The sequence below is a fragment of the Chlorocebus sabaeus genome, chromosome 12 (genome assembly GCF_047675955.1).
Source record: "Chlorocebus sabaeus isolate Y175 chromosome 12, mChlSab1.0.hap1, whole genome shotgun sequence".
NCBI lineage: Eukaryota > Metazoa > Chordata > Mammalia > Primates > Cercopithecidae > Chlorocebus > Chlorocebus sabaeus.
Window position 1 is genome coordinate 100617538 of NC_132915.1, and position 144179 is coordinate 100761716.

The 144179-nt window shown below is 43.9% G+C and overlaps 1 protein-coding gene and 1 pseudogene across 8 annotated transcripts; one reads left to right on the forward strand and one right to left on the reverse strand.

The window, feature by feature from the left end:
- The first annotated feature begins 1903 nt into the window (after positions 1-1903).
- Positions 1904-110436, forward strand: GAPVD1 (GTPase activating protein and VPS9 domains 1). 8 transcript variants are annotated; one of them, XM_073021922.1, is made up of 28 exons: positions 1907-2058; positions 6658-6744; positions 31469-31585; positions 41919-42135; positions 45289-46132; positions 49685-49771; positions 52027-52161; positions 52306-52495; positions 57041-57201; positions 65896-66025; positions 68533-68658; positions 71165-71338; positions 73868-74008; positions 76048-76182; positions 76631-76750; positions 81134-81211; positions 81340-81710; positions 85578-85665; positions 86620-86700; positions 91672-91794; positions 94282-94411; positions 95190-95299; positions 95607-95766; positions 99560-99747; positions 100573-100786; positions 104307-104379; positions 105691-105888; positions 108054-110436. In XM_073021922.1, exons 4-28 carry the CDS (start codon positions 41951-41953, stop codon positions 108192-108194), a joined length of 4383 nt encoding a protein of 1460 aa, XP_072878023.1. In that variant the 5' UTR covers positions 1907-2058; positions 6658-6744; positions 31469-31585; positions 41919-41950; the 3' UTR covers positions 108195-110436. The 8 variants fall into 8 exon arrangements, with proteins under 8 accessions (XP_037850029.1, XP_072878023.1, XP_072878022.1 ...); XM_073021921.1 differs by lacking the exon at positions 6658-6744 and adding an exon at positions 16818-16913; XM_037994098.2 differs by lacking the exon at positions 6658-6744.
- On the reverse strand, positions 48533-48632 carry LOC119622365 (U6 spliceosomal RNA; annotated as a pseudogene).
- Positions 110437-144179: the final 33743 nt, after the last annotated feature.

Consider the following 144179-nt stretch of genomic DNA (forward strand, 5'->3'; position numbering starts at 1 on the left):
TGAAGAGGCCATTCTCTCTGGGAATCTCAGAATGCTTTGTACCTTGGCTTATTATGATGATCCTTAATCTGCGGAAGTTCCATGCCACCCTAGATCGTAAATTGTATCCTCTTGCCTATTTCATGCCAGTGGTGCATTGAGTAATGTCTTGTAACAGAGCTGACTGAATTCCTGAATGAGTTGAATGGCAACACAATAGCAATAACACCTGAGCAGTCTACCATGGGTGGTTCTATTACTACCTATGTAGTCATAAAACAAGGCAATAAATATGAAGCAATTATGTTAATGTTGTTGTTTTGTTTTGAGACAGGTTTCACTCTGTTGTCCAGGTTGGAGTTCAGTGGCATGATCACAGTTCACTGCAGCCTTGACCTCTTTGGGCTTGGTGATCTTCCCACTTCAGCCTCCCTAGTAGCTGGGACTACAGGTGCACGCCACCATGGCTGTCTAATTTTTGTATTGTTTTTGTAGAGATGGGGTTTCACTATGTTGCCCAGGCTGGTCTTGAACTTCTGGGCTCAAGCAATCCTCCTGCCTTGGCCTCGCAAAGTGCTGGGATTACAGGCATGTGCCACCATGCCCCTAAAGGGGACACATCAAGGGAGGTGAGTAGATGGAAAGCAGTTTGATTTGAAATAGCTGGGAAAATGATTATTACTTTTTTCCTTTTTTTTGCCTGGAGACTCCCAGTGTTGGTGGATATAATCATTGTTTTCAATTTTTTGAAGAGCTGTCAAGTGGAAGACATTCTGTATTACTCCAGGCAGCATAACTACCAGCAATGGAAGGAAATAAAGGGAAACAGATTTCAGCTCAGCAGGAGGCAGAACTTTCTAACATTTAGAGCTGTCCAACAGTGGAGCAGGCTGCATTACTTGAGGGAGTGAGCTCCCTGAAATTTGAACTGTTGAACCAGAAGATGACCATCTGGCTGAATGTATGAGAGGGAATTCCTGCCTGGGCGGCAGTTGCACTAGTGACCTTTAAGGAGGTATCTTGCAATTTTAAGGTTTCTAGACTGTTAACTCAGCTAACTTGACTTCTGAGTTACGCTGTTAAAAAAATTATTAGACAGCTCATCTATTGACTTACCTAAAATAACTGCATGGTCAAGTTTACCATAAGATTTTAGAAACTGAGAAGTGGGAAAGCAGATTTAATACTTAAAATCCAGATACCATCCAAACCAATTAATGGCACTTTGAACAAAAGGGCAGGGAGGGGCCGGGAGCGGTGGCTCATGCCTGTAATCCCAGCACTTTGGGAGGCTGAGGTGGGCGGATCACGAGGTCAGGAGATCGAGACCATCCTCGCTAACACGGTGAAACCCAGTCTCTACTAAAAATCAAAAAATTAGCTGGGCGTGGTGGGGGGTGCCTGTAGTCCCAGAGACTCGGGAAACTGAGGCAGGAGAATGGCGTGAACCTGGGAGGCGGAGCTTGCAGTGAGCCGAGATCGCACCACTGCACTCCAGCCTGGGCGACAGAGCGAGACTCTGTCTCTAAAAAAAAAAAAGGAAGGGAGGTTTGAGGTTTGTGAGTGGTGTGTGCGTGTGTGTTGAGAGAGAAAGAGAGAGAGACAAGAGAAAGAGAGTCATTCTTTCGAATAATGTGTCCTGGGCAACTGAGCGTTGTCACAGAAAGCATAAAACGCTCTACATTTTTGCTTTACACATACTTGCTCAGTCGGATTCTTCACTTCTAGCATTACTGCAGGCGGAAACCAGGGCTTAGGCCTGGTAAACAACCTTCCGGAAGACGATTCCGGACCCGGACACCCACGACCGCCTCAGCGGGCAGCTGACCTAGGGCTGCCTAAGGCGGAAGTGGGAGCCCCGGCCTCCCGGGCGGAACTACCGCTCCCAGGGGCGCCCGCGGCGCCGCGCACGCGCGCTGGCGTGGCGGCAGCGCCGCTGCAGGACGCAGGGAAGCCAACAGGCGAGTGGCGAAGGTGGCGGCAGCGGCGGCTGGGGCAGTCACCGGCGAGGGCGACGGCTCCGAGGCCGAGTGGCGGTCCGGCAGAATCCTCCGTGTCCTCATCCGCATGAGCTCCTTGGTGAGCGCGCGTCCCGATTTAGCCCGCGCGCGGTGCGCCGCTCCCTGCCTCGCGGCCGGCTTGCTCCGGCCTAGGGCCGCAGCCTGCCTCTGACGGCCGGGCCGTCCGGTCCAACTGACCCCGGGGTCCCGGGACCTTCCCGTCAGTGTCGGGCGAGGTGGGGTTTGGGGGACACTGGGTTAGGCCCACGGGAGAAATGTGGCGGCGCGCAGGAGCCAGGGCGGCCTGGGTCTAAGGAGAGGACGAGGCGCGTGGGGGATGGGATGGGAAGGGACTGGGGTACCGCTGAGCGGTCTCGGGTGGGGGCCAGAGACTAGAGGCCCGGCAGGTAGGGAACTGAGTACAGGAGGCGAGAACGAAATGGAATGTCTTTTGAGTGTCGCTGATAAAGATGTCCTGCTGCGGGGAAGCTTGACAAGCTGGACACACGGGTCTAGGGGCAGCCCACCTACCACAGACGCTCACCATACTTGGCATCTTTCCTCTTGCTGTCGGAGGTCTGAAAGTGAGGGAGCTGTTGGTTATTTCCATCCCTTTCGAGTTCACCTTTTATTGACTGGCAAAATTGTAATGGGTGCTGGCTAGGCAAACCACAGAAGTACACACAGGGTTCTGTGTATAAATGTGCATAAAAACAGGGAGACATAGTGATAGGTTCAGATGAGAACCAGGTCAAAGGAGGAATCAGTGTTTTTATTTTTAAATTTATGACGAAAATAAGTTCTGAGCAGGACTTTGAACTAGAGAGGGGTTTTAAACTGGAGTTCATTGACGGATAGAATTAGAAGGGTTCTTTCACTAGGATGATAAAATGACATCATTATTTTTATTGACTGCTATCTGAAACTTATTCTTTCCTTCAGTTGTGAATGTGGACAAGCCAGAGTAGAATTAGCAACGCGTATGACTTTGTCATCAATAAAAATTTCGAATATTTTTGTATCATATTTACAGTTGCAGACAGCTCAGAATATCATTTATGGTTATCACTTCTTTGAATTTCTGGTGTCACTAGACCCGCTGTTAAGACCTTATTATTTAATGTGATAGTAAGGCTGTACATATATTATTACCATATTAGTTTGTTAAGTTGTGTTGCTAATATTTCTGTGTAATTGGCTTCCCTTGCAATCCCATGTATTTAATTATGCATTTAAAAGAAATCTGAGAACGGGACCATAGGCTTCACCAGACTGCCAATGAGGTCCATGCACAAAAAGATTAAGAACTCCTGAAATACTTTGGGGGGCTGAGGCGGGCGGATCACTGAGGTCAAGAGATGGAGACCATCCTGGCCAACATGGTGAAACCCATCTCTACTAAAAATACAAAAATTAGTTGGGTGTGGTGGCCTGTGCCTGTAGTCCCAGCTACTCAGGAGGCTGAGGCAAGAGAATCGCTTGAGCCCGGTAGGTGGAGGTTGCAGTGAGCCGAGATCACGCCACTGCACTCTCAGCCTGTCGACAGAGTGAGACTCCGTCTCAAAAACAACAACAAAAACCCTCCTGAAATAGAAGTAAGTTTTTTTGAATCTATAAGTCTACTTAGAAGAACATCTGAGTCATTGAAGTCAGACAGGATGACAGCGTAGACGAAAGAGAATTTCATAATCAGGAGATAAAAGATTTGGATGGGATCAGAGTAGCCTTTTTTTTTTTTTTTTTTTTTTTTTGGTTTTGAGATGGAGTCTGGCTCTGTTGCCCAGGCTGGAGTGCAGTGGCGTGATCTCCGCTCACTGCAACCTCAGCCTCCCAGGTTCAAGTGATTCTCGTGCCTCAGCTTCCTGAGTAGCTGGGACTACAGGCACCCACCACCACGCCCAGATAATTTTTATATTTTTAGTAGAGGCAAGGTTTCACCATGTTGGTAAGGCTGGTCTCAAAGTCCTGACCTCAGGTGATCTGCCTGCCTCGGACTCCCAGAGTGCTGGGATTACTGATGTGAGCCGCCGCGTCCTGCCGAGAGTAGTTATTTTGAAAGAACAGACCATAGATGTTTCATTCAGGGTAATGGGGAGTGAACAAAATAATTGGAAGAAGACAGGGAAGTGAGTATGTTGGCCTTTAATTTTTGTATTAAGGCACCTCCCCAGTTCCAAGTGATTGCAGCTCTGTAAGCTCTGATGTTCTGATGTAACCCTGTGAAAAGAAATTTTACTGTTTGCTGGTTTTCTTTAAATCATGGAGGTGGAATTTTGTTTTTTTGGGACGGAGTTTCACTCTTGTTGGCCGGGCTGGAGTGCAATGATGTGATCTCGGCTCACTGCAACCTCCGCCTCCTGGGTTCAAGCAATTCTGCTTCAGCCTCCTGAGTAGCTGGGATTACAGGAGTGCACCACCACGCCCGGCTAATTTTTGTTTTTTTTAGTAGAGACGGGGTTTCGCCATGTTGACCAGGCTGGAATCAAACTCCTGACTTTGTGATCTGCTCACCTCGGCCTCCTAAAGTGCTGGGATTACGGGCGTGAGCCACCGTGCCTGGCCCTAATTTTTCTATCTTTAAATGAAAAACAGGAGAATCTCTCTTGAAATATGTTTTTTGGGCCAGGCATGGTGCGCATGCCTGTAATCCCAGCACTTTGGGAAGCCGAGGTGCGTGGATCACCTGAGGTCAGGAGTTTGAGACCAGTCTGGCCAACATGGTGAAACCCTGTCTCTACTAAAAATACAAAAATTATCTGGACGTAGTGGCGGGCACCTGTAATCCCAGCTACTTAGGAGGCTGAGGCAGGAGAATTGCTTGAACCCAGGTGGCGGATGTTGCAGTGAGCCGAGATTGTGCCATTGCACTCCAGCCTGGGCTACGGTAAGAGCAAAACTCCGTATCAAAAAAAAAAAAAAAAAAAAAAAAGGTGCGGGCGTGGTGGCTCATTCCTGTAATCATCCCAGCACTTTGGGAGGCCAGGGTGGGTGGATCATGAGGTCAGGAGTTCAAAACCAACCTGGCCAAGATGGTGAAACCCCATCTCTACTAAAACTACAAAAATTAGCCAGGTGCCTTGGTGGTTGCCTGTAATCCTAGCTACTTGGGAGGCTGAGGCGGGAGGATCGCTTGAACCTGGGTGGCAGAGGTTGCAGTGAGCCGACATCGTGCCACTGGGAGACAGAGTGAGACTCTGCCTCAAAAAGAAAAACAGAAACGAAAAACAAAAACAAAAAACCCAAAAGCCGTTTTACTCTTGCTATTAACTTTCTTTTCATATGTGAACTATAGAGTTGAAAATTTGGTAAGTCATTTTCTTGAAATTCGTTTTCAAATTCTTATTTGCTTCATTTTGGCATTAGCCTTCTCACTGACAAATCTCTCTTAACATTTTCTTCAGACTGTGTGTGGCTTGAAATTTTTACCTGTTTGTAAACAACCTGTCAACATCTTGAAGGAGATTTTTTTTCCCCTCTAAGATAATAGCAATAATAGAAAACCACTACAGTGCACTTTTTCTGGAAAAAATGAAGGGGGAGTATGAAAAGGTAGAGAAAACTTTTTATGAAGCAGATAATTGGTACTGGAACAGTTTATGTTGAGTTGAACACACCATATTGTAAGTCACTGCCTCGGAGAGATCTTCCCTGTCACTTTCTGCATCCTTACATCACTCTCTTTGTCATTCTTTGTCCTCTTCCCCTTTATTTTCTTTATAGCGTGCTTCTATCTCTTATTATGTCGCTTGTACGTGTATTTATAGAGTATTTTAATCTTTTTCTTTTTTTCCTTGAATGTTAGCTTCATGACGATAGAGACTTTGTCTTCACTGCTGTTCCAGAATAGTGGATGGCACACAATAGGTGCTAAGTAAATACTTGCTGATTAAATAAATGAATGGATGAGTTTATAGAAGCTAAGTATTTTATTTCTAAGAATAAAGCACATCCATTTAAAATCTTGCAAATCTTATTAGACATACTGGGTTGAATTTCATCTTATGTTTTTCATCTTACTTTTTTTTTTTTTTTTGAGATGGAGTCTTGCTCTGTCACCCAGGCTGGAGTGCAGTGGCACGATCTCAGCTTACTGCAACCTCTGCCTCCCAGGTTCAAGTGATTCTCCTGTCTCAGCCTCCCCAGTGGCTGGGACTACAGGTGCCTGCCACCATACCTGGCTAATTTTTGTATTTTTAATAGGAACCAGGTTTCACCATGTTGGTCAGGCTGACTTCGAACCTCCTGACCTCAAGTGATCTGCCTGCCTCAGCCCCCCAAAGTGCTGGGATTACAGGAGTGAGCCACCACGCCTGGCCATCGAACCTCCTGACCTCAAGTGATCTGCCTGCCTCAGCCCCCCAAAGTGCTGGGATTACAGGAGTGAGCCACCACGCCTGGCCATCTTACATTTTTTTAAATACAGAAAATTATTTCCCAGCACTATGTTGTGCTTTTGTGAGCATTTGGTTTCATTTGGGGACTAATCATTCTTGGTACATGCTGCCATGTAGGTTTGATTATTCTTCACTTTGTATGATGTAATAAAAGGGAGAATCTGTAGGTGAAGTTCTTGTTTTGCTTAGGTTCTTTTACCTTTTACTGTGTGATCCTAGATTGTTTTATTTCTCCTCATTCTTCTTCCTTCTTTCTTCGTTCTTTTTTTTTTTTTTGAAACAAGGTCTTGCTGCATTGCCTAGACTGGACTTGAACTCCTGGACTCAAGTGATCCTCCTGCCTCAGCCTTACCAAGCAGCTAGGACTATAGGTAGGCACCACCACGCCTGGCATTGTTTCTTTTTGTTTTCTTTTTTTTTTTTTTTTTTTTTGAGAGGGAGTCTCACTTTGTCTCCCAGGCTGGAGTGCAGTGGCATGATCTCGGCTCACTGAAACCTCTGCCTCCCCGGTTCCAGCGATTCTCCTGCCTCAGTCTCCCTCCTGGGCTGGAACTACAGGCAGGTGCCATGACGGCCAGCTAATTTTTGTATTTTTTAGTAGAGACGGGATTTCATCATGTTGGCCAGGCTGATCTTGAACTCCTGACCTCGTGATCTGCCTGCCTCGGCCCCCCAAAGTGCTGGGATTACAGGCTTGAGCCACTGTGTCCAGCTGCATTGTTTCTTAATTGCTCTCTTATTCAGTATGTTGAGGGCCACAAATTTGCTTCTATCAAAATGAAAGCAAAGGAGCTCTAGAAAGCAATATTGGTGCTAGAATTAGCACTGAATTACAATCAGTGTAACTGATTAGTAATCAAGGAAGTGAAAGCCAAAATAAGTGAAAATATGTTTTTCACATCAGATTTATTAAAAAAATTTCATGTCTGGGCTGGGTGCAGTGTCTCACACCTGTAATCCCAGCACTTTGGGAGGCCGAGGTGGGCGGATCACCTGAGGTCAAGAGTTTGAGACCAACCCGGCCAACATGGTGAAACCCCGTCTCTACTAAAAATATAAAAATTAGCTGGGTGTGGTGGCACATGTCTGTAATCCCAGCTACTTGGGAGGCTAAGGCAGGAGAATCCCTTGAACCTGGGAGGCTGAGGTTGCAGTGAGCTGAGATCACACCACTGTACTCCAGCCTGGGCAACAGAGTGAGACTCCACCTCAAAAAAAAAAAAAAAAAAAAATTCATGTCTGACAATATCAAATATTGGTGAAGATGTGGCAAAAATGGTAATTTTGGAAACTACTGGCCAGGCGTGGTAGCTTCTGCCTGTAATTTTAGCACTTTTGGAGGTTGAGGGCCACTTGAGACCATGAACTGGGGAGTTCAAGAACAGCCTGGGCAACAAAGTGAGACCCCCATCTTTATTAAAAAAGAAAAAATTTATAAAAAAATTTTAAAAAAAAGAAACTGCTACCAGTTACTGTTGGGAGGAGGAAAAACTGTTGGTTGAGCATAAACTGGTACAGCTGCTTTTGGAGACAGTATTTGCAGCAAATACTGTCAAATAAAGGTGAAAATAAGCATACTCTATAATTTCATGTCTATAAGGGAATACGAATGGGAGGTAGTGGCAAAGGGGATGATATCTACAATTTTTTTTTTTTTTTTTAGACGGAGTCTCACTCTGTCGCCCAGGCTGGAGTGCAGTGGCGCGATCTCAGCTCACTGCAAGCTCCACCTCCCAGGTTCATGCCATTCTCCTGCCTCAGCCTCCCGAGTAGCTGGGACTACAGGCGCCCGCCACCACGCCCAGCTAATTTCTTGTATTTTTTAGTAGAGACGGGGTTTCACCATGTTGGCCAGGATGGTCTTGATCTCCTGACCTCGTGATCCGCCCGCCTCGGCCTCTCAAAGTGCTGGGATTACAGACGTGAGCCACTGCGCCCAGCCCAATAGCTATAATTTTTTTTTTTTTTGAGGCTAGACACAACTGTGACAATTAACAGTTAATTCTGGGAGGCAGAATATACGTGCTAAATTATTATTTGTATCTTTCCCTATTTTCTGCTGTTTTGTTTTTTTCTTTTTGTTTGTTTTTTGAGATAGAGTCTTGCTCTGTGGTCCAGGCTGGAGTGCAGTGGCGCCATCTCAAGTCACTGCAACTTCCCCCTCCTGGGTTCAAGAGATTCTCCTGCCTCAGCCTCCTGAGTAGCTGGTACTACGGGCACGTATCACCACACCTGACTAGTTTTTTGTATTTTTAGTAGAGATGGAGTTTCACCATGTTGGCAAGCCTGGTTTTGAACTCCTCACCTAAAGTGATCCCCCTGCCTTGGCCTCCCAAAGGGCTGGGGTTACAGGCATGAGCCACTGAACCCAGCAGATTTTGTTTTTTTGTAATCCATAACTTTTAAATATTATTTTTGCAACTCTTTGAAAAATTGTAAGCCTACAGAAGAGTTGTTCAGCAAACATTCATATATCTTTCACCTAGATTTGCTGTTAACATTTTGCCATGTTTACTTTATACATAGAAGATGTACATTTTACTTTGGGAATCCGAGATGGACATTACTTGAGCCCAGGAATTTGAATTTTGAGACAAGTCTTGCTCTGTTGTCTAGGCTGGAGTTCAATTGCACTATCAGGGATCATTGCAGCCTTGACATCCTGGGCTCAAGCGATCCTCCCACCTCAGCCTCCTGAGTAGGTTGGGATGCGCCACCATACCCAGTTAATTAATTGTTGTAATTTTTATTTTTTGAGATGGAGTTTCGCTCTAGTTGCCCAGGCTGGAATACAATGGCACAATCTCAACTCATCGCAGTTTCCACCTGCTGTGTTCAAGCAATTCTCCTGCCTCAGCCTCCCGAGTTGCTGGGATTACAGGCATGTGCCACCATGCCCAGCAAATTTTGTATTTTTAGTAGAGATGGGGTTTCACCATGTTGATCATGCTGGTCTTGAACTCCTGACCTCAGGTGAACTGCCCACCTTGGCCTCCCAAAGTGCTGGAATTAGAGGGGTGAGCTACCACGCCCAGCCAATTAAAAAAATTTTTTTTTTTTTTTTTTTTTTTTAATTACTGGGGAGACAGGATCTCCCTGTGTTCCCCAGGCTGTTCTCGAACTCCTGGGCTCAAGCAATCCTCCCAGCTTGGCCTCCCAAAGCTTCGGGATTACAGGTGTGAGCCACTACTCCTAGCTGCTAGACTTTAAAATAAACTTTATTTGACCAAGCGCAGTGGCTCACACCTGTGATCCCTGCACTTTGGGAGACTGAGGCGGGTGAATCACCTGAGGTCAGGAGTTTGACACCAGCCTGGCCAACATGATGAAATCCCGTCTCTACTAAAAATACAAAAAATTGTCCAGGCACAGTGGCTTACGCCTGTAATCCCAGCACTTTGGGAGGCCGAGGTGGGTGGATCATGAGGTCAGGAGATCGAGACCATCCTGGCTAACACTGTGAAACCCCATCTCTACTAAAAATACAAAAGATTAGCTGGGTGTGGTGGCAGGCGCCTGTAGTCCCAGCTACTGGGGAGGCTGAGACAGAAGAATGGCGTGAACCCGGGAGGCGGAGCTTGCAGTGAGCTGACCTTGCACCACTGCACTCTAGCCTGGGCGACAGAGCAAGACTCCATCTCAAAAAAAAAAAAAAAATTAGCTGGGCGTGGCGGCTCGCGCGTGTAATCCCACCTACTCAGGAGGCTGAGGCAGGAGAATCACTTGAACCTGGGGTTGCAGTGAGCCGAGATCAACACCACTGCACTCTAGCCTGGGCAACAAGAGCAAAACTCAGTCTCCAAAAAAGAAAAAAAAAAACCAAAAACCCCCAAGAACTTTATTCTCCTGGTGCTTGCTTTCTTTTTTTTTTTTTTTTTGAGACGGAGTCTCGCTCTGTCACCCAGGCTGGAGTGCAGTGGCCGGATCGCAGCTCACTGCAAGCTCCGCCTCGCAGGTTCACGCCATTCTCCTGCCTCAGCCTCCCGAGTAGCTGGGACTATAGGCACCCGCCACCTTGCCCAGCTAGTGTTTTGTATTTTTTAGTAGAGACGGGGTTTCACCGTGTTAGCCAGGATGGTCTCGATCTCCTGACCTCGTGATCCGCCCGTCTCGGCCTCCCAAAGTGCTGGGATTACAGGCTTGAGCCACCGCGCCCGGCCTCTCCTGGTGCTTTCTTAGCCACTGTCACAGCGTTGTCACGTCTCACTTTACCCAGCTGGCTCCACTGAGGATTTGTGAGCTGCTCTCCAGTGATGGCACATAGTTCTTATTACCTTACAAGGTGACACTACCTAATCATGGCATTCTGGAAATTGTGACAATATGTACTGATCTTTTGTTGGTGCAACTAACAATAAAAAACTTGCTGCTCTGTAAATGTATGCTTCAGTTTAATTAGTTTATTTGGAATAATTACCCCTAATATTGATTTTTGTTTTTGTTTTAGAGACAAGGTCTTGGTCTGTCATGCAGGCTGGAGTGCAGTGGCGTGATCACAGCTCACTGCAGCCTCCACCTCCCTGACTCAAGAGATTCCCCTGCCTCAGCCTTCCCAGTAGCTGGGACCACAGGCATATGACACCATGCTTGGCTAATTTTTGTATTTTGTATTTTATTTTTGTTTGACAGGACGAGTTTTAAATACAAGTTTTGTATTTTTTGTAGAGGTAGGGTTTTGCCATGTTGCCCACACTGGTGTCGAACTCCTGAGTTCAAGTAATTCATCTGCCTCGGCCTCCCAAACTACTGGGATTACAGGCATGAGCCACTGCGCCCAGCCACTCATACTGTTTGTAGATAGTTTAATAGTGAAAGTAGGTACATTCCAGTGGTAACACATTCAGTTTATTATTTTTTCCTTTTTCTTTTTTTTTTTCTTTAGGGGTAAGTGTACTGGAGAGAGTTGGTTATACATTCTAGGAATCTCAAAGGTAAAGTAGGATTTAAAAATAATTTTTTAAATAATTTTTTTAAGTTTGCATACAGCTACAGATTTTTAATTTTTATGTAAGTGGAATCTTTTTTTTTTTTTTTTTTTTAAGACATATTCCTCACTCTGTTGTCAGAGTGCAGTGGTGCTATCATAGTTCACTGCAGCCTCAAACTCCTGGCCTGAACAGGGTGATCCTCCTGCCTCAGCCTCCTGAGTAGCTGGGAATATAGGAGCATGCTACTTTGCCCAGCTGAGTCCTTCTTATTTGCTTTGGACAGACTAGTACTTGAAAAAATAATTTTCAAATGTTTAGTTGAGTATTTTTTTTTCCTTCAAGTTTTTGGAGGCTGTTTTTTTGTCATACACATCTCCTTCTCTGGAGTTAATTTTCAGTTATGTATGTTTTACACTTGAACTGCCTAAATTGTGTTTGCATAGAATTATTTTCAACTTTAACTCCTTAAGTAATCCTTTTCAAGATATTTTAGTTTTTTTTTTTTTGAGTTGGAGTCTCGCTGTGTCACCCAGGCTGGAGTGCAGTGATGCCATCTCAGCTCACTGAGCCTCAGCCTCCCAAGTAGCTGGGATTACAGGTGCCACCATGCCCTGCTAATTTTTTGTATTTTTAATAGAGACAAGGTTTCACCATGTTGGCTAGGCTGGTCTTGAACTTCTGACCTCTAGTGATCCACCCACCTCAGCCTCCTGCAGTGCTGGAATTACAGGCATAAGCCACCGTGCCTGGCTTTTTTTTTTTTTTTTGAGACAGAGTCTTGCTCTGTTGCCTAGGCTGGAGTATAGTGGCGTGATCTCTGCTTACTGCAACCTCTGCCTTCCAGGTTCAAGTGATTCTCTTCCCTCAGCCTCCCTGGTAGCTGGGATTACAGGCGCCCGCCACCACATCTGGCTAATGTTTTGTATTTTTAGTAGAGACAGGGTTTCACCATGTTGGCCAGGCTGGTCTCAAACTCCTAATCTCAAGTGATCTGCCCGCCTCAGCCTCCGAAAGTGCTGGGCTAGGCTCAAGCCACCATGCCTGGCCAGATGTTTTAATTTGTAAAGGAACTAGGACCAAAAAGTTTGTACTGTATACACATTTTAGAATAAGTTTTAGGCACCTAGCTGTTTGATTTCTGGTAACTAAGATTATAGTCAGTTAAAATTTACTGCTGGCCAGACACAGTGGCTCATGCCTGTAATCCTAGCACTTTGGGAGGCCGAGGCGGGTGGATCATTTGAGGTCAGGAGTTTGAGTCCAGCCTGGCCAACATGGAGAAACCCTGTCTTTACTAAAATTACAAAAATTAGCTGGGCATGGTGGCACACACCTGTAGTCCCAGCTACTTGGGAGGCTGAGGCAGGAGAATTGCTTGAACCTGGGAGGCAGAGTTTGCAGTGAGCCGAGATTGTGCCCCTGCACTCCAGCCCGGGTGACAGAGCGAGAGTCCGTCTCAAAAAAACAAAAACAAAAAAATCTTTCTTTATGCTTACCTATATTTTCTAATTTTTCTGCATATGTTTCAATATGTATTATGATTTTGTAAAAGCATTTCAGAAAGGTGGTTATTTTTTGTTTCAAAGCTGAAACCCAGTTTAAAACTCGGTGATACAGTGGTCAGAGGAAGTGGTGAATATCTTGATACTTCAGTTTCTGATATTTAATATATATATAAATGAATGGTTGAGGCCGGGCACAGTGGCTCGCGCCTGTAATCCCAGCACTTTGGGAGGCCAAGGTGCGTGGATCACCTGAAGTCGGGAGTTTGAGACCAGCCTGACCAACATGGAGAAACCCTTTCTCTAGTAAAAGTACAAAATTAGCCAGGCGTAGTGGCACATGCCTGTAATCCTAGCTACTCAGGAGGCTGAGGCAGGAGAATCGCTTGAACCTGGGAGGCGGAGGTTGCCATGAGCTGAGATCGCGCCATTGCGCTCCATTGCACTCCAGCCTGGGCAACGAGTGTGAAACTCCATCTCAAAAAAAAAAAAAAAAAAAGAATGGTTGAGTGAAGGACTTCATAGACTTCACATGGGTTTCTATAATTTTTTTTGAGTTTGAAGATGAAGCAGATACCTGATAGGTGCTTGTGTCTGAAAGAAAAGTATAAAAGTATAAATTTAGTTCTAATACTCTGTGTGTGTGTGTGTGGCCAAAATTATGTTTTTATATACCTTTTTTTGTAAGCCATTTAAAAAATACAGGCTTTAAACATACTCTAGTAAGTGTATAAACAGATACTGTGTCTGCTTGTTAATCTAAGATGTCTGTCCGAAAAGGTGCTTGCTTGGTCTTGCTCCCTTATAATGCCAGTACACCCACGCTGGAGACTAGTAGAAGGCATGTTGTCAAACGTGTTTAGTTCTTTTTTTTTTCCTTACCAATTTATGTGTTATTTATTTTCTGTGAATCTTTGGAAAGATTAAACCCACATGGTTCTTCTATCGGAAAAAAGACAAAAAAATTAGTCAAGGCATATTAGCCTTTTTCCTTTCTCCTAGGATCAGAGTGTAGTATTATCCTGCCAGACAATCTTAATTTTGACGAAATACTTATATTTTTCGGACTTAGATTAACTTATTTTTTTATTTTTTATTTTTTGAGATGGACTCTTGCTCTGTTGCCCAGGCTGGAGTGCAGTAACGCGATCTCGACTCACTGCAACCTCTGCCTCCCAGGTTCAAGCGATTCTCCTGCCTCAGCCTCCTGAGTAGCTGAGACTACAGGCACCCACCACCACACCTGGCTAATTTTTGTATTTTTAGTAGAGACGTTATTTCACCATGTTAGCCAGGCTAGTCTTGAACTCCCGACCTCAAGTGATCCACCTGCCTCAGTGCTGGAATTACGGGCATGAGCCACCACACCTGGCCCTCCTTTCACTTTCTAATGCGGAATTCTAATCTATCCCTTTGTTTTACTTGTGTTATTTATATTTACTTACTTCCATTATCTTGACTACTTTACAAAAATGCATTAGGTCCAGAAGTTATTAACACTTAAGGCTGAATTGCCAAATGTTTAAAAATACAGATTTCTGTACCAGAAAAACTTTGCAAAAACTACATTAATTCTTTTTTGAGATGGTGTTTCACTCTATCTCTAGGCTGAAGTGCAGTGGCGTGATCTTGGTTCACTTCAATCTCTGCTGCCCGGGTTCAAGCGATTCTCCTGCCTCAACCACCCGAGTAGCTGGGATTACAGGTGCCTGCCACCATACCTGGCTAATTTCTGTATTTTTAGTAGAGAAGGGGTTTCACCATCTTGGCCAGGCTGCTCTTGAACACCTGACCTCGTGGCCCACCTGCCTCAGCCTCCCAAAGTGCTGGGATTACAAGCGTGAGCCACTGTGCCCGGTCAAAAATATATTAATTCTTTTTTTTTTTTTTTTTTTCTTTTTTTTGAGAGTCTCGCTCTGTCGCCCAGGCTGGAGTGCAGTGGCCAGATCTCAGCTCACTGCAAGCTCCGCCTCCCGGGTTTACGCCATTCTCCTGCCTCAGCCTCCCCAGTAGCCGGGACTACAGGTGCCCGCCACCGCGCCCGGCTAGTTTTTTGTATTTTTTAGTAGGGACGGCGTTTCACCATGTTAGCCAGGATGGTCTCGATCTCCTGACCTCGTGATCCGCCCGTCTCGGCCTCCCAAAGTGCAGGGATTACAGGCTTGAGTATTAATTCTTTATGCAGAAATTATTTCATCTTTACTAACTCCTTTGGAACCCAAGGAATCTAACTTTGACTCCTCTAAAACAAAGTCGTTTTAATATCTAACTATTCCAGGTTGTGATAGGCCAACTTGGATTCTGACAAAGTAACTTATTATTAAGGCCTCTCTATGAATAAGTTTCTGTTCCTTAATTTGAAAATATTACCATGATAATGGTAATGGTAATAGCTGACTTTTATTGGATTTGTTCTCTTTTTCTTAGGCATTATGCACATTATTTGAAATTATGAATTCCATAATTGTATAGAGACATCTTAATGATTGATTTCTTTTTGAAAAGCTATTTTAACAAACTGGATAATGGTGACTGGGAGGTTTCTTTTGGGTAGAACCACAGTAATGATAGTAATGCTGTTTGAAGTTTGATAATGAATATATGTAATTTTTATGAAACATCATTCTGGTAAATGTGATGAAATGTACATGACAGCCCTCTGTTTACATGCTTTCTTTAATTTTGAGGGTGGACTCTTGAATCTTGAAACAGGCTTTACCAGTATTACAGCTCAGCAAAAATGCAGCTGAGGCTCAAAGTTCTCTTTCTGCTCCTTCATTTGGTTGTTTTGTATACCCACTGTATTTATGGAAACAGCTAAGTTCATCCAGGGGACCAAAGCTTCCTCAAAGCCTGGGGGTTGTGAAAACTTCCTCTCATAAGTTTACAGTGTTCTAAGGATTTTAGATTGTTTTAGTTACTTGGTTTATCTTGATCTCCAGATTTATATTTATCTTACTGAGTTGTCATTAGAGATTGTTAAATTAGATTTGGTGGTATTTAATTTCACACTCATACAATTAATGGAGGTGTATCTAATTGTGAAAGTTCCAGATAGGCACTTATTTCTATTGGTTGGATACTTCTATGTTATTTATTTCCTCTGGGAAATAATGGGGTATACTTTTAATGCCATTGCAGCTCTGCTTGTTAGTGTGTAGCTTGTTATTGTTGAACTATGTCTTCTTTTGAAGTTAAGTACTATGCCCTTTTTGTGGCATTTGAAAATTTTCTCATTTTTTACAGAATTTGTCTTGAGTGTTTCAGTAATTGCACTAGTAGATCTTCAGCAGGGAAGAGCTTGGTGTCAAATTTTTATTGTTTTTCTTTTCTTTCTTTTTTTTTAAAATTCTTCAGCTAAGACTGCGGAAGACGTGATTTATTGTATGGGTGTTATACTTGGCTACAAGTAAACACAGAAATAGTCCAGAATGTCACAGGTCCAGGGCAGAGGACCAACATGGGCAGTTTTGGTTATGAGCAAGGTGGGTTTCAGGTGATCGGTGATCAGAGGGTGATGAAGTTCTAGATCCATTGAGATAAGCTCTAGACAGTAGCATGCAGTCCCACAACTTGTACCAGCATCCCCAGCGTCTGGTATTCCATGTTTCTGCTCCTGTGGCCTCCATGGTGCAACAAGCTAGCGGTTTACTTGGACCTCTGCCTCATCTTTCTTTTGTGCATTTGCTTCTTCCTCCACTTGACTGTCATGGCGCAGAGGTTTCCAAGAAAATGGCACTAAGGCTGAGAGCTCCTTTTTTTTTTTTAATTACTAAAGTAATAAATACTTATTTTTATTTATTATTATTATTATTGTTATTATTTTGAGACAGAGTAGCGCTCCATCACTTGAGCTCAGGAGCCTACACTTACCCAGGCTGGAGTGCAGTGGCGCAGTCTTGGCTCACTGCAACCTCTACCTCCCGAGTTCAAGCGATTCTCCTGCCTCAGCCTCCCAAGTAGCTGTGATTATAGGCGCACGCCACCATGTCCGGCTAATTTTTGTATTTTCAGTAGAGACGGGGTTTCACCGTGTTGGCGAGCCTGGTCTTGAACTCCTGACCTAAAGTGATATGCCTGCCTCAGCCTCCCAAAGTTTTGGAATTACAGGTATGAGCCACCATCCCTGACCTGTTCTTTGTTTTTTAAAAAAACCTAAAAACAATGGGAAAAAAATGAAGGGTTTTCTTTCTCACATATACATGCACTTACTATTTGATTTGAATTATTTTCCCCCAAATTATAGTTAACATTATGTATAATTGTTAAGTGCTTTATACATTTTTTTTTTTTTTTTTTTTTTTTGAGATGGAGTTTTGCTCTCGTTGCCCAGGCTGGAGCGCAATGGTGCAATCTTGGCTCACCGCAACCTCTGCCTCCTGGGTTCAAGTGATTCTCCTGCCTCAGCCTCCTGAGTAGCTGAGATTACAGGCAGGCACCACCATGCCTGGCTAATTTTGTGTTTTTAGTAGAGACAGGTTTCTCTATGTTGGTCAGGCTGGTCTTGAACTCCCAACCTAAGGTAATCCACCCACCTTGGCCTCCCAAAGTGCTGGGATTATAGGTGTGAGCCACTGCACCTGGCTGCTTTATTCATTTTAATTCATTTAACTTTCAAAACCCTGTGAACATACCCTATAAAGTAGGTTCTGGTATATGTATTTGCAGATGAAGAAACTGAGTCATAGAGAAGTAAAGTAACTAGACAAAGATTGCACAGCCAGGGAGTGGCAAACCTGAGACTTGAGCCCAGGTACTCTTGCTCCTGGGTTTAACTCCTAGACTGCCTCTGGGATCTTACCATGCATATTGTTCTGCAGTTTGCTCTTTTCACTTAATGATGTCTGATGGACATCTTTCTTTGTTGTTGTTGTTTTAATCTTTTTCAATTTTTAAATTAAGAAATTCTTTTTGAGACATCTTGTCACCAAGGCTAGAATGCAATGGTGTGATCTCAGCTCACTGCAGCCTTTGCCTCCTGGCTTCAAGTGATTCTTCTGCCTCAGCCTCCCAAGTACCTTGGATTACAGGCGCCTGCCACCATGCCAGGCTATTTTTTTTTTTTTTTTTTTTTTTTTGGAGCTGGAGTCTGGGTCTGTTGCCCAGGCTGGAGTCCAGTGGCAGAATCTCAGCTCACTGCAACCTCCGCCTCCTGGATTCAGGTGATTCTTCTACTTCAGCCTCCTGAGTAGCTGGGACTACAGGTGCATGCCACTATGCCCAACTCATTTTTGTATTTTTAGTAGAGACAGGGTTTCACCATATTGGCCAGGCTGGTCTCGAACCCCCGACCTCGTGATCCGCCCGTCTTGGCCTCCCAAAGTGCTGGGATTATAGGCGTGAGTCACCACTCGCAGCCTAATTTTTGTATTTTTAGTAGAGACAGGGTTTCACTATGTTGGCCAGGCTGGTCTTGAACTCCTGACCTCAGGTGATCTGCCTGCCTCGGCCTCCCAAAGTGCTGGAATTACAGGTGTGAGCCATCAAGGCCAGCCTAAATTGTTTATTTTTTTGACGGACATCTTTCTACATGGTTTGAGCGTGCCATTACTTATTTAACTTAATGCCTTTCAAACTTAATCTTGTTGCCAGTCATGGTGAGTCATGCTTGTAGTCCCAGCACTTTGGGAGACCTAGGTGGGTGGATTGCTTGAGCCCAGGAGTTTGAGGCCAGCTTGGCCAACATGGCAAAACCCTGTTTCTACAAAAAATACAAAAGTTAGTTGGGCACGGTGGCGCATGCCTGTAGTCCCAGCTGCTCGGAGGGATGCTGAGCAGGTAGGAGGATCACCTGAGCCCAAGGAGGTTGAGGTTGCAGTAAGCTGTGATCTAGCCACTGCACTTTAGCCTGGGGGACAGAGTGAGACCCTGTCTCGAAAGAAAAAATAAAAAGACAAACTTAATCTTGTTTAACGTTGCCAATTTCATTAGTAATGATTTCAAGTTACATAAAAAGTCAAGGTTTTTGAATTGGAATAGTGATGAAACATTAGTATTTCCTAAATAATGCATATTAGCTATTCACATGTATTGATATTGTCTCAGTTGAGTTATATAATAAAATCTGAGCTTAACCCACAAACCATTTATTATGAATGAATTTAATTATATTTGTAGTTATTCTGTCTTCTTTAGCTCTGGAAAGTTAGTATATTGAGGGTAAAATCAATAATCTGTTTGAATTTCATTTGTTTACTTTTGAATCTTCCGGAATTCTGGTGTCATCACAAGAAGTCTGTTGTAGTGTTGATTTGAACTGTGAGCACTATCTGGCATTATATTACCTGTATTTTCAAAGTAATTTGCCTTTCAATTCCTTGTACTTGTGCCAGGCAGGGTTAGTTGGTGTAAGTCTATTCTTTTTTCTACAGTGTTTCACTCTTGCTTCAAATATACCAACTATTTTGTAGGCCATGGTTCAAAACAAAACAAACAAAAAACCAAATATACCGACTAAAGATAGTAAAGTATCACTTGTTTCAAATTTTTTCTCATTAATATTTACTGCCCAATTTCAAAGAAATATCTTTCCAGTCATTAGTAAAAATGTCACAGTTGTAATCCCAGCACTTTGGGAGGCCAAGGCAGGCGATCATTTGAGCTCAGGAGTTTGAGACCAGCCTGAGCAACATAGCGAAACCCCATCTCTACAAAAAATACAAAAATTAGCTGGGCATGATGATGTATGCCTGTAGTCCCAGCTACTCAGGATGCTGAGGTAGGAGAATTGCTCGAGCCCAGGAGGCGGAGGTTGCAGTGAGCCGAGAACGCACCGTTGCACTCCAACCTGGAGAACAGAGTGAGACCCTGTCTCAAAACACACAAACTTCAGATATGCTCATTGAAATGTGAGAAGATATTTTCAACTAAATATAGTTGCAGGCTTTTTTGTTTTGTTTTGAGACAGGGCCTCGCTCTTGCCTGGGATGAAGAGTGGTGGAGCCATTACAGCTCACAGCAGCCTCAAACTCCCGGGCTCAAGCAGTGTTCTCATGTCAGCCTCCTGAGTACCTAGGACTACAGGCGCATGCCACCACATCTTGCTAATTTTCTGAATTTTTTTTCATAAATACGGAGTCTCCCTATGTTGCTCAGGCTCGTCTTTTGAATTCCTGGCCTCAGGCGATCCTCCCGCCTTGGCCTCCCAAAGTGCTGTGATTACAGGTGTGAGCTACCAGCCTTAATTACAGTTTTCTAATAATGTTTTCTAATAATTATGGAACTACGTAGCAGCTTGACTGATTCCTAATTGGAGCATTGCTCTTTATCAGCCGGTCATTTTTAAAAGTAATTATAAATTCAAACATTCATTCAGCACCTGCTAAATGCCAGTCACTATGTTAAGTAGTGGGAATACTGGGATGACAATGTCTCTACTTCAGGGAACTTGGAGTTTTGTTGCAAAAACAGCATTTTGTTGCAAAAAATATAAAATGCTGTGGGAGAGATGAACCCAAATGAGGAAATATCTGAGTCAAGGGACTGTACTTGGTTTGAGCTGTACCCTGATACCTAAGTGTGATTTAACTGGCCAATGAAAGGAGTAGACAGAGGGCTCTAAACAGAGAATGTATAGCAGTGTAGTTTGTGAAAACTAGAATAAATTGTCACTGGAAAGTCATGTATCCCTAATATATTGTGTATCCTTCATTATCCCTAAGGTAATGTGCCCCCTGTTAAGCTCAGACCTTGCCTGTCTTGTTCATCAGTGCTTAGCACATAGGTTGTATTTAATAATTAACATTTGTTGAATGAATGAGTGAAGGAAGTGTGTTAAATGAAGCATACTGTGCTTGTCTGTTCTTTTGTTTTGAGACAGGGTCTTGCTTTGTCTCCCAGGCTGGAGTGCAGCTCACTGCAGCTTTGACCTCCCAGGCTCAAGCAATCCTCCTACCTCAGCTTCCCAAGTATCTGGGACTCCATGTGCATGCCACACCCGGCTAATTTTTAAATTTCTTTATAGAGACAGAGTCTCGCTATGTTGCCCAGGCTGGTCTTGAACTATAGTGCTCAAGTGATCCTCCTGCCTCAGCCTCCCGAAGTGTTGGGATTATAAACGTGAGCCATAGTACCTGAACTTGTCAATTTTTTGGAACGAGAATGAACTCATTATTTTAGCATATTATTAATGCCTGACAATTTTTAGATCATGTATTTCACAAAACATAAAAAGAGCAAGAAACTGCTCTTGCACTGAAGGGGGTAAGTCCTATAAGGAGAAGTAAATGTAAACAAATCGTCGTGATTCAACATGATATTTGTAAAAAATATTTGCAAGAGACACTCATCTATTGTATGGATTGGTTAAGTCCCTGAAAAGTGGTGGATAATTAAAATGCTCACATTAGGCCAGGTGTGGTGGCTTATGGCTGTAATCCCAGCACCTTGGGAGGCCTAGTCGGTCAGATCACCTGAGGCCAGGAGTTTGAAACCAGCCTGGCCAACATGGTGAAACCCTGTCTCTACGAAAAATACAAAAATTAGCTGGACGTGGTGGCAGGTGCCAGTGATCCCAGGTAGTTGGGAGGCTGAGGCAGGAGAATCCCTTGAACCTGGGAGGCAGGGGTTGCAGTGAGCCAAGATCATGCCACTGCAGTCCAACCTGGGCAAAACAGCGAGACTCCATCTCAAAATCAATCAATCAATAAATAAAGTGTTCACATTAGGCCAGGCAAGGTGGCTCATGCCTGTAATCCCAGCACTTTGGGAGGCCGAGGCAGGCAGATTGCTTGAGCTCAGAAGTTCGAGACGAGTCTGGGCAACATGGTGAAACCTCATCTCTACACAAAATACAAAAATTAGCTGGGTGTGGTGGTGCATGTTTGTAGTCCCAGCTGCTTGGGAGGCTAAAGTGGCAAGATTGCTTGAACTTGGGACATCAAGGCTGCAGTGAGCCATTATCATGCCACTGTACTCCAGCCTGGGTGACAGAGCAAGATGCTGTCTGGGAAAAAAAACAACAAAAAAAAGCTTACATTGATAAAATGCAAGAGATAACATTATATCAGGTTATTTAAAAAGTGGCAGTCATGGCTGGGCGCAGTGGCTCATGCCTGTAATCCTAGCACTTTGGGAGGCCAAGGCAGGTGGATCACCTGAGGTCAGGAGTTCGAGACCAGCCTGGCCAATATGGTGAAAGCCCATCTCTACTAAAAATACAAAAACTAGCCAAGTGTGGTGGTGTGCACCTGTAATCCCAGCTAGCTGAGAAGCTACAGCAGGGGAATCACTGGAACCTGGGAGGCAGAGGCTGCAGTGAGCCAAGATCACACCACTGTACTCCAGTCTGGGCGACAGAGCAAGACTCATCTAAAAAAAAAAAAAAGACAGTCATGTCCTCTTTTGCCCTATTACATTAATGTGACTATTACATGAATACTATGAGGAAGGTCAGGTGCAGTGGCTCACGCCTGTAATCCCAGCACCTTGGGAGGCTGAGGTGGGTGGATCACTTGAGGTCAGGAGTTCGAGACCAGCCTGGCCAAATGGTGAAACCCTGTCTCTACAAAAATACAAACAACTTAGCTGGGTGTGGTGGCACTAGCCTGTAATCCCAGCTACTATGGAGGCTGAGACAGGAAAATCACTTGAACCCAGGAGGTGGAGGTTGCAGTAAGCTGAGATCATGCCATTGTACTCCAGCCTAGGTGATAGAGTGAGACTTCATCTCAAAAAAAAAAAAAAAAAAATTAATTAAAAAAAAATTGTGAGGAAAAGTATATGCACAATAAAAAAACAGTTCTGCCAAAGTGTAGGCGTCAGTATATGAAAATCTTTCACATACGTATTCCTCAGGTAACATCACGATTTTTCCCAAATGTGCTTACTATTTGAACTATTATTTATTCAATGACTTTTTTTTTGAGACAGTCTTGCTGCGACGTTCAGGCTGGAGTACAATGGCGAGATCTTGGCTCACTGCAACCTATGCTTCCCAGGTTCAAGCGATTCTTCTGCCTCAGCCTCAAGTAGTTGGGTTTACAGGCATGTGCCACCACGCCTGGCTCATTTTTGTATTTTTAGTAGAGACGGGGTTTTGCCATGGTGTCAGGCTGGTCTTGAACTCCCAACCTCAGGTGATCCACTCACCTTGGCCTCACAAAGTGCTGGGATTACAGGCATGAGCCACTGCACTGGCCAAAACATAGTTATTACAACTATTTCAGGAATGTTATATAGAATAAATGAGAAGAGCCGGGCACGGTGGCTCACACCTGTAATCCCAGCACTTTGGGAGGCCGAGGCGGGCGGATCACCTGAGGTCGGGAGTTCAAGAGCAGCCTGACCAACATGGAGAAACCCCATCTCTATTAAAAATACAAAATCAGTTGGGCGTGGTGGTGCATGCCCATAATCCCAGCTACTTGGGAGGCTAAGGCAGGAGAATCACTTGAACCCAGGAGGTGGAGATTGTGGTGAGCCGAGATCGCGCCATTGCACTCCAGCTTGGGCAACAAGAGCAAAAGTCCATCTCAAAAAAAAAAAAAGAAAAGAATAAGAAGAATAAACGAGACCAGCCATGAAAAGCCCGTAGTTGGTGCCTAGCACCTGGCAAGCCTGAAATGTGTGGTAGTTATTGTTTTTGTTACCTGAGCACCCTTATTCTTTACTGCTGATCAATTAAAACTCTTCAAGCTCAACTGTTACTACTTCTAATAGCCTAAAAAAAGATTTGCTATTAGGTGGAAGTCAATATAGAAAGTAGCTTTTCTTAAACCATTCTGGCTAGAAAATATATTTCCTGGCCGGGCGCGGTGGCTCAAGCCTGTAATCCCAGCACTTTGGGAGGCCGAGACGGGCGGATCACGAGGTCAGGAGATCGAGACCATCCTGGCTAACACGGTGAAACCCCGTCTCTACTAAAAAATACAAAAAACTAGCCGGGCGAGGTGGCGGGCGCCTGTAGTCCCAGCTACTCGGGAGGCTGAGGCAGGAGAATGGCGTGAACCCGGGAGGCGGAGCTTGCAGTGAGCTGAGATCCGGCCACTGCACTCCAGCCTGGGTGACAGAGCAAGACTCCGTCTCAAAAAAAAAAAAAAAAAAAAAAAGAAAGAAAGAAAATATATTTCCTTTGCTTTAGTTGATCAGAAGTTAGTGCAAAATGTAATATAGCTATGGAAATTTTGTTTCATGAAGTTTCTGTATTTCATTTGTGATCACAGTGAACTGAAAGAAAAAATACTTTTAGTGTGATAAACACCATAATGTGTTAACAGATGTTAATGGGTTCTGGAACATCATATGGGAGCTGTTCCCTTTTCTAAGCAGTGGTGGTTAGAGATTGTGATAATTACAGTGTTCAAATGCTGCTCTCAAGTTTGTATAATTTTTCTTACTGAAAAAAGTTGCTAAATCAGATACTTGAATTTAGAAGTATATTATTTGTTTAATTTAAAAGGTAGACTTAAATTTTTATTATTTTTGTGGAGACACAGTCTTGCTATATTGTTCAGGCTGGTTATGAACTGGCCTCAAGCAGTCCTCCTGCCTCAGCCTCCCAAAGTGCTGGGATCACAGGTGGGAGCCACTGTGCCCAGCCACTGTGCCCAACCTAGAGTTTATTTTTTAGAACAGTTTTAGCTTTATAGTAAAACAGAGATGGTGGTACAGAGACAGCATCATGATCACGTCTTCCTGTTATTAGCATCTTATGTTAACATGGTACATTTGTTTCAATTATGACAATTTGTTGCAATATCGTGAACTAATATTGATACATTATTATTAAATAAGGTTCATACTTTATTCCAATTTCCTCAGTTTTTACCTAGTGTGCTTTTCCTATTCAGGAACCATTCAGCATACTATGTTACATTTAGATGTTATTGTGTAATTTTTAATTAGATCGTCTTGAATTAGAGACATTCATGTATGTGTGTGGATGAAGCACACACTATTACTCATAATGCTCTTAGATTAAAGATAATTGGCTTTTTTTTTTGGATGGAGTCTCACTCTGTCACCCAGTCTGGAGTACAGTGGTGAGATCTCGGCTTACTGCAACCTCTGTCTCCTCCCTGGTTCAAGCGATTCTCCTGCCCCAGCCTCCCAAGTAGCTGGGATTACAGGCACCTGCCACCACACCTGGCTAACTTTTTTTAAATTTTAATTTTAGTGGCTCACGCCTATAATCCCAACAGTTTGGAAGGCCGAGGTGGGCGGATCACAAGGTCAAGAGATTGAGACCATCCTGGCCAACATGGTGAAACTCTGTCTCTACTAAAAATACAAAAATTAGCTGGGCATGGTGGCCCACGCCTGTAATCCTACTCAGGAGGCTGAGGCAGGAGAATCACTTGAACCTGGGGGGCGGAGCTTGCAGTGAGCCAAGATTGCGCCACTGCACTACAGCCTGTGGGACAGAGCGAGACTCCATCTCAAAAATAAAATAAAGTAAATAAAATAAAATAAAATAAAATAAAAAGTTTTGATTTTATTTTTAATTTTTAGTAAAAACGGGGTTTCACCGTGTTGGTCAGGCTGGTCTTGAACTGATCTCACGCAATCCGCCAGCTTTGATGTCCCAAAGTGCTGGGATTACATGCATGAGCCACTACTGCCGGCCTGATAGTTGGCTTTTAATTTCACTTTAGTAAGTCTTTTACACATGTAGGTTTCATAATGTTAGCAGGTAGTCTGTTTTACCTCTTTAGTTATGACTTTGATATTTCCCACTTACTTTGATGAAAAGGTCATTTTGGTCAGTTTTGTTATGTACTGGATATGGCGTCTGTCTCATTGCCCCTAGGAAATGATAAAAAGTTACCCTATGTTTTAATTGATAAGAATAATGATATCTTACACTGTGCAACAGTTTACACTTTACATTTATCGTACGGTAAACCATCTGAGATAGATAAGGGCATCATCCCAGTTTTGAAGATGAGGAAATAAACTTTGGTGAAATGCCTAGCCACAAGTCACGTTGCCAATAGGTGTCAGAATTCAGTCTTAAATTCATCAGATCTTCTGACTCCAGTTTTAGTATTTTTTCGCCTATGCTAATTAAAATAGTCTCTGTAGAAAATAAGAAAGTAGGAAAAGGTCTTTTTTTTACAGACTTTTTAACATCTCTGAAATTATGCGGTTAATAAAGAGGTGATTCATTTGTTTACTTGAATTCTACCTGTTACTTAGAGTTTATTATTTTTATTTTTTAATTATTTTTTATTATTTATTTATTTTTGAGACAGAGTTTTGCTCTGTTGCCCAGGCTGGAGTGCAATGGCATGATCTCGGCTCAGCGCAGTCTCCACCTCCTAAGTTTAAGTAATTCTCCTGCCTCAGCCTTCCGAGTAGCTAGGATTACAGCATGCATCACCACACCTAGCTAATTGTGTATTTTTAGTAGAGACTGGGTTTCATCATGTTAGTCAGGCTGGTCTCGAACTTCTGACCTCAGATGATCCACCAACCTCGGCCTCCCAAAGTACTGGGATTACAGGCGTGAACCACTGCGCCCAGCTTATTATTTTTATTTTTTAGACAGGGTTGTGCTGTGTTGCCCAGGCTGAAGTGCAGTGGCACAGTCTTGGCTCACTGCAGCCTTGACCTCTGTGGCTCAAGTGATCCTCCACCTTCAGCCTCTGGAATAGCTGACACCATAGGCGTACATCCCCACACCTGGCTATTTATTATTGTTACTTGTAGAGATGGGGTCTCCCTGTATTGCCCGGGCTGGTCCCAAACTCCTGGGCTAAAGTGGTTCTTTCACCTTGGCCTCCCAAAGTGTTGGGATTATAAGTGTGAGACACCACACCTGGCCTTACTTTGAGTTTTGAACTGCTAGATACATATCATTAATTTGGGATACCATTAATTAGAAATTCTCAATAGTGAAAACTTGAAAACTTGATGGTGATTCTTATCCCATAAAAAGTTGGAAATATTTTTTTCCTACCTTAGAGACCTTCTGTTTAGTCGAGGAGTTCATTTAGATATAGTTGTTAACATTTGTAATATATGTATTCTCCCTGAAACTTTTTTTTCTTTTTTTGATATGGAATCTCGCTCTGTCACCCAGGCTGGAGGGCAGTGGCATGATCTCGGCTCACTGCAGCCTCTGCCTCCTGAGTTCAAGTGATTCTCCTGCCTCAGGCTTCCCAAGTAGCCAGAGCTACAGGTGCGCTCCACCATGCCTGGCTAAGTTTTTGTATTTTTAGTAGAGATGGAGTTTCACCATGTTGGCCAGGGTGGTCTCGAACTCCTGACCTCATGATCTGTCCCTCTCAGCTTCCCAAAGTGCTGGGATTACAGGTGTGAGCCACCACGCCTGGCAACTTTTTTTTTTTTTTTTTTTTTTTTAAAGAGACAGGGTCTCATTATGTTGCTCAGGCTGTTCTTGAACTCCTGGCCTCAAGTGATCCTCCCTCCTCGGCCTCCCAAAGCACTGACTGACAGGCTTGAGACACCACACCTCTGGCCTCCTTGGAACTTTTAATGTGTAGTCATGGGTCCTTAATGAGAGGGATACATTCTGAGAAATGTGTCATTAGGCAGTGCCATTGTGCAAATGTTATAGAGTGTGTTTACACAAACTTAGGTGGCATAGCTCTCTGCTCTCCTAAGCTATATGGCATAGCCTGTTTGCTTCTGGGCTAAAAACCTGTATAGCGTGTTACTGTACTGAATACTCTAGGCAGGTGTAACATAATGGTAAGTGTTTGTATATCTAAACATAGAAAAATGGTACAGTAAGAATATGGTATAAAAGCACCATTCACCATTATAATCTCATGGGCCCATTGGAGTTTCACCATGGTTGACTGAAATGTCTTTATGTGGCGCATGACTGTATTTTGTAATTCATAAATTTCACCTTGTCAGGCAGTGCTTGCTCTCTGTGCTTTGTGTTAAAGTGGGTATGCTTGCTTATCAGGGGTTGGCAGACTTTTTCTGTGAAGGGCTAGATAGTAAATATTTTGGGCTTGTGGGCCACGTGGACTGTGGAGGACTCTGGCAACTATTCAGCTCTGCCGTTGTGGCATGAAAGCAGCCATAGATAATATATAAACAAATGAGTATGGCTTTGTTCCAATACAACTTTTATTTATACAAACAGGCAGCAGGCTAAATTTGGCCTGAAAGTCATATTCTGCTGGCCACACTTGTATACCATTATAGAAGGATATAGAAATCTAGTGTGCTTCACTCTTGCCACTAAAATCTCCTTACTGTGCTCTCAGTGATAAGTGTTAATAACATGAGTTGAAAAACTTGAACTTCTCAAAATCTGACTAATATGCATAGGCATAATCTATTTCTTTTCTTTTGAGGTGGAGTCTCTCTCTATCACCCAAGCTGGAGTGCAGTGGTCCGATCTCGGGTTCAGGTGATTCTCCTGCCCTCCGGGTTCAAGTGATTCTCTTGCCTCAGCCTCCCGAATAGCTGGGATTACAGGCGCCTGCCACCACACCTGGCTGATTTTTCTATTTTTGGTTAGAGATGGGGTTTTGCCGTGTTGGCCAGGCTGGTCTCAAACTCCTGATCTCAGGTGATCCACCTGCCTCGGCCTCCCAAAGTGCTGGGATTACAGGTGTGAGCCACTGCACCTGGCCCATCTATTTCATTTTTATAGAAAATGTGGTAATGCTGTTGAACTTATTTTATTTTATTTATTTTTTGAGACAGGGTCTCATTCTGTTGGTTGGGCTGGAGTGCAGTGGCTCAATCTTGGCTTACTGCAGCCTTGACCTCCCTGCTCAAGTGATCCTCCTACCTCAGCCTCCTGAGTAGCTGGGACTACAGGCATGCGCGCTCACATTCAGATATGTTTCGTGCTCTCTATAGAGACAGGGTTTCGCCATGTTTCCCAGGCTGGTCTCAAAATCCTGGGCTCAAGCGATCGACCTGCTTTGGCCTCCCAAAGTGCTGGGTCCATAGATGTGAGCCACTTCACCTGGCCATATATATATTAATATATGTGTTTTGAGACAGGACTTTGCTCTGTTGCCCAGGCTGGAGTGCAGTGGTGCGATTATAGCTCACTGCAGCCTCTGCCTCCTGGGCTCAAGCAGTCCTTCTATCTCAGCCTCCTGAGTAGCTGAGATTACAGGTGTGCACCACCATGCCCAGCTAATTTTTTTTATTGTTGTTCTTTTCTTTGTTTTTTTTTTTTTTTTTTTTTTTTTGGATAGAGGTGGAGTTTTGCCATGTTGCCTAGGCGAATCTTGGGCTTATGCGATCTACCTGCCTTGGCCTCCCAAAGTGCTGGAATTATAGGCATGAGCCACCACTCCTGGCCAGCTCTTGAACTGATAGATTTTCAAAGTCTAGTTGCTTTTTTTATTACAAAATGAAACTCTCTAACTTAGAAACTGCTCGTGAGTTTCAGGAAAAAATTTTTGTTATTTTAGGTGTGCCTAATGTTAATTTAAAAATTCTTTGATTTTACTTATGTTCTTATTCATAGAGCAACTTGTGACAATGCAAATATTAGCAAAGATAAAAAAATACTGAGAGCTGCTTATGTTTGGCCATGGTTTGGGGGCTGGGGATACATAGGCCTAAGAGATGACCTATGCCTTTGAGGACACGAAAAGACAGGATATAGACATTAAAGATGAAAGTACAAAAAAAGATTTCAAATATGGTATCAAAAGTTTCGCCAGGCTTGGTGGCTCACACCTGTAATCCCAGCACTTTGGGAGGCTGAGGCGGGCGGATCACCTGAGGTCATGAGTTTGAGACCAGCCTGGCCAAGATGGCAAAACTGCATCTCTACTAAAGATATAAAAATTAGCTGGGCATGGTGGGGGGTGCCTGTAATCCCAGCTACTCAGGAGGCTGAGGCAGGACAATCGCTTGAACCCAGGAGGCAGATGTTGCAGTGAGCTGAGATCGTGCCATTGCACTTCAGTCTGGGCAATAAGACTGAAACTCCATTTCAAAAATAAATAAATAAATAAATCAGTGTGTCAGGAGTTCAGAGTTGAGATTTATTGCCATGTGCATACTGTATGGTTAGAAAGGAAGGTTTTATTGAGTCTGGTCTTGGAAATTGGAACATCTCCATAAGAGGGGGCCAGATACAAGTTTAGAAACATGACGATGAACTGAAAGTAAAAATGGGCAGGGCGCAGTGTCTCATGCCTGTAATCCTAGCATTTTGGGAGGCAAAGGCAGGTGGATCACTTGAGCTCAGGACTTTGAGACCAGCTTCTGCAACATGGCTAAACCTTGTCTCTACAAAAAATGTAAAAATTAGCTGGGCATGGTGGTGCATGCCTGTAGAGGGAGGGTTGCTTGAGCTGGGGAGGCACAGAGCCACAATGGTGCCATTGCACTCCAGCCAGCCTGGCAACAGAGCAAGACCTTGTCTCAAAAACAAAAAATAAAAGAAAAATGGGAAGGCCAGTTTGGCAGGAGTAGGAGAGTTTATGTAGGGAAATAGTATAAATTAGGATTGGAGGAGTGGATTGAAGCAAGATTGTACTTTGAATATTAAACCAAGGAGTTTGGAAATTATGTCTGAGGGGTAAAGCATAGCTGAAAATCGTGAGCACCTTTGGACCTTTATTTCTACTTTATCTTATTTTATTTATTTATTTATTTTATTTTATTTTATTTTATTATTGTTTTTTGAGATGGAGTCTTGCTCTGTCACCCAGACTGGAGTGCATTGGTGTGATCACGGCTCACTGCTACCTCTGCCTCCCAGGTTCAAACAATTCTCCTGCCTCAGCCTCTTGAGTAGCTGGGATTACAGGCATGTGCCACCATGTCCAGCTAATTTTTGTATTTTTAGTAGAGATGGGCTTTCATGGTGTTGACGAGGCTGGTCTCAAACTCCTGACCTCATGTGATCTGCCTGTCTTGGCCTCTCAAAATGCTGGAATTACAGGCATGAGCCACTGCACCCGGCTAAATTTTTTTTTAACTTTTCCTATGGTGCTGAGAGAAATGGCTTTTAATAGACTTTTCAATTCTGAAATTCTGTCATGTTTTGCAGGTAGAGGAAATAAAGAATTTAAGCTCAGTGAAGAGATAAGGGCTGGAGATACTATGTTTTGTGTGGTATTTGGGTGTAAACTCAAATGAAGTAGATGCCACCAGAAGCCAAATAAAGTTCTGTAAAAACCAATAGGTAACAGGAACTTTAAGGAGTAAATTTTTAGCAGAACTAGAAATTAAAGTAGATGTTACTGACAAAATGTTTAGATTAGTTGATTGAGAGCAAGTGCTTCTTTTGAGTCAGACATAACTGTTTGAATCTTGACTTAGCTACTTACTAGATGTGTCAACACTTTTCTCAACTGTCAAATGAGGATAATGAGAGTACACCTATCATAGGGTTCTAAGAGTTCAATTAGGAAAAAGAATAGCAGAGTATTTGGCATAACTCGTAAATAAATACTGGTTTGATACTAACATTATTATTGTTAGTTTGATGGTCATATTGTTATTGTTACTTTTCAGGAAACAAACTGATTTATTTCCTAATGTCTGTACTTTTCTGTTGTCTTTAGTATTGTAAAAATTTTCCTACTTTTAGTTATTCACATATAAATTTTATTTAAGCTATTCCTGGTGACCCTTAACTCTGCTGATATTATAGTGGTGGCTTAGAAAAGCAGAAAAAATTGGTATACTTTTAAAATTATCAAACCCTTTTCCTCAATCATTGTTTTGTGTGTGTGTGTGTGTGTGTGTTTTTTTTGAGACAGCATCTGGCTCCGTCACCCAGACTCGAGTGCAGTGACGTGATCTCAGCTCACTGTGACCTCCACCTCCCGGGTTCAAGCGATCCTCCCATCTGAGCCTCCCAAGTAGCTGGGATTCAGGTATGCGCCACCATACCCGGCTAGTTTTTGTATTTTTAGTAGAGATGGGGTTTCACCATGTTGGCCAGACTGATCTTGAACTCCTGAGCTCAAGTGATCTGCCCACATCAGCCTCTCAAAGTGCTGGGATTGCAGGTATGAGCCACCATGCCCAGCCTCATGTGTTAATTTTTTAAAGTAAAGTTATATTTGAAGATTTTAATTTCTAAATTGCATGAATTGGCTCATATGTTGCTGTGTCATTGAAAACATGTTATGTTCCCTTTCTGTCTTGAACAATATTTCAGTTGCAATTAGGTCGTGAGCTCCTTGAGATTAGGCGATTTGGCTAGGCTCCAGCGAAACTCTGTCATATATTTGTTCAATTACATTTAATTAAGCAGCAAGAAAGGCACAATTTGAGAATTTCTAAAGTATTTTACCCCATTTTTAAATTATGAAATATTTCTAACATACAAAAACCATTGAAAGATAGCACAGTAATCCTTATATACCCACCACCTCAGTTCAACAGTTTACATTTTGCTATATTTGAAAAAATTCTCTTAATGTTTTTGCTGAATCATGTACAAGTTGCAGACATCCTAACTCTCTTTCTTTCTCTCTCTCTCTTTCTCTCTCTCTCTCTCTTTCTTTCTCTTTCTTTCTTTCTTTCTTTCTTTCTTTCTTTCTTTCAGGGTCTTGCTTTGTCTTTTTTTTTTTTTTTTTTTTAGAGAAGGTCTTGCTTTGTCACCCAGGCTGGAGTGCAGTGACACGATCTTGGCTTACTACAATCTCTGCCTCCCAAGTTCAAGCGATTCTCCTGCCTCAGCCTCCCAAGTAGCTGGGATTAAAAGTGCACGTCACCATGGCTGGCTAATGTTTGTATTTTTAGTAGAGACGGAGTCTCACCATGCTGGCCAGGCAGGTCTTGAACTCCTGAAGTGATCTGCCCTCTTCGGCCTCCCAAAGTGCGAGGATTGCAGGCCTGAGCCACTATGCCTGGCCCTAACATTTTATTTCTAAATATATACATGAGTATGCATCTCTTAAAAGCAATGTATTCTCCTATGTAATCACAATACCAATATCACACCTGATAATAATTAACAATACTTTTCTAATATCTGGTATCCAGTCCATATTTAAATGTCTCCAGTTATCCCTAAAGTGGCTTTTCTTTCTTTTTCCCCCTAATCAAGAGCCAGTCAAGACTCCTGCATTGCATTTGGTTATGTTGTTTTAGTTGCTTTTAATCTAGAACAGTTTCTCTTAACCTTTTTCTCCCATTATAGCAATATAACTACAAGACAAGCAGGAAATCTTGTAGGCAAATACGTATTAGAATTCATTTGATTATTTAAAAAAAATTATCAATGATTTTGTAGAAGAATGTGGAAATTTTATTTTATTTTATTTTATTTATTTATTTTTTGAGACAGACTCTCATTCTGCTGCTTAGGCTAGAGTGCAGTGACTCAATCTCAGCTCACTGAAACCTCCGCCTCCCAGATTCAAGCAATTATCTACCTCAGCCTCCCGAGTAGCTGGGATTACAGTCATGTGCCACCATGCACGGCTAATTTTTGTATTTTTAGTAGAGACAGGGTTTTGGCATGTTGGTCAGACTAGTCTCAAACTCCTGATCTTGTGAGCCACCCACCTCGGCCTCCCAAAGTGCTGGGATTAAAGGCGTGAGTCACCTTACCCGGCCCTAAGAATGTGTAAATTTTAACAATTATTTGTTGATTTTCTACATTTATGTTATCTTTGTAGCCGTGAGGGTTGTTACAAAAATATATGTAAACATCTATGCAAAAACTCTAAAGCAGGGATTCTCAATAACTTTTTTTTGTTTTTTGTTGCCCGGGCTGGAGTGCAGTGGCATGATCTTGGCTCCCAGGCTTAAGCGATCCTCCCACCTCGGCCTCCCAAGTAGCTGCGACTACAGGCGTGTGCCACCGCACTTGGCTAATTTTTGTATTTTTAGTAGAGACAGAGTTTCACCATGTTTGCCAGGCTGGTCTCAATCTCCTGACCTCAGGTGATCCACCCGCCTCAGCCTCCCAAAACACTGGGATTATAGCCTGTTTTTGAGATGTAACAAATTTCCTCAATGTGTTATAACAACACAAGTGAATTTAAATTTGTTTGGAGTGTTTTACTTTGTATGGAATTTTTAGTACCCTGAGAGTTAAAAAAAAAAAAAAAAGTTTACCCAGGCATATAATCGCAGCACATTGGGAGGCTGAGGCAGGAGGATTGCTTGAGCTTAGGAGTTCAAGACCAGCTTGGGTAACTTAGTGAGACCCTGTCTCTGCAAATATTTAAAAATTAGCTAGGTGTGGTTTCACACGCCTGTAGTCCCAGGTACTCAGAAGACTGATGTTGGAGGATCACTTGAGCCCAGGAGGTCAAGGCTGGAGTGAGCCACAATTGTGCCAGTGTACTCCAGCCTGGGCAACAGAGTGAGATCCTGTCTTTAAAAAAAAAAGTCCCGAGAATCACTGCTACAATTACAGAGAAACTTATTTAAACATTAATTTTGGTGTGGTAAGCCTGCTTATATTTAAATTTAAATAGGAGAAGTACTTGCTTTTTTGTTGTCGTTTTTTGAGACGGAGTCTTACTCTGTTTGCCCAGGCTGGAATGCAGTGGCATCATCATGGCTCACTGCAACCTCTGCCTCCTGGATTCTAGTGTGCAACCTCCGCCTCCTGGGTTTTGGTGATTCTCCTGCCTCAGCCTCCTGAGTGGCTGGGATTACAGGCACCTGCCAACATTCCTGGCTAATGTTTTTGTATTTTTAATAGAGATGGAGTTTTACCATGTTGGCCAGGCTGATCTTGAACTCCTGACCTCAGGTGATCCACCCACCTTGGCCTCCCAAAGTGCTAGGATTACAAATGTGAGCCACTGCTCCGGGCCAGAAATCAGTACCTTTTACTTTTTCTTTTTTTTTTTTTTGAGACAGAGTCTTGCTCTGTCACCCATGCTGGACTGCAATAGCGTGATCTCAGTTCACTGCAACCTCTGCCTCCCGGGTTCAAGCCATTCTCCTGCCTCAGCCTCCCAGATAGCTGGGATTACAGGTGCACACCACCACACCTGGCTAATTTTTGTATTTTTAGTGGTGACGGGGTTTCACCATGTTGGCCAGGCTGGTCTCGAGCTCCTGACCTCGTGATCCGCCCGCCTCAGCCTCCTGAAGTGCTGGGATTACAGGCACAGAAATGGGTGCTGTTAAAGTGCTTACTCTGTGCACATTATGAGGAACTCAACGTTGAATCAGACACGATTTGTACTCTAGAGCAGTGCTATTCAGTAGAACTTTCATCGTTCTATGATGGTGGAAATGTCGTATGTCTGCATTGTCCAGTGTAGTAGCTGCTAGCTACATGTGGGTCCCCAGTACTAGGAATGGCATCTAGTATGACTAAGAAACAGAATTTTAAATTACATTGTTTTTATTAAGATATAATTTGCATACCATACATTTTGAATGTTAATTTAAAATTTAACTTTAATTTAAACAACCATATGTGGCCAAAATATTGTACAGCACAGTCCCTAGAGTCTTTAAATCTATTGTGGGAGGGTGATGGGATGTGAACATGTGAAATGCAAGTTAGTAAAATATTTAAATAACAGGGCAATAGCATAAGTGTGCTGCAGGACATGTACAGTTGCCAGATGAACAGCACAGATCAGGTACAGTGGCTCACTACTGTAATCCCAGCACTTTGGGAGACTGAGGTGGGAAGATCTCTTGAGCCCAAGGGTACAAGACCAGACTGGTATCACCTCTACTTACAATACAAACAATTAGCTGGCAGCATGCCTGTAGTCCCAGTTACCCAGGAGACTGAGGTGGGAGGAGCACCTGAACCCAGGAAGTCAAGGCTGCAGTGAGCCATGATTGTGCACTGCACTCCAGCCTGGGCAATGGGAGTGAGACCCTGTCTCATGCCAGAACAGAAACAAAACAGTGCAGAAATGCAGGAGCATGTGAGACACCAGCAATCAAGGAAAGATTAGTGTTTGGGATATCAAGTAAGATATTTTTATGAAGTCAAAGGTTCATACAGTGTAGCAATGGAAGGTGGCCTGGGAAGATAGTTTGGGACCAGATTTTAGAAGGATGTACATGTTATAAACCTAAGTAATCAGCTGTTTTCCCGAAGGTAGTGGGAAGCCACTGAAGATATCTTAGGCAGAACAATAATATAATTTTGATGGCAATTTAGATGTATTAATGTGGTTGTGTGTTAAGAAATAATTGAGACAGATTGGCCTCAGGGATGGAATGGAAGTTCAGATGAGAGAGACTCTGTGAAGAATGCTGGCTGTCAACAGGCAGCAGTTGGTCAGAAGATTTAAAAACAAAAAAAGAGGGCCGGGCGCTGTGGCTCACGCCTATAATCCCAGCACTTTGGGAGGCTGAGGCAGGCGGATCACGAGGTCTAGAAATTGAGACCATCCTGGTCAACATGGTGAAACCCTGTCTCTACTAAAAATACAAAAATTAGCTGGGCGTGGTGGCGCACCCCTGTAGTCCCAGGTACTCGGGAGGCTGAGGCAGGAGAATCGCTTGAACCCAGGAGGCGGAGATTACAGTGAGCTGAGATTGTGCCACTGCACTCCAGCCTGGGCGACAGAGCAAAACTCCATCTCCAAAAAATGAAAAAATAAAAAAAAAGAATACCACTGGAAATACAGCAAGCTGCTCCTTCCCTATTGGAAGAATGGTATTGAGTCATTAACAGAGGTAAAAAAGTTTCTAAGGAAAACAGTGGTTTTAACATAGTTGAATTTAAAGTTGTGGAAGATTATCTAAGGCATTTCTGAGTGACAACTGTAAAGAAAGGAGTGCCTCTAGGTAGATCAATATGGATTTATGAGTTTTTCATGTAGACATCAGGGTAATAGCAATAGTGTACTGACTCTATCACCTCTCACCTGTATGAGCTTGAGCAAATCCCTAGGCCTCAGTTTTCTTAGCTGCAAAATACCTATCTTGGAGGGATATTATGAAGACTAAATGTGCAAAGTTCTTAGACCCATTCCAGGCACAGTTTTCAGTTTATAAACTGTTTTCTCATATGATAGTTGTGATGAATAACCCCTCCGTATGGAGGTGTCAGCACCTTGTATTTCCTGCCTTTTAACTTCTCTGGAATTTGCCATGTTCTTTCTATTTCCCACTGTCATTTCTTGCCTATCACCAATTTCTTTATCTCTCTTTGTCTATTCCATCCCCACCTCCTCATACTTTTCCTTGGTACCAGAGACTTTATGTAGTGAAATATAAATTTAATTGTGTTAATCGCGTTTAAGCCTCTTCTCCATTGCATGCAGTGCAAAGTTCGTTTTTTTTTTTTTTTGAGACAGGGTTTCACTCTGTCACCCAGGCTTCTATAATGCAATGGCATAATCGTGGCTCACGGTAGCCTCAATCTCCAGATGTCAGGTGATGCTCCCACCTCAGCCTCTTGTGTAGCTGGGAGTACAGGCACCCGCCACTGCACCCGGCTAAGTTTTGTATTTATTGTAGAGATAGAGTTTTGCCATGATGCCCAGGCTGGTCTCGAACTCCTGGGCTCAGGTGACCTGCCTGCGTTGGCATCCCAAAGTGCCAGAATTATAGGTATGAGCCTCTGTGTCTGGCCCAAGTTTCTTAACTCTGAGTTTTCTATGCCTTCTGTCTCTGTAGCCTTATCTCTTAGTATACACTTTCTACTTTCTCCCTCCATCCCCACTCTTTTTTTTTTTTTTTTTTTTTTTTTTTTTGAGACAGAGCCTTGCTCTGTCGCCCGGGCTGGAGTGCAGTGGCGCGATCTCGGCTCACTGCAAGCTCCGCCTCCCGGGTTCACGCCATTCTCCTGCCTCAGCCTCCCGAGTAGCTGGGACTACAGGTGCCCGCCACCTCGCCCGGCTAGTTTTTTTGTATTTTTTAGTAGAGACAGGGTTTCGCCGTGTTAGCCAGGATGGTCTCGATCTCCTGACCTCGTGATCCACCCGTCTCGGCCTCCCGAAGTGCTGGGATTACAGGCTTGAGCCACCGCGCCCGGCCATCCCCACTCTTAACTGCACAAACATACACGGCCCCAAACTGTAATAAGCCATGTGTAGGTCCCTAAATAGACTTCATGTCATATTTATGTATAGGCATGTGTATGTGTGTGTGTGTATATATATATATGCCTTTGTTTGGTTGGCTGTTTCTATTCCAGAATATTCTACCCCCACCTGTCTGGCAAATAGTTTTTTTTTCCTTTTTTAGACAGAGTCTTGCTCTGTTGCTTAGGCTGGAGTGCAGTGGCGCAATCTCAGCTCACTGCAACCCCCACCTCCTGGGTTCAAGCAATTCTCTGCCTCAGCCTCCTGAGTAGCTGGGATTACAAGTGCCCACCACCATGCCTGGCTGATTTTTTTGTATTTTTAGTAGAGATGGGGTTTCACCATCTTGGCCAGGCTGGTCTTGAACTCCTGACCTCACGAGGAGTCATGAGGCCGCCTCGTACCTCCCAAAATGCTGGGATTACAGGTGTGAGCCTCTGCGCCTGGCCAGTTTTTTGTTTTTTCGTTTTTGCATATACTTGTCTTTTAAGACTAAGTTGAGGAATCTATTTCTTCAGTCATTCCTTTTATTTTTGTCTTTACTCTATGTTGTGTAGACTTGTAGTGTAATGCTCATTATGCTTTGGGGCAGCCATTTGCTTGCATGCCTGCCTCATTCTACTAGTTTAGAAAGTTGTTGAGGGCACAGTACTAGGTTTTCTCCTTTTTTTGTATTTCCGGTACCTAATATGTTGCTTGTGTCAGACACAGAATACATTCAGGTTTTTGTCAGTTTTATTTTTTTTTGAGATGGAGTTTCGCTCTGGTTGCCCACGCTGGAGTGCAATGGTGCCTCCCGGGTTCAAGCGATTCTCTTACCTTAGCCTCCTGAGTAACTGGGATTACAGGCATGCACCGCCACCCCCAGCTAATTTTTGTATTTTTAGTAGAGATGAGGTTTCTCCAGGTTGGTCATGCTGGTCTCGAACTCCCGACCTCAGGTGATCCACCCGCCTCAGCCTCCCAGAGTGCTGGGATTGCAGGTGTGAGCCACCATGCCCAGCTGCATTTAGTAGTTAGCCCGGCCGCGTATAGTAGTTGTTTTTTTTTTTTTTTGAGACACAGTGTCACTCTGTCACCAGGCTAGAGTTGCAGTGGCACAATGATCTCGGCTCACTGCAGCCTCCACCTCAGGACTGCTTTCATTAACTATGATACTTCTCATAATTAAAACCATTAGAGCAATGATTCTTTTCTTAGCCTGTGGACTTAGAGCCCCCTAGAGGGTGTTAAGAGTTCCCACATGGAAGTCTACAAAGTCACACATGCATTTTCTGTAGGCTGAATTAATAAGAGTATATGTATATATGTCACCATTTAAAAAAAGGTACACACATGCCTTTGTGACTAATTCAATAGGAAATCATCTTGGTGAACTAGACATACTGATATCTTTTCAGAGGAAAGCAATATGGAAAGCTATCTCCAACAGTGGAGGAGATTAGAATAACAGCTTTGCATGGTTTGCTGGGGAATCAATAAGGTACAAGAAGGTGTTTTTTAAAAGCAGTTAAATTCAGGTTTCACAGTAATACTTGAAATTTTTCTAGTCATCAGTAGTTTATTCAAATAAGAGGAGAAAGTTTAAAATTGCAGAAATCGAAATTTTAAATGATTAAATCTGTTTCTGTCAATGAAGGTTGCTTCAAGTATATTTCTAGCTGCTACCATAATATTTAATTCTTAATGAGAAATTTTTTTTTTTGAGATGGAGTTTCTCTCTTGTCCAAGCTGGAGTGCAATGGCACGATCTCGACTCACTGCAACCTCTGCCTCCCAGGTTCAAGCGATTCTCTTGCCTCAGCCTCCCAAGTAACTAGGATTACAGGCATGTGCCACCATGCCCAGTTAATTTTGTATTTTTGGTAGAGACCAGATTTCTCCATGTTGGTGGTCAGCCTGGTCTTGAACTCCTGATCTCAGGTGATCTACCCACCTCAGCCTCCCAAAGTGCTGGGATTACAGGTGTAAGCCACCGTGCCCGGCCTTTTTTTTTTTTTGAGACAAAGTCTCACTCTTTTGCCTAGGCTAGAGTGCAGTGGTGCGATTTCAGCTCACTGCAACGTCTGCCTCCTGGGTTCAAGTTTCTCCTGTCTCAGTCTCCTGAGTAGCTGGGATTGCAGCCACCTGCCACCACACCTGGTGAATTTTTGTATTTTTAGTAGAGACAGGGTCTCGCCATGTTGACCAGGCTGGTCTCGAACTCCTGACCTCAAGTGAGCCACCTGCCTTGGCCTCCCAGGGTGCTGGGACTACAGGCGTGAGCCACTGTACCCAACCTAAGAAATTTTTTGCTAACTTGATGGCTGTCTGCTGCCCGGACACACAATATTATGTTTTGTTATCTGTGCTACAGGTATTTCTGTTGTTGATTTAACATTTGTGATCTGGCACAAATTCTAGGTTCAAGGGCATAGCTTAAATAATAATGCTGTAAAATATGTGTGCTATTTGTATCAGTTTGTTTAGCTACTAGATAAATAAGAGTAGTGAGATTTCATTTATTACTTTGGCAAATATTTATTCAACTCCTGCTATGAACTAGGCCTTCTCCTAGTCCCTGAAATTACAGCTGTGAGTGAACAAAGCAAACAAGGCTTGGCTCTATTGTCACTTACCTTCTAGTGGGGAAGCCTTGCAATAAGCACAGTTAACATGCAGGTAGATATCTGTAAAATAATGCTAGATAGGGGCAGTGCTTTTTTTTCAAAGGCCAGAAGAGGGATTAGGAAGTTATATTTTCTGTTTTAGAAGGAATTGTCTGAGAAGGCCTTTCTAAATACATGTTTGAGTGGAGAGATCTGAATGGAATGAAGATAGTGGATAACCTTTCAGAGAGAGGCCAGCAAATGTGCACACTTTCAGAGAGGGACATGCTTGGCCTGTTCAAGGGACAGCTAGAAGATAGGTGTTCTGGAGCTGTGTGAACTAGGGTGGGATTGTAGGAGAGGAAATTGGAGAAGTAGCCAGGGGTAGATCTTGTAGGACCTTCAGATTTCATTCTATCGTGAAATAAAGCCTTTGGATGGTTTCCAGTAGGGGAATAAAGTAATAAAGTGAGCTGACTTAAGTTTTGTTTTGTTGGTTTCTTTCTTTCTTTCTTTCTTTTTTCTTTTTGAGACCTGTTGCCCAGGCTGGAGTGCAGTGGCATGATCTCGGCTCACTGCAACCTCTGCCCAACAGGTTCTAATAATTCTGCCTCAGCCTCCCGAGTAGCTGTGACTACAGGTGTACATCACCACACCCAACTAATTTTTGTATTTTTAGTAGAAACAGAGTTTCATCATGTTAACTAGGCTGGTCTCAAACTCCTGACCTCAGGTGATCCACCTGCCTTGGCCTCCCAAAGTGCTGGGATTACATGCGTGAGTCTCCGCGCCTGGCCATGATCTGACTTTTTAATTCACTATGCTATGTAGAGAACAGACTTTAGAAGTACAATAAAAGAAGCAGTGAGATCACTTAGGACGTGGTGATTACACACCTCGTAGTGAGAACTGATGTAATTAGCAATGGGGGGATGGCAGAAATTAGTAGTCACATTTTAGATATATTTTGAAGATAGAATCAACAGGATATTTTGATTGTGATTAGAAAGAGCACAGTCAAGGATAACTCTGGGGTTAACAAATAGACATTGTATTTGAGGATATACATAGGGTTTACAGCAGCTGTCTCTGAGCTGTGGCCTTAGGAGTGAGCTTTTTTTTCTTTTTGCTTATCTGTCTTTACCAATTTTTCTACTGAACCTATAATACTTCTGTAGTAAAAAGATAGAGATTATTTGAAAATTAGAGTTAAAAGTGGTATCAAATGTAACCTAATTTTTTTTTTCTTTTTTTTCTTTTTTTTTGAGACTGATTCTCGCTCTGTCACCAGGCTGGAGTACAGTGGCGCAATCTCAGCTCACTGCAACCTCTGCCTCCCGGGTTCGAGCAATCCCCCTGCTTCAGCCTTCTGAGTAGCTTGGACTACAGGCATGCGCCACCACGCCCGGCTAATTTTTTGTATTTTAGTAGAGACGGGGGTTTCACCATGTTGGCCAGGATGGTCTCGATTTCTTGACCTGTGATTCGCCCGCCTGGGCCTCCCAGAGTGCTGGGATTATAGGAGTGAGCCACCGTGTCTGCCCAAGTGTAACTTAATTCTTAAAGTGTTCTCCTATCCCTTTTGATTTTAGAAAAGAGCTTCAGTGACATACATAAACTTTAAATATTTATCTTTTTACTCTTAGTGATCAGTCTTTGAGCCTTTCCCACACTGAAGATGGTGAAGCTAGATATTCATACTCTGGCTCATCACCTCAAGCAGGAACGCTTATATGTAAACTCTGAGAAACAGCTCATTCAGAGGCTCAATGCAGATGTACTTAAGACAGCTGAAAAGCTGTATCGTACAGCATGGATTGCGAAGCAACAGAGAATCAATTTGGATCGGCTTATCATAACCAGGTAAAGAAATGATTTTCAGGTTTTAAATTTTGTGAACCACTATGATTCTGTAAATAGTAACTGTAAATAAATGAATCCATTTCCAACAAAGTACATTATTTAAGATAATTTTACATCAACGTTAAGGTGAGTCTTTGCTTATAATACAGTTTATTTTGATTATTAAATAACTTAGGCACTGTTATAGAAAATTATAACTTAAGCATTGACTTTTTTTTTTTTTTGAGACAGAGTCTCGCTCTGTCGCCCAGGCTGGAGTGCAGTGGCCGGATCTCAGCTCACTGCAAGCTCCGCCTCCCGGGTTTATGCCATTCTCCTGCCTCAGCCTCCCAAGTAACTGGGACTACAGGTGCCCGCCACCTCGCCCGGCTAGTTTTTTTGTATTTTTTAGTAGAGAGGGGGTTTCACCGTGTTAGCCAGGATGGTCTCGATCTCCTGACCTCGTGATCCACCCGTCTCGGCCTCCCATAGTGCTGGGATTACAGGCTTGAGCCACCGCGCCCGGCCTAGCATTGACATTTTATATCACACCAATTGGTTTTATGTCTTTGTTTGTATAAAATGTTATTGTTGGCTGGGCGTGGTGGCTCACACCTGTAATCCCAGCACTTTGGGAGGCTGAGGCGGGTGGATCATGAGGTCAGGAGTTCAAGACCAGCCCGGCCAAACTGGTGAAACCCCATCTCTACTAAAAATACAAAAATTATCTGGGCGTTGTGGTAGGCCCTATAATCCCAGCTTCTTGGGAGGCTGAGGCAGAGAACTGGTTGAACCCGGGAGGTGGAGGTTGCAGTGAGCCGAGATCTTGCCACTGCACTGAAACCTGGGCGACAGAATGAGACTGTGTCTCAAAAGAAAAAAAAATATTGTTGTAGAGAGGAAATTATCTGTTCTGCTTTTCTCCTAATATTTAATATATAGGTTTCCAGCTGGGCGCGGTGGCTCATGCCTGTAATCTTAGCACTTTGGGAGGCCAAGACAGGTGGATCATGAGATCAGGATTTCAAAACCAGACTGACCAAGATGATGAAACCCCATCTGTACTAAAAATACAAAAATTAGCTGGGCATGGTGGCATACGTCTGTAATCCCAGCTACTCGGGAGGCTGAGGCAGAAGAATGGCTTGAACCTGGGAGGTGGAGGTTTCAGTGAACCAAAATTGCACCCCTATACTCTAGCCTGGGCGACTGAGTGAGACTCTGTCTCCCAAAAAAAAAAAAATTATCTATCTATCTATCTATCTATCTATCTGTCTATCTGTCTGTCTATCTATGTTTCCGTGTTTTGATATTGTATAGCTATTTTTTGGGTTTAGAAACCACATATTTTATTGTCTTAATATCTACAAAGAACAGTTTTTATTTTATTTATTTTATTTTATTTTTTGAGTCGGTCGGAGTCTTGCTCTTGCCCAGGCTGGAGTGCAGTGGCACGATCTCAGCTCACTGCAACCTCTGCCTCCCGGGTTCAAGAGATTCTCCTGCCTCAGCCTCCTGTGTAACTGGGATTACAGATGCGTGCCACCGTGCTTGGCTAATTTTTGTATTTTTAGTAGAGACGGGTTTCATCATGTTGGTCAGGCTGGTCTCAAATTCCTGACCTCGTGATCTGCCCCCTTGACCTCCCAAAGTGCTGGGATTATAGGTATGAGCCACCCCGCTTGGCCAAGAACAGTTTTTAACTCTAAGAATATCAGTGCTATTGAGAATATAAGCCAGACGCAAAAGAATATGTACTGTATGGTTCTATTTGTATGAAGTTCAAAAAGAGGCAGGACTGATCTTTGATGACAGAAATCAGAATAATGGTTACTTGTTGGACTTGAGAGGGTAGTATTGACTGGGAAAGGGCATGTGAAAGCGTTCTTGGGTGTTTAAAATGTTCCATGTCTTAATCTGAGTGGTGATTACTGGGTGCATAGATGTGTAAAAATTGTTCGAGCTGAACGCTTGACACTTGTGCACTTTACTGTATTTTACCTCAATAAAAATGAGTTAAAAAAAAAAAGAACAGTGCTATTGTGGCCATTGTGTTTTTTCCCCCACATCTTTTAGGCTTATTTTATTTGGATTTGTTTCCAGAAGCAAAAAGCCTGGTTAAAGGATGTGATTCTGCAGGTCATTACATACTGGCATGTTGCTGTTGAGGACGGTTGAGCAATATGCTGATATGGACTTCATTTTTATTATTTTTTAGTACTTGAATATTTGTAAACTTTCTTGTGTCCGTAAATAAACATAAGCAGTTTAATTATAGCTGATTTTTTTTTTTTCAGACAGGATCTGGCTCTGTCGCCCAGGCTGGAATGCAGTGGTGTGATCTTGGGTCACTGCTGTCACAAGCCCCTGAGCTCAAGCGATTCTCCCACCTCAGCCTCCTGAGTGCTGGGACTACAGGCACACGCCACCACATCTAGCTAATTTTCTTTTTTTTTTTTTGTAGAGATGGAGTTTCACCATATGTTCCAGGCTTGTCTCGAACTCCTGGGCTCAAGTGATTCTCCCACCTTGGCCTCCCAGAGTGCTGGGATTACAGGTGTGAGCCACTGTGCCCGTCCTGCAGCTAATTTTAATTTAGTTCATAAGAGGGCTGGACAGTTTTTAGGATCTACAAACTGATAATTTTCTTTCTTTCTTTTTTTTTTCCAGACAGAGTCTTGCTCTGTTGGCCAGGCTGGAGTGTAGTGGCACGATCTTGGCTCACTGCATCCTCTACCTTCTGAGTTCAAGCGATTCTCTTGCCTCAGCCTTCCAAGTAGCTGGGATTATAGGTGCCTGCCACCATGCCTGGCTAATTTTTGTATTTTTAGAAGAGATGGGAGTTTCGCCATGTTGACCAGGCTGGTCTTGACCTCCTGGCCTCAAATGATTTGCCTGCCTCAGCCTCCCAAAGTGCTGGCATTACGGGTGTGAGCCACTGCACCCAGCCCCAATACTTTTCATTGATTCTGATTTGATATGAGGAAATTGTCCTTTGTACTTTTTAGTTTTGTCTTCCTTTACTCATTGAGTTGCTGTTGGTCTAAAAAATTTTAGCAATTCAGAGTGATCTTATTGTTGGGACTATAATCAACTCATATATCCATGTTTGGATATAGCATATGTGTTATTATTAATACTATTATTTTGCTTGTTTGCTCATTTTTTTTTTAGTGCTGAAGCTTCCCCTGCTGAATGTTGCCAACATGCCAAAATTTTGGAAGATACACAATTTGTTGATGGGTATAAGCAATTGGGATTTCAGGAGACTGCTTATGGAGAATTCTTGAGTCGATTGAGGGAAAATCCTCGTCTTATTGCCTCCTCTTTGGTTGCTGGAGAGAAACTTAATCAGGAGAACACACAAAGTGTTATTTACACAGTTTTTACGTCCCTGTATGGCAATTGCATCATGCAAGAAGATGAAAGCTACCTCCTTCAGGTTTTGCGATACCTGATTGAATTCGAACTTAAAGAAAGTGACAACCCTAGGCGACTTTTGAGGAGAGGAACTTGTGCCTTCAGCATCTTATTTAAACTTTTTTCTGAAGGACTGTTTTCTGCCAAACTTTTCCTCACAGCCACTTTACATGAGCCAATTATGCAACTCCTTGTTGAAGATGAAGATCACCTGGAAACAGATCCAAACAAGCTAATTGAGAGGTTCTCCCCATCTCAGCAGGAAAAACTCTTTGGAGAGAAGGGCTCAGACAGATTCAGGCAAAAAGTTCAAGAAATGGTGGAGTCCAATGAAGCCAAACTAGTGGCTTTGGTGAACAAATTTATTGGTTATCTCAAACAGAACACATATTGTTTTCCACATAGTTTAAGGTGGATCGTGTCTCAGATGTACAAAACCCTCTCCTGTGTAGACAGGCTGGAAGTGGGGGAGGTCAGGGCAATGTGTACTGATCTCCTGTTGGCCTGCTTCATTTGTCCTGCAGTTGTCAATCCAGAACAGTATGGAATAATTTCTGATGCTCCTATTAATGAGGTAGCACGATTTAATCTGATGCAGGTATGCTTTTGCTATTATTATTAATGTGACATTTAGTTTAAAATCAGCTTTGATTGGGCTGTGGGGGTGGGAACAAATAATATGACGACAATATTTGTATAATCTGACGACATTTTCTCAACTAGCTCTAAGTATTTGCATCTTATTAAATAAAAGCAGTAATACTGGGATTTAAAACTATGGTGGTCACAAAACATTTTGTCTTTGTCTATTTTTTGAGGCGGAGTCTTATTCTGTCACCCAGGCTGTAGTGCAGTGGTGCATTCTCAGCTCTCTGCAACCTCTGCCTCCCAGGTTCAAGCAATTCTCCTGCCTCAGCCTCCTGAGTAGCTGGGATTACAGGCATGTACCACCACTTCTGGCTAATTTTTGTATTTTTGGTAGAGAGGGGGTTTCACTATGTTAGTCAGGCTGGTCTCGAACTCCTGACCTTGTGATCTGCCCGCCTCGGCCTCCCAAAGTCCTGGGATTACAGGCATGAGCCACTGCACCTGGCTGTGTTTGTTTTTAAATGGAATCCTCACACACTTGAATGTAGAGTTGATTAGATTTTCTAGAACAAGTCCACCATCCCTTTTCTATAATTTCAGAACCCAAAATGAACAAAAACTGAATGTCTTCTATACCTTATTTGGTAGCAAAACCTGTGCTGAAATAACATGAGGCTATTCACAATTTTTTTTTTTTTCCATTTTTCTTTTTTGAGATGAAGTTTCACTCTTGTTGCCCAGGCTGGAGTGCAATGGTGCAATCTTGGCTTACTGCTACCTCCGCCTCCTGGATTCAAGTGATTCTCCTGCCTCAGCTTCCTGAGTAGCTGAGATTACAGGGGAACGCCACCATGCCCAGCTATATTTATAATTGTTATTCCATTTAGTGCTAGTGAATGCTCATATTTTGTTGCAGAAATGTTGATTCATTTGATTACAAAATGCCATCTGTATATTGAACATGTTGTGTATATACCCTGCATTACCTTTCTAAAATCTCTGAATTCTGAAATCTGAAACTCTTCTAAGAGTTTCAGAAAGAGGATTTTTGGATGTATATTAGCATTTTTTTGCAATCATCTGAATGACTGAAGTCATGTTATTTCTTCATGGACTCTTTTCATCACACCTTATCCCTCAGATATAGTGTGAACAACTGGTGTTTATTTAGAATAGACTATTTTTGGGTGATTTTTATTTTTTATTTTATTATTATTATTATTTGGACACGGAGTCTTGCTCTGTTGCCCAGGCTGGAGTGCAGTGGCGTGATCTCGGCTCACAGCAACCTCTGCCTCCTGGCTTCAGGTGATTCTCCTGCCTCAGCCTCCTGAAAAGCTGGGATTATAGGTGCGTGCCACCATGCCCGGCAAATTTTTTGTATTTTTAGTAGAGACGGGGTTTCACCGTGTTAGCACCGGGATGGTCTTGATCTCCTGACCTCGTGATCCGCCTGCCTCAGCCTCCCAAAGTGCAGGGATTACAGGTGTGAGCCACTACGCCCAGCCGTTTTATTATTTTTTTTAGACGGAGTTTTGCTCTGTTGCTCATGCTGTAGTGCAATGGCACAATCTCGTCTCACTGCAACCTCCGCCTCTGGGATTCAAGTGATTCTCCTGCCTCAGCCTCCCAAATGCCTGGGATTACAGGCATGCACCACCACACCTGGCTAATTTTGTATTTTCAGTAGAGACGGGGTTTCACCATGTTGGTCAGGCTGGTCTCGAACTCCTGACCTCAGATGATCTGCCCGCCTTGGCCTCCCAAAGTACTGGGATTACAGGTGTGAGCCACCACACCCAGCCTTGGGTGATTTTTAAAAAATAATTAGCTCAGACTTGGTGCGGTGGCTCTCACCCGTAATCTCAGCACTTTGGGAGGCCAAGGTGGGCAGATCGTTTGAGGTCAGGATTTTGAGACCAGCCTGGGCAACACAGTGAGACCCCCCACCACCCCATATCTATTAAAAAAAAAAAAAAAAAAAAAAGCCGGCTGCGGTGGCTCATGCCTATAATCCCAGCACTTTGGGAGGCCCGGGCGGGCGGATCACCTGATGTCCGGAGTTCGAGACCAACCTGACCAACATGGAGAAACCCCGTCTCTACTAAAAATACAAAATTAGCCAGTGTGGTGTTGCATGCCTGTAATCCCAGTTACTTGGGAGGCTGAGGCAGGAGAATTACTTGAACCTGGGAGATGGAGGTTGCAGTGAGGTGAGATTGTGCCATTGCACTCCAGCCTGGGCAACAAGAATGAAACTCCATCTCAAAAAAAAAAAAAAAAATCAGAAAAAAAGGATTAGCTCTTTTTTATGATCAGTTATATCACCTTGGGGTGTTTAACATTTCACTATATAGAAATGCCTGAAATAAAGTTAACTTTTTTTTAACTTTTATAAATTAAAAAAAATTATAATATGGAGCTCTTCACAAATTTGTGTGTCATCCTTGCACAGGTGCCATGTTAATCTCTGTGGAGTTCCAATTTTAATATGTGCTTCTGAAGTGAGCACAAAATTTTTGACTCCTTATCCATGAAACAGTAGGGTTTTTTTTGTTTTGTTTTGTTTTTAGACAGAGTCTCACTCTGTCACCTGGGCTGGAGTGCAGTGGTGCCATCTTAGCTCACTGTAGCCTTTGAACGCTTGGGCTCAAGTGACCCTCCTGCCTCACCCTCCTGAGTAGCTGGGACTGGACGTGTGTACCAGCACACCTGGCTCATTTTAAAAATGTTTTTGTAGAGACAGGGTCTTGCTTTCTTCTCCAGACTGGTCTTGAACTCCTGGTCTCAGGTAATCCTCCTACCTTGGCCTCTCAAAGTGCTGGGATTATAGGCGTAAGCCACTGTGCCTGGCCCATGAAACACTTAAATTTATTCTTATGGTATATAATGTATTTGTAGTTTGTTTTTTTTTTTGTCATTCCAGTAGAGATTGAATCACATATTTTCAGAATCAGTAAAAAGGGGGTCTTGTCCCAGATATTAAGAAGAGGATGCTGTAATCTTTCATTAGCCTTTAAAAAGAGTACAGTAACAACTTTTGCCAGTAGGGTACTTGTTCTATGAATTAGTATTTACTTTATCAAACCAGCTTATGTTAGATAGGAATCATTCGCTTTTAAATCTAGGAAAAAAATTCTACCTTGAGTGCTTTATGAACTCTATAGGGTAATGTTCTTAATATTAACTTAAGGTAATTTAATGAATGAGTCAGCTTTTACAAATTAATTTAAAAAGCTCTAAACACATGAAAGTACAATGTCAGAAACAAATGTATTGTGCTTTTTCCCCCTAATGTTAACACATAATGTTTCCCCCTTATGTGTTAAAGAGAAATTAAAGCAAAAATTTATACTTTCTCTAACTCTTAATCTAAAAATAGCAAAAGCCAACATAAGGTACACATCTTTGGGGGGTACTATTTCATATGCCTGGTCAGGTGGTATGAATAGTATTATGAAACAGATTTTGAGAACTGAATAGATGTGCTTGCTTTCACAGAGAGGTATTTATGAGTATCTGTCTGTAGCTTATGTCTCCCTACCGCTGCTTTGGGTTGCAGGTAGGCCGCCTTTTGCAGCAGTTAGCAATGACTGGCTCTGAAGAAGGAGATCCCCGAACAAAGAGCAGCCTTGGAAAATTTGACAAAGTAAGAATAAATACGATTTCTAGAAAATTCTGAAGTATTAGTGAGCCTAACTGTTCTCTTTATTAAATCTTGTCCTTAGGTGATGTCTGAATTAAATGTTCTTTTAATTAGCTACAGTATTGGATGAGCAGCATTTAAAGATGATTAACTCCCGCAGACGTATTGAGGAGATGCCATCATAAAGAGAATCAAAGAGCTATTAAGATTATTTTATTTCAAAAAGTTTTTTTTTTTTTTTTTTTTTTTGAGATGGGGTCTTGCTCTGTTGCCTAGGCTGGAGTGTGGTGGCATGATCTTGGCTCACTGCACCCTCTGCCTCTAAGTTCAAGCAACTCTCTGCCTCACCCTCCCCGGTAGCTGGGACTACAGGCGCATGCCACCACGCCTGGCTAATTTTTGTATTTTTAGTAGAGACTGGGTTTCACCATCTTGGCCAGGCTGGTCTTGAACTCCTGGCCTTGTGATCTACCCAACTCGGCCTCCCAAAGTGCTGGGATTACAGGCGTGAGCTACTGCACCTGGCCAACTTTTAAATTTTTGAGTCGGTGTCTCACTCTGTTGCCCAGGCTGGAGTGCAGTGGTGTGATCATGGCTCAAACTCCTGGACTCAAGCAGTCCTTCCACCTCAGCCTCCCAAGTACCTGGGCTATGGGGGCATACTACCATGCCCGTCTATTTTTGTTGTTATAGAGATGAGGTGTTGCTATGTTGCCCAGACTGGTCTTGACTCCTGGCCTCAAGCGATCCTCCTGCCTCAGCATTCCAGCGTGCTAGGATTATAGATGTCAACCACCATGCCTGGTCGATAATTGTTTAATTTTAAGTGTAGTTTATAAGTTAACATCCATGACATTGTTCAATTAATTTAGTTAAATAAAGTTTTAATCAGTCTTACTTTGATTAAACTATACATTCAACCTATGAAAATTCAAGGATATTTGAGTAAAATTTCCCTTCCCCCTCTCATCTCTAGTCTTCATTCCCCGCCCCCAACAAAAGATTTTTTTTGAGACTGAGTTTCCCTCTTGTCACAGAGGTTTGCTGTTGTCACCCAGGCTGGAGTGCAATGGCGTGATCTTGGCTCACTGTTAACTCCGCCTCCCAGGTTCAAGCTATTCTCCTGCTTCAGCCTCCTAGTAGCTGGAATTATAGGTGTGAGCCACCATGCCTGGCCCCCGAAAGATTCTTGATGTTATCAGGTTGTGTATCCTTCTAGAGGTCAATATGTTTACAAGCAAATTCCTACGTACACTATATACTTCCAACCACTCCTTCCCCTTTCAGAAATAGTAGCACAATGTATATACTGTTCTGTGTTGTGTTATGTTTGTCTCCAACATCTTATTGTTATTTTCTTTTTTTTTGAGACAGGGTCTCACTTTGTCACCCAGTGACGCCATCTCAGCTCACTGCAGCCTTGACCTCCCTGGCGCAAGCAATCCTCCCACCTCAGCTTCCCAAGTAGCTGGGACTACAGGTGCGCGCCACCACACCTGGCTAATTTTGGTATTTTTTGTAGAGACAAGGTTTTGCCCTGTTGCCCAAGTGGTTTCGAATTTCTGAGCTCAAGCAACCCACCCACCTTGGCTGCCCAAAGTGCTGGGATTGCAGGCATACACTACCACACCCAGCCCCAAGATTTTAGACTATATCATTACAAAAAGAGTTTAATGTTTTAGGTTGGGTGCAGTGGCTTGTGCTCGTAATCCTAGTGCTGGGCACACTTTGGGAAGCTGAGGTGGGTGGATCGCTTGAGCTCACAAGTTTGAGACCAGTCTGGGCAACATGGTGAAACCCCATCTCTACAAAAAAATACAAAAATTAGGCCAGGTGGGGTGGCTCACACTTGTATTTCTAGCATTTTGGGAGGCTGAGGCGGGTGGATCATCTGAGGTCAGGAGTTCCAGACCAGCCCGTGCAACATGGCAAAACCCCATCTCTACTAAAAATACAAAAGTTAGCCGGGCATGGTCATGGCACCTATAATCCCAGCTACTCTGGAAGCTGAGGCAGGAAAATTACAGTGGGGGAGGAGGTGCGCAGAGTTTGCAGTGAGCCAAGATGGCACTATTTCACTCCAGCCTGGGCAGAAGAGTGAAACTTCGTCTCCAAAAAAAAAAAAAAATTATTTAACATCTTAAAAAAATATGATTTTTAAGATGTTAAATTTTTTTCTTGCTTATCCACCTTAATCAGAAATTTCTTTCCAGTATTTTAAAGGGAAATGTTTCACTGTTGTTTCCCTGTTTTAACAGAGCTGTGTTGCCGCGTTCCTTGATGTTGTGATTGGGGGCCGTGCAGTGGAGACCCCTCCATTGTCTTCCGTTAATCTTCTGGAAGGATTGAGCAGAACTGTGGTTTATATAACCTATAGTCAGCTTATCACTCTGGTAATGGCTTCATTGTTTAATAGAATTTTCTCAAAAGTCTTTTAGCTAACTGTGAGCAGAGACATACATGAGTACATTGTATGGGAAATACATACTGTATTTGAAAAAGTGATTTCACTAGCTAATGTTCTTTGCTTTTGCCAGGTGAATTTTATGAAGAGTGTGATGTCTGGAGATCAACTGAGAGAAGATAGAATGGCTCTTGACAATTTATTGGCAAACCTACCCCCAGCCAAGCCAGGAAAAAGCAGCAGTTTAGAAATGACTCCCTACAATACGCCTCAGCTGTCTCCGGCAACCACTCCAGCAAATAAAAAGAATCGATTACCTATAGGTAAAGAGAATTTCTCATATCAGAGCTTTCTCTTAAGTTTAATATTTCGTTAGCCTTTGTTATTGCTCAGTGTTTTGGAATATATGTTTAAGTACTTGGGAAAGTCTTTCTCTTCATATTTACTGATGGTATTTCAATTTTTAGAAATTGTATCAGATTAGTTAAGGTTTATCAGTAGGCTTTAGCTTTGTCTACCTACTTTTCTATCCACAGTATACTTTGTTCAAATTTTATTGTCTTTTCTTGAAAAAATTTTGGAAATGTTGTAAGTAGTCATTTTTAAAACTATGTAGCCCTCAGTAGTTTTAAAGAGGGTGGCACGTGCCTTGTGGTCCCAGCTACTTGGGAGGCTGAGATGGGGAGATTGCTTGAGCCTGGGAGGTCGAGGCTGCAGTGAATCATGATCGTGCCACTGCACTTCAGCCTCGGTGACAGAGTGAGACCCTATCTCAAAAAAAAAAAACAAAAACATTAGGGGCAGCCCCCTCATTTCTACAAAGTTCTAAATAATGTAATAAACAATATTATTTTAGAAGTTTCCGTCAATAAAGTGGAAAATAATAGCATTTTTCTATTATTATTTTCATTAATAATCACTGTTTTATCAACTGAGCTAAGATATCTTAATGTTATAAAATAAAGCAAAAGTTTCATTTTATTTTTTCAAGTTTGTTTATTTAAGAATTCTACTTAATTAAGACTTATTTGCTTGGTTAATATTTGTTATCTGTCTACAAAAAAATTAATTGAGCACATAGCATGTTCCATACTCTGGGTAGGCACTTTATAAATGTTGTTTCATTTAATCCCCACAAAAGTCCTGTGAGAGTGGATGTGTCTTGCACATGAGACACTGTGATAAACACTGGATAGAAAGACCATTAGGACCTGCCCTTACTGTCAAGTTGGCTATTGATAGTTTAGTTAGGGAGAACAAGAAGAGACTAGTACCCTTCAGCGTGCTACGCATTCTGAGGCGATAAGTATGAGGGTTATGGGGACACCTAACTTAGCCAAAATGGTGATGGGATCAGAAGATCTTGGAGCAGGTGAAGCCTGTCTGCGCTTTGTGATGAATGGAAGTTAGGCAAAGTAAACAAGATGGGGCAAAAGTGTTTAAGCCAGGGGAACGGGATTATTTTAGTGCCTGCCTAATTATAATGAGGAACTCAGCAACACTTAGTGAACATAGTTCTTTTTAATTTATGCATTTTGAAGAGAGGGATTTTACTTTTAAACTTCTGTGAGCTAATTCATTAAGAACTGCCAGTTTCTTAAAATTAATCTACCTTATATTTAACATAACGTGGAATTGTATCAACAGGAGTGTGGCATCATACTCTTCAAGTCTTTGTCTTATTGTATCACCCCAATATGTCAGTTTTCAAAATAAAAAATAGAAAAAGGGATTTTGCACTTAATGGGTTGTTTTTTGTTTTTTTTTTGAAATGGAGTCTCATTCTTGTTGCCCAGGCTGGAGTGCACTGGCACAATCTCGGCTCACTGCAACCTCTACCTCCCGGGTTCAAGTGATTCTTCTGCCTAAGCCTCCCTAGTAGCTGGGATTATAGATGCCCGCCACCATACCTGGCTAATTTTTGTATTTTTAGTAGAAATGGGGTTTTGCCATGTTGGCCAGGCTCGTCTCGAACTCCTAACCTCAGGTGATCCACCCGCCTCGGCCTCCCAAAGTGCTGGGATTACAGGTGTGAGCCACCATGCCCGGGCATTTAATGGTTTTTTTATGGGCTGTTTGCACTCTGTTCACATGATGAAGTAAATGATTTTTAGTAAATCAGAGATTTTTTTTTTCCATTGTTCACTGCTATACATTAGTTTTTTTCATTTCCCATTTTCTAAAAGTGTCATTAAATATGAGTCTGATGGAAAGTGAATTTCAAATGTATGCCCTGTATTATTTTGTATAGTCTTGTTATCTGGCTATTGCATTTATTTCGTATCTTAAAAAATTTGTCCATTGTTCAGAGGGTTGATTTTCTTTCTATTTAATGCTTTCGCAACCCAGGACAACAGTTAGCAACCATCACTGCCTGGGATTCCTCAGCTACCAATATTACCGCTCATATTACACTAGTAACCCCGTTTGGTGGGTAATAGGCTGTTCTTATCTTCTTTTATAATTTTATTTAAGAAATAGTTTATAAAAGTATGCTCCATGTGCATGTTGCTTTTACTTTATGTAAATTGCTACATAAAATTTGATTGCTTGCATTTTTATAAATTATAGTTGCAGAGTTTGTTACGATTTGTAGATCTGTTTATGAACTTGAATTTCAATTTGCAATTCAGTAGAAGATGGGGTAAGCAAATAAAGGTGTGAGTAGGCCTGTTTTAGACTTGGAAATTGATGTGTGCTCTGTGACTAATGAACATTAATCAGCATTGTAAAGAAAGATGATTATTTATATTTCTGCTTCTGTCTTCAAGTAGGTCAGCTTTCATACAATGTGAAGTTGACTTTTGCTGCTACTATAGTTGTTTTTGCTTTATGTCTCTATTTTTCGTTATTTTGTACCAAAACATAATTTCTATTTAGTATTCTGGTTGTACTGAATTTTATTGCCCTCTGAAAGAAAATAGAAACTTTTTTTTCTTCTTGATTTTTTTTTTTTTTTTTTGAGACGGAGGCTAGCTCTTGTTGCCCAGGCTGGAGTGCAATAGCACGATCTTGGTTCACCACAACCTCTGCCTCCCAGGTTCAAGCCATTCTCCTGCCTCAGCCTCCTGAGTAGATGGGATCACAGGCGTGTGCCACCACACCCAAGCTAATTTTGTATTTTTAACAGAGATGGGGTTTCTCCATGTTGGTCAGGTTGGACTTGAACTCCCGGCCTCAGGTGATCTACCTGCCTCAGCCTCCCAAAGTATTGAGATTACAGGCCTGAGCCACTGCACCCAGCCTTTTTTTTTTTTTTTTTTTTTTTGTGAGACGGAGTTTCACTCTTACTGTGCAGGCCAGAGTGCAACGGTGTGATCTAGGCTCACTGCAACCTCCACCCCCCGGGTTCAAGTGATTCTCCTGCCTCAGCCTCCCAAGTAGTTGGGATTACTTACAGGTGCCCACCACCATGCTCAGCTAACTTTTTGTATTTTTAGTAGAGATGGGGTTTCACCATGTTGGCCAGGCTGGTCTCGAACTCCTGACCTCAGGTGATCCACCTGCCTCAGCCTCCCAGAGTGCTAGGACTACAGGCGTGAGCCACTATACCCAGCAGTTATTTTAGAAAAATGTATTTTTTGTTTGCTTATACGCAGGGGAAAGAAACAAAAATAATTGAAGCCTTTATTAATTTATACTGTTTCCGAAGCAGAAAGGACCTTTTATCCAAACATAAAGAAATTTTCTCTCTTGTATCTTTGAAAATACATTAATACATTTCAGGGGGGAAAAGTACATTTAAAAACTGATTCTGGGCTGGACACGGGGGCTCATGCCTATAATCCCAGCACTTGGGGAAGCCGAGGTGGTGGATCACCTGAGATCAGGAGTTTGAGACCAGCCTGACCAACATGGCAAAACCCCATCTCTACTAAAAGTACAAAATTCACTGAGTGTGGTGGTGGCTGCCTGTAATCCCAGCTACTCAGGAGGCTGAGGCAGGAGAATTGCTTGAACCCAGCAGGTGGTGATTGCAGTGAGCCGAGATTGCGCCACTGCACTCTAGCTTGGGCAACAAGAGTGAAACTCTGTCTCAAAAAAACAAACACTAATTCTGGTTTTGTTAACAGTTGCCTAACTAAAGTATCTTATTTATGTGGCTATTAGGTTTTCATATGAAATTTTCTTTTTTCTTTTCTTTTCTTTTTCTTTTTTTTTTTTTGAGATGGAGTCTCGCTCTGATGCCCAGGCCGGAGTGCAGTGGTGCAGACTTGGCTCACTGCAATGTCCGCCTGCCTGGTTCAACCGATTCTCCTGTCTCAGCCCCCCGAGTAGCTGGAATTACAGGTGCACGTCACCGTGCCTGGCTAATTTTTTGTATTTTAGTAGAGACGGAGTTTTATCGTGTTGCCCTGGCCGGTCTCGAACTCCTGAACTCAGGCAATCCACCTGCCTCAGTCTCCCAAAGTGCTAGGATTACAGGTGTAACCCCTCATATGAAATTTTCTGATGCTTGTAAGTTCAGTTACCGGTATGGGAGACCTGTAGCAGTTACATCGTTTTATAGGAAAATTAGTTAAGGCATCTTAAAAAGATAAGAAATGAGGTAATGCTTTTTTTGTCACTCCAAGTCTTAAATTGATTGGGACATGTTTGCTGTTCTGCAGGTGTGATCATATGTGTGGCACTTACTGTAACATGGACTTGGATCACTGTTCTTGATTATCAGTTTTGAAGGAGAATCTTTATTAGTCAGTAGAGTAACTGGGAGGATTTAGTTTTTTGTTTTGTTTTATTTATATTTTTACCACTTTTGTGCATGTGCAAATGTTCTGCACTAATAGAAAATATATTTTCGTTTTTAGCATACCATTTTCTTCGTTTGTCTGTTTCTCTAAATTATTGTATTTGAAATTTTTTATTAGCAACTCGGAGCAGAAGCCGCACCAATATGCTAATGGACCTACATGTGGACCATGAAGGATCATCTCAAGAAACCATCCAGGAGGTGCAGCCAGAAGAGGTGTTGGTCATTTCCTTAGGGACAGGTCCCCAGCTTACTCCAGGGATGATGTCAGAAAATGAGGTATGAAGGTACTTGGTCAGTTGCTTCTGTAAATCAGTATTCATGACTTAGTCCATACAGGCTGCTGTAGCAAAACACCAGAGGTTGGGTGGCTTATAAACAATAGAAATTTATTTCTCATATTTGTAGAGGCCAGGAAGTCTTATAGTCAAGGCAGGTTCAGTGTCTCATGAGGATCTGTTTACTGGTTCATAGATAATGTATTCTTGCTGTGACTTTGGGCTTAGTTTATTTTATTTTTTGAGATGGAGTGTTGCTCTTGTTGCCCAGGCTAGAGTGCAATAGCACGATCTCGGCTCACTGCGACCTCTGCATCCCAGGTTCAAGCGATTCTCCTGCCTCAGCCTCCTGAGTAACTGGGATTACAGGCATGTGCCACCATGCCCAGCTAATTTTATATTTTTAGTAGAAGTGGGGTTTCTACATGTTAGTCAGGCTGGTCTCAAACTCCCGAACTGAGGTGATCCACCTGCCTTTGCCTTCCAAAGTGCTGAGATTACAGGTGTGAGCCACTGCACCTGGCTGGTTGGGCCTATTTTATAAGGGCACTTATTCCATTTGTGAGGGCCCTGCCTTCATGACCTAATCACCTGCCTAAAGGCCCCATCTCCAAATACCATCACCTTGGGGGTTAGAATTTCAACATACAGATTTTGGGGGAGCACAGACATTCAGATCTGAGAAGTGAATTTTTTTTTTCTTTTTTTTTTTTGAGACAGAGTCTCTCTGTGTCGCCCAGGCTGGAGTGCAGTGGCGTGATCTCGGCTCATTGCAAGCTCTGCCTCCTGGGTTCACGCCATTCTCCTGCCTCAGCCTCCCAAGTAGCTGGGACTACAGGCGCCCGCCACCATGCTCGGCTAATTTTTTGTATTTTTAGTAGAGATGCAGTTTCACCGTGTTAGCCAGGATGGTCTCGATCTCCTGACCTCGTGATCCACCAGCCTCGGCCTCACAAAGTGCTGGGATTACAGGCATGAGCCACCGTGCCCGGCCATTTTTTTCTTTGTTTTTGAGATAGAGTCTCACTCTGTTGCCCAGGCTGGTGTGCAGTGGTGTGATCTTGGGTCACCGTAACCTCCGCCTCCTGGGTTCAAGCAATTCTCCTGCCTCAGCCTCATAAGTTGCTGGGCTTACAGGTGTGCGCCACCACGCCCAGCTAACTTTGTATTTTTAGTAGAGATGGGGTTTTGCCATGTTGGCCAGACTGGTCTCAAACTTCTGACCTCAGGTGATCTGCCCACCTTGGCCTCCCAAAGTGCTTGGATTACAGGTGTGAATCACCGCACCCAGCCAATGAATTTAATGTTTAAGTCTTTGTTGTCTTCAGTGGTCCCACCATGACACACCATCACATGCCAAGCTCCCTGTGAACAGTTGTGAGGCCCTTCACATTAATACATCTGTAGCGCTGAAGTTGGTGAATAGGTCCAAGCAAAAGGAATTTTCCAGGCAGTAGCAGAAGAGAGATGAAGCCAGGAGATTGTGGTATGGAAATTAAAGAGACTTTTCCAGTGACTTGTAGGAAATGTTTTGTATTTGTTTTCTTTCTAGTGGTATACTAGTAGTATTCCTGCATTATAGAGCCAAAAATATATTGAAATGTATCTTGAGATACATGTTGTATTCTTTGGCTGGTCAGGAAAAAATGGAAGAGATAATGGAAAACTAAGAAAATAAATTTTTTTAAGAAATGGAGTTCGAGGTTTGGGAATCATTTTTAATATATTTGTAACAAAAAACTTGGCTTAAAGGTGAATGGAAAGAAGGCCAGGTGCAGTGGCTCATGTCTATAATCCCAGCACTTTGGGAGGCCAAGGTGGGTGGATCTCCCGAGGTCAGGAGTTCAAGACCAGCCTGACCAACATAGTAAAACCCCATCTTTACTAAAAATAAAAATTAGCTGGGCGTGGTGGTACATGCCTGTAATCACAGTTACTTGGGAGTCTGAGACAGGAGAATCGCTTGAACCCAGGAGGTGGAGGTTGCAGTGAGCTGAGATCGCCCCATTGCACTCCAGCCTAGGCAACAAGAGTGAAACTCTGTCTCAAAAATAAACAAAAAACAGAAAAAAGAAGCAAAAAGAAAAGAAGAAGAAATCTTGACTCCCTAAAGTAGCAGCCTCTTTTTTTTTTTTTTTTGAGACGGAGTCTCACTCTGTCATCCAGGCTGGAGTGCAGTGGCACGATCTTGGCTCACTGCAAGCTCTGCCTCCCAGGTTCACGCCATTCTCCTGCCTCAGCCTCCCGAGTAGCTGGGACTACAGTCACCAGCCACCATGCCTGGCTAATTTTTTGTATTGTTAGTAGAGACGGGGTTTCACTGTGTTAGCCAGGATAGTCTCGATCTCCTGACCTTGTGATCCACCCATCTCGGCCTCCCAAAGTGCTGGGATTACAGGCGTGAGCCACCACGCCCTGCCAGTAGCAGCTTCTTATATTCAACAGTGATTGCTTGTTATTCAAGAAAATGGTCTAGGAAGAAGGGGCCAGTTTTAGTGATTGATAAAGTGATGGTGGTTGGTAAAGTATGTTTGGGACTATGACATCCCCCGTAGGGAAGACCAACAATCTCCAAAACTCCATCCCTCCATACACACACATAAGCTGTCAAAAACTGTCAGAATCAACTTATTTGGAACTCTGGAATCTAATAAAAAAACTTTTTAACAACAAAGGAATACTTAGTGAAGAAAAAAACTGCTGAATTTTGTTAAGAGAGCTCTGTGATACTACCCTGTTACCATCTTCAGCCCCCAGCCCAGTGGCTGCTTTGAAGACAGCTTCTATTACTGTGCAGTGTGCTGGTACTTGAGGGAGGAATGTGGACCTTATTCTGAACGCAGGGTTGTGTATTTTGATCTGTCTGGTAGATCCTGAAAGATCATCTCATGGGCTTGGCTTTGTTTTGCCTGCCTCTGATCTTTCCCAGGGCTGAGGCAGCTACACAGGTGGCATTTGTCAAAAGTATTGACAAGCAGATATATTAGTTGCTTCTGCCTGCGTTAACAGATAGCAATCAGGGCAAGCCGCATACAGATCCAAATGCTTATGAAGGAAGAGGCTTGGGAAGGAGACACTAGGGGGCACGAAGGCTTTGAAAAAGCTCCCACATGTTCTGGGGAATCTAGAAGGTTGTACACATGCCCAGGGCTGGTCATGTGCTCAGGAAAGACCTTAGAAGACCCAGGCTCTCACTGCTGGCTAACCTTCAGGCTGAACCCAAGCAGGAAGTGAAGGCTAAGGTACAGTTGCAGACTGCCTGGCTAAGTGTTGAAGTGCCCCAACACAGAGCCAAATTTCAAAGACTTGGAAATGTTTTGTTTTGTTTTATTCCAGGTGTTAAATCTGCCAAATCACGTGCTCACCACTAAGCTAACAGAACAGACACTTCAGAGGCCACACATGACAGAAAATTTAGAGAGGTCATTAAATAAACAGTCACTACAACAAGCAGCAACAACCAAGGGGTGTAATCTGATTTCCAGAACTGCCACTTTATAACATTTATTTATTTATTTTAATTTTTAAATTATACTTTAAGTTCTGGGATACATGTGCAGAACGTGCAGGTTTGTTACATAGGTATACACATGCCATGGTGGTTTGCTACACCCATCAACCCATCATCTACATTAGGTATTTCTCCTAATGATATGCCTCCCCTAACCCTCCACCCCTGCGATAGGCTCTGGTGTGTGAAGTTCCCCTCCCTGTGTCCATGTGTTCTCATTGTTCAACTCCCACTTATGAGGGAGAACGTGCAGTGTTTGGTTTTCTGTTCCTGCATTAGTTTGCTGAGAATGATGGTTTCCAGCTTCATCAATGTCCCTGCAAAGGACATGAACTAATCCTTTTTTATGGCTGCATAGTGTTCCATGGTGTATATGTGCCACATTTTCATCATCCAGTCTATCATTGATAGGCATTTGGGTTGGTTCCAAGTCTTTGCTATTGTGAATAGTGCTGCAGTAAACGTATGTGTGCATGTGTCTTTATAGGAGAATGATTTATAATCCTTTGCATATATATCCAGTAATGGGATTGCTGGGTCAAATGGTATTTCTGTTTCTAGTTCCTTGAGGAACTGCCACACTGTCTTCTGTAATAGTTGAACTAATTTACGCTCCCCCCAACAGTGTAAAAGTGTTCTCCACATTCTCTCCAGCATCTGTTGTTTCCTAACTTTTTAATGCTCACTTTATAATATTTAAAATATCTGCTTTTCAGCAAAACTTATGAAGCATATAAAGAAACAAAAAATATGGCCCTTTCACAGGAAAAAAATTAATAGAAAATGTCCTTGATAGGCTGGGCGCAGTGGCTCATGGCTGTAATCCCAGCACTTCAGGAGGCGAAATTGGGCAGATCACGTGGTCAGGAGTTCGAGACCAGCCTGACCAACATGGTGAAACCCCATCTTGACTAAAATACAAAAATTAGACAGGCATGGTGGTGTGCACCTGTAATATCAGCTACTTAGGAGGCTAGGGCAGGAGAATCACTTGAACCTGGGAGGCGGAGGTTGCAGTGAGCCGAGGTTGCGGTGAACCAAGATTACACCACTGCACTCTAGCTTGGGCAATAGAGCGAGACTCCATCTGAAAAAAAAAAAAGAAAAAGAAAATGTCCTTGATGGCTGGGTGGTGACTCGCTCCTGTAATCCCAGCACTTTGGGAGGCTGAGGTGAGTGGATCACCTGAAGTTGGGAGTTTGAGACCAGTCTGACCATCATGGAGAAACCCTATCTCTACTAAAAATACAAAATTAGCTGGGCTTGGTGGCACATGCCTGTAATCCCAGTTACTTGGGAGGCTGAGGCAGGAGAATCACTTGTACCTGGGTTGTGGAGGTTGTGGTGAGCTGAGATCGCGCCATTGTACTCCAGCCTGGGCAACAAGAGTGAAACTCTGTCTCAAAAAACAAGAAAAGAAAGAAACAAAGAACAAAAATGGCCTTGATGAAGCACAGACATTGGGCTTACTCAAGACTTTAAATCAATTTTTAAAAAATATACTCAAAGAGCTGTGGAAACCACGGACAAAGAACTAAAGAAAACCAAGAGAACAAGGTCTCACCAAATAGAAGATATCAATAAAGAGGTAGAAATTACAGAAGGAACCATATAGAAATTCTGGAGTTGAAAAGTATAATAACTGGAATGAAAAATACACTAGAGGGGTTCAACAGCAAATTTGTACAGGCAGATATATCAGTGAACTTGAAGATGGATCAGTTGAGATTATCTAGTCTGAGGAGCAGAAAGATTACAAAAGACAAAGACGTTTTATGTTGATAAATGGTCATTAAGAAGATACACTCAGCACTTTGGGAGGCCGCTCTCACTGCAACCTCCACCTCATCTGTTCAAGGGATTCTACTGCCTCAGGTTCCCTAGTAGCCGGGACCACAGGCATGCACCACTATGCCCAGCTAATTTTTGTATTTTTAGTAGACACAGGGTTTCACTATATGTTGGCGAGTTGGTCTCAAACTCCTGACCTCAGGTGATCTGCCCACCTCAGCCTCCCAAAGTGCTGGGAGTAGAGGTGTGAGCCACTGTACCCAGCTAAAGTTTTTTTAGCACTCAGATTCTGTGGTTTTAGTTTAGTCTAGAGTTTGCAGATGCTCTGATTTAGAAGCATGAAAATCGATTTTTGTATTTTATACTCCAATGTGACTGACTTTGTACAGTGACTTTCTGTATGGCATCTCAAAATTGCTTGCCTTTGGATATGATTTGGAAAAATATCTTCATTATCCCTTTTCTGTTAGTTCACATGAATCTTCAGGCCTTGAGATGATTTTTCTCCTGATGTTTTAGTTTTACATTACTCACTATGGTGAATAGTCTAAGTTCTTAATCTTAAAAATAAAAAATTTAACATATTTATGTTGGCCAGTTATGGTGGCTCATACCTGTAATCCCAGTGCTTTGGGAGGCTGAGGTGAAAGGATTGCTTGAAACCAGGAGTTCGAGACCAGCCTGGGCAACATAGTAAGACCTTGTCTCTACAAAAATAAAAAAATTGCCAGGGATGGTGGCTCACACCTGTAATCCCAGCGCTTTGGGAGGCTGAGGCAGAAGGATCCTTGACTCCAGGACTTCAAGACCAGTCTGGGCAACATGGTGAGACCCTGTCTTAATAATAAATAGGCCAGGCGCAGTGGCTCACGCCTGTAATCCCAGAACTTTGGGAGGTCGAAGCGGGTGGATCATTTGAGGTCAGGAATTTGAGACCAGCCTGGCCAATATGGTGAAACCCCATCTTTACTAAAAATACGAAAATTAGCCGGGTGTGGTGGCACACGCCTGTAATCCTAGCTACTTGGGAGGCTGAGACAGGAGAATCGCTTGAACGTGGGAGGCGGAAGTGGCAGTGAGTCAAGATCGTGCCATTGCACTCTAGCCTGGGTGACAGAGTGAGACTGTGTCTCAAAAATATAATAATAATAATAATGAGAAGAAGAAGAAGTAAAAATAAAAAAAATTAGCTGGGTTTGGTGGTGTGTACCTGCAGTCCCAGCTACTCAGGAGGCCAAAGCAGGAGGATTGCTTGTGCCTAGGAGTTCAAGACTGTGGTGAGCCATGATTGCACCACTGCACTCCAGCCTGGGTGACAGAATGAGCTCCATCTTTAAAAAAATTTGTAATAAATAAAATTTTATGTGTATTTAATTTTTTTTTGAGATGGAGTCTCCCTCTGTCGCCCAGGCTGGAGCACAGTGGCACGATCTTGGCTCACTGCAACCTCCACCTCCCAGGTTCAGGTGATTCTCCAGCCGCCTGAGTAGCTGGGATTACAGGCATGCGCCACCACGCCCAGCCTATGTCTATTTAATTTCAAGCAAATCGGGAAAATTTTTTTATTATTTATTTATTTATTTATTTTTTATGTGGAGTCTTGCTCTGTCACCCAGGCTGGAGTGCAGTGGCACAATCTCGGCTCACTGCAACCTCCACCTCCCGGGTTCAAGTGATTCTCTTCCCTCAGCCTCCTGAGTAGCTGGGATTATAGGCGTACGCCACCACGCCTGGCTAATTTTTATATTTTTAGTAGAGATGGGATTTTGCCATGTTGCCCAGGCTGGTTTTGAACTTCTGACCTCAGGTGATCCGCTGGCCTCGACCTCCCAGAGTGCTGGGGTTAGAGGCATGAGCCACCACCACTCCCAGCCAAAAAAACCTATATTTAAAGGCATCATGTGTAAATGTATAAAACCATTTCAAAACCTTTAATTTACTCAGAGCCAAAACAGCAACCAAGAGTGTGGTTTTTTTATCTGTTTAAAAATCATTTATCTTTTAGCTGACAAAAATTGAATCTATTTATGGTATACATGTTTTGATATACGTTGTGGAATGGCTAAATCAAGCTAAATAACATGTATTGCCTCACATATTTTTCATTTTTGTGGTTAAGTGTTTTTCTTTGTAAGTGAGGGTACTATTCTTCCTTCATATTTCAGCAACAGCCGAGGGAGCCAAGACCTCTGAGTTTAAGTCCCAGGTGTGCCTAAAATATGCTATGTGACTTTCAACAAAGCACTCAATTCTTCATTAAGGTGGAGATACACATACAAAGCTGTGTTTTGAGGCTTGTAGGGAGTAGTGAGATGTAATTATGTTATTTGGAAGTCATCTGGCAAATAGAAAGTGTTATAAAAAGGCCATCAGTCTAAGCTGGAGATGTCTGTGAAGTCATACTTCAGTTTCTGGTATGGACTTTTGTGGCCCTGTATGTATGTTGTGATCAAGTGGACGTTCAAACTAGATGGATTAAATCTTCATGCCTACAAAATAACATGATTACATGTTTTCTTCTAGTTGAATTTATTTACTTTTGTTTATTTACTTTAAATTTTATTTAAATTTTGCAGATTTAGTATGTTTTAAATTTTTGTTTATTTTATTTCTATTTTTATTTTTTGAGATGAAGTCTCGCTCTATCACCCAGGCTGGAGGGCAGTGGCGCAATCTCGGCTCACTGCAAACCCCACCTCCCGGGTTCATGCCATTCTTCTGCCTCAGCCTCCCGAGTAGCTGGGACTACAGGCGCTCACCACCACGCCCGTATAATTTTTTTTGTATTTTTAGTAGAGATGGGGTTTCACCATGTTAGCCAGCATGGTCTTGATCTCCTGACCTCGTGATCTGCCCACCTTGGCCTCTCAAAGTGCTGAGATTATAGACGTGAACCACTGTGCCTGGCCTTGTTTATTTACTTTATTTAAATTTTGCAGATTTAATGTGTGACATGACAACTATTTTATGTGCATCTTTTTACTTAATTCTCAGCAATTACATGGCATACATACTATCACCATTTTATAGATGAAGAAACTGAGGCTTAGAGAATTAAATAACTTTTCTATTCAAGGTTACATAATTGACACATGACAGAATTAGAAGTACCAAAGACCTCTGATTTGTATAATTCTCACCACTACTCATCTGGTAGTCTGGTTGCCTGTTCAATCTGTGATACTCGTAGGGTAATGGAAAGGCATAGCTTCAGCTGCTTTAATTAATATACTTTTATTCCACAGGTATAAAAGCTTGACAGACCTTCTGAATGGGCTTGTAGTTAAAAATTGATAATTTAAGATTAAGGAGTTAAATATGCATTTGCTGTGGTTTGTTTCCTTATCAGTAATCTTTCTGCTGATAAACCAAAATTAACATTTTATTTTTTAGGTTCTAAACATGCATCTTTCGGATGGAGGACAAGGCGATGTCCCTGTTGATGAAAACAAACTCCATGGTAAACCTGATAAAACCTTGCGCTTTTCCCTCTGCAGTGATAATCTGGAAGGAATATCTGAAGGTGAAGGGTTATTTCATTCAAGGAGTTGTGTGATTCAAGTAATAGTTTGTTTTGTATTTTCTAAAGGAGCTTATAAATTATAATTACACCATCTGTGCCTCTCACTGAGGAGACTAATGAAGATTTCCTCTAATGAGTTTGAACAGTTGGCTGTAAAGATTGTTTCCTGAATAAAATTAAGATTGCAAGATGCCTTTGGTCATATAAAATGGAGAAGATATAAGTCTTTATTCAGACTTAAATAGAAATAACAGCAAGTTTTGTTTCTGCAGTATTAATATATACCAAAGCTTATAGAGCTCCTTTAGAAGGATATCATGCATGTCTAAATGGGAAAAAATGGACTTACCAGTATTTCAAGGTGTTGTGTATACTCTTAAATGTTCTGTATTCCTTTACTCACACTCACACATACCTTTCTGAAGCAGGATACAATGGAAATAGGTATTAAAAAGAAAATTCAAAGCCAAGATTGTGAAATGAGATTATGTCAGGCCAGGCGCGGTGGCTCACACCTGTAGTCCCAGCACTTTGGGAGGCTGAGACGGGCGGATCACAAGGTCAGGAGTTCGAGACCATCCTGGCCAACACGGTGAAACCCCATCTCTACTAACAATACAAAAAATTAGCTGGATATGGTGGCTGGCGCCTGTAGTCCTAGCTACTCGGGAGGCTGAGGCAGGAGAATGGCGTGAACCCAGGAGGTGGAGCTTGCAGTGAGCCAAGATTGCGCCATTGCACTTCAGCCTGGATGAAAGAGCGAGACTCCATCTCAAAAAAGAAAAAAAAGAATATGTCATTTCACCTACTAGGACCAATTTTTTTTTTTTTTTAAAGACAATAGTTCAAATTTACTGACATTGAAAGAGAAACCTAAAATATAATAACTTCATGTTTTATTCTAACTTTTCCAAAAAGTCACATATGTATGTTCATTCTAGAAAACAGAGAAATAGAATCACCTATAATCTCATAATTTTGTTAATAGCAGTTGATGTTTTAGATTATTCACAACAAAATTAGGTTTATCCTGTTTTGTAACCTTTTATAATTTAATAATATGGCATTAACAATTTCCCTAGTAATTTAACATTCTTAAATTACATGGTTTTTATGGCTGATTTCCTTAACTCACATGGGCATATCATAATTTTTTCAACTTTCTTCTGTGACTAAATCTATAGATTGCTTCCACTTTTCGGACATAATAACTTCTGGGCTGGGCTGTAATCCCAGCACTTTGGGAGGCCAAGGTGGGCGGATTCACTGAGCTCACAAGTTCAAGACCAGCCTGGGCAACACGGTGAAACCCCGTCTCTACTAAAATACAAAAAAATTAGCCGGGCGTGGCAGTGTGTACCTGTAGTCCCAGCTAGTTGGGAGGCTGAGGTAGGAGAACTGCTTGAACCTGGGAGGCGGAGGTTGCAGTGAGCCAAGATGGTGCCACTGCATTCCAGCTTGGACAATAGAACGAGACTCTACCTAAAAAAGAAAAAAGAAAAAAAAAGCTCTGTAACAAGGCCGGGCTTGGTGGCTCACGCCTGTAATCTCAGCACTTTGGGAGGCCGAGGCGGGCAGATCACAAGGTCAGGAGATTGAGACCATCCTGGCTAACACGGTGAAACCCTGTCTCTACTAAAAATACAAAAAATTAGCCGGGTGTGGTGGCGGGTGCCTGTAGTCCCAGCTACTCGGGAGGCTGAGGCAGGAGAATAGCGGAGCTTGCAGTGAGCTGAGATCGCGCCACTGCACTCCAGCCTGGGCGACAGAGCGAGACTCCGTCTCAATTAAAAAAAAAAAGAAAAAATATCTGTAACAAGCAACTTTAGATTGTTATTATTATTTTTTGAGATAGAGTCTCACTTTTGTTGCCCAGGCTGGAGTGCAATGGTGCGATCTCAGCTCACTGCAAACTTTGCCTCCCGAGTTCAAGCAATTCCCCTGCCTCAGCCTCCTGAGTAGCTGAGATTACAGGCATGTGCCGCCAGGCCGGCTCATTTTTATATTTTTTGTTTTGTTTTGTTTTTTGAGACGCAGTCTTGCTCTGTCGCCCAGGCTGGAGTGCAGTGGCATGATTTCGGCCCAAGGCAAGCTCCACCTCCCGGGTTCACACCATTCTCCTGCCTCAGCCTCCTGAGTAGCTGGGACTACAGGCGCCCACCACCATGCCCAGCTAATTTTTTATATTTTTAGTAGAAACTGGGTTTCACCATGTTAGTCAGGATGGTCTCAATCTCCTGACCTCGTGATCCGCCTGCCTCCGCCTCCCAAAGTGCTGAGATTACAGGCATGAGGCATCGTGCCCAGCAGATTAATTTGTTATTAGCACCTTAGGATAAATCCTAGAAGCAGAATATCTATCTCAAAGGGCGTGTGTTTTTTTAAAGTATAAAGGCAGTATTAAAAACGCTTTAATCAGTTGTTCGTCTTTTATCAAGGCATGAAAAATGATGTGGTGGCTCATGGCTCTTTTGAAAAGATTGCTCATGCTATAAACATTTCTCTAGGTCCTTCAAATCGCTCCAATTCAGTGTCCTCCCTAGACCTGGAAGGAGAGTCTGTGTCAGAACTTGGAGCAGGACCTTCTGGCAGTAATGGAGTTGAAGCTCTACAGCTGTTAGAACATGAGCAAGGTAAAGTGAACTGGAACACAGTTGCCTAAGTAGCGAAGAATTTACCTGATTGCAAGATGAGCAGTGTGTTTTCATTAAGTTGGCTTGGTTCAGTAAGAGATTATATAATCACCATTAAACTTACATTTCTTCTTCATTCCTTCAGTTCTTCAAAATATATTTAGTTGGTAAGTGGATTGTTTAGGCTTAATAAATTAATATAAATTACTTGAAATTCAGTAATATTTGATATTTTAATTCTGTAATATTTTAGGAATACAATGTAAAGACTCAAGGCTCAAGAAACTTAGAACAGGGAAAAAGTAGTACACAATTGATTTAAAGTATCATGAATGTATTTTGGCAGTTCTGAGTGAGAGATACATATGGTTGAAAGTATAGGGAAAGCTGCCAGGCACGGTGGCTCACGCCTGTAATCCCAGCACTTTGGGAGGCCAAGGTGGGTGGATCACCTGAGATTGGGAGTTCAAGACCAGCCTGACCAACATGGAGAAACCCCATCTCTACTAAAAATACAAAATTAGCCGGGGTGGTGGTGCATGCCTGTAATCCCAGCTACTCAGGAGACTGAGGCAGGAGAATCACTTGAACCTGGGAGGTAGAGGTTGCAGTGAGCCAAGATGATGCCATTGCACTCCAACCTAGGCAAAAAGAGCGAAACTGTCTCAAAAAAAAAAAAAGAAAAGAAAAGAAAGAAAGTATAGGGAAAGCTTATTGGAAGAAAAATATTAGCCTTAAGGGCTGGCTGGCATTGCCATGGCAGGAGTTGGAGATAGGTCATTCTAGGTGAAGGACAAGTATAAGCAAGTCAAAGAGGTGGGAAGCCATAGTACTTATTCAGGTATCAGTTAGGGAAATAGAGTGAGGTAAGGATTAAAGAGTAGGTGGATCCCTGTTGTCGAAAGAAGGATGTCAGTATTTTAGTAGTAAGCTGGAAGCCACTGAAGGCTTTTGGTTCAGTGAGGATGAGGAAATGAGGTGCCTTAGGAAGATGAAGTTGAAAGAGTTTTTTGGATTTGTTCATTTAAGATGATGCCCTTGGCCAGGTACAGTGGCTCATACCTGTAATCCCAGCGCTTTGGGAGGCTGGGCAGGCAGATCACTTGAGGTCAGGAATTTGAGACCGGCCTGGCCAACATAGTGAAACCTCATCTCTACTAAAAATACAAAAATTAGCCGGGCGAGGTGGCGAGCACCTGTAATCCCAGCTACTCAGAAGGCTGAGGCATGAGAATCGCTTGAACCTGGGAGGCAGGGGTTGCAGTGAGCTGAGTTCGCGCCACTGCTCTCCAGCCTGGGCGACAGAGCGAGACTCTGACTGAAAAAAATAAAGATGGGCTGGGCGCGGTGGCTCACGCCTGTAATCCCAGCACTTTGGGAGGCCAGGACGGGCGGATCATGAGGTCAGGAGATCGAGACCATCCTGGCTAACACAGTGAAACCCCGTCTCTACTAAAAATACAAAAATTTAGCTGGGCGTGTTGATGGGCGCCTGTAGTCCCAGCTACTCGGGAGGCTGAGGCAGGAGAATGGCATGAACCTGGGAGGCAGAGCTTGCAGTGAGCCGAGATCATGCCACAACACTCCAGCCTGGGTGACAGAGTGAGACTCCATCTCAAAAAAAAAAAGGTGATGCCCTCAACTAGGTTTCAGACAGTGATTCTTAGGCTTTAGTATGCATGAGAATTACCTGGTTAGCTTTTTAAAAATTCCATTTCCCAAGTCTTACTTCTAGAGAAGAAGTCAAGTTTTAGAAAGAAAAAGAGTATTGTCATTGGAGTGTGTGTGACTTGAAAAAAGTAATGCTGTATTTTACTGGATTGGTTTATCAGTGTATCAATTAGGATTAAGTTTGTTGCACACAGCAGAGAAAACTCAGATAATAAAGTAGTACCTCCTTATCCATGGTTTCACCTTCCATGGCTTCAGTTACCCACGGGCAAACTTGGTACAAAAATATTAAATGGAAAATTCCAGAAATAATTCATAAGTTTTAAATTGTGTGCCATTCTGAGTAATGTGATGACATCTCACACAGTTTCACTTATCGCATCCAGGATATGAATCATTTCTTAGTTCAGTGTATCCATATATACACTACCTATTAGTCACTGCTTATCAGATCAAAAAAACATGGAATATATAGGATTTGGTACGATCCTCAGCTTCAGGCATCGACTGAGGCCATTGCATAAGTGGAGGAGAAACTTTCATATGAGCATATGAAAGAAGTTGAACAAATATCACCTCTTTAGCAAGCTTTCTGGGAGATTCTGAGATAGGTGGTTGGCATATGCGAAATGCTAGATTAAGAAGTGAATTGATAGGCTGGATACGGTGGCTCACGCCTGTAATCCCAGCACTTTGGGAGGCCAAGGTGGGTGGATCACCTGAGGTTGGGAGTTCAAGACCAGTCTGATCAACATGGAGATAAAATTCTTTAAAGTTGATTAAAAAGTCATAGCTGTGCTACTGTTTTTAAAGTGCTTAATTTTGTTTTTGATAGCTACAACACAGGATAACCTTGATGATAAGCTAAGGAAGTTTGAAATTCGTGACATGATGGGATTAACAGATGATAGGGACATATCAGAAACAGTGAGTGAGACCTGGAGTACAGACGTCTTGGGGAGTGACTTTGACCCTAATATTGATGAAGATCGCTTGCAAGAAATTGCAGGTAACTGCCATTTAATGTCTCTGAAATATCACGGTTTAGTTATTCAGATCCACCGACCTTTCATGAGAGGGAACACCAGTGCCCTGACAAACCTTGTGTGTGTTAGCACCATCCGGGAAATTGTTATAACTGTATGGAACAAGACATTTGGGTACTTTTTTCTTTACTTAAATATAAGCAGTGTTTTTCCTTTCTACATTTAATCCCACCCCTTACCCATCCTCCTCCCCGCTGCCCCCCCCCCCCCAAAAAAAACAAGAAAAACCAGTGTTTTGAATTAGCTTCTGGTCAAGTGTTGTTTCCAGGGCATAATATACGTTCTTAGTTTGTCTCTGATTAGTATATTATCCATTTGAAACCAAACACCTAACCTTAAGATGAAAATTCTTATAGATTATAGCCATAAAATCCTTCACAATAATATGATACTGCTGTTCTCTAAGAAAATGAATTCACTTCTGGAAGGGTTAATTCAGTTCCAAAGGGTAACCAGGTTTTTATTTTTCTTCTTTTTAAATTTTTATTTATTTTTAATAGAGACAGGATTTCGCTTTGTTACCCAGCTGGTCTTGAACTAGTGAGCTCAAGCGATCCTCCTGCCCCTTTTTTTTTTTATGTGGAATTTATTCAGGTGCTATGTACAGACACTAAAATTCACTCTTTTTTGGATACTGTTTTATGAGTTCTGAAAGATATATAGTCTTGTAACCCTTATCTTCATTTTGTTTTTAAATCATGGAAAACTTAATTTATATATTTATTTATTTTTCTTCAACTTTTATTTTAGGTTCAGGGGGTACATGTGCAGATTTGTTACATGGGAAATTGTTACAGCAAATTGTATGTTGCTGGGGTTTGGTGCACAAGTGATTTTGCCACCCAGGTAGTGAGCATAGTAACCAATAAGTTTTTATGTTTGTTTTTTTTTTTAAATTTGAGATGGAGTCTCACTGTGTCGCCCAGGCTGGAGTGCAGTGGTGCGATCTCAGCTCACTTCAACCTCTGCCTCCCTGGTGCAAGTGATTCTCCTGCCTCAGCCTCCTGAGTAGCTGGGACTACAGGTGCCCACCACTACACCCAGCTAATTTTTATATTTTTAGTGGAGACGGGGTTTCACCATATTGGCCAGGCTGGTCTCAAACTCCTGACCTCAAGTGATCCACCTGCCTTGGCCTCCCAGAGTGCTGGGATTACGGTCATGAGCCATTGCTCCCGACCTAAATCGTGGAACATTTTAAACAAATACAAGAGACGATGGTATCATGAACCCAGTGTATCCATCACTCAGCTTCAGGAGTTAGACACACATGGCCAGCTTTGTTTCATCTGTTCTCTTACCCACTACCCTCTTCTCTCCCCTCATTATGTTTAGGCAAGTTCCAGACATTATTTTATTTGTAATTATTTTATGATATATCTTTAAAAGGTAACTTTTATTGGTAACTTTTTTCCAATTTTTTTCATGCCCTGAAGTAGAATTGTTCTTTTATTAGGTTTAATCAAAAGTAGTGAAGCCTTTTGAACTTGAGTATTTTTAACACAGACGTATAATAATGTTTAATACTTTCAATTTGTATTTTTAAGTGGTGTAAATAGATTTCTTAGTTGGTTTTGCATTACTTTGTTCCAGATGCCAAAGTAGTATTGTTCTTGGCAGTTAGCTGTGTTTGCGCAATAAGTTGTATTTGCAGTTAAGTGAGTGCTTTGAAGACGTGTATTTTCCTGTGAATATATTTTACTGCCCTGAATAGTGACTAATATGCTGGAAGAAAAAATATTTGGCCAGCCTAACATTCTGTGGTTAAACTCTCAATGTTTTTAATCCCTGTAGGGCTATAAATTTTAGAATAGTATTAAGGACCCCTGTAAAATTTGCTGAAAAATCAAAGCTAAAGCTGTTGAAATTACTTGACTGAATGATGTGTGTTTTCTCTGTGGAGAGTCAAAGGTGAACTGGAGGAAACTGGTGAAAAGGGTCTTGTGCCATTGTGACCAAAGTAGGAACTTTGTATTTTTAGTGGTGTGCTTGATTGAAGTTATTCTTACCTTGACTTCTTTCTTGTAGGTAGAGAGGAGTTTGGTTTTTTTTTTTTTTTTTTTTTGAGACAGAGTCCCAAAATGACACGACCATTTTTATTTTTGAGACAGGGTCTCACTCCCATTGCCCAGGTTGGAGGGCAATGGCATGATCTCAGCTCACTGCAATCTCTGCACCCCCTGCAACCTCTGCCTCCCAGGTTCTTGTGCCTCAGCTTCCCAAGTAGCTGAGACTACAGGTGCACGCCACCACACCCGGCTAATTTTTGTATTTTTGGTAGAGACGGGGTTTCGCCACGTTGGCCAGGCTGGTCTTGAACTCCTGGCCTCAAGTGATCTGCCTGCCTCAGCCTCCCAAAGTGCTGGGATTACAGGTGTGAGGCACCATGCCCAGCCAAGAGATTTTGTTAGCTTATGTTTGGCTTTTCTCCACTATCACTGCACTTTCCAACAGGATCTTTGTTAACCCTTTGCTTCCCACTGGTTATACAGGTGCTGCAGCAGAGAACATGTTAGGCAGTTTGCTGTGCCTCCCAGGTTCAGGGTCAGTGCTTCTTGACCCCTGCACTGGTTCTACCATATCAGAGACAACAAGTGAAGCTTGGAGTGTAGAGGTATTGCCAAGTGACTCAGGTTAGTATGCTGTCATTGTTTGCTTTTTCATTTACACACAAGTTTTAATTAAATACAAGGTATCCCAACTTCTGTATTACATATATTTTGTCAAATATACTTTTTTTTTTTTTTAAATGGAGACAGAGTCTTGGTCTGTCACCCAGGCTGGAGTGCAGTGGCATGATCCCAACTTACTGCAACCTCTGCCTTCTGGGTTCAAGTGATCTTCTCACGTCAGCCTCCTGAGTAGCTGGGATTACAGACGTGCCCCACCATGCATGTATTTTTGTATGTTTTAGAGAGACGGGGTTTCACCATGTTGGCCAGGCTGGTCTCGAACTCCTGACCTCAGGTGATCTGCCCACCTCGGCCTCCTGAAGTGCTGGAATTACAGGCATGAGCCATCGCGCCTGGCCAATTATACATTTGACAAAGGTGAGGCGATCACATTGCTAAGAATGTCAAATGGAAAATTAGTTTAGGGCATTTTCTGTCCATTAAGGGAAAATGCTCTGTTGGATAGCATAGACTGTGATAGCAGGTGCTTTCTGACTCTGTGTTCAGTTATTTTGAAAGCAATTTTCTGTAGCTTATCAGAGTTCCGTGTGAGTTATTGAATTTAGTATCTCCCACAAACTCATGACAGGATAAGAGTAGCAACACAGTTCAAACTGAGTGCTTGCCTGGTAAACACGTTTAGATTTATCACAGGGAAGAACTTGACTCTCCCCTTTTTTTTTTCTGAGACGGAGTCTCGCTCTGTTGCGGCCCAGGCTGGAGCGCAGTGGCCGGATCTCAGCTCACTGCAAGCTCCGCCTCCCAGGTTCACGCCATTCTCCGGCCTCAGCCTCCCGAGTAGCTGGGACTACAGGCGCCCACCACCTCGCCCGGCTAGTTTTTTGCATTTTTTAGTAGAGACGGGGTTTCACCGTGTTAGCCAGGATGGTCTCGATCTCCTGACCTCGTGATCCACCCGTCTCGGCCTCCCAAAGTGCTGGGATTACAGGCTTGAGCCACCGCGCCCGGCAGAACTTGACTCTCTAAAACATGTTTAATGTGTTTTTGAAATACGTTGAAATTGAGACTCTGTAATCCTGAGGGTTTTTTGTGCAGGCTATTATAAATGTATATAAAGTGTTTTGTACTTTGTCTTTTCATATGCATTGCATTTTTTTCTGATTATGAAGACAGCTTTGCCTTCAACTAAATGTCAACTACCAGAATGTAAATATAAGTTAACTATGTATCTGCGTTGCATTCTGTTGATTTACTTGGTTTGATAATTGTTAAGTGATCATGATATGTGTTTTATAATGTCTTTTTCTTTTTTTTTTTTTTTTTTGAGACAGAGTCTCACTCTGTCGCCCAGGCTGGAGTGCAATGGTGCAATCACAGCTCACTGCAACCTCCGCCTCCTGGGTTCAAGTAATTCTCTTGCCTCAGCCTCCCAAGTAGCTGGGATTACAGGCACCTGCCACCACTCCTGGCTGGTTTTTGTATGTTTAGTACAGATGGAATTTCACCATGTTGGCCATGCTGGTCTCGAACTCCTGACCTCAGGTGATCTGCCCTCCTCGACCTCCCAAAGTGCTGAGATTACAGGCGTGAACCACCACGGCTAGCCTGTTTTATTATGTTAAAGCATTCAGATATGCTAGCCTTGTTTGAAGACCAGTTGGGGACAATAGGATTAGCTCACCAGCTGTTGAGTATTCATAGGAGTTACTTTTTAGGAAGTGATTGATTTAATACCAAGCTATTCCATACTCTCTTGTCCAGTTCACGTGTTAACCAATAGCATGCTCTGTGACATTAGTGATCTAGAAACCACATTTTCATCTGTGCACAATGAGCTGGCTTATATTGGGATGAAAATCACAACTTTGACTTCTTTAACACTTAATCTAACTAGCATTGTTAACTATCCTAGACTTAGACATATATTTGCACTGATTTCATTCATGCCCTGGTAGCTTTGTTTATCTGAGTCACAAAAGCTCAAATTGTGGTGTGCTAACAGAATCACAAATGTAACACACCTCTTATCTTCTATTTAGAGGCCCCAGACCTAAAGCAGGAGGAGCGTCTACAAGAACTGGAGAGCTGTTCTGGACTGGGTAGCACATCTGATGATACGGATGTCAGGGAGGTCAGTTCCCGCCCCAGCACACCAGGCCTCAGTGTTGTGTCCGGTATGTCTGTCTTGTTTTAAGGAGTAGGGATTTGAAGGTGTTCACCCCTATCTCCTCCCATTTATAAAGTTAATACAAAGAGATATGTTTTATTTAAGAGCTGAGTAATTTCCAGGAAACAAACTTATTTCCATTGCACCTGAAATCTTTGAGAACTTAATGTGTGGCTTTATGGAGCCTGTTGAAGTAATTGGCAGACAGTGTCTCTACAACTGTTTCTGTTCTTAGTAGCCTGTCCTACTTTAGAATTGTATGATTCTGATTATGTTGTGTAAAGCAAGGTAAGTATATTTAAGCAGTAGTACCATAAAGGGTATAATACTAAACTCACATGTATAGAACTGTGACACAAAATTCGAGAATGTTTCAGTTTCTCCAAATTTCATATACTTTTTGTGTGGTTATTTTGTTCTTCTTCCTGTTTATTTTTTACTATTGTTTTTTAAAGGCATAAGTGCAACCTCTGAGGATATTCCCAATAAGATTGAAGACTTGAGATCTGAGTGCAGCTCTGATTTTGGGGGTAAAGATTCTGTCACTAGTCCAGACATGGATGAAATAACTCATGGTAAGAGGGGGAAATAAGAATGACTTAAAAAATGACCACATTTGTGGTTGAAACTGGCATTGTGACAAATTGCTGGTGACTGCATCTATTGGTATAGCACTTTGGGACATACTTTGTCAATATCTATTTAAGGCTTTAAATGTTCACATTCTAAATTTAGTCAGGTTAGTTCCACTTCTAGGTATCAGTCATAATGAAAAAATTCCATATATAGAGAAAGTCCTTGGCACAAAGATGTTCTTTATAACGTTTTGTGTTGGCAGAAAATTAGAAATAACTTAAAAATTGAAGAAAATGGAATGGCTAAATAATTTTGATGTAACCGCTTATTATAATTTATGTAGCTATTTTAAAATGCATTAAGGAATATGAAATGACTTAGAGAAAAACCTAGAACATACTACATGGAATTTATTTTGTAGAATTTTACATACAAAATAATAAAACTTTTTTTTTTTTTTTTTTTGAGACAGAGTCTTTTGCTGTCACCCAGGCTGAAGTGCAGTGGCACGATCTCGGCTCACTGCACCTCCGCCTTCTGGGTCTCCTGGGTTCAAGCTATCCTTCTGCCTCAGCCTCCCCAGTAGCTTGGATTACAGGCACCCACCAGTACACCCAGCTAATTTTTGTATTTTTAGTAGAGACGGGTTTCACCACATTGGCCAGGTTGGTCTTGAACTCCTGACCTCGTGATCCACTCGCCTGAGCCTCCCAAACTGCTGGGAGTACAGGTGTGAGCCACCGCGCCTGGCCAGTAAAACATTTTTTAAAAACCTATGCATGAAGTAAGTACTGGAAATACCAAAATGCTAGCAGTGGTTTTATATATTGGATGGTAGGTTTTGAGGTACCTTTTCTTTTCTTTTTTTTTTTTGAAACAGAGTTTTGCTGTTGTTGCCCAGGCTGGAGTGCAATGGCACAATCTCAGCTCACCGCAACCTCTGTCTCCCGAGTTCAAATGATTCTCCTGCATCAGTCTCCTGAGTTGCTGGGATTACAGGCATGCGCCACCACGCCCGGCTAATTTTGTATTTTTAGTAGAGACGGGGTTTTGCCATGTTAGTCAGTCTGGTCTCGAACTCCCAACCTCAAGTGATCTGCCTGCCTTAGCCTCCCAAAGTGCTGGGATTACAGGCGTGAGCCACTAGGCCCAGCGAGGTGCTTTTTCTATTTTTACAATTTTTTTTGTTCTAAACCAGGGTTTTTTAACCTTAACACTATTGACATTTTGGGCTGGGAAATTCTTTGTTGTGGGGGCCTGTCCTGTGCATTTTAGGATGTTTAAGCATCTCTGGCCCCTACCCGTAGCATATACCCTATGCCCCCTGGGGTTGCAGCAACCAAAAATGTCTCCAGACTTTGCCAAATGATCTCTTGGGGGGGCAAGATAGCCACAAATCAAGAACCACTGTTCTAAACCAGCAGTCTCAAAGTATGGTCTCCATGGACCACTGAGGTCCTAAAACCCTTTGAGGGAGGAGGGCAGATGAAGTAACTGTTTTCAGAAAAATCAAAGTTATTGTCCATTTTCATTGTGTCAACATTTGTACTTATGGTGCATAGGCAAAGTGGATAAAATTTGCTGGGGCCCTAGCAGGATGCAAGGGCACCACACTGTATTCTTCACTCACAGTTAAAAAAAAAAAAAAAAAAGTTTTACTTAGGAATGTCTTTGATGAAGGAATAAAAATTACTTAATCACATCTCAAACCTTGAGTATACACCTTTTTAATATTCTGTGTGAAGAAATGGGAAACACCCATATTGCATTTTTACCACATTCTGAGATATGATGAGATGTCTCAAGAAGCACTTATGTGATTATTTGAGTTGTTAGCTGAACTAGCCAATGTTTCCACTTATTTTTATTTGATTTTTCATGAAATATCATTTTTACTTGAAAGAATGACAGAATAACTGTATTTCTTATGAATACGTAGTTGGGTATTTGGCAGACATCTCAAAAATTAACAGAGTATGACCAGGCACGTTGGCTCACACCTGTAATCACAGCACTTTTGGAGGCTGAGGCTGGAGGATTCCTTGATCCCAGAAGTTCAGCACCATCCTGGGCAACATAATGAGACCCTGTCTGTACAAAAATAAAAAAATAAAAAATTAGCCAGATGTGGTGGCGCATGCCTGTGGTCCCATCTTTAAAGAAATAAAAAATTAAAAAAAATTAACAAAATGATCCTGTTACTTAAAGACAAGCAACTAATAGAGTTTGTTGCCAGTGATGAAATTCAAACTTTCAGACAAAAATTAGAATTTTGGAAACGTGTGTCTGCCTGCATGAGTTTGACAACTTCCTGTTGTTTTTAAAGACTTTTCTGGTGAGATTTGTGGTGATATGAAAAATGTGAATTTAACAGAGGACAAAAAGTTCATTGATTTGGTTTCAAATTCTACCTTGTAGCTATCCTTTAAAAAACTTTACTTCTCAAGATGTGGTAGAGTAGCAAAGAATAATATCCACAATTTTCTGAAAAGGCTACTAACATATTGTTCCTCTTCCAACTACATGTCCGTGTGAGGCCAGATTTTCTTTATATCCTTCAGCCAAAGCAACATTTTCAGCACATTGAAGCAGAAGCAGACATGAGAATCCAGCTGTGTTCTAAGCTGTGCATTAAAGATACTTGCAAAAAATGTTGAAGTGTCATTCTTTTCATTTTTTATTTTGGAAAATAATAGTTATTTTTAATTTTTTTAAAAAAAGCTTTTTGGTGTTACCATTAAATTTTTTTCTTTTTTTAAAAAATGGGGCCGGGCACAGTGGCTCACGCCTGTAATCTCAGCACTTTGGGAGGCCGAGGCAGGCGGATCACGAGGTCAGGAGATCAAGACCATCCTGGCCAACATGGTGAAACCCCGTCTCTACTACAAATACAAAAAATTAGCTGGGTGTTGTGGCGTGTGCCTGTAATGCCAGCTGCTCGGCAGGCTGAGGCAGGAGAATCGCTTGAACCCAAGAGGTGGAGGTTGCAGTGAACCGAGATCACACCACTGCACTCCAGCCTGGCGACAGAGCGAGACTTTGTCTCAAAAAAACAAAAAAAATGGACAGCCTCCCAAACCAGAGTCGATTCAGAGAGACTCCCATGTATTACCATTTAATGGGTATGTTAAATGAATTAATACATATTAAAACCTCAGTTTTAATTTCTAATATAGAATTTCAATAGATATAACCACTATAAACAAAAGCTCTTAGGGTCAGTAATTTTTTAAGTTGTAAAGATGTCTTGGCCAGGCATGGTAGCTCGTGCCTGTAATCCCAGCACTTTGAGAGGCAGAGGCGGGAGGAGTGCTTGAGCCTACGAGTTCAAGACCAGCCTGGGCAACATGGTGAGACCCTGTCTCTACAAAAAATAACGTAAAAATTAGCTGGGTATGGTGGTGTAGGTCTGTGCTCACAGCTATTTGGGAGGCTAAGGCAAGAGGATCACTGAAGCCCAAGAGGTTGAGGCTGCAGTGAGCTGTTTGCACTACTGCACTCCAACCAGGGTGACAGAGTGAGACCCTGTCTCTAAAAAAAAAAAAAAAAAAAAGTCCTGAGACCAAAATTTGAGAACTGCTGTTTTAGGCTATCTTTTATAATGATCTACCTATAGAACAAAAGTAAAAATCAAAAGGCATAATAGTACTCTCATTCATTATGGAAAGATAGCTTCAGACAAAAAAAAATAGCTTCAGACTAAAAACATTTAGATTAATAGTTTCTTTTTTATGTTTGAAATTTCCATCCTCCACATACTTCTCTGTTTTAAAGTTATTTGCTGAGAGCAGTGTTAGAACTTCAAGATTTACAACCTTTTATTTATACCCTGTCTGTACATAGTATTGCCCCTATGTTTATATTTTATTCATTTTTTAATTTTTAGTTCTTGTAAATTTTTGTAGAGACAAGGTCTCACCATCTTGCCCAGACTGGTCTTGAACTCCTGGGCTCAAGTGGTCCTCCCTTCTTGGCCTCCCAAAGCACTGGGATTATAGGCACGAGCCCCTACACCTGGCCTTCCCCCTGTGTTTTCAGGTGAGGGGAAGGCGAGGCTTAGGTAAGCTGTGACATTCTGAAAACATTGATAGTTTAGGTCTTCTGGCCTTGTTCTCTTTGCATGAACCATACTAGCATTTGGCCATTAGAAGTAAAGATGCCAGACCACTTAAATGTAAAGAAAATCTGTGTATGAAGATACTAATAAAAACAGAAAATAAATTGAAAGTAATCATTATTTGATTATTTTTTTCCTCGTATGCCTCTCAAGTTCTAATAGATCAAAAAAGGAACCATCAGAGAATACTTAGAACTCTTTAAACTGTGTTGAGACCATTTGTCCTAAGTTGTGGCTTGGTCTCACTGTTTCCTTCCTGTTCTAGGTGCCCACCAGCTGACCTCTCCTCCTTCTCAGTCAGAGTCTCTGCTGGCCATGTTTGATCCACTGTCTTCACATGAAGGTAAACCAGTGAAATGAACTTTTTCACTCATGTCATAGACAGGAGGAGGAAACCAAACCCCCTTGTTAATGCCTTTGTTAGAGAAGTTGTGTCTCAGTTACAAAACTTTTTTTTTTCCTGTGTTGCAGGGGCTTCTGCTGTGGTAAGGCCAAAGGTTCACTATGCTAGGCCATCGCATCCACCACCAGATCCCCCAATCCTGGAAGGAGCTGTGGGAGGAAATGAGGCCAGGTTGCCAAACTTTGGTTCCCATGTTTTAACTCCAGCTGAATTGGAAGCATTCAAGCAAAGGCATTCTTACCCTGAGAGACTAGTTCGAAGCAGGAGCTCTGATATAGTATCTTCTGTGCGGAGACCCATGAGTGACCCCAGCTGGAACCGGCGTCCAGGAAATGAAGAGCGAGAACTCCCTCCAGCTGCAGTCATTGGTGCTACTTCTTTGGTGGCTGCACCGCATTCATCATCTTCATCCCCGAGTAAGGACTCCTCAAGAGGAGAGGTATGGGATATAGGCCGTGAAGAATTGTGTTCTGCCTGCCTGGTTCTCTTGATGTCTGAAATTAACATGGAATATATAAATGTAGGATTACAGATAGAGAGTAGTGGCGATTAAAGATGATTTGTCAATCTAGTGTGCCCACAACCATAACCATTGGAAACCTATACAACTTTCGTTTTATAGTGATACTATCTTGCATTTTTGTGACACTTTTAGCTTCTCTCCAAGCAATTTTGTATCTGATTTTATTTAAGCGTTACAATATTCCTCTGAGATGTTAGATGAGGTTTTTTTTTTTTTTTTTTTTTTTTTTTTTTTTTGGTGAGATGGAGTCACACTCTGTCTCCTAGGCTGGAGTACAGTGGCGCAATCTTGGCTCACTGCCACCTCCACCTCCCAGGTTCAAACGATTCCTCTGTCAGCCTCCTGAGTAGGTGGGACTACAGGCATGCGCCACCATGCCTGGCTAAATTTTTGTATTTTAGTAGAGATGGGGTTTTACCATGTTGGCCAGGATGGTCTCGATGTCCTGACCTTGTGATCTGCCCACCTTGGCCTCCCAAAATGCTGGGATTACAGGCAAGAGCCACCGTGCCCAGCCCCATGACTATTTTTTATTTTAAACAACTATAAAGTTACAAACAAGTTGGAAGTACAACAAAAGAACACTTCCTTCCCATTTGAGAGCAAGTTGCCCGCATGATGCTCCAGTACCCCTAAACACTTCAGTGTAAGTTTCCTGCAAACAAGCAGATTCTCCTACACCTCATGGTACAACCATCAACTTCAGCAGATGAACATTGTTACATTACTACCAGCTACTTATGACACCCCATTCATGTGTCCCCAGTTGTCCCAGTAACATTTTTTATAGTAAGAAGATTCTATTCAGAATCACAGACTGCTTTTAGTTGTCATGCCTTTTTAGTCTCCTTCAGTCTAGAACAGTTCCTCATTTTTTTCCTGACTCATATGACCTGTACACTCTTGAAATTTACAGGCCATTTGTTTTCTAGAATGTTTGTCAGGTTAGGTTTGTTTGATGTTTTCTTGTGATTAGACTGCGGTTATTAATCTTTGGCAGGAATATCACTGAAATGACAGTTTTTTTCATTGCACCTTGTCAGGTAGCAGTTTTAATTTGTCCCATTTCTACAGTGTTCATTTGGAGAATTTGAGGAAATGTTGTCTACCAGGCTTTGCCACTGTAAAGTTACTCTTTTCCCTTTATAATTAATAAGTGTTTTCGGGGAGAGGGTACATAAAAAACATGTAACTATCCTGTTCTCCATCAAATTTTTAACTTACCTACTTATTATATCTATGGTCTTATGGTTTTCTGTCTTTTAAAAAAATTTGTGTGTGTGCGTGTGTGTGTTTTGTTGTTTGTTTGTTTGTTTCAGATAGGGTCTTGTTCTATCACCCATGCTGCAGTGCAGTGGTGCCAACACTGCTCATTGCAGCCTTAACCTCCCAGGCTCAGGCAATCCTCCCACTTTGGCCTCCCAAGTAGCTGGGAGTATAGGCTTGCACCACATGCCTGGCTAAATTTTTGTTTGTTTGTTTGTTTTTGTAGAGATGGGGACTGTATTGCCCAGGTGCTTGTCTTGAACTCTTGGACTCAAGCAGTCCTCCCACCCCAGCCTCCCAAGTGTTGGGATTACAGGCATGAGCCACCCACAGTGCCTGGCCCAGTTTTCTGTCTTGGTTAGGGTTTGTCACTATTACTTATTTTGAAGCCCAGTTGTCCCTAATTAGGCCAGTGGGAGCCCCTTCAGGCTGGCACCTGAGTTCTTTCAATGCACTGCTATTATTCTTTGAGCATATCTTTACTTTCTGGCCAAAGATGTTACAAGTGGATACTGTACTTTGTCCTAGTCAGCTCTTTCTTTAAGTAACCTTGTTTCTTTTAATGAAAAATGCAGGCTGGGTGCGGTGGCTCAAGCCTGTAATCCCAGCACTTTGGGAGGCCAAGACGGGTGGATCACGAGGTCAGGAGATCGAGACTATCCTGGCTAACACGGTGAAACCCCGTCTCTACTAAAAAATACAAAAAGCTAGCCAGGCGAGGTGGTGGGCGCCTGTAGTCCCAGCTGCTCAGGAGGCTGAGGCAGGAGAATGGCGTGAACCCGGGAGGCAGAGCTTGCAGTGAACTGAGATCCGGCCACTGCACTCCAGACTGGGCAACAGAGCGAGACTCCGTCTCAAAAAAAAAAAAAAAAAAAGGAAAAATACTTTTTTGGAAATTGAGATCTGGATACAGTGTTCATTTGCTGTAGGGGTGTTGCTGCTCCCAGGACTACTCAGTGAATAGAGCTAGGGAGTGTGTGTTACACATGTTTACCTGTGTGTTTTAATTATCTACCTTTCTCCATAAATAAGACCATGAACTTACACTGACACACTCAGTTTTAGTCCAAACACAACAGAATTTGTTTCATCTTTCTTCCTTTCCAAATTTGTAACTCCTTTCTCCAACAGTGAGAAATCTGCTTTCACTATTCTTCATGTGCATCCATCAGCTCCCCTGTATGTATTCAATTTCTCATCCCCACTGTTAAATTAACTTTTCCCTGGCACAGATGCCCTCATCTCTCTGCTGGGGTTCTGATAATTCTTTATCCCAGGTATATAGATGAAAAATGGAAATTAAGTGATTTATCCATGGTCACATGATAGGCTATTAAAGGCATTACAGTCCCTGTCCTTTGGCATGTTTTTTTTTGTTTGTTTTTGTTTTGTTTTGTGAGATAGAATCTCACTCTGTCACCCAGGCTGGAGTGCAGTGGTGCGATCTCGGCTCACCGTGACCTCTCCTCCCGGGTTCAAGCAATTCTCCTGCCTCAGCCTCCCAAGTAGCTGGGATTACAGGCGAGCACCACCACACCTGGCTAATTTTTGTATTTTTAGTAGAGATGAGGTTTCACCATGTTGGCCAGGCTGGTCTTGAGCTCCTGACCTCAGGTGATCCACCCGCCTCGGCCTTCCGAAGTGCTGGGATTACAGGTGTGAGCCACAGTGCTCAGCCCCTTTGGCATGTTTTAATGATAACTTAGTATAATTTTGATCAAAACATGAACTTTGAAGTTGCTTAGGTCTAGGTTTGAGTCTCAGCTGTGCCACATATAGGCTATGTAGCTTTTAGGAAGAGATTGTTTTAGTCTCATATTTTTTTTATCGATATAAAGGGCCTAATACAGGACCTATCTCTGAGGTTACTGTGAAAATTAAATGAGATGATACATATCCTTACTATGCTCAGTATTTGGCACATAGTACACACTTGGTTTTATTATTATTACTACTACTGCTACCATCTCTACTGCCCTTCTGGAGTTTATTTGTACTGCATTTACTTATTTCATAAGTATTTATCGAGTGCCCAGTCTATACCGGGCTCTTATTAAGGCTTCAGTTTATTAACAGTAATGAGTAGTGCCTACCCTCAAGCGGATGACAGTGGTACTTAAAAGGTAAACTACCTTGCTCCAGTAGTCAGCCTACATGGCAATAGGAGTTGTGCCTTAAGGCAAACAAGACTGGCTTTCTTATTTCACAAACTTACTTAAATCCTTTTTAGCCTGAGCAACATAGTAAGACCCTGTCTCTACAAAATAAAAACAAAACATTAGCTGGGCATGGTGGTGTGGACACCTGTGGTCCTAGCTACTTGGGAGTCTGATATGTGGAGGATTGCTTGAGCCAGGGAAGTCGAGTCTGCAGTGAGCTGTTATTGTGCTGCTGCACTCCAGCCTGGGCAACAGAATGAGATCCTGTCTCAAAACAAAAACAAACAAAAAGAAATTCTTTTCTTAGTAATTTATCCTGCTATTCAACTCCAAATAAAGCCTCCAACTTTTTCTACAGACTGAAGAACGCAAAGATAGCGATGATGAGAAATCAGACAGAAACAGACCTTGGTGGAGAAAACGTTTTGTTTCAGCCATGCCTAAAGGTAATTTTATAAAATATTAGAATGCTGTCTTAGCAATAAGAAGCAAAGCCCCAGAATCTCTTTCAGAGAGCCAATATCTCAATTCCTCTGTAAGACTTGCTGGGCCTAAGTTTCTAGCCACTTTGAGGGTGTAGAAAGTGGTTCCACTCAGATAAATGCTAAGGCAGAGCTTTAGAAACGTTCTTGTTTTTTGCAGGAAGTGGTAGTGGTCGTAAATGGAAGTCATGCCTGTCAGTATTGTTTAAATATCATATACCATTGAAGTTAAACATATAGAGGACTTTTGACATATATATTGCTATTAATTATTGCAGGAAAATGGGACACTATTGATAATTAAACATTGAAAATTCATCCTTTACATTCCTGGAATAAGTTGAAGCTTTTTATGTCTATGTTCATTGAGAATGTTTATACTGTAAATATCAGTGAGTGTTTGTTTTGGAAGGTAGCTGTATAAAATTGTTTACTTTTTTGGTGAACAGCCCGGCATCATTTGAGTTGGCAAAAGCATCTCTTCCTGAAAGAAGAGATCATCCAGGAGTAAAGCTAGAAACTTCTTCCAAAGGCCTCTTCTCAGCACGGTGGCACTCAGGAACTCTGGGGAGAGCTGCTTTCACGCCATACTCAAGCGCTTGATGAGGAGGAGAGAATGAAGCTAGGAGTTTTGAATGTGTTGTTTTTGAGCAGAGGTTAAGAGTCAGTGGTTTTGCTTTTAGTCCCAATGGATTCCTGTTAATTATTCTTCCTATGACAGATGACTCCAAAGCAGATTCTGAAAGCTCCTTTAAAAACCTTCATTACTATTTTAAGGACAATTATCAGTCAACACTTGGAATTTCTTAGCTTTTAAACTTTTCAGCCTCCTTTCACTTAGAAATGTTGGCCCACCAGTTAACTTCCGAGTAGTGCAGTATGTTATATGTCACACTACTGACTTTATTTAATTTCCAGCTCCTATACCATTTAGAAAGAAAGAAAAACAAGAAAAAGACAAAGATGATCTGGGGCCTGACAGATTCTCAACACTCACAGGTTTGTAGACCCATGGACTTCCTGGCTCCTTCATTCCCAGAGCACATATTTCATAACACTTTTTCTTGGGTGCCATAAGTGTTGCCTTTTTAGAAGAGTGTGTCTGTGTGTACAGTGGGGAGTATGTTCTTCATAGCTCTGTGGTTTCCAGTTGGCAGCCACAGTAAACCTCAGTGTGCTCTTCCTGCAGACTGCCACCACCATCATCATCCTCATTATCATAACTCCGTTTATGATGAGGCCCCTGATCCTGAGCCTCTAGGCATACCCTACAACTCAACATCTAGTGGGATGATGACACACAGTGCCTTTTAGGAAAGTGTGGTGACAGTTTTAGTGCTGTGCATGCTGTATCTTTGGATCATTGATGGAATAGTTTTCTTTAACATTGATCATAGAATTCTACATTTATTTTCATCTACAGTTTGTTCTTGATTATTCAGGATCACAGTGAAATTCTGTTTTACCTAATCATTTCCTTTTTTGTGATAAAGTGTTTGTTCAAACAATATCATAAATGCCAACCATTATAATGAAAGTTTTTAAAACTTTACTAATTTCTTACAGCTTGAACCATTTTAACACTGCCATCTGACCCAAGGAAAATACAGCTGGGGGTTGGGTTTTTACCTGATTAAGCGTTTGTATTTCTGCAGCTGCTTTTTGGCACATTATGAATGAGCACCTTAAAAGGAGAGTTTGAGAGTAGTGTTAATGACCAGCCTTGGGTATGATAGCTGTGTATTGTTTCCAGTGGCTATAGAGCATCTTGAGCAAGTTTGTTCAACCCACGGACCGCAGACCACAGGCAGCCCAGGACAGCAGGACAGCTTTGATTGCGGCCCAACACAAATTCATAAACTTTCTTAAAACAGTATGAGATTTGTGCAGGAACCCTTTTTTTGTTTGTTTGTTTGTTTTAGCTCATCAGCTATCATTAGTGTTAGTGTATTTTATGTGTGGCCCAAGACAATTCTTCTTCCAGTGTGGCCCAGGGAAGCCAAAAGATTGAACACCCCTGGTCTAGAGGGAAGTTCATTTCTCACCTCTTTTTTTTTTCATTTTGAATTGTTTTTCTACTAAGTTAAAATGAAAAATTTTTTCATTAAACAATTTTATTTAAAAATGGGATAGATAATAGGATAACATCCTCGTCAAAGAGTTCAGCATTACAGGTAGAATCCCATTTTAATGCCTGTTATTCTAATGTTTAGTTCCATATATTTATATATATTTCCATATCCTAGCATGTAAGTCCTTGCTTTATTTGAAATGGTGATTTCCCCAGAAGAAAGGGTTTTGAACAGCAGGAGATGTGCTTACAGGCCACAGATCCCGGCTGAGAGCAGCCAAGCCTGTCCTGTTCAGTCAGGAAATACTTGTTGACCATGTGACTCATGCCAGGCACCGTGCTAAGTGTTGTGGGTATTAAGTCAAATCACACATGACTCTTCAGGACCTTCGAGTCTGATTGGGAAGAGTTGGAGAGACATTGTCCTTTTGGCAAAATATTTCTGTATCCTTATCACATGTTCCTAATGTTAGAAGAACACCAGCGTTTACAAAGTGAATTACTCTTAATGACATCTCATGTTTTTAAAATGTTGACTCAATAGTTTTGAAGAAGTTATAAATTATTTTTATTGTTTGTTTGTTTGAAGGAGTTATATTTTATTTACCCTCTTTAGGCAGTATATTTTTCTTGGTTCTTGATATTGGAAATAGATCAATAGATTGGATATAGAAGCCAAGCAGAGTAGAATACGTCTTTTTCATAAAGTAATTCATTTTCTTTGGCTGTGATTCAAGCAGGTTAGCTTTCTTACTGGACCAGAAATTTCTATCCAGTCCTTATTAATGACTCATTGAAAGTTATCATTAAACCAATATAAAGATGTCATAGGAGGAAATTTCCTAGTAGTCTGTTCATAATTCTGTGACCCTAACTACTATTCTTTTCCTGTTATCTCCTAATCTGTTTCCATATTTATACATGGCTTTTTCTTGACTGAATTAGATTATACATGTCACTTTGTATTCTTTTTTTACCAAGTTATTTTATAAAACCTCTCCCAGTTTCTACTAGACATAGTTGAGTTTCAAATCATTTTTATTAGCTATAAAATAATCCTTCATGGTTTTACTGCAGTGTAAACGTTTTCTTACATTGACTATTTAAATTGTTCCCAATTTTTTATTATGAAATTAGTACTCACAATGCATTTATATGTATTGCATTTTTTGTTTGTTTTAATTATTCTCTGGGGGTAAAATTTTTAAGAACAGTGTTAATAGAAATAAAGATTATAAGCAACATTGTGGCTCTCACTCTGTTTAGCCATAGTGTAGTGTATTGTCCCTTTTTCAGACCTCTCAACAGCACTCAAAAGTAATAACCAACTGAGTAAGGTGGCACATGCCTATTATCCCAGCTCTTTTTGGGAAGCCAAAGTGAGAGATTGCTGAAGGCCAGGAGTTTGAGGTGACATTGAACTATGTGCCACTGCACTCTAGCCTGGGTGACAGAGCAAGACCTTGTTTCTTTTTTTTTTTTTTTTTTTTGGAGACGGAGTCTTGCTCTGTCGCCCAGGCTGGAGTGCAGTGGTGTGATCTCAGCTCACTGCAAGCTCTGCCTCCCGGGTTCACGCCATTCTCTTGCCTCAGCCTCCCGAACAGCTGGAACTACAGGTGCCCGCCACTACGCCCGGCTAATTTTTTGCATTTTTAGTAGAGAAGGGATTTCACTGTGTTAGCCAGGATGGTCTCAATCTCCTGACCTCGTGAGCCACTGCAGCCAGCCGTAATTTTTGTATTTTTACTAGAGACGGGGTTTCACCATGTTGGCCAGGCTGGTCTTGAACTCCTGACCTTAGGTGATCCGCCCGCCTCGGCCTCCCAAAGTGCTGGGATTACAGGCGTGAGCCACCACGTCCGGCGACCTTGTTTCTATTTAAAAAAAAAAAAAAAAAAAGCAGTAGCCAAAAAGTACTTCCCCTTCAAAACAAGATTCTGTAATGATAAATGCTTTATCAGTTTACATTTGGAGACAGATCAGATTTTATTAAGAATCTCTTATGAATTCAAATACTGTTATAGCAGAAATACTTAATTACTTTGGAAATCCTCTCTATATACAATTGTCCTTCAGCATACTCAGGGAATTGGTTCCAGGACCCTTGCTTCCCACCTCATACCCTAATCTGTGCATACTTGAGTCCTGCAGCTGGCCCTGTGGAACCTGTGTATGTGAAAAGTTGGCCTTCTCTATATGCTTGTTTCACAGCTCTCTGTGAAACGTAGTAGTTTCTTTTTCTTTTCTCTCTCTCTCTCTTTTTTTTTTTTTTGAGACAGTGTCTTGCCCTGTTGCCCAGGATGGAGTATAGTGGCATGGCGTGATCTCGGCTCACTGTAATCTCTGCCTCCTGGGTTCAAGCGATTCTCCTGCCTCAGCCTCCCTAGTAACTGGGATTATAGGCATGCGCCACCACGCCCAGCTAATTTTTTATTTTTAGTAGAGTTGGGGTTTCACCAAGTTGGCCAGGCTGGTCTCGAACTCCTGACCTCAGGTGATCCGCCTGCATTGGCCTCTAAAGTGCTAGGATTACAGGCGTGAGCCACCGTGCCCAGCCTAATACAGTATCTTCAGTCTGCATTTGATTGCACAAAACTGTATAAATGGACCTGTGCAGTTCAAACCCATGTTGTTCAAAGGTCAACTGCAGTTTACTACAATTTTACGGAGACATGAAAACCATGTATTTGTTTCACGAAAACAAAGGAAGAGCCTATGAGCATGATACTTAACTTGTGTATGTCTTGATTTCGTCTTCTGTAAAATGAGGATGTTAACAATATTTCTCTGTAAGGTTGTTTGATCAGTAATTAAGATAATCTCTATAAGGTGCTTAGCACAGTTCCTGGCATGGTAAGTGCTCAATAAATATTATCTGCTATTAGCTGCTGTGAACACAAACACGAACACACACACACACAATACGTATATGTATATATACACATATGTGTGTGTGTGTGTATATATATATATATAAAATCTAGTGATTTTGATGTGTTTTTGTAATTTTTAGAAAATGGGATTCTACCAGAATGTGAACATTTATGGTCACCTGCCTGGGCTAGGTCTATCCAGGAGTTTGTGTTTCACTGTGGAACTTTGTCCTGTAGATCTATAGCAATCCCTTGCTTTAACAACCCAGTTGACTACTATTTTAGATTCCAGGATAATATTTTTGATGTGCTTATTTTGAAAGAGTAATGGTCCTGTCAGTAAACAGTGCTGCATTTGTGATTGTGATAAGCTTTTTCTCTGTGCATCCCAGGTACAATTCCAGCACTCCCCAAGAATGTCTAGATTCTGTAGGAGTGCCTCTGACATCAGTGCATGCACAAAAGTGCTCTGTTCCAGCAGCTGCACTGTCATGGTGAGATCTAGTGAGAATAGAATATGAATATTGTTAGTTTTCAAATGCGTGGAGAGAGATTCATAAAGGAAGAATGGAAAAAGACATTTGTTATTATTTAAAGGGGTTTAAGTCTAAGTTTGAATAGTTTTTTTTTTCCTCCTTCAACATAGAGATGTCCGAATAAATGAAGTCTGCATGTAAAAATGCACTGTTGGAAGTTCTGTTAGCATGAATTGCTGATAACAGTGATTTGAGTGCAAACACTTTAGAAATCTGTCATCCATTCAGTCTGCCCTGAACTTTGACACTGTCATTCTGGTGATGATGAGAAGGTGGAGCTACTCTTCCCAATTTCCTGCTTTGGCAAGGCTCTCAGACCTAGAAATGGGATGAGTAGGCAGCTGCATGGTGCCTTTTAACATTGAGATATGTGCTCTTTTAAAGTCTTACCTCCTAATCCGCCTTTGGGATTATGCTACTGGTGTCATACTAACATCAGAGTTGGTACAAACCGAAGGGGCTAATTCTCTCTTTCTCCTTTCCCTTGCAGATGATCCCAGCCCTAGACTCAGTGCACAAGCTCAGGTCGCTGAGGATATTCTGGACAAATACAGGAATGCCATTAAACGGACCAGCCCCAGTGATGGAACAATGGCAAACTATGAAAGTACAGGTGATAATCATGACAGAGATTTGAGTAATAAACTTTTATATCATAGTGACAAAGTAATCTGAATTTAAGTGGCCTTTAAAAGAAAGAATAGCTAAGGGAATCAGTTTACTACCTCAAAATTACAGACTACCTAAACAAATGTTTAAATTGATGTCCTTCTCTGGATTCTCCCACTAGCCCTGGGTACCCCTGAATGTTCAGATGCCTTAGAGTTGTCCTCCTTTGCATCTGGGGTGACTGGCCCACAGGGAGTTGGGGCATATTTTAATGGGAGGAGGTTCTTTTTCAATGTCTACAGCTTTGTAATTTTATCCAGTTACGCACTCTCAGTATAGCTATGGGAGCAGACTATTGGGACAAGTTATCCATTGTCACCTGGTACTTATTTTAAAGGATTCTGTTTTCCTCATAATAGAATACTGAATAGCTTTCAGAAAAATGAGATATAGTCCCCAAGATAAATGAAGAGAAAAAATGTATAAAAGCATAAATACGGGCTGAGCATGGTGGCTCACACCTGTAATCTCAGCACTTTGGGGGCCAAGGTGGGCAGGTCACTTGAGGTCAGGAGTTTGAGACCAGCCTGGCCAATGTGGCAAAACCCCATCTCCACCAAAGATACAAACAATTAGCTGCATGTGGTGGCAGATGCCTGTAATCCTCAGATGGCTGAGGCATGAGAATCGCTTGATCCCAGGAGGCGGAGGTTGCAGTGAGCTGAGATGACGCCACTGCACTCCAGTCTGGGCAACAGAGCGAGACCCTGTCTCAAAAAAACGAAAAAAACAAAAAAAAAACCCCAAAAAAGAAAACATAAACATAAATAGTATACTGCATAAATATGTGTTTATGCCTATATGCACATAGAGTATCTCCTGGTAGAATCTTCCAGCAAACTGGTAATGTTAGTTGGCTCTGAGGAAGACTTCTAGGAAGCCTCAGAGGGAGAGGGGGTGGAAAGGAGAATTTCCTGTATTTTTTTATTTTGAATAGTTTCCAAATAACAGAAAAATTAAAAGAATAATACAATGAACGTTCATCTACCCTCTATCTAGACTTAACAATTTTTAACATTTTGCCACATTCCCCATATATAGAGTGTGTGTGTGTATGTGTATATGTGTATATATACATGCATTTTTTTTTGTTGTTGTGTTTTTGGTGAGACAGTCTCACTATGTTACCCAGGCTAAAGTGCAGTGGCACAATCATGGTTTACTGCTGCAGCCTCAACCTTCCCAGGCTAAGGTGATCCTCCCATCTCAGCTTTCTGAGTAGCTGGGACCACAGGCACGTTCCACTGTGCCCAGCTAACTTTTGTATCTTTTTGTAGAGATGGGACTTCGCCGTGTTGCCCAGGCTGGTCTCTCCCTGTATTTTTTTCTGAAGCATTTGAAATTATTTCCAAAGAATAAGGAAATTTTCATATATGAACTCAATATATTTATTATGTTTTGGAACTTTTTAGTCTTTTAAATTTTTTTTTTTGGAGAGATGAGGTCTCGCTATGTTGCCCAGGCTGGTGTTGAAATCATGAGCTCAAGCGATTTTTCTGTCCTATGCCTGGCCAAACTTTTTATTCTTTTTGATTGTATACATGTATGTATTGTATTATATATTTCTTTTGTGTGTGTGTTTTTTTATTTGAGACGGAGTCTTAATTCGTTGCCCAGGTTGGAGTGCAGTGGCGCAATCTCGGCTCACTACAACCTCCACCTCCCGGGTTTAAGCAACTCTCCTGCCTCAACCTCCCGTGCAGCTGGGACCACAGGTGTGTGCCACCACACCTGGCTGATTTTTGTATTTTTCATAGAGATGGGATATCACCATGTTTGTCAGGCTGGTCTTGAACTCCTGACTTCATGTGATCCACCCACCAAGGCCTCCCAGAATGCTGGGATTACAGGTGTGAGGCACTGCACCCAGCCATGTATTATATATTCTTGATTAAGACATGAAACCAACTTTGCAAACCACAGATCTGACCTTGTTGCATTTGTGAGTTGGTCCCCTGACTCGCTCTTGGGTGTAGCAGGAAGACCTCCAGTAGAGAGTCAGGAGACCTGAACCCATAGTCAATCTTGGCCACTGGCCAACCAAGGAATTTAGAGCAAGCCATTTTCTGACTGGGCAGGAGTCCATGTCTATAAAATGAGGGTATAAAATGATTTTTGAAGCCTCTTTCAGTTCTCTGCTTCAGTGATTCTAAGATGTTAACTTTATTAAGTTAATGTGGACTTTCATTGTTGTGCATTAGTATCGGGATAAGAAGTAAAACCACTCTCTTCTCAGCAGCTAGTCTCTTGATACATAATTGTTGCTGTTGATAATTCAGTTAAGTATTTGAAGTTTTTCTTTCTTTTTTTCCAGAGAACTCTTATTGTTAGTCAATGGTAATTTATTCTTGAGTTGCTGTGAATACCTACTAGTGCCATAATATTCCAAATGAACCTGGTTATCCATTTCTTGGGGGTGGGTTTTGTTTAGAGGTTTTGGGTGATGGTGAAAGTGCACATGATTCTCCCCGTGACGAGGTACTGCAGAACATCTCAGCTGATGATCTCCCAGACTCTGCGAGCCAAGCAGCCCACCCGCAAGATTCAGCTTTCTCTTACAGGTATTTCTTTTATAGGATTTGGAACTTTAGGGTTTGGACTTTTCAGCACCATTGCAGTCACGTCAAGTCAAGTGATGTGTTGAGTCAATAAATGTATAAAGCAGGGAGAGAAAAATGAAATGCTATTTACTAAGAAGACTTTGTTTCAGTTGTAGATGTTATGTATCAAAGGTGTTAATTCAAGGACTTAAAAAACTCACTGGGCGTGGTGGCTTACCCCTGTAATCCCAGCACTTTGGGAGGCTGAGACAGGTGGATCACTGGAGCCCAGGAGTTGGAGACCAGCTTGGGCAACATAGCGAAATCTTGTCTCTATAAAAAAGAAAAAGAAAAAAAAATGAAGAAAGGATTTCTTGTCAGGTAGTGAGCTTATCTTGTGGCATCATCAGTGTTTCTGGAGAGATGTGCCAAGAGATGTTCCAAATCTGAGTGCTGGGGGCTTCTGACTTCCGTGGTTCCTCCCACTCTGCCATAATATGCTTTTCCAATTCTTATAGCACCGGTCATAGAACTCGGTGTATGAAAAAAGGTCAGAAAGGATTTGTTGTTTGATTCTGGTGCCTTAAAGAATGGTCCTTGCCCCAAGCACTTTTATCACCTGGCTCCTTGGGTAATTAGAAAGCCTGTTCTTTTAAGTGGAGTGTCAGCTAAGAATCATCTTTTTAAAAATGTTTGAAACATTTGAGTCCTAAGGTAACATTAATTTATATAGTAAATATTTGTAAAATGTGAGCATATCTGGCTAAAGAAATTAATGTATTTTCTACTCATTTTTCAGAGATGCGAAAAAGAAACTGAGGCTTGCTCTTTGCTCTGCGGACTCTGTTGCCTTCCCAGTGCTGACCCACTCAACAAGGAATGGTTTACCAGACCACACAGACCCAGAAGGTAAATTGCTGCAAGATCATTTAAGTTTTCCTATGTTTATGGGTTGCACCATATGAAATTGCCAGTATTCAGCTGTTTAAGCTGTATGGCAATTCCATATGGTTCAACTTAATATGTTTATATTAGTGTCACTTAAGGGCGCTTTGATTACTGATAGTTTATTAAAGTATTTTCTAATTGGGAGTGGCAATACTGCTTAGTTCTAATGATACATGACAAAGCAGAATTGACATCCCAAATGCTGAGAGTTAGCTTAATTAAGCCCATGGAAATTCTCAATAAAAACAGAATCCTTGTTTCTTTTTAGACAATGAAATTGTATGCTTCTTAAAAGTTCAAATAGCTGAAGCAATTAATTTACAAGATAAGAACTTAATGGCTCAACTTCAAGAAACAATGCGCTGCGTGTGCCGTTTTGATAATAGGACTTGTAGGAAACTGCTGGCTTCTATTGCTGAGGACTACAGGTAATACACCCCACCTATTCAGCTTTTAAACCTAGTTGTTAGCTGCAAGTGTTTTCTTTTTGATCCTTATTTCAGAAATGAATCTAGGCTTCCTACAAAGTGCTTGGCTCTATTTTCCTGGATGTAGATTTCTTTGTTAGTCTGTTCTCATGCTGCTGATAAAGACATGCCAGAGACTGGGCAATTTACAAAAGAAAGAGGTTTATTGGACTTACAGTTCCATGTGGCTGGGAGGCCTCACAATCATGGCAGAAGGTGAAAGGCACATCTCACATTGCAGCAGACAAGAGAAGAGAGCTTATGCAGGGAATCCCCCCCCTTTTTTTAAACCATCAGATCTTGTGAGAATTATTCACTATCACGAGAACAGCACAGGAAAGACTTGTCCCCACTGATTCAGTTACCTCCCACTGGGTCCCTCCCACAACACTTGGGAATTCAAGATGAGATTTGGGTGGGGACACAGCCCAACCATGAGCTGCCCCTTGCTTCTCCCAGATCTCATGTCCTCACATTTCAAAACCAATCATGCTTTCCCAGCAGTTTCCCAAAGTCTTAACTCATTTCAGCATTAACTCAAAAGTCCACAATCAGAAGTCTCATCTGAGACAAGGCAAGTCCTTTCTGCCTAAGAATCTGTAAAATCAAAATCAAGTTAGTTACTTCCTAGATACAATGGAGGTACAGGCGTTGGGTAAATACAGCCGTTCCAAATGAGAAAAATTGGCAGAAACAAAGGTATAGGCCCCATCCAAGTCCGAAATCCAGCAGGGCAGTCAAATCTTTAAGCTTCAAAACGAACTCCTTTGACTCCATGTCTCACATCCAGATCACGCTGATGCAAGAGGTGGGTTCCCATGGTCTTTTTTTTTTTTTCTCCCAAAACAGAATTTCGCTCTTGTTGCCCAGGCTGGAGTGCAATGGTGCAATCTTGGCTCACTACAACCTCTGCCTCCTGGGTTCAAGCAATTCCCCTGCCTCAGCCTCCCAAGTAGCTGGGATTACAGGCATGCACCACCATGCCTGGCTAATTTTGTATTTTTTTAATGAAGACGGAGTTTCCCCATGTTAGCCAGGCTGGTCTTGAACTCCTGACCTCAAGTGATCCACCTGCCTCAGCCTCCCAAAGTGCTGGGATTACAGGCATGAGCCACCGCACCCAGCCAGGGTTCCCATGGTCTTAGGCAGCTCCGCTCCTGTGGCTTTGCAGGGTATAGCCACTTTCCCAGCTGCTTTCATGGGCTGGTGTTGAGTCACTGGCTTTTCTAGGTGCATGGTGCAAGCTGTCAGTGGATCTGCCATTCTGAGGTCTGGAAGACAGTGGCCCTCTTCTCACAACTCTAATAGGCAGTGCCTCAGTAGGGACTCTGTGTGGGGGTTCCGACCCCACATTTCCTTTCCATACTGCCCTCGCAGAGGTTCTCCATAAGGACCCTTCCCCTGCAGCAAACTTCTGCCTGGGCATCCAGGTGTTTCCATACATCTTTTGAAAATCTAGGTGGAAGTTCCCAAATCCCAATTCTTGACTTCTGTGTACCCACAGACTCAACACCACATGGAAGCTGCCAAGGCTTAGGGCTTGCACTCTCTGAAGCCACAGCCCAAGCTCTATGTTGGCCCCTTACAGCCATGGCTGGAGTGGCTGGAAGGCAGGGCACCAAGTCCCTAGGCTGCACCAAGTCCCCAGGCCTGGCCCATGAAACCATTTTTCCTCCTAGGCCTCTGGGCCTGTGATGAGAGGGGCTGCCATGAAGACCTCTAACATGCCATGGAGACATTTTCCCCATTGCCTTGGGGATTAATATTCAGCTCCTTATTACTATGCAAATTTCTACAACCAGCTTGAATTTCTTCTCAGAAAATGGGATTTTGTTTTCTATTGCATTGTCAGGCTGCAAAGTTTCTGAACTCTTATGCTCTGCTTCCCTTGTAAAAATGTATGCTGGCAAAGCACAGTGGCTCATGCTTGTAATCCCAGCACTTTGGGAGGCCAAGGCAGGTGGATCCCCCAAGGTCAGGAGTTCGAGACCAGCCTGGCCAACGTGGTGAAACCCTGTCTCTATTAAAAATACAAAAAATTAGTTGGGAGTGGTGGTGGGTGCCTATAATCCTAGCTACTTGGGAGACTGAGACAGGAGAATCGCCTGAACCTGGAAGCAGAGGTTACAGTGAGCTGAGATCATGCCGCTGCACTCCAGGCTGGGCAGCAAGAGTGAAGCTCTGTCTCAAGAAAAAAAAAAAAAAAACAACCCAAAGCCGAATGCCTTTAACAGCACCCAAGTCACCTCTTGAATGCTTTGCTGCTTAGAAATTTCTTCTGCCAGATACTCTAAATCATCCCTCTCAAGTTCAAAGTTCCACAAATCTCTAGGGCAAGGGCAAAATGCCACCAGTCTCTTTGCTAAGACATAACAAGTCACCTTTGCTCCAGTTCCCAACAAGTTCCTCATCTCCACCTCAGCCTGGACCTTATTGTTCATACCAGTGTGAACATTTTCATCAAAGCCATTCAACACATCTCTAGGAAATTCCAAACTTGCCCACATTTTCCTATCTTCTTCTGAGCCCTCCAAACTGTTCCAACCTCTGCCTGTTAACCAGTTCCAAAGCTGCTTTCACATTTTCGGTTGTCTTTTTAGCAGTACCCCATTCTCGGTCCCAATTTACTGTATTTGTTTGTTCTCATGCTGCTGATAAAACATACCTGAGACTGGGCAATTTAACAAAAAAAGAGGTTTAACTGGACTTAACAGTTCCATGTGGCTGGGGAGGCCTCACAATTATGGCGGAAGGTGAAAGGCACATTTCACATGGCAGCAGACAAGAGAAGAGAGCTTGTGCAGGGAAATTCCCCTTTTTAAAACAGTCAGATCTCTTGAGACTTACTGTCACGAGAACAGCCCAGGAAAGACCTGCCTCTATGTTTCAGTTACCTCCCACTGGGTCCCTCCCACAACACGTGGGAATTCAAGATGAGATTTGGGTGGGGACACAGCCAAACCATATCAATTTCTAAGCAACATATTTGGATATTTAGTGTGGAAATGTAGTTATAAATGAGCAGTTCCAAATAGAAGAGTGCAGTTTATTTCAGCTTTGCACAAAAGCAGGTAGAGAGATATGCCTATATTATGAGGCCAGGACAACTAGAATATCACATTTCTTTTTTTAGTGGTGATAGGGAAGACTACTTTTCTGGACCAGAGAAGCAGAAGTAAGTAGCCTTAGGAATTGCTGTGCTTTTTCTGCTGCCAGTCGCCTGCTCATGATTATGGAGAAAAATGTAACTGAGATGCTTAGGTAGTGAGCAGGCTTCAAGGCTTAGGGAATGGGCACTCTGGTGATTGTTACATTTAGACTATAAGCAAGTAATTGGTGGGGGATGTTTGTAACCTAGTGACATATAACCTGTATTTGTTGTTATTTTTAGTCATCTGTAGCTGTCAATTTCCTATTAAGTATGAGGTCCTATAACTCCAGTATAAAATACACCAAGTATGCACAGGGGCTTAGTAACGTTTAATGAGTTAGCTAACTGAGTCTTCAGCCTCATAGATCCTCCCAGACAAAATGCAAAATGGGTCTGTTCTTCAGCTGGCACCATGATCAGTCTCTACCATGTCTGCAGCCTGACAGGCTACTTTGTATATGTGCTACTGAAGAAAGCACAGACATGCTACTTTGTAAAACCAGTCTGTGCAGTGATTTTATAAAGAAAAGTTAGGACCCTTATTCTTCAAAGAAAGTATGCACTGAATATATCTGATGTCATGCAAAGTATTTTTCCTTTTAGAAAAAGAGCCCCATATATTGCTTATCTCACTCGTTGTCGACAAGGACTACAGACCACACAGGCTCACCTGGAAAGGCTATTGCAAAGGGTTTTGCGAGACAAAGAAGTGGCCAATCGATACTTTACCACCGTCTGTGTGAGATTACTGCTTGAGAGCAAAGAGAAGAAGATCAGGGAATTCATTCAAGGTAACTCAATACCTTTAGTTTAAGCATCTCTTCACCTGTCATACGGTTGGGAAGATTGGGAAATACTGTTTTGTTTTGCTAGTTTGTTCAAGTATCTGCATGCCTTAAATACTCAGTTATTTTATGGAGTCTTAATAAATTAAACTTTGATGTCAAACCAATAAATTGCATTTTTCTCCTGTATTGAATATCTGTAGTTTACTTTTTAAATTGGGGACATTGGTAAATTTTGGGTCTATACGAATTCTCTCATTTAAAAAAAAAAAAAATGCATTTTTTTTAGGAACTTTTTTTTTTTTTTTTTTTTTTGGAGACAGAGTCTTGCTCTGTCACCAGGTTGGAGTGCAGTGGCGTGATCTCGGCTCTCTGCAACCTCCGACTCCCTGGTTCAAGGGATTCTCCTACCTCAGCCTCCCAAGTAGCTGGGATTACAGGCATGCGCCACCACGCCCAGCTAATTTTTGTATTTTTAGTTGAGATGGGGTTTCACTGTGTTGGCCAGAATGGTCTCAATCTCCTGACCTCATGATCCGCCCACCTCGGCTTCCCAAAGTGCTGGAATTACAGGTGTGAGTCACTGTGCCCAGCCTAGAAACGTATTTTTATAACAGATTCCTTGCACTTAAACTTTCACATATTCCTTACTTTTTCTCCTGATTTAATTATATGGCCACATATTGTCCTAAAATAAACCACACTGAAACACTTTTGACTTTAAGATCATGGTGTCTGCATAGCTAGTGATAAAAATTATTTCTGTGATTTCCTTTTTAAAATTAGATAGTTTTTATTAAAGTATTTAAAAATTATTATTTTGCTTTGGAGACTTTCAGAAACTCACCGCAGCTGATGATAAAACTGCTCAGGTAGAAGATTTTCTGCAGTTTCTTTATGGTGCAATGGCCCAGGATGTCATATGGCAAAACGCAAGTGAAGAACAGCTTCAAGATGCACAGCTGGCCATTGAGCGAAGCGTGATGAACCGGATTTTCAAGCTCGCCTTCTACCCTAATCAGGATGGGGACATACTTCGTGACCAGTGAGTACTTATATGTTGAGTGCCTATGTGGGACTACATAGGGATCTACCAGGTAGCCCGTATTTTAGGCAAGCTATATGTGTAACTTAGTATCTGATTGTAAAAGGAAATGCATTGGCTACCATTTTTCACCTGTCAGAGTTACATGATCACAAAGAATGATAATACCCAGTTTTCAGGGAAGTAGGCAGTCAAGCTGGAAGGGGTAGAAATTGGTGTACCCTCTTTGGAAAGCACTGCTGTTTACTCTGCCTTAACTAATCTTCCCTTCCTTCTTGTGATTAAGTCTTACTTAGCCTTCAGGTCTTGACTTAAGTATCATTTCCGTGATGAAGCCTCTCCTGACTAGGTTACATCCTTTTAGGGCTGTCTCAGGCCTCAGTGCCTTTCTTTAGCACTTGCCACAGTTGCCATTTGACATCTGTTTGAGTCATGGTTTCTGAACCCAGCACTACTGACATTGAGGGCCAGATTGTTGATGATGTGGGAGGCTGTCCTGTGCATTATAGGATCTTTAGCAGCATCCCTGGCCTCTACACACTAGGTGCCAGTAATACCCCACCAATCGTGACAACCAAATGTCTCCAGACATTCCCAAATGTCCCTTACGGGGCAAAATTCTCCCCTGTTCTTTTTTTTCTTTTGAGACAGGGTCTTGCCCTGTCACCCAGGCTGGAGTGCAGTGGCACGATCACAGCTCACTGAAGCCTCAACCTCCCGGACTCCTGTGACAAGTGATCCTCCTACCTTGGCCTCCCAAATCGCTGGTACTATAGGTGCACACCATGACACCTGGCTGATTTTGTTTATATTTATTTAGTTATTTAGATGGAGTGTCACTCTGTCGCCTAGGCTGGAGTGCAGTGGCGTGATCTCAGCTCACTGCAACCTCTGCCTCCTGGGTTCAAGCGATTCTTCTGCCTCAGCCTCCTGAGTAGCTGGGACTACAGGCATGCGCCACCATGCCCCGCTAATTTTTTGTGTGTTTTTAGTAGAGATGGAGTTTCACCATGTTGGCCAGGCTGGTCTTGAACTTCTGACCTCAGATGATCTGCCCATCTTGGCCTCCCAAAGTGCTGAGATTACAGGCATGAGCCACTGCGCCCAACCTTGTTTATTTTTTGTAGCGACAAGGTCTCGCTGTGCTGCCCGTGTTGGTCTCAAACTGCTAGACTCAAGCGATCCTCCTGCTTCAACCTCCCAAAGTGCAGGAATAAGAGCTGGGATTACAAGGCATGAGCCACCATGCCTGGCCCTCTCCCCTGTTCTTAATCACTGGTTTGTGTGATCGTTTAATGAATGTTCTCTCTACACTGGCTTGTTCCCTCTGCGAGACCAGGAAATAATGCTTTTATTAACCACTCTAATAGCACCAGGCACAGTACTTGGCCTCTAATATATGCTTGTTATATATTTATTAAGAATGAACAGTTGGTCGGGCATCGTGGCTCGCACCTGTAATCCCAGCACTTTGGGAGGCTGGGGCGGGTGGATCACCTGAGGTCAAGAGTTCGAAACCAGCCTGGCCAACATGGTGAAAGCCCGTCTCTACTAAAAATACAAAAATTAGCTGGGCATGGTGGCATGCATCTATAGTCCCAGCTGCTCAGGAGGCTGAGGAGGGAGGATTGCTTGACCCAAGAGGCGGAGGTTGCAGTGAGCTGAGATCGCACCACTGCACTCCAGCCTAGGCGACAGAGTGAGACTCTGTCTAAAAAAAGAAAGAGAGAAAGAATGAACAGTTAAGTATTTGAATACCAAAAAGTGCCTGGAATTATATGGCTTATAAGTTATATCTCAATAAAGCTGTTTAAAAATACTAATCCTGGCCGGGCACAATGGCTCATGCCTGTAATCCCAGTGCTTTGGGAGGCTGAGGCAGGTGGATCACCTGAGAGTCAGGAGTTGGAGACCAACCTGGCCAGCAAGCTGAAACCGTGTCTCTACTAAAAATACAAAAATTAGCCAGGCATGGTGGCTCACACCTGTCATGCCAGCTACTCGGGAGGTTGAGGCAGGAGGACCGCTGGAACCCGGGAGGCAGAGGTTGTGGTGAGCCGAGATCACACCATGCACTCCATCCTGGACAACAGAGCGAGGCTCCATCTTTAAAAAAAAAAAAAAAAATTAATCTTGGAAAAAATTAACCTGGAATAGTAATACTAGTTATTTCTGGGTAGTGAGACTAGGAAATATTTTGCAGTTTTTATTTTTCCTCGTCTGTATATTCTCTCTTTTTTTGACAGTCTCCCTGTGTCACCCAGGCTGGAGTGCAATGGCGCGATCTCAGCTCACTGAAACCTCTGCCTCCCGTGTTCAAGCAGTTCTCCTGCCTCAGCCTCCTGAGTAGCTGGCATTGCAGGCACATGGCACCATGCCCAGCTATTTTTGTATTTTTAGTAGAGATGGGTTTTCACCATGTTGTCCAGGCTGGTCTCAAACTCCTGACCTCAAGTGATCTGCCCACCTTGGCCTCCTAAAGTGCAGGGGTTACAGGCATGAGCCACCGTGCCCAGCCTTCTGTGTTTTCTTGAGCACTGCTTCACAACTCTGTTTCTGACCTCAAGCATGTTAAAGTTGTTACCATGCTTCTTAACAGTGACAGTGGCTTGCTGGGCCTGACTCCCAGGGGTCCGTGTAATAGGATCCTTGGGGTGTGGGTTATGTTTGTATGAAATATTTTTCATGGAGATTTTCAGATGTTGCATAGATATTTGAGAAAATTGACTTTCCTGTGAAATGGGTTAGGATCCTTCCAACCTGCCGTCCTCATTTGTTCATGGTCTCAGAGTGTTTGGCCCACCCCAGACTTCTATGCTTAATATGCCAGATGGGACCTGTTTTCTCTCCAGAGCACCAGTTTTTGCCTTTAGGCATAGGATAAGGAATGGGGACATTCAAACCATATTGACTACAGACAGCAACTTTGAAGGAGGTTGTTTTTCGCCACCCTCCATGACATTTCTGCGGGGTTTATAGCATATGAAAAGCCAACAGAGGAACTGGAAAGAACACTAGCAGCCAGGAAGCTGGGTTCAGCCCCTGCTACTGACACCTGTGTAGCTCAGGCAAGCCTTTTCCCTTTTTAAGCCTACTTCTCTTCATCTACAAAGTGAAAGGTTTGGTGAATGGTAGAGGCCCTTCTCCATGTAATTAATAACTTTGGTTTCTGGCTTTTGATCCTTCTACTTCCTCTCACTTTTTTATCCCCCCTCACCTTCTTTTCCTCTACTTTACAAAATTATGTGTCCAAGCAGCTCCTACTAAGGGCTCTTCTCCTTTCTCCCTTGCAGTGCTGTCTGGTCCAGAGAGGAAAGACTCCCTCCCTTCCCTGCATCCCCTTGGCTCACTCAGCGTTTCTGAGCAGATTGGAAAGAATACTTATCTAAGAGGCTCAACTCTAATCCATAGCTAGCAATAAGTCAACATGTTTCAAATGTTTTGTAAAAATCAGTGATGACTATTTGTGTACCGTATTTTCTGAAATGAATATTTACATGTGTATTTTGGGGGTTTTCAGGGTTCTTCATGAACATATCCAGAGATTATCTAAAGTAGTGACTGCAAATCACAGAGCTCTTCAGATACCAGAGGTAATGCAGGTTTATATAGCATGGGTAATGTTAACTAAATGCTGCGTTGTAATGTTACCACATTTTCAAGGAACTGAAATATGATAAAATATAAAACATCATTTTCACTCTATGTAATTCAGTCTAACTTCAGAGTTCCTGAAGATGCTTTCAGGGATTAAAATTCCCTGGTATGAAATAGTAGAAAACCAGTTGGGAGGAGCCCTTCCTTGATGCCACTTCTCAAGCTAGCCCTGCTGTCGGGGGCAGTACCTCTCCATCAGTGCTTTTATAGTCAGGTTTCTGCAGAAATGTTTTGAAGAAGCGGGAGGCTGGTAGCACCCCAAAGAGTGAGATATGCTGTCTCAGGAGAGGTCATTGAGTCTGCATGTGATCTCAGATTACCTTTAGCATTTTTACCTGTCCTACATCTCTTAGAAAATAAGAAAACATGAAAATTTCAGGTATTTGAGGTTTCTGGTTGTTTTTGTTACAACCTCCACTGATGAGACGTTAATTAGCATACAATTTTAAATTGTTTTTGGTTTTTTGAATCTGTTATTTCCAGGATTACTGCAACAATGGTACATATTTTTTAATCTCTTTTTTTTGAGAGAGAGGCTCGCTCTGTCGCCTAGGCTGGAGTGCAATGGCGCGATCTTGGCTCACTGCAACCTCCACTTCCCGGGTTCAAGCAGTTCTCTGCCTCAGCCTCCCGAGTAGCTAGGACTACAGGCATGTGCCACCACACCCAGCTAATTTTTTTGTATTTTTAGTAGAGAGGTGTTTCAGTATCTTAGCCAGGCTGGTCTTGAACTCCTGACCTCGTGATCCACCCGCCTCAGCCTCCCGAACTGCTGGGATTACAGGCGTAAGCCACCGCGCCCGGCCTTAAATTAACCTCTTTTCTCACACGTGATAAATCTAGTTCCTGTGTAGAGCCAGTTTAAGCTAGTTTTAACGGAAAGTCCTCTTTTAGTAGTTTGCACTTCTGGAATCAGCTACTAAATGTAGAGAAGTTCCATTCCAGCTATTTAAGAAGGAGAATGGTTTGAAATTTTGTGAATTCTAGCTTCTGTGCTGTTGAATGCCATTTTTCTATTAATGGATATCTGGTTTGCTCTATTTTAAAATGCAAAGCAACTTATTTAAAAGTTTTAAAGTTATGCTTCAATCTTTGGTGAAGGGGAAGGGGGCCTGCAATATGGTTTTACCAAAGAGAGGAAAAAGCAACCACATTACCCTCTGCCTCCTGACACGGAGGTTGCGGTGGTCACTGCCTGGGGTTGCCACTGGATTCAGAATCTGTATATTGTCTATGGTCTCACTTAGGTTTATCTTCGAGAAGCACCATGGCCATCTGCACAATCAGAAATCAGGACAATAAGTGCTTATAAAACCCCCCGGGACAAAGTGCAGTGCATCCTGAGAATGTGCTCTACGATTATGAACCTCCTGAGCCTGGCCAATGAGGACTCTGTCCCTGGAGCAGATGACTTTGTTCCTGTGTTGGTGTTTGTGTTGATAAAGGTGGGCCCCTTACTACTATCAGTTAAGGAGTTATGTGGCATTCTGAGCAGGTGGCACAGGGCTTCACACAACGGTGGAGATCTTGGCTCTTTTCCAAGTCACAAGCTCTGGGTTACTCAGAAAGAAAGTGCCTACTGTCAAGATTTGTTCTTTTGAGACAGAATCTCACTCTGTCGCCCAGGCTGGAGTGCAGTAGTGTGATCTCAGCCCACTGCAACCTCCATCTCTTGGGTTCAAGTGATTCTTGTGCCTCAGCTACCCAGATAGCTGGGATTACAGGCGTGTGTCACCACGCCCAGCGAATTTTTTTGCATTTTTACTAGAGACGGGGTTTCGCCATGTTGGCCAAGCTGGTCTCGTGGTCTCGAGCTGGCCTCAAGTGATTCGCCTCCTTCAGCCTCCTGAAGTGTTGGGATTACAGACATGAGCCTCCGCGCCCGGCCAAGATTTGTTCTTACCTTAGGGTTTTCAAAAGAAAGGATGGGAAGACTGGATTCCTAGATGAACATTTTCAGCTTTTAAAGCAGTGCCTGGGTCGGGTGCGGTGGCTCACACTTTTGTAATCCCAGCAGTTTGGGAGGCCGAGGTGAGTGGATCACGAGGTCAGGAATTCAAGACCAGCCTGGCCAAGGTGGTGAAACCCCATCTCTACTAAAAATACAAAAATTACAGGCTCCTGTAATCCCAGCTACTCAGGAGGTTGAGTGCAGTGAGCCGAGATCACACTGCTGCACTCTAGCCTGGGCGACAGAGTGAGACTCCGTCTCAAAAAAAAAAAAAAAAAAAAGCAGTGCCTGAAGTTCTTGGTCGAGGCTCAGTATATAATTATTGAATGAATGGATGAGGGCAGGTTCTTTTTGTTATGCTTTTACCATCTTCTTTCATACGGAATTCCTTGCAGTACTTGTTATATAGGCTACCACATTTACCAATCGTCTCTCCTCTTTCAGCTTCTTATTTTGTAATTGTAGTATGAAAGTACTGACATCTGTCGTTCTTGTTGACTTTAAAATTATAGTTTCATCATTTATTTATTTATTTTTTTGAGGCGGAGTCTTGCTCTGTCGCCCAGGCTGGAGTGCAGTGGCCAGATCTTGGCTCACTGCAAGCTCCGCCTCCCAGGTTTACGCCATTCTCCTGCCTCAATCTCCCGAGTAGCTGGGACTACAGGCGCCCGCCATCTCGCCTGGCTAGTTTTTTTTGTATTTTTTTAGTAGAGACGGGGTTTCACCATGTTAGCCAGGATGGTCTCGATCTCCTGACCTCGTGATCCACCCGTCTCGGCCTCCCAAAGTGCTGGGATTACAGGCTTGAGCCACCATGCCCGGCCCAGTTTCATCATTTAAATGGTTTATTTTGAACATTTTGAGGGTGACCATGTAGTTTGGGTGCATACAGCCACTCAGTGATCATATCACCTGTGTGTTCCAGTCAGCTCAGCCCAGCCGTTGCTCTCTAAAGTGTGTGTGATGTATGTCCTACTATTTCTTAGCATTGTGATATTTCTACAACCTGAACTCAGCTTGGAGGGAGAAACCCGTGGGATTGGCTGTCACAGCTCCTCCTGTTGGCCATCGCTCTTCTGGCTTCCACACGTAGTAAATCTAGTTCCTGTGGAGAGCCAGTTGAAGCTAGTTTTAAGGAAAAGGCCCTAGCTCTTCCTCTTAACCGTTTAACAGCCTGTGCCCTTTCTCACCACACGAAGAAGGTAAAAAAAATTCAGAAGATATCCTCTGTTACCTCTGGCAACAGAGGGCATGCCATCTTTTTTAGTTTTTTCTGTCTCAGCTTATTCTACCTGGACTTACCAGATATAATTCAATTTGCTTACAGTATTTATTTTGGTATCTAACATTCTGAAATCCTGGGATGTGAGTAAGACCACAGAGATTAGTTCAGCCCTCTTAGAAACCAGTGAGGTTAAGGACTTGCAAGGATAGAAACCTCTAGATAGATTAGCTGAGATTAGAACCTGGGTTGCCTTTCCAACATATTATTGTTACTCATGGAAACTAGGGTTTAAAGATTACTTCCAAAAAATAACTTTGGGGTTGTTTTCAAAAGGATTGGTATGTCTTTCATAGAAGAACATTTGAAGAACACTTAAATGATTTTGGCAGAGCTTTGACATCTGAGTAATTGACTTTCATTTTTTACTTCTCTAGGCAAATCCACCCTGTTTGCTGTCTACTGTGCAGTATATCAGTAGCTTTTATGCTAGCTGTCTGTCTGGAGAGGAGTCCTATTGGTGGATGCAGTTCACAGCAGCAGTAGAATTCATTAAAACCATCGATGACCGAAAGTGACCAAGACCAAGGCCCACCAAGGCAGCAGACTGTTAATCAAACAAACAGATCTCTAAGAAGGCGCATCAGCTGCTTTGAAGGCTGAAGATTGTTTTTGTATAATATTGTACAGCTTCAGGCATTTTAAAGCAGATCTTTACTAAACAGGTTAATGAGCTAACAAGCAGGTTCTCTTTGGGCTCTTTCCTTTCTGAGTTGCATATTCTATTTTCTTGTCCCCAAGTAGAGACTAGTACTACAAAAAGGGACCACATTTTTCAGGTATTTCTAAATATTAAAAAACAGAACAAAAATCTCTTAGAAAATTTCTAGACCTCCATTCTTGGATACCCTTTCTTTCCTTTTATTTTAAAAAAGAACAGTACCCCTCTTTTAAAATGCTGTCTTATATTAATGTGCATCTAATGGAAAGAAGATACAAGTTGCACTGAGGATTATAATAGTGGTACATTAGTGGCATTATCTATAAATACACTCACCTAAATTGAAAAGCTAAGAAGGAAATGTAAATATAATATATATTTATATTTGATGTAATATGGACATCTGCAGATTCTAATAAACAAGGACTATTGCTGATAGTAGGCTGTGACATACTGTCTTGTGAAATGGTTTCCTTGACAAGATTTAAGCTGAGCTTAAAAGCAAAAAACAAAAAGTACACAGAAATATTTATTAAAATGTAATACAGTTTATTGGACTTTCTAAGTATGGCGTTTGATGGACAGGGCTGTCTTTAATGAGTGTGAAAGTTACTAAGTCACTTAGACATCTCACCGTGGAAGTTTGTGAGCCTGCATTAGGAGATATAGACTGATTACCATACACAGCGTAAAAAGGAACAGTGGATAGCTCATACTTTATGGTGGTTCTTCTCCTCCGAAATAATACACTGCAGAAATCCCAGACAGAGCTCCTTACAAACCTTTAATTGTAATATATTTTTGATGATTATTCACATTGAATGCACAGACCAAGAATTCAGTGAATGTCATTTTTTAAAAAACTAATTTGTATTGTCTGCTCTAGTGATACAAGTTTTACTAGTGATAAACTATTTTAATCAACCATACTATTCTTACGGAAAAAAATACCTATTTTGGCAGGTTTCTGTGCCTTTATTTCCCTCTTCTGAAAAAAAGTCTGTGTTTTCATAGTTTGGTTTGCATTGTATATCAATAATTAATCAGGAATGGTTTTTGGCGCCTGAAAAATTGGCCAAGGAGGCACACCAAAGCTTCAAGCACAAGTCTTGTACGTGGGCCATCACTGTCTGGTTTCACTTTGTGTGTTTCCTAAACACATTTAGCTGCTTTTATAACAAACTCAGTCCCATACTTGAGTCCCTTGTTGGGAGCATTTCCAGGCATCTTTTAAGGAAACTGTGACAAACAGCCTTGGGCAGATGAATACGGAGGCTGTCTGCTGTCCGTCTCTTGAGATCTTTGTGTCTGGGAATGCCTAAAGATTTTATTTTATTTTTCTTTGTTTTTATTTTATTTTTCGAGACAGTCTCATCCTGTCGCCCAGGCTGGAGTGCAGTGGTGCGATCTTGGCCCACTGCAACCTCCACCTCCCGGTTCAAGTGATTCCCCTGCCTCAGCCTCTCAAGTAGCTGGAACTATAGGCGCGCACCACCACGCCCAGCTAATTTTTGTATTTTTAGTAGAAACGAGGTTTCACTATGTTGGCCAGTATGGTCTCGATCTCCTGACCTCATGATCCACCCGCCTTTGCCTCCCAAAGTGCTGGGATTACAGGCATGAGCCACCGCACCCAGCCAGAAACTAGATTTTCTTTATGTCTCCACCCCTTCTTATTCATTTACTTTACAATACCAAAATAAATTGCATAGGAGTGTGGGATGTGGTTTCTGCCTTCTAGAGAGAGATCAGAATTAAACTAGTACTACGAAATGTCCTTTTGAATGTTAGATCAAGAAATCCACATACAGAGTCGTGAGCTTCATGGGCTGTAACTGCCAAACTTGCCCTGTGTTAGAAGTTAAATCCCATCGTAAATACATCACGAGGCCAGCTGTGTGATCTGAGACCTAGATGGGAGTTCATTTACTTCAGCCTTTGATTCAGTAAATGTTAAGCAGAAGGCTTCAAATGGTTGAAATTCATTGTTACAGAATTTTACTCATAAACCAATGAGAGATTTTTTTTTCTCCACAATGGTTGCTAAGTCTATTCCATGTTAACACTGTGGAAATAAATATGAAGATGTGGACACTGCATTGGGGCTCTTTTCTGTGGAAGAGAAGGTGGTGGGATTGGGGTGAAGGGCTACACTGGAGGCAGGAGATAGGGCTCTGCCTTGTTGGAGCCAGGGCTGAGGATAGACCCCCCGAGATTTGGCATCTGTGACACCTCTAAAACAGGTTCGGGTCCTCATGACTCTGTAGCTGGCAGAGGAGCACAGCACAGCTGTTGCAGGGGCAGCTAAGGTTTCCTCTGAACATCCTGTCAGGAGCAAGGACTACTTCGGCATTAACCATCACTGGTTTGATTTCTTGACAGGTACATGAGATGGGGAGTGATTTGATTTTTTTTTTTTTAAGAAAAGAGGAATATTTGTTCCCCAAATGTTTCTTCCTCTATTGCCCTCCCGTACTTGTTTTACACGAAAGATTAGTGTAAAAGTGCAAAATCAGCCCTGGAAACATTCGGTAGCCACTGATTACTACATAGAATTTACAAAGTGGATGTTAAATGGAGAGAGAGTTGGCTCAGTGCCCCTGAAATCTTGTAGGATTAACTTCTCTGAGGAAAAGAAAAACCAAGTTTGCATTTTGTATTAATATTCTGCTTTTAGAAGTAATAGAAATACAAGTTGAAGATTGTCTTTACTTACAAAATTGTATTTTTGCTTTTTCTTTATAATTTTTTTTGCTTTTTCTTTATAATTTTTTTTGAGACACAATCTTTCTCTGTCACCCAGTCAGGAGTGCAGTGGCGTGATCTCGGCTCACTGCAACCACCGTCTCCCAGTCTCAAGTGATTCTTATGGCTCAGCCGCCCTGGTTGCTCAGATTACAGGTGTGTGCCACCACACCCAGCTAATTTTTTGTATTTTTTTTTTTGTAGAGACAGGGTTTTGCCATGTTGGCCAGGCTGGTCTTGAACTCCCGGCCTCAAGTGATCCACCTGCCTCAGCTTCCCAAAGTGCTGGGATTACAGGCGTGAGCCACCACGCCCAACCACAAAATTATATATATATATTTAAACATGTCAAACATTTTGCTTGCTTGCTTCATTTTAGGTAAAATCTCAGCCACGGTAATTGCTTGCTTCTGCTTTTTCTTTATAAAAACCTGCTTATGAAAGCCTTCTTACACAGATAGTTACATCGCTGTAGTAGGAGGCTCAGGTTTTCTGAGGGATTGCAAATAGGTGTGCTGCATGATTTTTCTTTTCCTATGTCCTGGAAGCCTTTGTTGAAAGTGGGCATTACATATGTGTCCCTGAGGTCCATGATTGAGAGAACAATCCCAGCCCCAATACAGGGGCTGTGTTCTTGCCATAAGAATCTGCAGCCGACTGGTGTGCTGAACCCCGGCACTCTCTTTCCTGTTGTTTGCTATGGGAATTTCCGCTTCAGAGCAAGTAAGATCACCTAGGTGTTTGAAAATTGTTTTTCTCCTGTGTGATTGGGTGTGAAGAGGGAAGGTAGGAATACACTCAGAATTATTACTGGATTGCGCAGAAGTGATAGAAGGGTAGTGGGGTTCACTTCCTCAGTGGGTGCTTCCTAGATCTTTCTCTCCTGTCTCTTCCTGCTTTGTTTCTTTAAAGAAAAATCTGTTGTCTCTCTTTTTCAATATTTAGTGAGTTTATTTTGTACACAATTGCTTTAATTTTGAGGGAAGTAAATCCAAAATGATCTTGAAGCCCAAAGGATTTTTAGTAAATGGATTAACAGTGATGAGGTATTTGCGATACTCTTAATGCCAAAATGCTTGAGAACTTTGCCAGGTTAAAAATTACTTAATATATTTTAGAATATAAGTTAGAAAGTAGTAGGACAAGCAATAGCTTTATTACTCTTGAGAACACTTGGAGAAATGACAATAGAGTTTGCTTCCGTGTTAAGTTGTGGTTGAGCTATGGAGTGACCCTGGAGCTGCCGCATTCCACAGGCCTGAGCTCATCAAGGGTTCAATTCAAGAGAGAGGACGTCTCCACTTGGATAATGGCAGACAGTGTGGGTAGGGGCCATGCACCAGGGGAATTCATCTCTGTCAAGTTAATACTCTCCTGTCTACTGGATTCTTCTTGTGCTTCACCTGGATTAAAAAGCTGTACTGCCTCTTTTGAAACTGATGAAGCCTTTCTGTAAGTCTCAATTAATGAGCTTGCACAATCTTGTGTAGGTACAGGAAACCCATCCTGTCTCCTACTGTGATTAGTACTGTAAAATATTCCATAAAACTGATTAAAAAGGGAGAGCAGTTTGATTCACTGGGTTTTATGTTTCTGTCATCTATTTTATATTCAGAAGCATTTCTGAAAACGTATTTGACTTCCGAATGTTCTGATGTTTTCCATGAATTCACACACATCTTTTTCATCTGAACAATATGGGCGTTTGCTAAGTGTGGCACAAGAAGGAACTAGAATGACTTGGCAGTAACTAACACAATGGTGAACATCTACGGGGTTTTTTTGTTTTTTTTGAGACAGGGTCTGGCTCTGTCGCCCAGGCTGGAGTGCAGAGGCGGGATTTCGGGTCACTGCAACCTCTGCCTCCTGGGCTCAAGCGATCCTCCGGCCTCAGCCTCCCAAGTGGCTGGGACTACAGGCACACGCTATCACAGCTGACTAATTTTTGTATTTTTTGTAGAGATGGGATTTTGCCATGTTGCCCAGGCTGGTCTCAAACTCCTGAGCTCAAGCGATCTGCCCGCCTCAACCTCCCAAAGTGTTAGGATTACAGGCGTGAGCCACTGCACCCGGTCCTTCATCTATGGATTTAACAGTTTCTGCCTGACGCCTGTATTTGGTAACTATTCATCATTTTTCATTCTGAAAGCAAAAGTGTTACCATCTAATCACAATATTCACTTAGGCCTTTATTAATCTTTTCAGGCAAGGGAAGTTATTTTTGACAAGGAGTACTAACTCACTCTTCAGGCTTCCCTTGCTGGTGGGAAGGCGCTTTTCTTATATTGATTGCACTTCATTTAGAAGGAAATAGTTAAAAACTTGCTTAGGACCCATTTCCATTTGCTCTGTTCAGTATTTTTTCTTTCTTTCGAGACAGAGTTTTGCTCTTGTTACCCAGGGTGGAGTGCAATGACATGATTTTGGCTTACTGCAACCTTCGCTTCCCAGGTTCAAGCGATTCTCCTGCCTCAGCCTCCTGAGTAGCTGGAATATAGGCATGCGCCATTACACCCGGCTAATTTTATATTTTTAGTAGAGACAGGGTTTCACCATGTTGGTCAGGCTGGTCTCGAACCCCTGACCTCAGGTGATCTGCCTGCCTCTGCCTCCCAAAGTGCTGGGATTACAGGTGTGAGCCACCGTGCCCGGCCCACTCTTTAATATTAAAACGAGTGGTATGACGCCTAGAACCAAATACAGCATTCAGCTTTTCTTGCCAACTTGGAATTTACCTGTGTCGCTTGGACTGCTGTTATGCTTGTACCCACTCAACCCTTTCCACAAGTACAGGGCTCTGTGGCTTTTCCCCACAGGATGCTGAGCTACTGACACTAGCTTCACTAGCCTGCCTGCTGTACTGCTGCAAAATGGGTGCTGATCCTGTAGAGAGAAACCAGGGCTGAAGCTCCTCTTGGCTGTAAATGTGTCCTCCACCTAAGGATTGAAGTATTCAGTGAAGAGCTTTTGCTTCACTTATTTCATTCCAGAAGAATCCTTTCCATCCACTTAGGGTAGTAAAATATAGCCCATAGATTAAACAAGCAAACAAACAAAAAAGTGACCCATGGCCAGAGAAAGTGTTTTAGCTCGTGCCTGTAAATCCCAGCACTTTGGGAAACCAAGGCGGGAGGATCACTTGAGCTCAGGAGTTTGAGGCCAGTCTGGGAAACAAGGAGACCTGGTCTGTACAAAAAATTATTTTAAAAGAAGCCAGGCATGGTGGTGTGTGCCTATCGTCCCAACTACTTGGGAGGCTGAGGTGGGAGGATGGCTTGAGCCAAGGAGTTCCAGGCTGCAGATCGGGCTACTGCATTCCAGCCTGGGCAACAGGACGAGATCTTGTCTCTAAAAAAAAGAAAAAATATATGAAGAAAGAACCATATAGGCGCCGGGCGCGGTGGCTCAAGCCTGTAATCCCAGCACTTTGGGAGGCCGAGACGGGCGGATCACGAGGTCAGGAGATCGAGACCATCCTGGCTAACATGGTGAAACGCCGTCTCTACTAAAAATACAAAAAACTAGCCGGGCGAGGTGGCGGGCGCCTGTAGTCCCAGCTACTCGGGAGGCTGAGGCAGGAGAATGGCGTGAACCTGGGAGGCGGAGCTTGCAGTGAGCTGAGATCCGGCCACTGCACTCCAGCCTGGGCGACAGAGCGAGACTCCGTCTCAAAAAAAAAAAAAAAAAAGAACCATATAGGCTATTGTGGGGATCCAGAACACCTTCCGCATTTTATGCTAAAGCAGAAACAGCTCTCAGTTCCAAGTCCTTGGACCTGTTGCAAACAATGAATGTGAAAACTATGGTAATCGTATTTCTGTTAACTGTTTAGGAATTCAGCATATTGCTGGTCCAGATATATGCTGTGACCCACCCTGACCAGTTAGATCATCTTTGGGGATAGGGCCCCGGATGTGGTGCTCTAGGGAGTTGTACTATAAATCGTTTCCCAAACTTCCCTGTTGAGAATCACCTGGTATTCTTGTTGGTATATCAGAGTCCATAGGGCAGGGAACCAGGAATCTTTAAACAAGTCCTCCCAGTTTATTCTTCAGAGTTTTTGTTTTTGTTTTCAAGACAGGGTGTCACCCTATGGCCCAGGCTGGAGTGCAGTGGCATGATCCTAGCTCACTGCGGTCTCAAACTCCTGGGCTCAAGTGATCCTCCTGCCTCAGCCTCCTGAGTAGCTGGGACCACAGGTGCATGCCACAACACCTGGCTAATTTCAAAAAAATTTTTCAGAGATGGGGTCTTGCTACGTTGCCTGCTCTGATCTTGAACTCCTGGGCTCAAGCGATCCTCTTGCCTCAGCTTCCCAAAGTACTGGGATTACAGGTGCGAACTGCCATGCCCAGCCTCTCCAAGAGAGTTTGAGAAGCACCAGGAGAGCTTGCACTTGACGAAGAATGAACCAGTGGCCCGCCTACCTGCATCGCCCACCTGGGGAGGTTCATCAAACTGCAGACTCATGATCCCACCCCGTACCCATTGAATTAATGTCTGGGGAAGATGCCGGGAATCTGCATTTCTAGCAAGCTCCCCGTCTGACTCAAGCTCATGAAAATGGGTGATCCACTATGAAAGTGGTTAACTCTTAAACACTTGGCTCCATAGCTCACCAGGGTAATAGGCATGAATGGGCAAGGCCCTTTAAAAGGATGAGAACTGTTAGCCTACAGCCACTCCAATGACTCCTTTAAGGGTAGTTCTTTTTATATGCTTAGAATGAAGCATTTTCTTTACTCATAACTGCCTGTTACATAACACTCTTTCCTTAGCCTCAAATTGCTAAACATTTCCAGGGAATCATGGTGTTCGATGACATACCCAAATATACGTACGAAAAATACTTAGAGTCTAATCTTCCTGTGTTTAAGCTTTTAAAATGGTTTTTTGTTTGTTTGTTTGTTTGTTTTTTGAGATGGAGTCTTACTCTGTTACCCAGGCTGGAGTACAGTGGTGTGATTTCAGCTCACTACAACCTCTGCCTCCCAGGTTCAAGTGATTCTCCCGCTTCAGCCTCCTGAGTAGCTGGGATTACAGGCACGTGCTATCATGCCTGGCTAATTTTTGTATTTTTAGTAGAGACTGGGGTTTCACCATGTTGGCCAAGCGGTCTCAAACTCCTGACCCCAAGTGATCGCCTGCCTTGGCCTCCCAAAGTGCTGGAATTACAGGCGTGAGCCACCGCACCTGGCTAGTTGTTTCATTTTGATTGTTTTGTGTCCATTCATAACTGGTGTCCCATGTAAAATAACTGCATTGGTTCCCACAGCCCTTGACCTCTGACTTGACTTTTGCTTCCCCAGTGCTGCCTCTGCTGAAAGTAAAAGAATTTCTCCTCTTCTACTTCTCCTCCCATAGTTGATGTGTGGACTTCCATGCCTGGATTCCCTCCCCTGGGTCCCTTTACATTTTGATCACTGAGAACCCTTTTTTCCTTTTCATGTGGCTGTGGTGGTGACAGCAGAGGCTGCATCTGCTGCTGCTGCTTTGGGGCAGCACGCTGTGAGGAGAGTGCAATGGAAGGGGACAGATGACAGGAAGTGCTCAGGGCCATCCAACTGTTGACTGTCGCAGCGTCCTCAGGGATGCCCCTGCCACAAACCCCTTCACAGCCAAGTGGGTCATACCAATGAGCCTAAACTGGTCCTTTCCCTCCCTGGGCCACTCCCGCCATTACTGAAAAGCCACAGGTTCCCAGCGGTGTTTGGTTATGTTGCTAGGCTCAGGAACTGGAAGAAGGATCTAATCTGAGCTCTGCCTCTAACCAGACCTAAGGCAAGTGGCAACTCCTTTGAAGGGCGTTTTCTGATTCGGGCTTTATTACCTCACGGATCCCCTGCAGTTTTACCATCTATGTAAAATCTTGAACTATTTTTCCTGTACTGGCATTTAATGGAGGGGTGTGGGGAAAGTGCAGGGACACAGTGGAGGCTGCCAGGAGCACAGGGGTGTCTGGAACCCTTGATCAGGAAGGCTGCCCACTGAGCTGACTCAAGAGGGGACCTGATAATCTTGTCACTGAACACAAGTTCAAGCCCTAAGCTTCTTTTTGTTTTTTGAGACGGAGTTTCACTCTGTTGCCCACGCTGGAGTGCCATGGCGCGATTTTGTCTCACTGCAACCTCCACCTCCCAGGTTCAAGTGATTCTCCTGCCTCAGACTCCCAAGTAGCTGGGATTACAGGCACATGCCACCACGCCTGGCTAATTTTTGTATTTTTAGTAGAGACGGGGTTTCACCATGTTGGCCAGGCTGGTCTTGAACTCCCAACCTTGGGTGATCCACCCACCTCGGCCTCCCAAAGTGCTGGGATTACAGGCGTGAACCACTGTGCCTGGCCCAAGCTTCTTTTTAACCTGGTATACTGTGGGTGAGGAGACAGGCCAGGAAATCCTGGAAAGGTGCCTCCTCCAACACCGGCCAGCAGGGCACTTGCCAGGGAGGGCCTGCGCTGGACTCGCCAGGAGTACAAGGACCACCTATGCACAGGGCAGTTACTCATAGCCCTTTTTGGTTGTTGTTGTTGTTGTTGTTGTTGTTATTATTATTATTATTTTTGAGACGGAGTTTTGCTCTGTTGCCCACGCTGGAGTGCCACGGCGCAATTTTGTCTCACTGCAGCCTTGACCTCCCAGGTTCAAATGATCCTCCCACCTCAGCCTCCTGAGTAGCTGGGACTACAGGTGCATTCTGCCACGCCTGGCTAATTTTTTGTAGATGGAGTCCCCCTATATTGCCTAGGCTGGTCTCCAACTCCTGGGCTCAAGCTATCCTCCTGCCTCAGCCTCCAAAAGTGCTGGGATTACAGGTGTGAGCTACCATACCTGGCCATTATTAATCTTTTATTGTTATAATAGCTTAATGGGAGAAGAAAAGATTGTGGTCAATACATGTATGAAAATTAAGAAGATCGTGTTGCAGATTGATTTGCAGGATTTTTTTAAAGTCCCCCTCCCTGCCTTTTTTTCCTCAGCAGGGTTCCTGAGCATCCATCAATGATTGGTGGTTGCTTCTAGCAAATCTTTTACTTCATTCATTTTGCTTGCTAAGTAGGGAGATCCACGTTTATCTGGGTGATTCAAAACCATGATTCTCCTATGAGCTGCTCTAATCTCAGCCTTGCCAGCAGGTGAGCTTACACCTAAAATAACATTAGCTTTTCTCCTACTCATGTTCTGTTCAAATCCTCCTTTGTAATAGGATGAAAGGCTAGGAGTTAAAATGTTCTCTACTGCTTCTGTGATCCTTGTTCTAGAGGTTTCCTGGACCGCGACGCACAGCAACCTGCAAAGGCAAGAGCAGCAGCAAACAGCCCTGCAGCTGTCACAGTTCTTGCCAGTCCCTGCTGGTTGATATCTGCATCTGGCCGAGGCATTTGGCTTAGTACTTAGCGGGGCACAGCCCCTTGCTGGCGGGGTGATGCCACATGGGCAGCCAAGAGAACCCATCTTTTGTTTTATTCTAGATTCAGGAGGTACCTGTGCTTGTTTGTTACATGGGTATTACATGCGTAATGATGGGGGCTGGGTTTCTAAGCCTACCCATCACCCAAATATTGGACACTCTACCCAGGAGGCGATTTATCAACTAACAGGCTGGGTTGTGAGCTCAAGTGCCTTTCCACTGTGGTCATAAACAGGAACCACAGTGAAGCGGTTCCAGACATGTGATGCCTTTCTGGGTCCAGATACTTTCATCCCTACGTGCCCCACCCCACACACCTCTTTGTCACTCATGCCTGCGCTGCCCAGCCTTCTTCACTGGCCCAGTCTCTGGATTGCCTGAACCTCCTGAGGGACCCTTGGGAAATGTCTCTTTTGTGTTGTGTGTGTGTGTGTGTGTGTGTGTGTGCGCGTGCGCGTGTCAGGGTCTCACTCTGTTGCCCAGGCTGGAGTGCAGTGTCACAATCTCGGCTTACTGCAAGCTCTGTCTCTTGGGTTCAAGCGATTCTCCTGCCTCAGCCTCCTGAGAAGCTGGGACTACCGGTGTGTGCCACCATGCCTGGCTAATTCTTGTATTTTTGGTAGAGACGGTGTTTCACCAGTTGGCCAGGCTGGTCTCGAACTCCTGACCTCAAGTGATCTACCCACCTTGGCCTCCCAAAGTGCTGGGATTACAGGTGTTAGCCACTGTGGCTGGCCGGGAAATGTCTTTTAAACCTGTCCCCCACTGCCACAGCCAGTTTTTCCATTTCCCTGATCACAACTGCCTCCTAGTTTCCCTGCCGCCCTCTCATCCCTTCTCCCAGGTGCCCTTAGAATTCATCAAGTCTGGCCAGGCGCAGTGGCTCACGCCTGTAATCCCAGCACTTTGGGAGGCAGAAGTGGGCAGATCACCTGTGGTTGGGAGTACAAGACCAGCCTGACCAACATGGAGAAACACCGTATCTACTAAAAATACAAAATTAGCCGGGCGTGTTGGCACATGCCTGTAATCCCTACCTGGGAGGCTGAGGCAGGAGAATTGTTTGAACCTGGGAGGTGGAGATTGCAGTGAGCTGAGATCACGCCATTGCACTCCAGCCTGGGCAACATGAGCAAAACTCTGTCTCAAAAAAAAAAAAAAAGAATTCATTAAGTCTGAGCAGATTCCTCTTCTGCCTAAAACCTTCTCTTTCCTACCTGGGTTCCACCCTGCCTTTTCAGCCACATGCCTCTGGTCCTTCTCATTCCCCTCCAGCCAGCCCCACGCCAGCCCCACTCTGGCCCCTGAAAACTATCACCTTTCCCAAAGTGCTGCCCTTTGCCGGCCTCTAAGCCTTTGCCGATGTCCAGATCTGACTGCCTCCCCCGCGGTCCTTCCTCCTGCCTCAGATGGCCCTTCTGGGGGACAATCGCAGGTGCCCCCTCTTGCCTCCCTCCTTGATGAGGCCTCACCTCCATCCCTCCCTCTCCAGAGCAGTGTCTCCCTGGAGCCTGTGCTCTCCCTGGGGATGGCATGTCCCCAAATGGCAGGTGTCCCTAATGTTTGCAGATGGGAATGGATGAGAGGCAGAAAGTAACTCTTCAAGGCGGGGATTCCACTATCTTTTCCTTCCACATTCAGGCCCTGCTGGGACAGGGACTATCCCTGTCGTGGTCCAGGGCCAGGTAGTTCTTCACGTCCTCTGGGATGACAGAGTGCCCCGAAGCCCAAAGCCCAGTGGAGACTGGGTAGGATTAGGTGGGGCAGAGACTGTGCCACACCAGGTCGCCTCTCCTGTGTCCGCTCCCACCCCAGCACGCACGGGGCCGGGATGAGGATGCCAGGCACCCAGCTCAGTGCCTGCCTGGGTTGCAGCCCTGATCACACCAAAGTGTCTTGTCTGTTTGCAGCCTCTTATCTGGCTAGCACGGTTTAATTTTACTCCGGGAAGGTGAGATTTTTGTCCCTATTTACTTATTATTTTCGAATTTATTTATTATCTTTAGGTGGCATCTACAAATCGGTGTCCTCTGGCAGCAACGGTGCCCCGTTCTGCTAGAAATCCTGAGATTTGCAGCCACCGCAGCACGATGCCTCCGAGGCTTCTCTGCACCGCCCCCCCCAACCCCTTTCCCCCAAGTCTGCCATCCCCTGGGTTCGTCTCTGGGCTGGCCGGTTTCCTCCCAGTCACCGGCTTTGCTGTTCCTTGGGTGACATCTTGTGGCCAAGGACAGGTACAAACCATTGGCTGAAAAGGAGAAGCGAAGGCAGCCCTCAGCCCTCTCTGGAGGAGCCTTGGGGCACCTTTGAGGATGCCCAGGAGGGCAGGGGGCTCCTAAACAGGGAATCGGCTTTCAGACCCTGAATGGCCTTGCACCAAGCCCTTCATGAGACAGCTGTGGCCAGAGCCCAAAGTTCATCCAGGCAGACACACCAGGTTCCTCTCTGCCCACCCTGCGTTGTGGCAAATAACCATTATTCCCAATATAAAACTTTTTTCTAGCAGCCCAATGACAAGGTTATTATTCCAATCTTACAGATGCAGCAACAGCCCCGAGCCATAGCCAGTGACCTGAGCCCAGCCCACAGGTGTCAACACTATAAGATCCCGCTGGACACAGTCCTGAGAACTGTGGGAGCCGCCTGTCCCATTCTCTGGGAAGGTGCTCTGCGGTGGCTCCTGTGTTGTTAGTCACGGCCATGCCTCGAATTCCAAAACCTTCTTCATGGCTGGGCATGGTGGCTGGGCATGGTGGCTGTAATCCCAGCAATTTGGGAGGCCGAGGCAGGTGGACCACTTGAGGTCAGGAGTTTGAGACCAGCCTGGCCAACATGGTGAAACCCTGTCTCTAGAAACACAAAAGTTAGGTCTGGTGGTGGCTCACACCTGTAATTTCAGCACTTTGGGGGCTGACGCAGGCAGATCACCAGAGGTCAGGAGTTCATGACCAGCCTGGCCAACATGGTGGAACCCCATCTCTACTAAAAATACAAAATTAGCTGGGCATGGTGGTGCATGCCTGTAATCCAAGCTACTTGGGAGGCTGAGGCAGGAGAATTGCTTGAACCTGGGAGGTGGAGGTTGCAGTGAGCTAAGATCTCACCATTGCACTCCAGCCTTGGCAACAAGAGTGAAGTTCCATCTCCATAAATATATATATATATATCTCTAAAAAAAACACACACAAAAGTTAGCCTTGGTGTTGTAGTGTGTGCCTATAATCTCAGCTACTTGCGGGGCTGAGGCAGGAGAATCGCTTGAACCTGGGGGTTGGAGGTTGCGGTGAGCTAAGATCTCACCATTGCACTCCAGCCTTGGCACAAGAGTAAAGCTCCATCTCCAGAAATAATAATAAAAAGAAACACAAAAGTTAGCCTTGGTGTGGTGGTGTGTGCCTATAATCTCAGCTACTTGTGGGGCTGAGGCAGGAGAATCGCTTGAACCTGGGGGGTGGAGGTTGCGGTGAGCTGAGATCGCGCCACCACACTCCAGCCTGGGTGACAGCGAGACTCCGTGTGCAGGCCCGGGCCTGACGCTTCCCACATGACCTCATGGAGCCTTCACCTGGCAGTGGGCACTGTAAGGGCTACACTTCACAGATGAGGAAGCCGAGGCTCAGACATGCAAAGAGGTTTATTCAAAGCCACACAGAAAATGCACGTCGGAGCCAGGATCCAAATCCAGGTCTAGAGGATGCCCAAATCTGTACTTTTAGCTACTAAGGGATCCTGTCTCCCCTTCACAAAAGGAGCCTCACAGGGTTGTGGGGACTCATGTGAACTGGGGAGCAGAAGGAGTGTTGCAAACTGTACAGGATGGTGCCCACAGCAGATCCTTATTATCCTGATCCTGGTGTGTACTTCCCCTGTGCACTCGAGTCCCTCAAGGGCAATGCCAGACACCCGGGCATCTGTAGTGCCAGCATGAAGCCTGGTGCCCAGCCGGCATCAGCAGATCAGATTGAATTTGAGTTGCTGGAGCAGGGAAGACCCGCTTTTCCACACACGGCCCAGAGCCACTTTCCAGTGTCAAGGTCATGGTAAGGACAGACCGACAATCTCCACTTCCTGATTCAGGAGGAGAAGGGGTGGGTGACCCGCGCCTCCTCCTTGCAGCAGGCTGGCACCTGGGCTCACAGACAGGGCCCAGAGGGAGAAGGCCTGGTGCCGAGGATCCCCCGCAGGCCCCAGAGGAAGCAGCAGGGCAGGCAGAATATAAATGCGGCCGTGAAGGCAGAGGAACAGATGAGGGAAAGCCTCCAGGTGACTGGGTGGAGAGGCCCCGCCAGGGCGGATGCCTCCTCTCTGTGCACAGATTGAGCCCATGATGAAGATGAATGGAAACCCCTTTGCTGGAAAACATGCGGGTAATCAAGAAGGCTACCTGTGCCGATGGGCCCTCCCACCTGCCCAGAGCAGGGGAATATCAGGATTTGGAATTTCAGCAGCAGCCACATGGTTAGCATGGAAACTAGGAAAAACTGATACGCAGCCCCGATAACAGGATAAATGGTACAGGGCGCCCGGTAGCTTGGCAGGAGTTAGCGGACTCCAACTGCAGCCGCGGGAAGCAGGCAGCTGCTTGCACAAAAGAAAGGCAGCCCAGGTTGGTGAAGACCCAGGGCCCAGCCTCCCACCCCTCTGTAGGGTGGCGTTAGCCACCGGGAGACTTTCCTGCTGGTGGTTGTGGGATTCTCTTCAAGGCTGGTTCAGGGAGAGGATGGGAGATTGTTCTGGGGGTTTCTAGTGTTTGCCAACAAAAACTGAGCTTGCAGCGTTCAACTTCCACCTGGGAGGCAGGACTGATGAGGACACTGTGTCTCCATCTTTCCAGACCAACAAAATCCCAATTTTTCTCAATATGTCCATGGCAGAGCAGCACACGATCATTTGGTTGCATGCACGGTGGACTAGGAAGAGAGGTTTGCTGAGTGAATGAATACTGTCGACAAGTTTGCGGGGGGCATGTTTAACTCACTTCAGGTGCTCTGGAAGCATTCGCACGATGGCTAAGCTAATTACAAATCACGCCTATTTATTCATTAAACAGGGCCTGGGGGAAATTCAGAGCGGCAACACTGCCTTAACTTCATTCAATTTGCAGTCTGTGATTAAGCGGAACACAGCTGCAAGACTCCAGAAATGCCGCCGAGTTCCGCCTTTTCCCTGGTTGGGACCGACTTGTTCTCTGGGGGCCACACCTGTCCTTAAGTGGGGTCTTGTCATCCTTCAGCCCCTCAGCGGCTCACTGGCTGCTTGTGATGCTGGGCAAGCTCCTTCAGCAGCCTGTGTCTCAGTTTCCTCATCTGTAAAGCGGGCTCACGAGCTCCTGGCTGCCAGGATTCCTGCGAGGAATAAGGGACACATTGGATGTTCAGTGGTCCTTCTGGAACCCTGCCCTTAGCTGTGTGCTGAAGCGTCCTTCTGTGTCTTCCTCCTTGGCCCTCGTACACACATTAGCTGTCACGAAGACAGAGGCCCCAGGGTTCCCCAGACAGCCCAGGACAAGAAAAGGCTGTAGCTGCTGCTGACTTAGGGACCCAGCATGGAGCCTGGCAGGCAGGGACCGCCTGCCCAGCGCTGGATTGAACCGGCCTGGTGCCTCCATTCTAGGTTGGCTCCTGAATAATTCCACGTCCAAGGTAACCCCTCAATCCTAAGCAAACTGAGATGGTTGGTCACCTTGCCCAAGAGGGAAGGCTAGACTCTCAGGGTCCCGGACAGCCCCAGGCAAACCAGGACTGTTGGTCACCCTAGTCTTGGTGGCCTTGAAACTCCTCTTATCGGGGTTCCTAAAAATAGAGCTAACTTTACCTTCAATCCCGGGAAACATCTGGGAGGCCCAAGCGTTATTCATTATCATCAATAAATTATAAGAGCCAAACAGCCAATATTTGCTTAGCGTTTTCCGATCCATGAATTGCTTTCAGTGTGTGGGATGTTTCGGGTCTACCTTTCCACGTGCTCGGCACCCGCTGCTGGTGTGGGACGTGTGAGTTCAGCAGCTGTGGGAGGAGCAGAGAGATCTGTCCCTTGTCCCCTGTGAGGCCATGGAGCTGGCAGCTCCTTGGATTCTTCGATCTTCAGCTCAGTGCAGAGTTCCTGTCCCTCGATTCTGTCATTCTTCTTAGAGGCCCCCAAGTCTAGAAAGGATCCCTAGCCAGGAAATAAAAGATTAGCTTGAACCCTATGCCATGTCCTTTATTACAAATCTCAAGCCAACGAATACGGGACATTTCATAGGGCTCTACCTGATGGAGTACTGGTGATATTCAGGCCAAGGAGCAACTTAAGGCACCTAGTTTCTCTGAGCTTCAGTTTCTCATCTAAAAAATCTTCATCATTTCTGCTTCCCCATGTTGCTGATGGAATTGAGATGATCCACGGAGGCATTTCAGCAGCGGCTGGCGCATAGCAGGCGCGCTCTCCATCACAGCATTTGCCATGGGCTTTGCATCTATGTGTGTCCTTTGTGTTTCCGGGTTGACTGGTCGGGGGCTGACACACATTTGTTGAATGAAGGAGTGGAAGTCAATGCATTTGTCTGCCTCCCGCTGGTGTTTCCCAAATGACCTTGAACTCAGACAGGGACTCTTCCGCTGCCCCACTTCCTTTGGAAGCCTCCCGATAAAACACCTCGTTTCCCATGGCTCCCCATGGGGGGCCTGATGGGTTTGGAGACATGTTTCCATCCCCCCTATGGTTTCTAAAACATACAAATCATTCTGGCTGCACGTCTGTGTTTCATTACTAGGAATGCACATTTGAAAACAACAGAGGGTGAGGTTTAAAAGCAACATGCAATTTTTATTACATATATCTCCAAATCTGCCATTAGGCCTGTCCCCGCGGTGTTATTGACCTTGATTCTTTCTCATTTGCATCCTGCATTTTTCATCCTTTGGAATATGGTGTTTTGGGACTTCTCCATCATTAAGTGGATTTACAGCAATTTCCCTGTGTGTTTTCTCCAAGGGATTCTGTTATGAGATGCACATTAAATCTCCATTAATACCTCATTATCCGACTGATAAGATTACCATGATAATGAGGCAGAAATTCTAATTGTTTCACTTCTTATTGTGCCTTCCATTTAATCCTTTACTCTACCTGGAAGTTAGTCATGAGCTGGGGAGCACCAGGCAGAAAAAGACCTTCTGATCGGAGGCGGGGAGGCTGGGACCACCGTGACCAGCAGTGACTGGGGAAAGGAGGTGAAATGGTGTTTAAATGCATTTCCTGGGGAAAACGTTTCAGGGTGGAGAGCCATCTGGAGTGGGCCTTGTTGAATTCAGAGAGCGCCTATGCTCCAGTTCAGTACACATTCACACATGTGCACACAGACACACAACCACTCAAACCCATGCACACAAGACACACACACATGCACTCGAACTTCAAGCTTCAAGCTCAAGAGAGCCCAGATTCTTTTTTCTTTCTTTCTTTCTTTTTATTTTTTTAGACAAGGCCTCACTCTGTTGCTCAGGCTGGAGTGCCGTGGCATGATCATGGCTCACTGCAGCCTTGACCTCCTGGAATGAAGCAATCCTTCCACCTCAGCCTCCCAAGTAACTGGGACCAAAGGCACATGCCTAAGTTTTTTTGTTTTCTGTTTTTTTGTTTGTTTGTTTTGTAGAGATGGGGTCTCACTATGTTGGACAGGCTGGTCTCAAACTCCTGGGCTCAAGTGATCTGCCTGCCTCAGGCTCTCAAAGTGCTGGGGTTACAGGCATGAGCCACTGTGCCCAGCCAAGAGAGCCCAGAATCTTGATGTCATGCTTTATTTTCCTACTGGCCTGGACCCCCTTCCAGAATGTTCCTAGCTCCAGAAGGCTACATGAACCTCCCTTCCAGATGGATGAACTCATTGGACTGTCAGAGGGTGCTGCACCAGCAGACCTTGGAGGTGGGGGTTGGAGGGATGAAGACAGTGAGGGAAGAGGCCTCTTCAAGGAGAGCCTTTGCCAGGCCTGTGTGTGAGGGGTGGTTCCCACCAGGATATCTCTGGGTCCCCCAGGTGTGCTTGTCTGCTGCAAATCAGGTCCTTCCATCTGTTGGGGGGTGGGGTGGTCCCCTGAGAATGGTCCTGGGAATGACAGGCCTCCAGGCTATCAGGCTCAGAGTGCATGAGCTTTGCATGTGTCACCAGGAAATTCCCCAGAGTGGGGTGGTTTGAAATACCCGGGCTCCCCTCGACATGCCTCTTCCACCTGGAGAACAGTCCCCCAACTCCTGTGGGGTTGCTACTGTGAGGCAGAAGCAGTGGCTTAATCTTGGCTCACTGCAACCTCCCCCTCCCGGGTTCAGGCAATTCTACTTCAGCCTCCCAAGCAGCTGGGATTATAGGCACCTGCCACCATGCTCTGTTAATTTTTATATTTTTAGTAGAGATGGGGTTTCACCATGTGGGTCAGGCTGGTCTTGAACTCCTGACCTCAAGTGATCTGCCTGCCCCGGCCTCCCAAAGTGCTGGGATTACAAGTGTGAGCCACCGCGCCCGACCATGAGGAGCATTTTCAAAGCCTCTGCAGGGATTTGGAAGTACCTAGAAGGATGGTGGCTGTCACAGTAGAGGGTCTGTGGCTTGGAGAAACAGCGCATTCCGGGACCCAGTCCCTCAGGCGTCTGGAGACCAGGCCAGCCAGGAGGCAGGAAGCTGAGTCCACTTCCACAGACCGATGGCAGCACCTCTGCTGGCCTGGGAGGAGCTCCACGCTCCCTGGACAATGAAAACATCCTTACGCGAATGCAGTTTCTCCACAGTCATCTTAGGTTTATGGGCAGGGATCCTGGCTTTCCAGTCGCCAACAATGTGCCACAAACTGGGTGGCTTAAAACAACAGAAAATTCTTCTTTCACTGGCCGGGGTCGGTGCTTCATGCCTGTAATCCCAGAACTTTGGGAGGCTCAGGCGGGCAGATCACTTGAGGTCAGGAGTTTGAGACCAACCTGGCCACCATGGCGAAACCCCGTCTCTACTAAAAATACAAAAATTAGCCGGGCATGGTGGCAGATCCCTGTAGTCCCAGCTACTTGGGAGGCTGAGGCAGGAGAATTGCTTGAACCTGGGAGGTGGAGGTTGCAGTGAGCTGAGATCCTGCCACTGCACTCCAGCCTAGGCAACACAGCGATGCTCCATCTCAAAAAAAAAAAAAAAAAAAAAAAAAAGCTTATTCTTTCATAGTTCTGGGGACTCGAGTCCAAAATCAGGGTGTCAACAGGGCCAGGCTCCCTCTGAGACACCGGGTGGGCCTTTCATGGCCTCTTAGCCTCTGGTGGTGGCCGTCAACGCTTCGCGTTCCTTGGCCTGCAGCTGCCTCACTTCAGTCTTTGTCTCTCATCACATGGCCATCTTCCTCCTATGGGCCTCTCTTCTTCTTATAAAGACATCAATCAAACTGGATTATGGCCCACCCTAAAGACCTCATCTTAACTTGATTACATCTGCAAAGACCCTATTTCCAGCTAAAGCCACATTCCCAGGTATTCACTGCATTATCATAGCGATGTTTTTATTTTATTTTATTATTTTATTTTATTTTATTGAGACAGTCTTGCTCTGTCGTTCAGGCTGGAGTGCAGTGGCGTGATCTCAGCTCACTGCAACCTCAGCCTCCTGGGTTCAAGTGATTCTCCTGCCTCAGCCTCCTGAGTAGCTGGGACTACAGGCACATACCACCATGCCCAGCTAATTTTTGTTTTTTTGTATTTTTGCCGTGTTGGCCAGGTTAGTCTTGAACTCCTGACCTCAGGTGATCCCCCATCCTCGGCCTCCCAAAATGTTGGAATTACAGGCATGAGCCACCATGCCTGGTCCTTACCTATTTTTATTTTATTTATTTATTTATTTATTTATTTATTTTTTTGAGACGGAGTCTTTCTCTGTCGCCCAGGCTGGAGTGCAGTGGCACAATCTCTGCTCACTTCAAGCTCCGCCTCCCAAGTTCACGCCATCCTCCTGCCTCAGCCTCCCGAGTAGCTGGGACTACAGGTGCCCACCACCATGCCTGGCTAATTTTTAAAATATTTTTAGTAGAGACGGGGTTTCACCGTGTTAGCCAGGATGGTCTCAATCTCCTGACCTTGTGATCCACCCCCCTTGGCCTCCCAAAGTGCTGGGATTACAGGCATGAGCTACGGTACCTGGCCATCCTTAACTATTTTTAAATTGGGTTGCTTGGTCTTTTTATTGCTGAGTTATAGGAGTTCTTTATATATTCTGGATAGTACTCCGTATCAGATATACGATTTGTAAATGTCTTCCCTATTCTGCAGGTTATCTTTTTACTTTCTGGATAATTTCCTTTTTTTTTTTTTTCTTTTTTGAGACAGAGTCTCACTCTGTTGCACAGGCTGGAGTGCAGTGGTGTGATCTTGGCTCATTGCAGCCTCTGACTCCTGGGTTCAAACGATTCTCATGCTTCAGCCACTGGAGCAGCTGAGATTACAGGCATGCGCCACCATGCCTGGTTAATTTTTGTATTTTTAATAGAGATGAGGTTTCACCATATTGGCCAGGCTGGTCTCAAACTCCTGACCTCAAGTGATCCACCCACCTCGGCCTCCCAAAGTGCTGGGATTACAGGCAGGAGCCACCACACCTGGCCACCAGTTTTTTTCTTTGTACTTTTGGTGTTGTAGCAAAGAAACCCAAGGTCACAAGGGTTTTCTTCTAGAAGTTTTATAGTTTTAGGTTTTACATTTATGTCCATGAGCTTCTTGGATCTGTTGTTTGATGTCTTTCATCAATTTTGGAAAATTTATGGCGTTTTATAATTTTTTTCCTTTTGTTAAAATAATATAGAGATGGGGTCTCGCTATGTTGACCAGGCTGGTCTCAACGTCCTGGCCTCACGTGACCCTCTCCCATCTCAGCCTCCTACAATGTTAGGATTATAGGCATGAGCCACTGCGCCTGGCCTGGCATTTTGAATTTCAAATATTTCTTCCATCCATCTGATCCTTTTCTTCTTCTGGGATCCTAATTACATGTATTTTTAAAGACTGTTTTATATTGTCTCCTAACTATAGGATGCTCTGTTCTGTTTCTGTTTTTTTTTTTCCCCCCTATTTTCTTCTTCTTTTTCTTTCCTTAGAGACAGGGTCTTACTCTGTCACCTAAGCTGGAATGCAAGGGCACAGTCATAGCTCACTGCAGTCTGAAACTCTTGGGTTCCAACGATCCTATGGCCTCGGCCTCCCAAGTAGCTGGGACTACAGACGTGCACCACCACACCTGGCTAATTTTTAAAAATTGTTTTGTGTAGATACAGGGTCTCACTATGTTGCCCAGGCTGGTCTCAAACTCCTGGCCTGCAGCAATCCTCCTAAAGTGCTGGGATTACAGACATAAGCCACTGCTCATGGCCCAGGTTCACTGATTATTTTCCCAGCTATGTTGAGTCTTCTGATGAGCCTGTCAAAGTCAGTCTCTTTTACTGTGACTTTCATTTCTAGCATTTTATTTATTCTTTCCTATAGTTTCCATCTCTTTAATGAAATTCCCCAACTGTTGGTACATGCTATTCACCTTTTCCCCCATTGCCTTTAACATATTAATCATAATTATTAAAATTCTCTAAAAGTTCCAACATCTGGGTCATCTCTCAGTCTGAGTCTGTTGATTGCTTTATCCCTTGACAGTGTGTTGCTTTTCTTGCTTCTTTGTATGTCTCATGTTTTTTGGTTGAAAGCTGGGATCTTGTATAGGATAGTAGAGACTGAAGTAAATAGTATTTACACCTGCAAATGGGCTTACTTCTTCTATCTTTTTTTTTTTTTTTTGAAGCAGTGTCTTGCTCTGTTGCCCAGGCTGAAGTGCAGTGGGGCAATCACAGCTCACTGCAGCCTTGAACTCCTAAGCTCAAGTGATGCTGCTGCCTCAGCCTCCTGAGTAGCTGGGACTACAGGCATATTCCACATGCCTAGCTAATTTATTTATATTTTGTAGAGACAGGGTCTTGCTATGTTGCCCAGGCTGCTCTTGAACTCCTGGCCTCAAGTGGTCCTCCTACCTCAGCCTCCCAAAACATGGTTGCATGGCATAGAGATGGGGCCATCACATGGCAAAACCCCATCTCTACTAAAAATACAAAAATTAGCCGGGTGTGGTAGCTGGCGCCTGTAATCCCAGCTACTTGGGTGGCTGAAGCAGGAGAATCACTTGAACCTGGGAGGTGGAGGTTGCAGTGAGCTGAGATTGTGCCACTGCACTCCAGCCTAGGCGACAGAGCAGGACTGTCTCAAACAAAACAAAACAAAACACCCAAACCAACCCCCCAAAAAACAACAGGTGTGAGCCCCTGTGCCTGGTCAATGCTGCTGCTTTTGCCAGGCCTTTCATGTAGGGAGCTAGTCAGTCTAGCCAGGAGTTAAGCTGGCTTTGGGGTTTGGTGTTGCTCTGTTGCCCTCCGGGCCTCACAGTTCTCTAGCATCACCTTGCTTAACTAATCACGCTGAGCATCTCCTCATGTGCTTATTTGCCACACATGTATCTTCTTTGATGAAACGTATTATTCAAATCTTTTTTTTTCTTTTTTGAGACAGGACCTTGAACTTTTGGTCTCAAGTGATCCTCCAGCCTCCCAAAGTGCTGGGATTGCAGGCGTGAGCCACCACACTGAGCCTATTCGAATCTTTTGCCCATTTTTCTTCCTCAGGCTGCTTGACACTCTAATATCACTAAGTGTTGAGGATGGGGCCTGACTTGCTAGAAGGTTTTTTCCCAATGTCCGATCCACTGTCAGTTTTTTTTTTTTTTTTTTTTTTTTTTTTTTAATTTTTGAGATGGAGTCTTACTCTGTCACCCAGGCTGGAGTACAGTGGTGCGATCTTGGCTCACTGCAACCTCTGCCTCCTGGGTTCAAGCGATTCTCCTGCCTCAGTCTCCTGAGTAGCTGGGATTACAGGCACGTGCCACCATGCCCAGCTAATTTTTTGTATTTTTAGTGGAGATGGGGTTTCACCATGTTGGCTAGGCTGGTCTCGAACTCCTGATCTCGGCCTCCCAAAGTGCTGGAATTACAAGAGGGAGCCACTGCACCCAGCCTACCCTCAGTTTTAGGTCTTCTCTTTGCATTTGCTCCCCAGAGAGCGTATCTCCCTGCATTCTTGCCTTTCCCCCCAGCAGACCCACAACTGTATCTTGTTATTAGTGCTTTTAAGCCTGTTTTTTTTTTTTTTTTGGCAGTGATGTTGGCGGACTGGAGTGGCATTCTCCATTATTCTGGGTCAGTTCCAGTTTTAGGCAGGAGCTGGGTCTCAGAGCTCCTGCTCCTCCCCTAGTAGCAGGTGAGATCTAATAGTTTGAGCCCAGGATGTATTTCTGCCCTTCCCCTAAAATAAAGAGCGTTTTTCTGTTTGATTCCCTCACCTGCAATGTGTCTTCATCTGTGCCTTGAGGGCCTTTCCCACCTTGACCCCACTGCTTAAGGCTTTTGTCCCATAAAGGAGAGAATGGAAATAGAGACAGTGAGAGGAGCTTCATGCTTTCTTGCAGGGACTGCAGGGGACTTTCTCGGGCCTCTTGCCCTGCCCCAACCTTTCTTATGAGCACCTGGTGATGTACCTAGAGAAGAGCCTGAGAGTGGGTAAAAATTCTCCTTGTGTCTGCAGCTCCTAGAGATTCTATACTTCACAGTAGCTTGCACTCCACATTTAGCAAGTTGCTGAAATTTTTAGCTGATGTTTTAGTCCATTTTCTGCTGCTATAACAGAATGCCATAGACTGAGTAATTTATAATTACAGAAATTTATTGGCACATGGTTCTGGAGGCTGGGAAATCCAAGATCAAAGGGTCAGCATCTGGCAAGGGCCTTCTTGCTATGTCATCCCATGGCAGAAGGGCAGAGAGGGCAAGAGAGAGCAAAAGGAGCCAAACTTATCCTTTTATAAGAAACCCACTCCAGGCCAGGCATGGTGGCTCACGCCTGTAATCCCAACACTTTTGGAGGCCAAGGTGAGTGGATCACCTGAGGTCAAGAGTTCAAGAACAGCCTGGCCAACATGGTGAAACCCCATCTCCACTAAACCTACAAAAATTAGCCAGGCGTGGTGGTAGACACCTGTAATCCCAGCTACTTGGGAGGCTGAGGCAGGAGAATTGTTTGATCCTGGGAGGCGGAGATTGCTGTGAGCTGAGATCATGCCACTGTACTCCAGCCTGGGTGACAGATCAAGACTCTGTCTCAAAAAAAAAAAAAAAAAAAAAAAAATAGAAACCCACTCCAGCAATAATGAACCCACTCCTGTGATAATAGCATTCATCCATCTATTCCTGAGGGCAGAGTCCTGTCATTAGGCTCCACCTCCCAACATTGTTGCATTGGGTATTAAATTTCTGGGGACACATTCAAATCATAGCAGTTGAATTCTTCTTCTAAGTTTGTATGGTGTCTGGCATCTGTGCCATCAGGTCCCTTCTGTCCTTGGAGATTGGTTGATTTCCCTGTGACCTCAGCCCTGAAAAGCTGTGATTTTGCTAATTATCCAGTTGTTTTCTTTGAGACAGGATTTCACTCTGTTGCCCAGGCTGGAGTGTATTGGTACCATCATGGCTCACTGTAGCCTCAACTTCCTGGGCTCAAGCAATCCTCCTGCCTCAGTCCTAGTAGCTGGAACAACAGGTGCGTGCCACCATGCCTGGCTAATTCTTATATTTTCTATAAAGGCAAGGTTTCACCATGTTGCCTAGCCTAGGCTGGTCTCAAACTCCTGAGCTGAAGCAATCCTCCCACTTGGCCTTCCAAAGTGTTGGGATTACAGGGGCGAGGCACTGCACCCAGCCTAATTATTCATCTTTATGTTAGCTAGAAGTCCAATGTTGTGCTTTTACTGAGTGCCTGCAGCATGTTAGGCTCCGCTAGGCTCAGGTTCCCAGCAGGGGTTAAGACAGGTGCAGGCCCTGCCCTTACGGGACACATGGCCATCCTGGGTTTCTGCATCTACACCTGGTGGATCTTGTTGGAGGTTGCCAGCAGCCTAAACCATCGGGAATTATTGTCCCCCTCTCCACAGCAGCAGATCTGAGGCTTGGAGGGGGAGGCGCCAGCCACCTGGAGCCGGAGAAGCAGCTCCAGCCCTGGCCTGACTGCTCCCCAGTAGCAGCTGTGGAGGCCTGCTGGGGCTGGTGTCTGGGGCTACAGTCATGGGACCTGTACTTCCTCTTCCCTTGCTGCCTCACTCACCAATCAGGCCCTACAGGCAGTAGACTGGACCCCATATTACATTTCTATGGCTCAGTGAGAGGGGTCAAGATCTCAGGCTTGGGGAGGGGGTGGCCAGGCTGCAGGGCTTTGAATTCTTTTTTTTTTTTTTGAGATGGAGTCTTACTCCGTCACCCAGGCTGGAGTCCAATGGTGCGATCTTGGCTCACTGCAACCTCCGCCTCCCGGGTTCAAGCGATTTTACTGCCTCAGCCTCCCAAGTAGCTGGGATTACCGGGGTCTGCCAACACACCAGGTAATTTCTGTATTTTTAGTAGAGATGGGGTTTCACCATGTTGGCCAGGCTGGTCTCAAACTCCTGACCTCAAGTGATCCACCAACCTCGGCCTTCCAAAGTGCTGGGATTACAGGTATGAGCCACCATGCCTGGCTAGGGCTTTGAATTCTGGCTCTGTCACTTATCAGCTGTGACACCATGGCCAGGTGAATTCCTTCCTCTGAGTCTCGGTTTCCTCATCTGTAAAATGGGAATAGTTTATCCCTATCTTGCAGGTGGTTGTGAAATCAAATGAGAGAATGCGTGTGGTACCCACAGTGCCAGGCCCCTGGCATGGGGAGAGCTGGGTGGAGTAGGAGGCTGCCTTTCCCAGCAGCTGCCATGCTGACCTACCAGGCCCTCAGGAGGGGACCGTCTGCTGCCTGCTCGCTCCACCCAGGCACGTCTCCAGGAGACAGCCTGGTTTTGTGACTTTGGAGTTAGTTGTGACCAGCCCCCTGTAAACTGAACAGTAGAATCATTCAGGAATTATTTGGGTTCAGAGCAGAGCTGGGTTAGCAAGTCCGGGCTCTCAGCCACTGGTTATGGCTGAACTGTGTCATGGTGCCCTCCCCACCCCCAATTTATATATTTAAGTCCTAATCCCCAGAGCCTCAGAATGTGACTTTACTTGGAGATAGTGTCTTTATCGTGCACCTGTAAAGGTCCTGTCTCCGAATAAAGGGGTTATTAGAGTTAGCCCCGTTCCAATACGACTGGTGACTGGTGTCCTTATACAGACAGGAAATTTGGACACAGAGACCCATCCACAGGGAGAACAGCATGTGAAGATGAAGGTGGAAGTCGGGGTGATGCTTCTAGAAGCCCAGGGACACAAAGATCACCAGCAAACCACCAGCGGCTGGGAGAGAGGCCTGGGACAGATTCTGCCCCACAGGCAGGGGGAGCCAGCCCTGCCAACAACTTGATCTGACTTCTGGCCTCTAGGATGCCGAGACAGTAATTCCAATTGCTGAAGCCACTCGGTTTATGGCAGCACCAGAAAATGAAGCCACTAAGCCAGGGAGGGCCGAGGAGCCAGGAGGACCCGGTCCCCCACCTCTTACTTCCTGTGGCACCTTGGAGAAGTCACTTTCCCCTCTGAGCCTGGCTTTTTTCTGCTGTACAGATGGGATGATCGTCCCGGCCCAGTTGCCCTTCTAGGGCTATTCACAGTGCCATTGATCGCATGCCCTGAAGTTTGAAGGGGAGCTGTCCCCCGCTGTGCTCAGCCCTGCAGCCCTCTGTTCATCAGTCAGGATCCCGAGGCCTTTGGCTCACCGGGCACCATCGTCTACCCCTTCTAGACTTTGGACATGGCCCTGAGCCTGTTGTGGGGCCGGCCCAGGGGATGGGGCCATGTTCTCTAACAGTATGAGTCAGTAATGGAGGGGCAGGAACACCTGTTTTTCTTGTTTGTTTGTTTGTTTGTTTGTTTGTTTGTTTGTTTGAGATAGAGTCTCTCTCTGTCACCCAGGCTGGAGTGCAGTGATTTGATCTTGGCTCACTGCAACCTCCACCTCCTGGGCTCAAGCGATTCTTGTTCCTCAGCCTCCCGAGTAGCTGGGATTACAGGCATGCACCACCACATCCAGCTAATTTTTCGTATTTTTAGTAAAGATGGGGTTTCACCATGTTGGCCAGGCTGGTCTCGAACTCCTGGCTTTAAGTGATCCACCTGCCTCAGCTTCCCAAAGTGCTGGGATTACAGACGTGAGCCACCGCACCCAGCCTTGCTGTGTGTGTGTGTGTGTGTGTGTGTGTGTGTGTGTGTGGTTTTTGGTAGGGGGACCTGTTATCTTACACCAGATATTTCCCATAAGAGATTCAGCAAGTGCTCAGCATCACTGATCATTAGAGAAAGGAAAGTCAAAACTCCAATGAGATGTCATCTCATCCCAGTTAAAATGGCTTTTATCGGCCAGGTGCGGTGGCTCCTGCCTGTAATCCCAGCACTTTGGGAGGCTGAGGTGGGCGGATCACTTGAGGTCAGGAGTTTGAAACCAGCATGGCCAACATAGTGAAACCCCATCTCTACTAAAAATACAAAAAAATTAGCTGGGCGTGGTGGCAGGCACCTGTAGTCTCAGCTACTTGGGAGGCTGAGGCAGGAGAATTGCTTGAACCCAAGGTGGAGGTTGCAGTGAGCCGAGATCACGCCACTGCACTCCAGCCTGGGAAACAGAGCGAAACTCCATCTTAAAAAAAAAAAAAGAAAAAAAAAGTCAGGCAATTACAAATGCTGGCAAGGATGTGCAGAAAAGGGAATGCTTGTACACTGTTGGTGGGATTGTAAATTAGTACAGCCACTGTGGAGAACAGTTTGAGGTTCTTTAGAAAACTAAAAATAGAGCTACTGTATGATCCAGTAATCCCACCGCTGGGTATATACCCAAAATAAAGCAAATCAGTATATCGAGGAGATATCTGTGCTTCCGTGTTTGTTACAGCAATGTTTATAATAGCTAAGATTTGGAATCAATCTAAACATTCATCAACAGATGATTAGATAAAGAAAATATGCACCTACGCAATGGAGTACTATTCAGCCATTAAAAAGAGTGAGAACCTATCATTTGCAACAATGTGAATGGAACTGGAGGTCATTATGTTAAGTAAAATGAGCCAGACACAGAAAGACAAATATTGCATGTTCTCATTTATTTGTGGCTGCTAAAAATTAAAATAATTGAACCTAAGACGATAGAGAGTAAAATGATGGCTACCAGAGGCCAGGAGGGGAGTGGAAGGGTGAGGCAGGGGGAGGTGGGGATGGTTATTGGGCAAAAAAATAGTTAGAATGAATGAATAAGGCCTAGTATTTGGTACCAGTATAGTCACTCTAGCACAACAGGGTGACTTGAGTCAATTATAATTTAATTGTACGTTAAAAACATAACTAAAAGACTATAATTGGACTGTTTGTAGCACAAAGGATAAATACTTGAGGGGATGGACACCCCATTTACCCTGATGTGTTTACTATGCGTTGCATAACTATATTAAATATCCCATTTACCCCATAAATATATACACCTGCTATGTACCCACAAGAATCAAAAATTAAAATAAAAAAAGAGAGAGATTCAGCAAGTTTGGAGGCCGGAAAAGCTTTTATAAAGAAGTCTTCCCCCTTTGTGTGTGACTGGGAGACAGACACAGAGAATGGCCGGGGCTGGCCCAAGGCCACACAACGAGGCAGCCGCAGGGCAGGCGGGCGGGGTGCTGAGGGCTCTGTGTCCACCGTGGGCTCCAGGCAGTTTTTGATAGTGTGGGTTGTGTCTCGCTGGTTCCCTCATGCAGATGGCAACTGGCAGGGGCTTCCAGGCCCCAGGGGAGAAGGACCCTCCTCTCCACAGCCTCTCCTAGGGTGGCTCCCTCCTCCCTCCTCACCTGTGGCCCTTGCTGGAGGGTTCCCTTGCTCCAGTCAGGTGTCATCCAGGGTCCCCAAGAGGTCAATTCCCGCTTCAAGTTCAGGGATTTATTACAGGGCGAGGCCTGGCACAATTGTGGGGTACCTGCAAAGTGACAACTGGAAGGAGAAATCGGAGGATCAGAGGAAGCTTCACCCATTGGTGGATGAGAAGAGAGGCACACCTAGCCTTGACCGTGCAGGGCACGTCTCGTAGTCCACGGGAAGCTGCTGGCAAGGGAGAGCCACCGCCTCCATGCGCCTGCACCTGTGTTCTAGCAAGAGGCCGCAAAGATCCTTCCTTCCTCCCTCTGGGCCATGGTTCTCCCTCTTCTAGCCAGGTTGCACTCCCCTTGAGATCCTAGAAGGTGAACACAGAGATACAACATTAACTGTCAGCAGCTGACTCTGGGCACACTGCCTACGAGTTAGCCCCACTCCGCGAGGAGCGGTACCATTAAATTTAAAAATAAACAAACAAAAATAAAGGAAAGCAAGCAAACAAAAAAAGAGTAACTGCTATGGATGCATTTTACCTTATAAAATAAGGGGGTGGGAGAGAGAAAGAGAACTGATTATACTTGCAAATACAGTGGACCTGTGAACAGTCTGAGTCTGCTCCACTTATATGTGGATTTTCTTCCATCTCTGCCACCTCTGAGACAGCAAGACCAACCTCTCCTCCTCCTCCTCAGCCTATTCCGCATGAAGACGAGGACGAAGAACTTTATGATGATCCATTTCCACCAAATGAATAGGAAATGTATTTTTTCTTCCTAATGATTCTTTTAATAACATTTTCTTTTCCCTAGATTACTGTTTTATTTGATTTTGTTTTTTTGAGACATCGTCTTGCTCTGTCACCCAGATCCTAGTACAGTGGCCTAATCACAGTTCACTGCAGCCTCGACCTCCCAGGCTCAGGTGATCCTCCTACCTCAGCCTCCCAAGTAGCTGGGACCACAGGCGCATGCCACCATGTCTGGCTAATTTTTAAATGTTTTTGTAGAGACGGGGTCCCACTATGTTGCCCAGGCTGGTCTTGAACTCCTGGCCTCAAGCAATCCTCCCGCCTTGCCTCCCAAAGTGCTGGGATTACAGGCATGAGCCACCATGCTCAACCTCTAGCTTACTTTATTGTAAGAACACAGTGTAGAACACATATAACATACAGAATTTGTGTTAATCAACAGTTCCTGTTATCGATAAGACTTCTAGTCAACGGTAAGCTATTAGTTAGGCCAGGCACCATGGCTCACGCCTGTAATCCCAGCACTTTGGGAGGCTGAGGAGGGTGGATCACCTGAGGCCAGGAGTTCGAGACCAGCTTGGCCAACATGGTGAAACCCCATCTCTACTAAAAATACAAAAATTAGCTGGGCGTGGTGGTGGGCCCTGTAGTCCTAGCTACTCAGGAGGCTGAGCCAAGAGAATGGCTCGAACCCGGGAGGTGGAGGTTGCAGTGAGCTAAGCTCTCGCCACTACACTCCAGCCTGGGTGACAGAGCGAGACTCCGTCTCAGAAACAAAAACAGAACTGTAAGCTATTAGTAGTTAAGTTTTGAAGGAGTCAGAAATTATATGCAGATCTGTGACTGCGAGGGAGGTGGGTGCCCCAAACCCCCTGTGTTGTTCATGGGTTAACTGTATGTTCATATAGAAGGAAATTTCAAGGAGGAAATACTAGTAATTACCGCAGTTCTTGTTTCTGCAACAGGTCACATGACCAGGACTCATGTCAGTCCTTTTGGCACCACCCCTTCCATGTTGTCTCTGTCCTCATCAGGTGCTCAGCGGGTTGTAGGCTGTTGCTTGGAAGGATGACCCAAACTTTCATTCCTGAAAGGTCTGTGTCTTTAGTGTTCCTGCCTGAATCGGGTTGTTGTAATTTCCATTCCAAATAAGCCCACTTACTTCTGCTTGATATTTAGCAACCCGTGAGTACTAATCACCCCCTGGTTTTGCTGTGGGTTCAGAGGCATAAAGGACCCATTGTGGTCAGATGTAGCCTCAGCTCTGGTTTAGTCGAGCTGTTGTTGTGTCCTCTGGTGGGAACATTCCTCCTCTGTGAACTCATAAATGCAGGGATGGGAAATACTTTGTGAGCAGGCAGTCAGGGATAACAGCGGGAAGAGCTGCTTCCCTTCCTGTCTTTGGACACCTGGATCCTCAGTCCTGGCCATGGGAGAAGTAACGCCGCATGCTGGATGTTGCATCAGAGCCCATACTGCGTCTTGGAGGATCCTGTCCCACCCTGCAAGGTATGACCCCTAGCTGATGCCGAAAATGTGTCTTCAGACCCCATTCTATGCAGCCAGCTGCTTCAGGGTGATGAGGAATATGGTAAGATCGGTAAGATCAGTGAATTTCATGGGCCCAGTGCCACACTTAATTTGCTGCAAAATGAATTCTCCGGTCAGAAGCAGAGCTGTGTGGAATACAGTGATGGCAGAGAAGCCATTCTGTAAGTCCACGGTGGTTTGGCAGAAAGGCAAATCCATATTCAGAATAAGGGTCTCTGCCAATAAGAACAAAATGCTGCTTCTTCTATGATTGAAATGGTCCACTGTAACTGACCTGCCACCAGGTGGTTGTCTGATCTCTCTGGGTAATGGAGTCCTAGAGGGGGCTCAGTGGACCAGTGTGATTTTCTGTGAAAGAGAGACATCATAGTCACTGTGATTGCATTATAAAAGAGGGCTGGAGAATTGATATAACCTTGAAACAGGAATGGTGAAGGTGTATTCCTGGCCCTGCCAACTGAAAATAAACAGCTTCTGATCAGCAAAAAGGTACCAGATGTGCTGACTATCTCTAGCAAAGAAACCACATCTGGAATGGTAGCTGCAATTGGAATCACCACCTGATTGAGGTTGTGATAATCTACTGCCACTCTCCAAGATGCATCTGTCTTCTGTACAGACCCAATAGGTGAGCAAATGGGGATGTGGTAGGAATCGCCACTGCTGCTTCCTTCAAGTCCTTGATGATAGCACCAGTCTCTGCAATCCCTTCAGGGAGGTAGGGAATGTGATTTGCTTCTGGTTTACTATCATGGTAGGGGGCTTCCAGCTGGCTTTTCCTACCATGACAGACCTTACTCCACAGGTCAGGAAACCGCCAGTTGCTGAGTCTGATAGTTCCAACTGTGCATTCCAGAACTGGGGAAATAACCCTGTTCATGGGCCCAGTGGGTTCACGTGAGCTGGACTTGAATAAAACTCTCTAATTTACTGGATCTCCTGCCATATTGTTAAAATAGGACCGTACACTTTTTGACATTTCTCACATCGAGAAGTGGGGTCTTGGCCTGGATGGTGGCTCATGCCTGTAATCCCAGCACTTTGAGAGGCCAAGCTGGGTGGATCACTTGAGGTCAAGAGTTTGAGACCAGCCTGGCCAACATGGGGAAACCCTGTCTCTACTAAAAATACAAAAATTAGCCAGGCATGGTGGTGAGTACCTATAATCCCACCTACTCAGGAGGTTGAGGGACAAGAATTGCTTGAACCCAGGAGGTGGACGTTGCAGTGAGCTGAGATTGTGCCACTGTACTCCAGCCTGGTGGACAGAGCAAGACTCTGTCTGGGAAAAAAAAAGGGTGGTCTATGCCCCCTTCTCTTGAATCTGAGTAGGCTTGTGACTACTTCAACCAACAGAGTGTAACAGGAGTGACACTATGTGGTTTCTGAGGCCAGGTCATACAAGGTGTTACATAGAGCCTTTGTTCATAGAACCCTGAGTCTCTATGTAAGAAGTCTGACTACCCTGACACCACCACACTAAGCACTCTGGTTTGCAGTCCCAGCTGAGCCCAGTCTTCTGGCCATCCCTGCCAAGGCATCAGATAAGTGAGAGATGCTGTCTTGGACCCTCCAGAGCAGCCCATCCTGTCTCCCTCACCGGCTGAGTACCACTGAGTGATCTAGGTTGACACTACCAGGAACAGAAGAATGTCCTGCTGAGCCCTTCCTGAACTCCAGACCCCCAAGATAATGAGACATAAGAAAATGGTGGGCTGGGCACAGTGTCTCATGCCTATAATCCCAGCACTTTGGGAGGCCAAGGTGGGCAGATTAGGAGGTCAGGAGATTGGGACTATCCTGGCTAACACAGTGAAACCCCGTCTCTACTGAAAATACAAAAAATTAGCCAGATGTGGTGGCGGGTGCCTGTAGTCCCAGCTACTCGGGAGTCTGAGGCAGGAGAATGGTGTGAACCCAGGAGGCAGAGGTTACAGTGAGCTGAGATGGCGCCACTGCATTCCAGCCTGGGTGATAGACCGAGACTCAGTCTCAAACAAACAAACAAACAAAAAGAAAGAAAGAAAGAAAATGGCTGATATAGCTTGGATATTTGTCCCCACCCTAATCTCAAGTTGAATTCTAATCCCCCGTGCTGAAGGTGGGGACTGGTGGAAGGCGTTTTGGTGATGAGGGTGGACGTCTCATGGCTTGGTGCTGTCCTTGCGATAGTGAGTTCTCATCAGATCTGGTCTTTTGTAAGTGCGTGGCACCATCCCCTGCCTCGCTTCAGCTTTCATCATGTGACATGCAAGCTCCTACTTCACCTGTGAGTAAAAGCCTCCTGAGGCCTCATCAGAAGCCATGCTTCCTGTGTAGCCTGCAGAACTGTAAGCCATTTAAACCTCTTTTCTTTATAAATTACCTAATCTCAGGCATTTCTATATAGCAATGCAAGAACAACCTAACATAATGGCCATGGTTTGTTAAGCAGTAGTAAATATCTAGAATACTTCCAGGAGCCCTCACTTTGACTGGAGCACTGTGGCTTTTTTGGGCCTCCTGGAATTAATGTCAGCTCAGAGCCATCATCTAATCATCCCTAAGATACCTGGTTATTTCCCCTTATCCGATGCATAGTCACTCTGGCAGATGGCCTTAGATTGCTTTGGGGGACAACTAAGATTTACAACATACACTCTTGGTTGTCCTTCCGTAAGGGGCTCCAGCCTCCCCTTTCATTCAAGGGGCTCTGAGTCTATCAACTGCTCCCCCTGGGAATTGGCTGAGGGTCTCATGTCTCATAGTATTCTCTAGCTTGTTGCTTCAAAACAGAGATTTTTTACTTACCAGAGCTAGAACTTTTCTGGTTATACAAATCAAGATTGTAAGGCTGAATGTAGTAGCTTATGCCTGTAATTCCAGCACTTTGGGAGGCTGAGGTGGGAGGATCACTTGAGCCCATGAGTTCAAGACCAGCCAGGGCAACACAGCAAGACCCTGTCTCTATTAAATAAATAAATAAATAAAAATAAATTAAGATTGTATTAGGTTGCCCACTTACTTTGTTCTTGGGGTCACCAATTGTGTCTCCCTGCCCCTCCACCCGAACAGAGAACATAGTGTGGGGGCCAGTGAGCAAGTCTTTTTTTTTTTTTTGAGACGGAGTCTCGCTCTGTCGCCCAGGCTGGAGTGCGGTGGCTGGATCTCGACTCACTGCAAGCTCCGCCTCCCGGGTTCACGCCATTCTCCTGCCTCAGCCTCCTGAGTAGCTGGGACTACAGGCGCCTGCCACCTCGCCTGGCTAGTTTTTTTGTATTTTTTAGTAGAGACGGGGTTTCACCGTGTTAGCCAGGATGGTCTCGATCTCCTGACCTTGTGATCCGCCCACCTTGGCCTCCCAAAGTGCTGGGATTACAGTCTTGAGCCACCGCGCCCGGCCAAGTGAGCAAGTCTTAAGGGGAGTTACACTTGTTTTTTGTTTTTTGTTTTTTTTTTTTCTCCTTTTTGTGGAGAACAGGGTCTCGCTATATTGCCCAGGCAGGTCTCCAACTCCTGGGCTCAAGCTATCCTCCTACCTCTGCCTCCCTAAGAACTGGGATTACAGGCGTGAGTCACTGTGCCCAGCCTGCAAGTCTTAAATTATAAGTCCACTCCAGCATGCCAATCTCTCTAATCTCTTGAATACTTTCTTCCACACTATACTAAGGGAATTTTGGCATCTCAGCTTCACTCATTATAGATCACCTTTGGGTCCAGGTTTCAATGAACCAACCAAGCACACCATTAGAGCCACTCCTAGCTGCTTGAGCTAACTCAGTGACTCAGATTCTCTGCTTAGTGCACCTCTACATGTCCATAAATTGGCCAGAACAAACATTATACGCCCTCCGTGCTATGCCGTGCCCCTAGGGTCTCTCCCAGTGATTTTCCCCTTTCCCCTGTTGGTAGAAGTTGCCCACATCTTGCGGTTCTTCTGCTGCAGGGGATGCCTGCTCACAGGTCCCACTTGGGACCTGATCACCCAAAGCTTGTGAGGTCTGGAGTCTGGTTATTGGTCTAGGAGCAATGGCAGGTGGAGGACCACCTCACGAGGGGGCACTAAAGGGTCTCCAGGCACAGGGACAATGTCTGGCTCTTCACTCAGAACTTGATCTGGGGGCTGGGCACAGTAGCTTATGTCTGTAATCCTGGCACTTTGGGAGGCTGAGGTGGGTGGATCACCTGAGGTCAGGAGTTCGAGACCAGCCTAGCCAACATGGTGAAACCCCATCTCTATTAAAAATACAAAAATTACCCAGGTGTGGTAGCATGTACCTGTAGTCCCAGCTACTTGGGAGGCTGAGACAGGAGAATTGCTTGAGCCCGGGAGGTGGAGGTTGCGGTGAGCCGAGATCACACCACTGCACTCCAGCCTGGGCGACAGAGCAAGACTCTCTTTCAAAACAAACAAGCAAGCAAACAAACACACACAAAACAACAAAGAAAAACAAAACAAAAAACCAAAAACCTTGATCTGGGAATTGAAAGCCCTGAGCTCATCTCTTTTTCT

Excerpts from the sequence above, each read along its gene's own strand:
- GAPVD1 (XM_073021922.1), top strand. The coding sequence starts at position 41,951 with ATGGTGAAGCTAGATATTCATACTCTGGCTCATCACCTCAAGCAGGAA. Across the intron at positions 68,659-71,164 it reads GCTGTTAGAACATGAGCAAG|CTACAACACAGGATAACCTT; the intron begins GTAAAGTGAACT and ends TGTTTTTGATAG. Across the intron at positions 95,300-95,606 it reads AGACCACACAGACCCAGAAG|ACAATGAAATTGTATGCTTC; the intron begins GTAAATTGCTGC and ends GTTTCTTTTTAG.